Here is a 144,179-nt window from a genome sequence, read left to right on the forward strand (position 1 = left end):
TACTCTACAAAAATACTGCTGCACAGGTATAAATGTCTTATTTTCTTCTGTGTCAATTGAAATCTGCTTAGAAATCCTTGTGCACAATAAAGCAATTGTTTGGATTCAGAGATTGCAGAGAAAATACTACAATTTCTTTTGACAAAGTTGATTGTGGAGTGTTTCCAGTGGTTTTTACTGCAGTTTCAGTGATTCAGTGGGGAATCCTATGTATTTCTCTGGCTATAATTATGGGCCTGTCAGTGTGCAGTGTTAGTGAGGAGAGAAAATGTCTGCTGAAAGTCTGAGGTCATGACGAGAGAGGGAGCCACTGCAAGACTGAAAAAGACCACAAAAGCCACATCTGAGAAGAAAGTGTCAACATAGAATTAAGGAGACAAATAAAATCCAGAGTAGGAGAGCACAATTAAAGGCACATGACCATGCCTAACATGTCCTATAGTGAATTCATGATCACAGGAATGTCCTGCTGCAGATTACCAACAGGGTAATGTCCACCGGGCAATTATATGATATAAAATCACACTTTGGTTCTAAAAAACATAAAATATTTAAATCCAAGTGAGTCAAACTTACGCAAAAGTAGATTATAAAATCTAGAGATTATAAAATTTTTTCAGATATTTTACTACTTTAGAGGAACCTCCACCTGTTTTTTGCTTAGCAGAGGAAAGGTTTGATCACACACTAAGTTTCATAGAGGGTCACTTGATGCTTTTAGAGTGTGTGTGAACTTTTCTTTATGGTAGTTGGAGGGGAATAGAGGTGTGAGGATCATTAGTGTTTTGTGGCATTAGTATAATAACCATTCAATTTATGGGTAACACTTCTACGGGCTGAGGACAATGCATCCTGCCTCAAATTTATTGGATTTCAAGGGACAATACAATTATGGGTTGTTTTTTTTTTTTCTGTTCCAATTACATAAAATCAACTTTTACTGCTTTGGGTTCTAAGTTACAAGTCAATTGAGGAACATTGATGAAACATTCAGCTGTTAAAAATTTAAAGACAAACATCTGTAAATGGGTGGAGAAATGTCACTGAACAAAGACCACACTTAACCAAAAAGTGGAGAATTAAAAGGGAACATTCCAAGTGAATGACAGCCAAAAACCAATGGAAAAAAATCTCAGTGAGTGTCGCAGCAGACTCTTTTGTTAAACAGTGCTTTCCACTTTCTATGTGTCACCCTGTTGGACACAACTGCTGGTCAGAGGCAATTAATCAACGCCATGAAGCATCAGAGGAGGGCACTGAGCCAGCCCAGTGAAATAAAGCCTAATAAAGAACAGCAGGCTATATTACAAAGTCTTATTGTTGAAGAATGCAAATCTCTGTGATGTAAATCCTCAACCATCAGAAAATAGTATTATGCTGTTTTGACAGTTTGTCAGTTTTTGATAATTTCAATTTATAATATAAACAAAAAAAGCCACCTTCATGCAAAACAACAAAAAACCCAGCTGTAAAACTTGACATGAAACCACTTTATTAACTTAACCCTCCTGTTATGTTTGTTTCTGAGGTCCAACAATAATGTTTGTGAGTCAATTTGACCCGGGGAGTGTTTAATTATGCAACAGTGTCAGAAACCAAAATATTCCTCCTAAACATTTTTGTATCTGGTTATTAATTTCAATAATAACCTCTTCAATCTATATTTGTGCAATGATGTTTTTTTTTTATTTCTCAGAAATTAAGGATCAATGACAACAACCTACTTATTTAGTGATTTGGACATAAGAAAATGAAATGTAAATTTTTAATGTCCACTGAAAAAAACTATACACAAAAAACAATAATTTTCTTGAAATTGATCTTTGGTCATTTTTTATATATTACTATTTAGTTTTTTTTTCTCAATGGGTGATCTTTATAATCGAACTTGAGACACACATGCTGTTCAGGGTCGAATGGACCTGCTGATTAAAATCAAGACAAATGAGTCATGCAGAGAGTATTTATGTTTCCCTGATGTATCCAGTATGGATCCAGTATGGATCCATCAGGGAGTATGCAGTTTGTATGGAGTTTGTCCATTGGAACAGAACAGATTCCCGTCAAACGTTGTATGAACACCTGCTTTCTCGCAGTTTGCTATAGTAAAGAGAATAGTGAGAAAGTGGGCTTGTGTGTGTGTGTGTGTGTGTGTGGTGTGTTGTGTTTGTGTGTGTGGTGAAATATGGTTCATAGCTGCAAGGAAACATATAGAATTGGACATTTTTTAATCTTTTTTTGCACTTTAATCTGCCTGCCGGGTCAAATTGATCCGAACAGTATCTATGTAAAAATTAGACGCAGGGGTGGTGCAAATGTGTAAAATTAATACATTTTCAATTTATATGTAGAACGCACCTATTAAGACAAATACAAAAGGTTTCATGAAAAAAAAATACTTCCAACTATTTGAAAAAAAACTTTTAAACTTTAAAATGGGTCAATTTGACCCGCAACATAACAGGAGGGTTAAAAAATACTTTAACAATAGGACAAATATTCTAAATGTTAAATAATTTCAGGAAGTGCTATTGAAAGATTTTAGATTTTAAAAAATATTGAGGATTAGGCAGGATGTCAGTTCAGATGTTTTATATTAACAGAAACCTGGGATAATTATTGCCGCTAGGCTGAACAAAGTCATCAAGATAAAGTCACACAATGAACCTATAAAATTTAAGAAAAAAAACACAATTATTTTAATGAGGCAGACGGACTTAACACATAATTATGTGGTATATTCTAATTGTTCCATCATAGCAATAAAAATCAATTAAGAAGATTTTTTGGTTTGAGATAGACTGATCAGTAAATCTACTTCGCACAAACCACAGACACACACAACCACACACACCCCCACACACATGCACACGTAACACATGCACATGCACACCCTTGTTCTTCTATACAAACTGAGGACTTTGTATTGACTTCCATTAATTCTAGAAACTGTATTTATGTCTAATCTGGACTTTCTGGGTTAAGCAGCAGAATGGCGTAGAACTTCAAAAAAGTTAAGGCTGGGAAAAGGTCTTTGTAAGATAGTGTGGTCTTGGGTCTTCAAAGTGAGCGAAACAAACTGCATAAATCACCAAGTTCCAGCGTTTTCTGAAGAATTTTATTTTATTTTCCTCCTCTGACATCAATCTGCTCTTTCATGAGCTTCCACAAACACTCTTTTTTTAAAGCCAATTGGCAACACAGCTGCACATAAGTGGGCCAAGCCACAATCAAACAGGTAAAAATGAAACAAAGACAAAGTCTAAACAGAAACAAGAATAATATTAATCTAATTTACAAACTCAACATAATGAAATAATGTACAAAATAAACCCTGTCAAACAAGATAATTCAAAAGTTACTTTAAAGAAAAACAAACAAAGCAATACTAGAAAACCCTCTAATTGGTAGATCACAGCAAGGTAATCAGTGACATCATTCAGCCATTCAACAGGAAACACTGGGCCGGCCACTCCCACACTCCTGACCTGCTGCAAAGCTACAAGAGAGAATGGTAAGTAAAAAGAAACACAAATACCAAGAATATACTTTGAAACAAAATAAACAAGTTCAACCAATAATTCAAAAGTGGTAGCTTTAAACTAAACATATCAATAGATGGAAACTGCAACACAATATAGATAGTAAATGAAGCAAGGTTGCACTAATGTTTAAATTTAAGCATTATAACCCATTACAAAAATAAATGTATCAAAATAATAATAAGGGACAAATGGTGAACATACACTGAACCACTTTGTCACAGTCTTTACTTTCTACAAATGACCTTCCTTTGTTTCTCTATATCATGAAAGTGGTCCTCTATATGTAGCATACACCCACAAATATCATATGTCTTTTTATCTTCACAGAGACTTTGCATGAACTTCTGTTCATTTTTCATTCACATATATAGCCTAATCATAACCTTTACCCTAAATCTAACCTAAACTCAATTCATACCTTAGTCCTAAACCTAACCCCTGACCCCAAACAGTACTTCTCTATAAGAGGTCTGGGCTTTGGGCCACATAAGGAGCAGTTGGTCCTCACAACTTAGTATTTGTTGGAAAAATGTCCCTTACATTGTCTCAAATACAAGACCACACAACACACACACACACACACACACACACACTAAACTCTCTATCAACAAACAATAACAAGACAGAAAATATACCTCGATCATCTTCTCACAGCTGTAAACACAGATGTGCTGAGAATGAAATCGTGTAACAGAAACAGACAAAGCTGCAGAGGAAGTACATGACAAACACACACATATGAGAAATGGTGAAGCCTATAAAAAGATATAAAATCATAAATTTCTAAACAACAGGAAACTACTGAGATCTGCAGTTTACAAAACCACTGCTGGACATAATAAATCAGTAGTAAGACATTAACAGTGTTAGGTTGTAAAATGTTTGGTATGGATTCAGTAACTATTAAGCTGCCAAAACCTTAAAGACTCAACCAGCTTGGCATGAAATTAAATAGAGGAGAAATTTTTAAAATTCTTTTCCTTTGTGAGAAATTTAATCTGATGCAGAAATGGTTCCTTCTGTGACAGACAACATGGCCATTGTCCTCTGAGGTTAGCGAACCTCTTCTGAAAGGCTATCTCCCTGGTGGCCCCAGGCTAATCTGGACCTAGGCTGAGTGGGGTCATAGACCACATGCTTAGACTAGCTCGGTTTGATTTCTTAGCAGCGATAGCTCTGGTCACCAGTTAACTCAGGTGAACAAACGCCCCATCTTTTTCTGTTAGGAACTCTGCAAATAGACTGTAAATAATCCGATAATATTTTTTTCCCATGCAGTACCACTTTTTAAACATCCCTGCCGACTACAGAGAGTACAAGGAAACTGTCAACCAAGACAGCCAACAGCAACTGACAAAGATGACCTGTGCTACAATGTGCTCTGCTGTGCCTTAGTGGTAATCAAATCTGAATGTTTCACAGAATGAAGAATAAGCCCTCACTTCCTGCTCTCTTCCACGAAGTCAGCTGTCTTTTCAAAGGCTGGGCCTAAGCTGATGTGGCTGATGAAGGCCAGATGTGGATTGTCAAAGTACACATATTTTCTTTTCTTTTGAAAGTTCAGAGTTACTGTGTAGTTTTTCAAAAAGACATTCTAATTTGCAGTTTGCCCTAAAATGCCAGTAATGTCACTTAGATGTCTTCTAGGCAGAATCATTTTTACAGAAAAATTCCTTCTGCAATTATTGGGAAAAAAAAAAAAAATCAGTTCAAGCAGTCAGATTTTTTAATTTCAACCACAATCTTTACACCACTTTATTAAAGTTTTCTAATTTAAACAGAAAATAATTGGTGGCAACTTGCCACGAGTTTGGGGCAAGTCGCCCACTAACTGGTTAATGTGCGGTTCGGTTCTACCCCAGGTAGTGAGCTTTTCCATTATATGGTCTGTTCCTCCATATTGTGGGCAGTCAAAATGTAAACCAATAGCCACTCATAAACTTTATGTATTTATTTTTAATCTAGAGGCAAAATCAGATTCACATCACAAGTTAATTAGCAAAACTATATCTCCGACAGAAGGCTAACCACAGCTTCACCGTTTCCCTCTTCTATTGCTGTCCGTTCTTCAGAGTGACAAGCTGTTGGCAGCAAACAGCTAAATCACAGTTATTCCGGCTAGTAAAATCTGAGCACAGCCAGGCAGAGCTGCCACAGATTTGCTAATAAAAAACAAATCTAGCTGGGCAGACCAGGACCAAACCAGTTGGAGGCGGTATAGTGAAAAAGTGCCTATAGTGTCGTGCCCACATTGGATTTGGCAGGAAGTTGGAATCATACCTGCTTCAATTTAGGTCAGTCTTGTGATTCATCAATGACAAAGACACTGGGCAATTAATCCCCTGCTGAGCAAAAAGTGAAAAACGGTCCATTTCACATTTCCCAGACAGATTATGTTGTTTACAATTCTTTGTGAAAAATATTGTGCCAACACAAGAGATAAAACCAGAACATTTGACTCATTTTGCATGTGATGTTTGTTTGTGAGATTGGGTGCTATTTAACTTCATAAGAAATGTAATGACTTTCTGGAAATGATGGAACTGGTTGCTTATATTTGTCACCTTGTCACCAAGCAATCATGGGTTATATTTGTCATGATGTCTATTGGTGTTGGACCGAAACGCAACAGGTTGAGATTTTGAGTTGAATTTGAAGATTTTATGAAGAAATAAAACAACAAAAAAATCATAACAAAAATCTATGGAGAATGCAGGGAGCCAGGGTAGAACAAAAAACAAACCAAAATAATAAAAAAAATCACAGGAACCAGGAAAGCAGCAGAGTTTAACAGAATTTAGCAAAAGGAACTAGTTAGGAAGAATGAGAAAGAGAGATGATTAAATACTGAGAGGGTGAAGCTGGAACAATAAACCTGCCTAATTGTCTAACAGGTTACAGGTGTGAAGGGAGAGAGCAGACAGCAGGCTGAGTATAGAGAGAGAGAGATTGACAGAGAGAGACAGAGAGAGAGAGAAAGACAGAGAGAGAAATTGGCACCGGGGTGTTTTAGGTCCAGGAAAGGCATTTGAATGGATCTGGAGAATACAGGTTGTAAATTTAAGTGTACTACAAACATAATATATGCCTCATCTTTCAACTGTACAATTACTAAAACTAAAAAGTAAAAACTATGCAAATATAGGGTCATAATATTTTCTATAAATTTCTACTTTTTTTTCAATCTCAGAAAAAAGTTTTATCTACTTTCAAACAATTGGTTCGAAATGAAGCATTTTATGCACAAGCTGCGACTTTCTCCCTATTTTTCATCTTCCTGTAAATCACTTTGAAGGAATATTTGAATGTATCCCAAGTCGTTGATAAGCAGTACCGTCTCCCCTGGCCAATGACTTGACAGGTTCTTGCAAATGAGCCTCACAGCCCATCAGCAAGAGGTCAGCGTTCAATCCCAAAAACTCAAAAGCACCAAAGCAACAAAATCCTCCCATTGTCTAACTAGTTTCTGACTGATGTTTAGTCCTTCTGATTACCTACAATCCCATATTGTCCCCATATTAATTTGGATAGCAACGCTAACCTAAAGCAGACAAAGAGTAGCTTTTCCACATCTGATCAGATATTTAAAAATGTCAGCCCTGACACGGTGAGCTTAAAATGATAATCAAAGGCAGCATTTGATCCCGGGTGTAATCTGGTAAGCAGATCTTGTTTCCACATGTTGTTATTGGAATCCAGATGTGTAAAGCTGGTAGTTACTTAAATGTGAACACACTGAAACACTTATATAAAGAAAAAAAATCTCAGCCATTATTCAATTATGAGCAAAATGGCAAAAAGCATAAAAATCAGATTTTCCAATGACCTTGACTTAAACCTAACCTAACAACCTGGATGAGAAAGGAAAGTCTCAGAGTTTCAAAGGAAGTCTCACATCCACACATGCACTTTTATTACACCTGGGTTAGTTTATGCTTCCTCACGTCCGGGCTCAGATCTCTCCTGAAATGTTAGCACTGTTCACACACACCCACTTGCAGCCTCAAACACATTCACTCTGTAATCCTATCCTCTGCTGCAACATGTCGACAATTACGTCAGTTTAAAAGAAGCTAAGCAATTTTACATTATGGACCAAGTCAATCATCACAGATTGGAGAAAAAAAAAGAAAGAAACAATTTCTCAAAGTTTGTAAGGTGAATTGCTTCACTTTTTCATAATAGAAAAAAAATTCAAAGTTTCTAGAACACAGACATATATCAGATATCAGCTGCTTCAGCACATTCACAATGAAAGGACCTTGTAAACATTTAAGTATGTGAAAACAATTAAATATAGATGAAGACGTCCTGTCTCTCTGTTTAGCATCTGCTTTTCCTTCAAAATAAAATAGAAATTAGAAACTGGTTAAAAGAATATATGTGGGAAAATAGAGGAAGAGAGAATAAATAAAATTACAACTGTCATCCAAGAGATTAAAGTCCTTTAACTAGGTTCCTTTGTGGTTCTTCATTTCCACATAAATGGGTTTCACAGCTACAAGTTACAGCTGATATTTATGTATATATAAAATAAAGGAAAAGAATAGCTAAACGAATTTGGACTGCTTCAAAACCTCCTCGTAAAACATTGGTATCAGGGCTGATTTCAGTCCCAAAAATCTAGAATCAAAGGTTGGACAAAGGTTGCTTTAAACTGCCAGGTGGATGAACTGACATTTTTTGTTTCTTCAAAAGAGAAATCAAAACCAAAGGAACAATAATGAATATGTTAAGGCACACAAAAAAGGTTTCTGTGCATTTCAGACTTGATTATGTTACCTCTGATTTCTTCTACCTCAAAAATGAGCAGTTAGTTGTCTTTCTTAACATAAACACCTTATGTTTATTTATGTTTCGCACCGTAAGGCAAATGTGAATGGCATAAAACACCAAACTGTCTCCAAAACTAATGTGTTTTAAAGTGTTACAATTAAATTTGATTTATTTGTCATCTCACTTTTATACACTATGTACAGTGGTTTGAAGTCTGCCTCAGTTTGGGCAAAACGCATGCACCTCTTCTTTGAGCTTATAACATTCATTCACAAAGACTTGTCTAATGTTTGGAAATTGTCAACAAGGACTTTCTAACAGATATCAGCTGGTCGGAGAATCAACATTAATACTTTTGTTTGGGTTTAGAGTAGGTAAAAAAAAACTTGACAAATAATTTTACTAAAATTTGCATTGGCAAATCACAAAGTTCACCTTCATTCAACAGCAAAAATGTGTGCACTACACCCAAACCAGATTTTACTCCAACCATTTCCTGCTGTTAATTATTATCATAGTTCTACCTTAGATACAGACACTGAAAAAACCTGTTGACGATAAGTAAATAATAAAGGTTTAATCTAACTTGTCCTTTGATTTTGTGAAAAAAAAGTGTAATCATACAAATTGTGCTTCTCAAATTTCCGTAAAAATAGGGTATTCACAAGAATACATAAAGACATACATGGAGCAACTGTATGTAAATATTTTTTTCTTAATTTTCTATGTTTTATACTTGTAGTATGAACAGCAGAGCTGGTATTGCAGTCAGAGTTGTAATTTCTGTGTTCTATTTCCTTATGTTTACCTGTTTCTAGAGCTAAATCAAATTTCAATACAACATCGCATGTAACACTGATTTAATATGAACTGTACTGTAAGATAATGCCTGTCAAAAATGGTACTTGATTTTAAGGAACTTGTTTAGTTATTACAGGATGCAGAATCCTAGTACTGTGTTGTAATTTGGTCCTGCCATCACAAGGTGATGGAAATGCAAAAAGTTATTTGCCAATTACCATGAAGCACCTCCACAAGCCTGCTGGAACTAAAGAAAAAGGTTCTATAGTATACTCTTAAATCAGATTCTCCAAAAAATGAAGAATTCAAAATCAAAGAAGCACACCAAAATCTGAGGATCATTGTAAATAAGTCAGTTAAACGTAGCATATTGTGAGTTTATCAATCACTGTCCTGTGAGTCCAAGCTTTTACTTGAACCATGGTCTACTGATCAGTAGTCAATAGTTAGCTAAAATATACAGCCATTATCATCAATAGTTAACCTTTGGATGTTGTACCTTATGTTTATGGTACATACAGATATGTACCATAATTTATAATTTCTTCAAATGACACTTCAAAGGCTACATGTTCAATATATTTTGATTGTAATACATTTTTAAGACTGCACCGAAGGAGTAGCAAAATACACATTAAACTTTTTCAATTGTAATATACTTTCAAACTGGCTTGACAGTACAAGGAAAAAATATCCTGAAGCAATAATTGTTACTTCTGGATAAATTATTTTTGCATTACTAGTCATTAATAAAGGACAAAATCTTCAATGGGATTCCCTGTGGTATATGATAAATAATTTTCTTAACTGCTTTGTGCTTATTTTTTGATGAGAGTTTATTAAAATGTATTCCTCCACCCATATATATATTCAAGTAATGTTTCAAACCGGGGGCACTAGGACCTGAGCTTGGTGCAGCCGCAGAGATCTTGCAGCCTGTAAGAAGTTTCTCACTTTCTTTCTGAACAATTTTCAAACAAGTGCAAGGCTCAGATAGGAGAGCGTGGATTAAAACAGTTGTTGTGCTCTTTGTGTTCGGTGGAAGTGGACATACAAACTGGGATATATTTCAGGAAGCTTCAGGAATTCTACATCTATGGGAGAAGATACTTCAAAGGTAGGTGGATTAAACATTCATTTACAATGCATGAATTTGCCATGACACTGTAAAAATAAGCAACCAGAAAGCTCATTGTTAAGTAAGCAAGCCATTTTATGTTTTAAGTTTATATACACTTAACATTTGATTCTAATTTTAGTTAGAATTCTTATTGTAAATTAATGAAAATCACCTGTCATCTCCCCTCATCCCCAAGAAACCTACTAGGTTTAACTGCATCGTGTTACAATAGCAGCGATCAGACTTGCTCCCACTTCAAGGTAATGTCCTCATGCATTCCTGCAGATTGGTGTATTTGAATGTCATCTGAAGTTGTAAACAAGAAGCTAGCTGTAGGGCACTTATCTGAAATAATGTACACCCACAAACCTACTGCACATTATTGCATAATTCACATTAAAGTCAGCTATTAGACTCAAAATGACTTCATCTGGTATCCTTGGAAATTTTAACAGGCCTTTAACTATACATATGGAAGCCTTTATTGTTGCTGAGAAAATCACTTAAAGTCCTGCATGCTTACCAGGGCGACATTGCCAAAAGTACGTGGCTTACAGCAAAGGGATCAGCTTCATGAAAGAGGTAACTCAGATATGCATAACATGATTGCGAACTGGCATTAAAAGAAGAATGCTTTACAGAAAGAAAGGCTTCTCTGCACACAGACAATAGGAGCAGTAGTCGGTTTACAGCAACAAAGAGGGACAAATCAGAGGGGGGTGGGCTGCAGGTAGCAAGTTGCCCACAGAGCTGAGCTTGGCTGATATTCAAACATACAAATGCACAACTTGGATTTTGATATGCAGTTCCTTAGTTATGGTTAATAATCTTGGATTATATTTTTCAAATAGATTCAACAGATTAAAAACACTTTGATGCTTTGCGGTAAGAAGCAAAGTGTTTTTCCTTGCTTATAGCATCTGTGAAGTATCAGAGACTTTTTTCACATGCTGACAAGAAATGTTGTGGTTAAACTTTTACTGGACAAGCTACAAAACTGGATACCACATGGCTCTCTGTCTCAGATTTTTGTAAATTATTTTGTATTGTCGGGCTTTAAGTCATGGAAAAGAATAACTGTGCAGACATCAAAGCTTAGTTGAGAAAACCACAAGATGCTCTTACAAAACTTCACTGGCAAATACTGGTAGGACGCCTGGAGAGTAACTTAATATCCGCAACGTTATCTCAAGTATGCTGAGTATGTGATATGTTTTGTTCTTAGCATGCATTTCACTACATGTTTGATTTATGGACCATGGCTCACCTAAAGCCACATGTGTTTGCACATATAAATGTACCATTTGTCTCACAGTGAAGACTGAAAAGTGCAGTCACAGTAATTAAGCCTGAACCGCAAAGTCAGCAATGCTTATATGGTGGTGGGACCTTGTTGATGGGTCTTGTCCTCATCTAGCATTCTGAGTTGTTTGAGAAAACTTTACTGAGATATTCCAGAAACTTCTGTATTTTGCTTTATGTAGCACTTTGATACAAAAAGAGAAATACAAATCCATAAAATCTAATCATTCTAAATATTAGTCAGCAAGAAAACTTGAATAACTTGATCTCATTAATCTCATTGATCTCATATCAATTATTTTTCCCTGTACTGCACAACATAAAAATCTACATCCAGAATGCTTTTCTGAGCACCATCTGTAGTTCCTATCAGTGAAGTTTTACACGAGTGAAAGAATAAGCAAGTGAGATTAGCATTCTTTTGACAGGTTACACAAATGTCATCAGTCTAAAAAGAGTGAGAGTGCAACACTATTACCAATGTTTTCTAACATTCAAAACACAGTATCTTAATATCACGTCCTATATGTGTAAGATTTTATCTGGCTGATCAATCCTACTGTGTCAACATTTTAGACACTGAATATGCACTCCTCTATCTTTTGAGGTCCCACAAAGCTCAACGTTAGGGCTCTTTTTTTTTTCTTTTTTTTTTTACTTCTACCTTTTCCCCTCTGCTCCATAATAAGGAGCAATCTAAAAAATCACTTCCCTTGTCTTTGCTGATGAGTATAAGATTCAAAGCAAGCAAGACCCATCAACAAAGTCCCACCACCTTAGAGCAGAAGGACAATTTTTCAAAGAAAGGCTTTTTGGACTGCATGGATGATATTAAAGTTTGTTTAGTCTTGAATTTCCTGAATATAAATGAAAAGAAAATAGAGGTTTGGACCATGTGGGCTCTGTGATTCCACCACTGTTGATTTGGGACCCCTGACAGCTTATTTTAAATCAACTGTCACCGATAGGGATTATAAATTAGACATTGATCTTAAATTGGAAAGACAAATTGAACCAGTTGCAAGATCCTGCTTTTATCACTTTAAATGGCTGGCAAAAGTTTAATACTTTCTGTACTTTGAAACAGCGATCCATGATTTTATTTCATCTCACTGAGATTATTGCCAGGGATTTTTTGTTGGAGTGAGTAAATTATTTCCCTTCCTCTGCAGACGGTTCAAAATGCTGCTGCATGTCTTTTAACTGGCCTTACTTCACTGGCTCCTTGTGCATTTTAGAGTCCACTTTAAAGAGTTTTATTATGTATTCTACAGGGATGGTGCAATTTTATAGCACATTTTTTTTAGCACAAGTAACTATGTTACTTCCAGTTGTTATAAAACTGCTGTGTACATCAAACGTATTTCTTAAAAGAAATTTAACTTCCCTATTTAATGCTTTGAAATTAGGACTCTGTCTCTTTAAGAAGCTCCAGCTCTTTCCAACGCATCACATTCAGCACAACATCACAACATAGCTTCTACATTAGGCTGTTTACAACCATTCTTACCGGCATTGGACTGAGAACTAGTTCTTCTAACGAGCTCAGAAGATGTGCAGTTCCATGAGGCATTTACTGATTGCTGCTGCTGCTAGTCTGGAGGGGTTTAATGGGGGAAATTAAAGGATTTCTCAAGCAAGCATAAAAGATTGAGGACAACACTCCACGCATATTTTTGATGGGGGAATAACATTATAACATAACATAAAGTTCAAAAGAGTGAATTTTACTTAAAACTGCCCCTTTAACTAGCTTTATTGTGTTTAATCTTTGATTGTGCCTATGCCTTTTTTATATATATGATTGTTAATTTTGCATTTTTTTTTCTTAGGTACAGCACTTTTCAGCTATCACTGTTTTAAATTGCTAAATAAATAAAGTTGGTATTGTATTCAGATACTGGTTGTGCAGGCCATTGAAACTTACTACTTAAGTTCAAAATGCAAGTTAAAAAGCTTACTTCAGTGTTTGTTTATTTGTTCTGTGCTCCACGGTGTGTCATTAGTCTACTTGCACCATAATATTTTAACGAGAGCCCTCAAATATTTGGAACCAACATTTATGCAGTAGTGAGCTGCTACGGCCTGCACTACCCTACATTCCAAAGCTTCTTTTGCATGACGTCTGGCATGAAAAGTTTGTAATTGTTCTGCAAGGCATTGTGACTTCTATGGATTTCCACATCCTGAGTTAAAAATGGAATGAGTTAGAGACAGAATGAGACACATTTATTTTCATTTGTAATTTATGGTAAATAGAATAAAATTGGGATTGTTTTCATTGGATTTTTGGTTGTGCAGTCATTATTTTAAAGTATAATAGAAAATCAGTTAAAACAATCTCAATGACTAATTCCTGTCTAAATAGATTCACCGTCCTGAATCAGTTTTGATATGTTTATTTTACAAAGGTAATTATTTGAAGATTAAATCAAATAATTTGTTCAAAATCAATAACTGCTACCACTTATAAATACAGGAAAAAAGGAAAATAGTGGAACTTAAAACGGGACAAGCATCTACTTAATTAAAAAAATTAACTCTTAAAATAAAGATCATTTTTATTATTATTTAGCAGATAATATAGAAAATATTTCGTGGATAACCCTCTTCTTCTAATGTCTCAGACGAACTGACACCAATTATACACCATTATGGAGGATTCTGTTCCTCCTACCTTCACAGTCATCAGGCTTGATAATCCGTCTTTCATGTATAATCATAGCAGCATCTGACTTTCCACAAAAACATGTCTGATCATCACTTTCTGCCTCAGGCCCACTTCAAAGACCTGGCTGCCCATTTAAAAACACAAAAAGAACTAAAGGCTACTGTTAAACCCTGCAGACAGTTATCTCCCCTAATGAGTCAGAGATACTCTCTACTTGCATTAGAAGGGCATTAATAGAGACCACCACATTTAGGAAAGGTGAATCTCCAAGCATTGAAACAGGCCTGTGCCTGAGCAGTATTGTCTCTTTCAAGCAAAGTACCCCTGGAGGCTGCTGTATTTTATCATTCTATGGTGAAAATTACTAGAAGACCACACACATTCATATTGTGTACATTTGTAAACTCTGACTCAGTCTTATCCTGAAAATTACCCAAGTTAAAATTCAACCATTTATGTGTAACTTCTGCTTGCTATGATATGTTCACTACTTACTTATTTGTGTACTTCGTTGCGTCTTTAAAGTTTAAGTAACAGAGTTTTTGGAGCATTCATACTTTTTATTTAAAATGATTCAGCACCAAAAGTAAAAAATCATTGATCAATGATGAAAACATACTGTAGTTTCTCAATTTCAATTATCTAACTGACATTTTTCAGAGTTTGAAGTTTTAAAGTTTGTTGAGCTGATGAGACCAGACAGTTTCTTCTGGTATGAAACTGTAAAACCAGAACCAATCCCATTCCCACACATGTAAACAAAAATGCACACTGCCACTTTTATGGTGTTACATTGTTTAGTTTGCCTAACAGCAGCAGTGAAATTATTTAGAAAAAGAGAAAACCATAATATGGGGATTCAGACAGTTGTAGTGTTGAAATAAGAGCTTCAGAAAGACATTGGATTTCAGGAAAAAGAAGTAAAAAAAAATTCTTATGGAGTTTATAACAAAAGACTAAAGCATTTTCAAAAGCCTGAAAATGCTTTAGTCTTGAATATAACATCTTAATATTCAAGATGTTATCTGCATATTTTTATCCATTTACTGAAAACCATAAAAATGACCCAGTATATTAGAAAAATAATCTTGAAAGCACTCAAGCATTCTATGTTTTGATAATTTAAATAAATTGACTTGATTTTGAATCCTACTTTTGAAGTCTTCCTCTACTCAAAGAAAGGACGCATGTGCAGCAGGTTCAGGAGGATTCTTTCTCCTATTTCTCTCTCAGCTGCAGAAATCGTTGACTTTGCCACTCCAACAGCAGTGCTGATTCCAGAAATCAGTCAGATGGGCAAAGTCTAGTCTCACACTGCGCTTATAAAATGCAAGAGATTCCCCAATTTGGATACATATGGAATAGAAGTACTAAGGAAACCTAACAAACATTCAAGGTGAGCTTTAAAAATAGGTATTCTGACTAACAAACTGAAATATAAAAATGTACATTTAATGCAACCAGATCTCAAAAGGTTGATCAGTTGATGAAGTTTGTCAGACAATCATGCCTCCTTGATTCTAAGGCTCACAATAACTTCAAATTCAACTCTAGCAGCCTGCTCTGGGGATGAGGCATCGCCAGAGATCAACCAACCTTTCAGAAAAAAACTTAGTAGCTTCTTTGAAAAACTCCTAAACACTTTTACATTCAGAAAACCCTCTTTAGGCTCCATAATCACTGTGGCCAAAATAACTGTCTCCTGACTGGAAAAGTATGTAGTAATTGATTATAGCTTTTCATTTTGATTGTTTATTGTGTCAAAGATTAATTTTGAACTCTCATTTATTCAAATAAATCAATAGTTTTAGAGTTTTCTAAAATCTTAAAGAAGCTAAATGTTCATTTAAGATAAACATAACATCTACTGATAGGTATTCAGACAAAACCTTTTGAACCTCATATTTTAAAGACCCCAAAACACCTGTGATGTTTGCTTTGACACAGAGAAAAACTGGTAAAATCCATGGATGGCTAGCCTTGTTATTTATCCTGCAACCTCTTTCATGGTAATTTTTACTTTTCTTGTGATGTTGTATACAGCATACTATGCTGTTTATTGCGTGCATGAACATGGAGACATTTTTTCTGCACCACATAAGTTTCCCCTCTTAGTTTATGTCCTTCACGTAATTTACCCAGAAATAAAATCTTTCTAATCCATCAAATATGTCCCTATTTATTTTGCTTTGTGTAAGCACATTTGGAATTATTGACTTTAATAAACAAACTGTGAAAGCCTGGCTTGCCATGGCATTTGACAATGCTTGCAATAGGTCAGAGCTAAACAAAGAAAAGACAAGAATGACCTGCATAAACAGTCATAGACGATCCTGATGACACATCGCCCTAAACCAGCTGCTCACTGAACGGCACAACAGTGGACTATGTTCAGTTTTTAACCACTTTCCTTTGAAACATATAAATAAATAAATCTAAGTAGTGTAGGCTGTGGTGCTTAAATTTGAAAAAAGGTTTTAACAAATTTTTTTACTTAAAAGTCTCTTTGTGTAGGGTTGTAATTTCTAAAAGAATGAATACCTGGAGCACCAAAAAACTTGTTTTTATTTATTTGAAAGTACTTTGAAACAAGCTCATGATGAGGAGTGGCTTCCAGCTGAGATTTCAGTGCTCATAACTTGTCTGACAAAGTGTACTAACTGGATTATTTTAAGATTGTGTATTTAGCTGTGAAAACCCACAACAAAAAATAAAATGCTGAGTTACTCTGTCTGTGAAGATTTACATGAAAAGAAACACCAGCAGCTGAACTGAAGTAGAAATCTTAGCCATGTTTTCACCATTGCAAAGCTACATTAATCATCTGAAAAGTGTAAAAACATTGCAAATTATGCTGACAATCTATTCTGCTTTGGCACAAAGTAGCAGGAATAATCATACAGACAAAAAATAAATAAATCCAGGAATGCAAACTGCTGATATCATAGCATATAACAACACTTCCGAGATAAAATCTCCAGAAATATAGCTTCAGGTATATTTTATGTGAACTTGTAAAAAATCATTGGACAACATCCCTTTTTTGATGTTTAGGAAAATAAGAGAAATGAAAGCATAACCTGGGTGGCCTCTTTGGCAGAGATTTTAAATATGGGTGGATGCCCAAGTAAAGTCTGGAAACCCATAAAACTAACAATCAACACAATCAACAGTTTTAGACAAATAGCAGCACTGGAAAGAAGTGAAACATACTGAACTCATTGTTTCCTTTAAAAATCTTCAATGGGAAAAATGTGCCTTTCAATCTGTTTAAAGGATCTGATTTTTGTTATGACCGACTTGACATTAGCCAAGTCAGGACACAAGAGGATGTCAAGGTCTGGCCAATCCATCTCTTAAAAGAGTAGAGAAATAAAAGCGGCATTTGATGTGGAATGTACTGTTTTAATTTCCTCCTAAAAGCACATTGACTGGTTATCTTGGCTAAAGCACCAAAGTAGGATCCACTATCTCTGCTTTCTGTTGAAAAAATTGAGCCATCTTCAGTTCCCACAGACTGTTTTTCATATGTGATAAAGTTAATTGACAAAGAAACTTTGTAATGACGCAGTTCGCCCCAGACAACCAGCATCTGCCAAAGTCTGAGCATAAAACAAATGTCCATTTTTGAACGTGAGCCACCAGATGATGAAATAGCACATCTCTCTACCCTGACTCATTTCTTTTAGAAAATGTTTAACTATTTTGAAGTGTTTGAACGGAGACTGTGCATTGTTGTTTTTTGGGTGGATTGTGTTTAGTGACTGTAGTCATCTGTGCTTTTTTCAATGCAGTGAAAGATAACAACATTTTCCATTCCATTGTCACAAGGATTACTTCTGTTGTCACCAGTTTAATTCAGAAAACTATGAAACGTTAAGGTAGTTTTGATGCCTTTTTTGCCATCATTTCAGCTCGTCTTTGATGTCACAAAGTTTCTCTGCACGTGTTTGCAGACGTTAGCTCTACTATATCATCTCCGATATAAAAAAGACTCATGTTCTGTGTCAGAAGCTATTGTACAAACACTTTAAGTTGTAAATACTACATGGTGATATGGCTATTTTATAAGAATGTGTGTTAACACATGGAAATGTTCAGTAAACTATTACTATCCAAATGGCCAAATCAGAGTTTAAAGTTTCTATTGCGACACAAAAAGTGTTGGATGGAAAAGTTAGCGCTATGCTTCAGTGATTGTTGATTGTGCTGATTATGTCTGATGTATTCTGTAGCAAGACTCAATTCCATCTCAGTTTGGACCAGAAGACAACTTTGGATTTCTGTGTCCAAGAGACTTTCACACATCTGCCTTAAATCACAGCTGACTGCCAGCAGAGTCTGTGTTACTCAAGCCAAGGCCGGTTTGTGTTTGAAATGGTTTCCTGCATTGCTTCTTGATAATAGTACAGCAGAACATTGCCACTCCTTGATGTAACAGAACAGCAGTTAGGATAAAATGGAAATTACAAGCCTGGATTGCAAGTTATTATCGTTACTATCATGTTGTCTTTGACACTTTGCCCCATAGAAAAATATAACAATTCCCTTCCCTATAAACTTTAGACAAGCCACAACAGGTTTGCAGATGTAGAAAGCCTCACAATGTGACTGAGATAAGGAAATCACTTTAAACAGTTCACCAAAAAAGTTGTCCAATGCTTAAATAATTACATTTTGCCACATCTAAGTGAAGATATGGCACATATGATGAGGTTTAGCCTGGTTTCATCCAAAGGAAAAAAGGCAGGAGTCTATTGTGATGAATATTTTAAGTGCACATACTGCCTTATAATTGTTGTACCCTTTGATCTTTTCCGCATTTTGTATAATTGTAAAGTGAATAAAAAATTTAATTAAATTAAAAAGATGAATGGGCTTTCAGTTGGATTTTCACAAGAAAAAGTCTTTTTTTTTAATTTGGCTTGAATTTTACTTAGCCACCCAGAATGTTGTTCTGCCCACCACGTGAAAAAAGAAATAATATCTCAAAGCTTTAAACCTACTAACACATTCAGTAGCTATAGACATAAATAAACAGGTTGAACAAAGACAGCATAAATGAGAAAACAACCAAGAAGCCAAAGGGAGCTCTGGAGGAGATCTACATCTTGGTTGAAAAAATCCTTTGACAAAATAACTAGGAGTAGTGAACTTCAGAAATGTGGCCTTTATGTAAGAGATATGAAGGAAGCTGTTGTTGAAAGAAAGCCATTAGAAGTTCAGCTGCTGCTTATACCAAAGCCTGGATGGTTCCAAAGCAAACATGTAGAAGAATGTGCTCTGGACAGGTGAGACTAAAATAAACTGTATTTAACTTCATGCAATTCTAGAAGAAAACTTGTCAAAGACTCAAAGAAACTTGAGAGCAGGCTAGAATTTCATTTTCCAACAGCAGAAATAATCTAAAGTGAGATGTGCAATGAAATGGTTTGGATCAAAACATAATGAAGTGTTAAAATGATCAAGTGAAAATGTCAAACCCAAATCTAATCCAATCAAAGAAAATATCTAAATTAAATGCCATGTCTCCTTTCTCTCTAGTATGACTGAGTTTGAGCTGTTTTGTAAGGAAGATTGGGCAAACATTCCTACATCTAGATATGCACAGCTGGTAGAGAGATGCTCAAAATATTGTAAATGCAGAAAGTAAAGAAGAACTCACTGAGGCTCAAATCATGGACTACTTTTTATTAGCGTGTCCAATAAAATCCAATTTAAATATGTAGTAACTGTAATGAAACAAAATGGGTAGGTTTCAGGGATGTGAATACTTTTTCAAGACAATTTATGGTGATGGTAGACACACTTTTTAAATTATTTTCCAACCAAACTTAATAGGTTCTGACTGTATTTAGCCTTTGACCTGTTTGTGCTGTGTGTTAGTGAGTCAGTGTGGTGGGTTCTTTGTCCAAAAGACTCCAAATTAAATATACTGTAGGCAACATGACAAGAGATCTATAAGTAAGAACAATCATTTCTCCACTGGGAGCATCAGTGAAGACCAAACTATTCTTCTATCATCATATCTGGAAAATCATTGGGACTTCCTTTTCTTTGACATTAATTACATCCAGACTCATTATATGTTCAACTGTGCCCTTGTCTTTTTTAATGTAGCTTGAACTTGTACAGTTAGACACTGAAGCATTTGCCTCTGGATGGAATTCACTGTCCAGTCAGCACATCAACAAAATTACGCCCTGTTTACTTTAGTCTGTCAACACACGCGATGTTTAGATCCTGCCACTGCTGTATCTTCCTGTCCATGAATGTGCATCCATAGAAACAACAAAGTAAAGATGCAGAAACTGTTAATTAGGAATTCCATCCTTCAATTATGACGTGAATGTTTCAAAAAGAGGACATACGATACTGGGATCATAATATTTAACTTTACAGACAGTCCTCTATTGTCTTTTAGACTGTATTTTTGGCAAGTAAGAATATAGTAACAGGGATCCAGTTTTCTTCCAAAATAACATTTAAAATTGTGTATATTTGTTATGAAACAAGCAAACCTCAGTGAAATGGCTTCTGCTGTTTAGACTGCACCCTAAACACAAAGCAACAGAGGAAAACTGTCATTTTAGCCAATGTTTTGAAAGAACATAGAAACAGACATAGAACATAGAAACAGACTAACTTTATTTTGGAATGCTTTACTCCTTACTATTTGGATTTTTAAATGACTCTGTATGGTTAAATGTCATCATTTACATTTTGTCCATGCAGGCCAGTAAATCCAAATTCCTTTGGATTTATAAAACACATCAAAAATAGCACATATCAATATTAATTTCTGAAATTTAGAACTTTTGTGTCTGTCTTTTTCATTAATGAAGAACATCTTATATATATGAAATAGTTAAAGGAAGGCAGATGTGTGTTGATTGTGAAAAAGTCAGAAAACATCAGTAAGAAAATCATTGTACATTATCATTGTTCTTATAAATATTAGGTCCATAATTATTAACAATATATCCCAACGTCTTGACAAAAGGCTGGACTGGAAATGAGACAGTAAAGTTGAACATGAGGGACAGCGAGAGGCCGCTCTTCTTTAAGTTTTGTGGAAAGGGCAATTTATTCTGTCGTCATATGTCGGAGTAGCAGCATTCACATTATGCACAGCTGAAGAAGCTGAAAAGGTTGATTCTGTTCTGGAGACTGCTCTGGAGCTGTTTGCACAACAAAAGGGAGACTTCATAAAATTAAGGACATAACAGACAACTCTAAAAATACTCTTCTTGAGACTGTCACAGAAAAACAGAATGTCTTTAGTCAGGAGGTTCTTTATCACCACTGGAATACAGACTGCAACAGAAAATCATTTCTACAACAACAGCCAGCAGCATGTACAATGACTCTATGACTATGCATGGATAGTCTGAGTTACAAAAGTATTTATGAATTGAACCCAATTGAATTTGATGTATTAATTATGGAAGAAGCTTCAAAGGTCATCTTGCATTATTTTGAAATTATATTAGGACTTCAGCTATGGAACTGGATTTGTCACTGCAGTTAATGACTACCAAGCCATTTTACTTGTTTTGGAAATGCAAGCATATTTGAACAAGCAGTAATGATATTATTTTGTATAGTGTAACAGAAAAGAACTGTGCACAAAAGCAGTAAGGGGTGAGTTACAGCATCAGACTAACCAGTTTTGTTTAGGTCAGGTAAACACAATGAAACTACTTACTAAAAAAGGTATATATTCTATATATTTCCTGTTATATTTCTGAGCTTTTCTACACTTATTCCTATTCACGGTAATGGATAGGCTGGAACTTTTCTTAGCAGCAGTTTCATATTCATGCATTGAGGCGAGAAAACAGAGCATGACAACTTCACCTTAGACCCAGTTGAGAAGTGAACGCAGGACATTTATTCAGTGAGTTAACAGTGCCTTAATCCAAGAGTAGCTTTTACAAATCCAGTTACTGCAAGGAAAGTATTGCTTGGTTAACTGGACATTTCTATACAATGAAGTTATATTAATTTAAAAAATATATATATATGCACAACACATAAGGCACAATCAATATTATTCATTTTACTATTTCACCATTGCCTGTTTCAGATTTGATCCCCAACAGGATCCTTCATGACTTGATGACTGTGAGAGACAAATGCTGACTCAAGCAGTTATAGTTCAATTTAGTGTATTTTAGCTCTTAATCTCCCTGATATTCATCATATTATCTTTTACCTGAGTTCTCAAGGGAAAAGTCAGGCTGACTAAAAGAGCTTCAAAGTTTTCAAAACTCAACAGTGTCAGTAAATCAGCTCAATTCTGGTTGCTTCTGGTAATGCCATTAACCTTAATAATCATGAATTTACTGTCCATTTGTGCATTGATATTAAACTTCGTTCAATTTCAATAAACCTGAAATTCAGGTTCATTGAACCAGATGACTGACTGAGATGTCACTGAGAAGTCAGTCATCAGTCAGTCAGACTATGGAGTCTATCCAAAACTCCACAGTCCAAAACTCATGGAGACAGGAGTACCCTGAAAGAGCCTACACATGGCTTGAAATAAAGAAAAAATTAAAACTGATGCTTCATTTGGCTACTTTCCATCATCAGGAACAATATGTGCTTGAAAGATTATATGTAATAAGCATCCAGATTCAGTAGATGCATTATCTTCTCAAAGCTTGTTTCCTTAAGGTAAGACATTCATCCCAGTTATCAGTTGTAGACAAATGACCACAGTAATGTAATGAGCTGCACGTCATTTAAAGCTTTAAAAGACAGATAAAGTCACATGCACCTTCCTTCCCTTTTGAATAACAGCCAGCCATGGTGGATCATGTTACTACAGCCAGTCTGTGACTATTACCCCATGAATGAATTGAGTTGAATTGTTCCTGGACTTGATTGTATGCCAAACCAGGCTGTTTGTCAATCAACTCAGCCAAGGCTCATTAAACCAACTCCATTAAAGCTAATGTATTGTAGGCCAGTGGTTATGGGTTGCCTGTCCATTCAGGAGTAACAGACCACATAACTGATGGGTCTGTTTATCTAGTTTATTTGACTGTAAAGTGAATACAAAGCAGTCATCATCCAAGAACCAAGAAAATACAAGAAAAATAAAACCATAAAATCCAACTACTTCTATGTAATGTAACCTCCACATGAATTGAATTCAGTTAGTTTTATCATTAATTAACTTGCAAAATAACATTTAATTTAAGTATTGTGTTAATCAGATAAAATAGCATAAATAAGTTGTTTGATACCACTGTGTCTTTTAACAAAGTGGAAATGCTTTTGTTTCTTTTCAGATCTATACCCTCACCATCATGGTTTATATATAAGTTGTTTTTCTGTTGTTGTTGTTGTTGATGTTTTTGCCATTTTGGATTATTGTTTATCTGGGTTTGCTGGTTTTTGTAGATATTCAATTGTCATAATCAGAGTGTAAAACACTTCTTTGACTTTGCAAGAGCTCAGCTTGTGTAATTTGTCTTACAGAATACACAAACACCGTACTTGAGTTAAGGGGTTTTTGTTTTTTTTTGGGTTGTCTCTTTGTTTTCCTTTCCTTAACTGACTTTATTTGCTGTTGTGTTTCTTGTAGCTGACAGCAGTTGTCTCAACATCAAGGCATGGTATTCATTTTAAAATTATCTTAATGTTATGGGGTCAGGTCTGTTACCTATTACTTGTATGCATTCATTAAATTTATGCACACCTTAACCTAAACATCTCAAGGGCCACTTAAAAAGCTTCAGTACATTTCAGGCGAACAGAGCTGTCTGAAAACATATCTCAGGCAAGTGTATCATGACATACATTGCTGTTGAGGGAATTAGCAGAACAGTAATTTTTTCCCTCATATTTATGGCATTTTTTAATACAGCCACTGAACATGTGTAGTCATCAAACATAAAAAGACTGAAAAGGAATAAACCAAAGTTGCATTCTAATGTTCACCCATTTAAATCTCATCACATCCAGAGACCACCTTTGTTTAATTATCAAACACTTCCTGTGCTGATGTGGATTCTGTACAGGAGCACACCACAGTCATTTAGATTAACAACCCATTCACTTCTGTTTACATGTGGCTCACATTCCTTTCATTTAGCAAGTGTACCACTTGATTCATGAGCCATTCCCAGCAGCAATGATTTGAAAAAACAACTACTTCTTCAGACAGTTTTTATGAATTGTGTCATAGATGTTATCATCTCTTGGGATAAGATTTTGCTGATTTATGGTGGATAGTTCTTAGTTCCCCTACGACACTGGCATGTATCTTTCCTTTTAATGTGATAGGAAAATATTGCTGTATTTATTACCTCAGTACACATATTGCTCTGTAGTATGCTCACATTTTTATTTTTATTTTCTTCAAATATCTTTATATTGATTATCAGCAATATATTGAAAAATGTATTGCATATTTTAACTTCATAATTTTAAATTAACCAACTCAGTTGCACATTACTTTGGACTAGAAGTCACTATTTATTGTATAACTACAAGATATTTATTTTGAAATTTGGACTATAGGACTATTTTGCACTATTCAGAATGGGGCTGCATAAACAGCAACACATGTATTTCAAACATGACAGGATTATATTTTCCATGCAATCATCTCAGTTTTTTTCGCAGGCATTTTCAAGCACCTCACTATTCAGTTCAATTATGATTCAGAAAGCTTTGATGTAATAAATCTATTGGCAGAACATTGTGTCTTGGCCTGTACCATAAGATCTGAAATAAAAAGCTTTCAAAGTTTTCACATAAAATTACAGATAGCTACCCAAAGTCACAAGTAAATAAGGAGTTCAAGATCTCTCCCTTCATTAGTAACTAACAGTAAATCTTTCTGAAAGATCTGACTGTACTCTGCTGCATTCTTTTACAGCATATTTATATTTGCACCGTTGTGATTCATTTGCTATTACCATTTCTAGTACACAACAAAGTAACTGCCCTACACCAGTAAAATTAGGGTGAACCAGAATTTCACGGCAATGGCAGTCCATATGGTACATGTTACAGCTGTCCTACACTCTCTTAGTGTCCCAGTGACGTTAGTTTGGTTCCATTGAACAAAGATGGATCTTTGTCTCAGTGAAATATCTTTGAGATGAGAATTTATATCCAGAAAATGCTACATGGCCCAAAAGTCGTTGCTCTCATCAACCACTGACAGATGGAAATCCTTAGCAGTAAAAGATTTTGCAAAGATAGAATTTGCTTGGCCTTGTTCAAGTTCCCAGGAAATTTTGAAATATATGTCTGCTGGATGTTGGCAGGTATATAAGCTGCTTTTCTACTACCTGGAGGCGGAACACTAACATAATTCTTCATATTCATTGTGTTTTACATTAGCATAGCTTACTTTTACATTATCTGAATGTTGTGGTCCTTGTATAATTCATCTTTCTTTCAATATGGCATTACTTTGTCCTTTTTTTAGCATAAACTGTCTACTTTGGACACCAATTTGTTTTTCACAGCTCCATCTTTTAATTTCTTAAATGTAGATTATCAATTAACATTCAGATAATGGGATTTTGGCATTGTTAATCAATTCAGAATGATTCCTGTCTGCATCTTGATGTATCAAATATATTCTGTCCCTCATACCCAGGAAAACATTTTTACCACGTCTATCTGCAATCTAACTAACAAAGGTGTATTACGATTAAGTATTTCTTATTTCTGATGGTGTATGAGCAAATTTATTATGACACTCTATTAATAAGGAAATTAAATCTAAAGCAAAACTTATGTAAAACTCTTCAGATGTAAGATAACTTCACAAGACATCCATTCCCCTTTGAATCATCAGTTGTGTATATTTAAACACACAAACTGAACACAAATTTATCTTAACTCTTAACTCACGAAGCTTTAAAACGTTAATGTTTTATATATGTCATTGAAAACAAAACTGTCAAAACTCATGTTTCTAGCAAAACCAACACAAATTTAAGGTTAACAGTGAACAACACAACATGCTTTTGATCTACAAAGTCTACGTCTTGAAGGTCAGCTTCATTATTTCGGTATGTTCAGCATGTGATGAGCTGGTGAGGGGAACAAATCATATGAACTTCCTCTTCCCGTATTGGTCTTGCAAAGAATGTGTTTACAGTGGGTTTTATGAGACGACTGAGGCACTTTCTCCACTTGTCTCTCAACAGGACTGAAGAGCTGAGACATAGGAGGAGAGCAGAGGAGTGCTGCATGGGGGCCCAAAGCCAGGCCTTATGGCAGGAGGCGCCCAGATCTCTCTGAGCTATAATTACATCCTGTAGGAGCCTCTGAGGTGAAACAGTTCACACGGAAACACTGAAAGGTAAGACATGGAAAGTTGCCAATACGTTTGTGCACAGATATGATTCTATAAATAGCATTTTTTTCTATTTATATAATTTTAAGCTTAATATGTAGGATTTTTGAAATTTGACATTTTTAACTGTATACTACATTATCAATGATGAAACAATGATACAATGATGAATCTAATGATGAAAGTTGTATAATTTTATTAAATTATAGAAATATACATTTTAACTCTGAACTAAGTGTGAAAACTGTTATTCTTATGCTGTTTATGAAATGCGTACATTATTAATAAAAAAGATAATTTACTTCACATTGTCAGGCTGTTTTTGTAAAAGCATATTTTTCCTTAAAAATTAGCCAATCTGAATCAGGTATTAACAAACAGAGTCTTCTGCTTTGCCCTTAAGGCTGAACTTCTTATACCCTTTAAATTTAAGAGCATGTGGCGTCATGTTTTCTTTGTGCCTACAGAGATTTTCTCAGAGTGCTCCGTCTTCCTCTGGGCCTCCAGAGAGTTGCAGGTTAATAAGAGATTATAAATCTTAACCATATGAATGAGTTTACGTGGTTGTTCGTCTTTGTCTTGGTCGTTTAAAGAGCTGGCAGCATGTCCAGGGTGTTACCCCTGTTAGTGATCCACACAGTGTCCCACTCTATCTGGAATAGAGTATAAGTTATAAAGGATAGGGCAGATAGTTATGAAAATGAATACATAATGTTTCAATTAGAACCATTCAAAGCAGAATTTTGTAATTATCAGGTATGTGCTTCCTTTACCATTAAATATCCATTTTGTCAGTGCCAGGTACATTGTTTATGCAGCTTAGTTTTTGCTCCTACATGTGGATAGCTTTTTTAAATACACTTGCTGCTCACAAAGATGTTTTTGTCAGGAGGTGCTAAAATGGCTGATGTTATGTTTATTTTCATAGAAATTGTTGACATTTAAGCTCTTACTGTATTTTTGTTTGTCAATTAATTACATATCTATTATTTTTATTTGTCATCAAAATTGTAAAGTATTTGGATGACAAACTGGTTACTTTTAATTGGGGAGATTATGAACCATTTTTGAACTACTGCAAATACATTGGCTATTTGTCCACCAAGTGCTTCAGACAGTTTTTACTTTTCTACTTTATTTGAAACTTTGGCATTGGGTTCTAATTACTGCAGAACAGGTAAAATCCTCCCTAAAAAGATGAAATTGTAGAAAGCTGTGATCTTATACACCGTATTAGTTTTCTGTATTCATCCAAATATGAAGAAGTGTAAATATATACACGTGAAAGAGAATATAACGATTTTTCTACGTTATTTTTTGAAGAGTTGCTTAGAATATTCATGCCATGGCTTCCTTCAAAAAAATAAAGTAAGAGTTGTCAAAAAATTGCAAAATGCTTGATCATTTAAAACAAATTTGTCTGATGATTCTTTTTTTTGAAATTCAGCCAACAGAATACACTTTAATATTTGCACCTGTTATCTCTAAACTTTCATTGCATTGGGGGGATGCTGCTTATCTCAAGCAATCATTATGGCACAGAAGACAGACAACCTGCACACCCGCACACACACACACACGCACGCACACACACACACACCCACCCGTACATAAAAACACATACATGTTATTTTGTTTGTATTCCCTTTAAATTCCTGTAAAGCACCCTGTATTGCCTTGTTGCTAAAAATGTGCTATAGAAATGAAATTACTTTAGCTTACCCTAACATACACACACACTCATCCTTTAGAGACACCAATCAACCTAACAGTTAAAGATGTTGAAGGGGAAGGCTTCACCAAAGGGAAGCCTCAAATACACATGCATTGCATACAAACTCTATGCAGAAACACCCCAGGCTGGGATTTGAACCCACAATTTTTTGCTGTAAGGCATTAGTGCTACCACCTATGCCAGTGTGGAGCCCTACAGTTTTCATATCAATTTAAACTGCAATACTTGGTTGTTTTTTTTTGAGAAATACAAATTTAGTATAAATGGTAACTATACAAAAGAGAATGTAATGCAATGTAGTAATTTTCTCATGTCAAACTATTGTAGCACAGAGAGGGCAGAACACAGATCTGAGATCCAGTGAGAGAGTGTATAGTTAAAGTTAAATAGCTCTCACAAGTGGTTGCTAGCATATCATAGCTCACATTATGTACTATTCTACAGGCTATGAATTTTCCTATTCAATTGTTGTGCCAACAGTTTTTATCCACAAGCCTTCACCCTGACACCCGAGGCAAACGCAGCGTATAATAGGCAGGTTAGCTGACAGTGCCTGGCTGCAGCAGAGGAACCACAGGTTTTAACAAGCCTATGATGTGTGCTGTGCAGCTTTAAATACAGCACACCACTCGTCAATTTATTCTAAACAGAAAGTACCGATGTTCTGTTTTGAAGTGAGTCAAGACATGTTGACAAAAAAACAGACTTAATTACAACATTTAGTGCAAATGTAATATGATACCTAAAGTATTTTTATTAATCATTAAATCTTTTATTGTAAGATATGTATATAAAAATAATGAAGAAATTATTTTCTTTATAAATATTATGTTTTATAGTTAACACATTGGTTTTATTAAACTTTCCACTGCTTTCTCAGACCGGAGAGCCACTGGAACCAAATCATAGCTTTTGTTGCTTGTACTCCTTAGCCAAATAAAAGCTCCACATCTGTTTAGTTTTAGTTTATAAAACTTATTTGGGGATTTTGCTGCCATGTTCAAAGTCATAACAACACACAAAAGTGAGAAAATTGTGATAAAACAAATTGATTAATGATCATGTTTGGGTTAATGGTTGATCCACAAAGCACCTCTTGGTCCCTGAGACGATGCTTCACATAAAATTACAGCTTGCAGCATAAAATAATTCTCCCCATGCTACCTAAAAAACAAAAAATAGATTCCCTCTTAAACTGTGTGAAATGGGCCTGGATTAGATTGGGCCTGGATTGTTCAGATATACTTGATGACGATAATTTGAAGTCCATTAGGGCAATGTCAGCAATGTGTTTCCTATGCTTGTCTTGAACTATTTCTGCAGTTCTGCAGCTGACGTTGTTTTCCTAGCATTTTCCAACTAATTAAAACCACTGCCAAGAAGTAATATTATTTTATATGTAATGTATGGTCACACATGTCAGATCTACATCCACATTCATAGCAGGCTGCTTAGCATTAAACTGCTCTTTTATATTTCAATATAAAAAAATATTTGATGTATTTCTTTATATAAATCTTATTAAGCCAACTGTCCACAAGATACAAAAGAAAATTTGATTGATCAGGTCATAATTCCCTTCTCTCAATAGCTTTGTGTGCATTATAAGCGCTGTAGATGATAACTACTATAAGACACTGACAAGTGTTAAACTGACGCTTGTCAAATCTCTCAAACTGTGGTTATGAATCCTTCCCAACCTTTTTTGCTAGGTCTCATCTTACCAGAGCGCTTAGTTTGCCATTTGTGTTTTAACCCCTGCATATTTTATTCTGTCTGTTTGGAGTTTTGCCAACAGTTTCCATTTCAGATGGTGGGTTGAACTTCATGCCTGACTTATCTGCTGTGTTTCTTTGTCCTCATAACACTGTTTTTTCACTCATGTTCTGTGAAACATGAGTTTCACTCTGAGGCCTTCACAGCTGTATTTATTCTGAGAATAAATTGCACACATGTGAACCTAGTCATTAGTTGACTGCTGAAGACAGCTGGCTGCAGCAGATACAGAAATGCATGACCTAAGATGACCTTTTGTGACGTCAGCAAATCCATCGTCCTGGTCACATGTATCACAATTTTTCTTGCTTTGAATTCTTTTATATTTATATTACATGAAACTGAGACATTAATGGAATATAATTGCCAGTAAATTTGTTAAGTCTAGTCTGGTTGTTATTTTTAAAGCTGACCTTTGAAAAATACGATCTGACACAGCTGTCATTGATTGTCTTGAGAAATAATATAAATTTGGATGTTTTCTCCTTTATTAGTCAGACTCTTAAAGTGACTCTTAAAGTGAGCATAGAATAAAACAGCTATCTTCTACCTTTAAAATTAAATGATATTAAAATAGTTGGTTGTGTTGTACATAGTTCATGCCAAATTTCAACCTCAAAGATTATATTAGCTCTACCAGGGGCTTTAAATGGTTGCTTTTGCTCTCTCCGGATTATATTATCACTGTTATTGTTAAAATTAAATATCAGAATGTATCCTGTTTATATAAACTAACTCATTCAGACATTTTGCTGCACTTTTTTTTTTTGAGTCAATAATTACTCAGAGTTTTACATAATACAGAAAATTATTTACACTAATCCATTGCCTCTTGGCGTTAGGAGGGATTTTTTTTCTCTACTTTGGAGTTTAACTGCTATCAGTGTATTTCGTCATGAGGTTTAGCCTTGAATGTATGTATAGTAAACTTATTAAAATATTGGATGTATCAAACTTAAAAACTAGCTTGTCTTATAAACAGGCTCTTTTTAAGTTTTGGATCTCAAATAGTTTACAGATTTCTTTTTCACTAAACTCCTTCCATTTTACTTGTTTCAATAAAATCTTACATGTTTGGTTCATTACTGAGCAGATACAAATAAAAAAGAGCACAAAGAAATTATCCTTAAAATTTTATTGTGAACACAATAAAATTTATAGTGGCTTCCAAGTGTATTAAATTTGAAACTGTTGACCCATGTGGTTAAAAAGTTTGGAAACCTCTGCTTAAGATCATCTGAAACCTGTAAATCTGGAAATCCCAGAACCAGATCTAAACAAGACGGAGCAAAACATAGTATTGTAACATTGTATTTATATATTACCTTATTAAACCACCAATTTTACGTGCGCTTTTTTATGTGGTGCTTATCCTTTATTATCATTATTTTGAAGTATGTCATCTTTTTAATTATCTTCATTTGTGTTGCTTTTACTTTTCTAAAACCAAGCAGTAGATAAACAGTTGAACACACAAAGGTTTTAAATCCATTAGAGTTGGCAAAAAACAAGGACAAAACACAGTTAAAGGGTGACTACTGCTTATGACTACCAATGTTTCTGTAAAGTAGCTACAAACAACTAAAACAGCAGTGTTTTTCACATCAGCACACCAGAAGCTGGTTTCTTCTTTCATTTGGATGATTTTTGATTGTGTTGTAACAATTGTTTTCACTCTTCTCATTGGTTATCTTAGATCGTGTGCCCATGAGGTCATCCATGCTGATCCTGTTTCTCATCTTCAGTGCCCAGGCTGTGGCCCCCATCATAGGGGTCTTGTGCAGTGTCACAACAGCACAACAGGACCACCCCACCTCCATCCCCACTGTGGACCCCAAGCTCTTCAATAAGCGCCGCCACCTCTCACCCAGGGTGCTTTTCAGCTCACAACCCCCCGATGCGGAGCCAGAAGAGGGACAGGGTGTCAGCAGGAGGACTCGAAGGCAGCCTCAGCACCGGGGGGTATACTCGGTGTGTGAGAGTGTTAGTGTCTGGGTGGGCAACAAAACCAAAGCCACAGACATCTCAGGCAATGAGGTGACAGTGCTCCCGTATGTGAACATAAACAATGTTAACAAGAAACAGTATTTCTTTGAGACGACGTGTCACAGCCCTCCATCTGGAGGCTCAAGATGTTTAGGAATTGACGCGAGGCACTGGAACTCCCACTGCACCAACTCGCACACTTTCGTCCGAGCGCTCACTACATTCAAGAACCTGGTGGCTTGGAGGCTCATTCGGATCAACGTGGCGTGTGTGTGCGTGCTCAGCCGCAAATCGTGGCAGCAGTGAAGACTCACCCAAAGACTGGCACGCAGAACACAATATAGACAGACACATTAAAATGCAGACCGGTGTGTTTCTGCATATAACTTATCACCAAGGACTTCTCACCCTCTGCACAAAGTAAATTATTCTTGTATGTGTCAAAGTATCAGGACTGCATGTATACACACCAGACCTGGGTCAAAGAGTATCTGCAAGTAGTTTTAGCCATTGAAGTATTAACATGATTGTGAAGGTGTTTTAATCATCTGTTGTTTATATAAAAGAGGCAGTTTGGTGAGGTACATGTGTTCTTTTGCAACTATTAAAGCATTAGACTTTATAGTTGGAAATTAGAAATGTTCTCCTAGTAAAAACCATTACCCATACTGTTTAAAAGAGCTGCAAAACATGGTCAGTCTGCTACATTTAGGAGAATTTATTGGCAATAAGATGTATAATATAAATAGATTCCAGCCATTTAAAGTCACATTAAAATTAGAGTTATATTATTGTGTGGTGGAATTAGTGAGTAAAATAGAGTTGTGTGAAAGAAATTAGTTTCCTTATTACAGATTCCTTATGTTTCTATCTTTTGTTACACTTACATGTTTAGGACTGTCAAGCAAGTAGATAACCAGAATAAATACAAAAACAACAGTTGTTATATCACCATTTTATTTAGTAATGGAAAAACTGTTTACACTAACCTGGTCCTACATAAAAACAATATTTCTTCTTATTAAATTATTAATCCCTGGAATTAACAACTTTTTAAATTCATCTTTTCTCATTCCACCAAGGAATCACTTAAACAGAGCCTGTCAGAGGACAGTTTGAAAGATTTCCAAAGTCATCTTTGATCTAAAGAAAATTAAAAACAGATGTCCATAATTTGGAAGGATTTTGTTTTGGACTGAAGAGACAAAAGTGGAACTTTTCAAGGAGTATGCATCCGTTTACATTTGATGCAAAACTAAAACAGCATTTCCACAATGAAACATGGTGGAAGGAGTGTGAAGGTCTAGAACTTCCTTGTTTCTTCAATAACTTGTTGACTAACAAACTGAGGGCACCATGAATTCATCTTTTTACCGGAAAGTTGGCCGTCTGTTGGGACGACAAGCTGAAGTGTCTGCCACTTAATAGCTGCAAAAACAAAACAAAGATTTAGGAGTTGGATAATTTGTTTGATAGTTTTCTACATATAAATGTGATATAAAAGCAAAAACAGAATAAATATATCAGAGCTGTAAAATTTTTTTCACATCACCCCATTTATGCAAGTTATACTGGCTCTTTGCCTTGCTTATTTTGTAAATCCAGAATAGAATGGAATAATCTATTGTATTTTTCTTATTCATTTTCCATCAACTTTAAAGATATTTTGATGGTCACAAAAATTGAGAAAATTTTTTTTGGCCTTAAGATAGGAGAACAATATGGAATCCAAACAGCCTTAAACTAAGCAGTGATGCAGGGTTATATCATTCAAAGACAATTGATCACAACCCACAAGACAGAACAATTTTATGTCTTTCATAGTGCATGTTTTTTTTTTTTTCTCTTCTGAAGGAGCTGAATAATTGTCACATGTTTGGAAAGAGAAATGAACAGTATTCAGTTAGTTGCAGTCTAGCACTTTACCACAAGATATCAGTAAGCCAAAGAACATTTAATGCAATTTGAAAATTACATATATGTAGAATTTCTTGCTAGTTTAAACTATACTTTAAGAGTTTTTTATTCTCCCAATTCCAAAATATCACCTTTATAAAAACAGCTTTAGTTTAACAGGAACTTTAGTCTTTCTCATTGAAACTGAATACTTACTGCTTAAAAAGGAATTAGGAGGTACTATTAAATGCACAGACTATCCAGTAGCATTTTTACTGAATTCAGCTTTCTTCTTACATTTTGTATGATGTAGAGCCTAATCTAACCACAAAACTACAATAAAATTAGCCCCAAACCTGCAGACAGCACGTTTGCCCTGCTGCAACGTTTAATTTAAGGAGTTATTTTTATGACCATGAACAACATTTTATATTGGAAAAAGAATTATGATGTACTAAATCCCAGATTTGGATAAGAAGCGAGTTTGTGGACCAAGCCACAGCTGCACTGTAAGTCACAGCTTCTGAAAACACAGCATTTCGGTTTACAAGTCTATTCGACTGTAGCTTTTACAAAGCAGAGGCTAAAATCTGTGTTGTTAATAGCAGCTGAGTCAGTCACAATAAAAGGCCCATAAATGTTTTGGCACAGCAACACAGTCAAATTTGTTGTAGTCATTTTTGTCTCACTGTTCAACGTCTTAAAGAAAACCCATCTTACTGAGAAAGACTAATAAAACCATTCAGCGGATACAATTTAACCCAGGTCTGTTCTAAGCAATTTGTTCATTTTTTTAAATAATAAATAATTATGTTAATGTTGTTATTTATTAAACATATACAAACATAAACTGTATGTTTCATTAAGTGGTTCCTGCAACTATGAAGAAACATCACAAAAAACTATATGAGATTTGCAGCTTTCAGTGGAAAAAAACCAAACAAATAAACAGACAAATCTATATGTTTTTGACAGATCAAGAACTTTATTTATTGTTTGGCTGGTCGTTATGTTGATTCTTCTCACTATCATTCTACAATTGATATGAAACAACAAATTTAAATGATGACCCTGGAAAGGAAGTGTTTTACAATAAGATATTTGATTTTTAATAGTTTCAACCTCTCAGACATAAATGCTGTTTTTCAACCAGAGCTCTTGAATCTTGAGACCTACTATAACTCAATAGCTGATCCCAAAATCAGATGTAACACTTCCCTCTAGTGGATGAAGGCTAGAACTAAACCTTGTCAGAACCTAACCTTACTGAACATGTGGAAAATCATTCTAGTGTCTATACAATAAACAGTTTGAAATTACAGTCTGGTGGTAAAATAAAAAATACAGGAGTGGCCATAATCACGGTGTTATATTTATTTAAACTCATAATAATGGGTTTAATTATTAAAATAAAGCTAGGTGTTAAAGGGGGGGGTATTATGTAAAATTGCCATTTTTGAGATTTATAGCATGCTAAAATTGTGTCCTTTGTGTATGCCTGTTTGAAAGTATTCATTTCTCAAACATGAATTCCACAATGCATGTTTGAGAAAACCTTCAATCTTTTATTATAGCTGCGAGTCATTTGGTGTATGTTTCTAAAATGTCTCTGGAAACCAAAAACATTTGCCAATCTTTCTTTTCAAAATAGCTACTAAGTAATCAGATTGGATGGAGAGTATCCATAAGCTTACATTTTTAATTTAATTCAGGCAGTTGATACAGATGCACTTTTGAATTGAAAACTGTGAAAAACAAAATTAAAATGATTTGAGGATTTTTAACAAATGTAAAAAGTAAAACATATTTTTTTATGGCACATGGCAATTTCAATTTGCCAGTTTCAGTAGCTGTGGTGAGAAGTTTGGATACCTCTGGTCTAAGCTGTTGAATTGTAGTTCTGGCTGCGTGTTTCTGGCCTGCTAGTCCTTCCCAGCCTCTGCAGTGTATTTGGCTTAATCCACGTCTCCGCCAACAATTAAAGGTTTCTTCAACCCTGCTGAAGAAAAGTAACTCAGAGCATTATGCTGCCACCACTATGTGTCCTTGTGGGGCGAGGGTTAGGATTAGCAGCTGTCATTCATGTATGCTTAAGCACAATTGATGGACAAAGTTGGCATTTCTGACTTTGTCCACTAGATGGTGACAAAGAAATTTGAGAATGCTGCTCTTTTAATAATTTCATCTAATAGAAGGTCTTTCTAATGTATTCAACAACAATGCACTCTGACACATACAAAAGATTCAGCTAATGATGGATTTGTAATTGATGCTACTCCTGGTGATAGGTCACAGGTTGCCTTTTGACACCTTGACAGTAAATCACCAATTATTTCCGAGAACTGAATTAAACATGATGCTGATGCAATCTCAAGGGCAGTAATTATTTTACCATGATCATATCACTGATGCTTGATGCCTCTTGGATCATGATGGTGACTCACAGTTGCACCATATGGCGATCAGATTACACCACAGTGTCCAATTTGCATGTGATGAACAGTAAAGACGGTTGAGGAGGATGGAGAGATGGTGACTGCATAGGGATAATGGGATTTTCACTCCATTAAACCCACAGGACATGATATCAGTGTGGGTATATTTTCTCTGCGATAATTACATGACAGAATCGGATGATCAGATGTTACATTGACAATGAAGCATTTGAATAATTTTACACATAGAAATCGGTAGTTTGTCAGCAGTGACAAATAGAATCTATCTATCTATCTATCTATCTATCTATCTATCTATCTATCTATCTATCTATCTATCTATCTATCTATCTATCTATCTATCTATCTATCTATCTATCTATCTATCTATCTATCTATCTATCTATCTATCTATCTATCTATCTATCTATCTATCTATCTATCTATCTATCTATCTATCTATCTATCTATCTATCTATCTATCTATCTATCTATCTATCTATCTATCTATCTATCTATCTATCTATCTATCTATCTATCTATCTAAATAAATAAATAAATAAATAAAATGAGTAGGCAGTGATCTGATGTGTCCCGTGATTCACCCAAACTGGTCCTCCAACAGTGGGGTCGCTGTTTCCCTCCCACAGCATGGCAGAAAACAAAGGCGGCACAAACATGAGAAGCTTGGATGTCAGAGTGGGTGAACCCCAGCTGACCCCCTTCGGCCTGCACAAATGACAAAGGGTGTTGGTAATGTGCCATATCGGCCTTTTATGCAGGGAAATGGCATAAATTGTTCACAGATGTTTTATTCTTTCTTTTTTTGTTGTTTTTGCAGCTCTAAGCACATATCTAAAAAATATAAATATGTCTATTTTTTAGATTATGTTTACATTGTGTAAAGATTAAACATAAATGAATAAAATTAAACTAGTTTTTCAAATTAGTCCTTTGGGGAAGGTCATTAGTAACAGAAAACCATTTTTTGATTGAAATCAAATAATATTTGATATATTTGGACATAAACAACAGGAAATGAAGCAAATATTCCTGAGAACCTAATTGAAATGAGTTTAAAGCCAATGAAAATAAATTTTTACCATCTTGTGAAAAAGAAAAAACAATAAAAAATGTCTGGAAAATGAAACTGTAACTGACAGTCTTGAAGAAAGATTCCTCCAGGGAATCTAGGATACAGCATCATCAATGGTGTTGAGTCAAAAGGGACACACAAGTTATTTGATCTAAAGTGAACCATTCATCAAAAGTCCTTATGTCCATCTGTGTCATAAAATAATGTGCTATTCCTGAAAACAAAACTATAAATGAGGGCAACACAGCACAGCAACGTGACATCACAACATGAGGATTCATGGAGGATGGAATTTCCTCCTGATTCCATTTAGTTGTACAATGCAAGTGCAAGTTTTTCTCAAGATATAACAGAATCAAACATTTTCCCAATCATAACACTACATACCATCTGTATATCATTGACAGGAAATACAAGTTTCTTTTGTAGTTCCTGCAGGAAAATAACTATAAGCAGAATTTAAATCTTGACTGAACTGAATATGTCATTTGAAGATTATAAACGTATTCAAAGTTTTAGAGAAAGCAAAGCTGTCTGGATGTAGACTTAGTGTAAGAGTAGGCTTGGTGTCTGTTTTAGTCTGTGTGTAAAATGTACACAAGACAAGACTATATTTTCATAATAAACAATGATATCAGTGACTCTTGTAGGGCAGTTTAGTCCTGCCTTTGCTTTATTTCAGATTACACAAGCACAGTGCCTGTCACATGACAACCAAAAACTTAAATGCATTTTAATTTTGGTTTAGCACTGCATAATTGTGACGTGGAAGGAATGTGATATAAAAACCTGAAGTGTTTTCTACAATTAAACTAGTAAGCACGTCTGACCTGTCAAACAAAAAGTTGTGGACAAGTTGAAAGTAGGGTTCTGTTATACACAACATCCAAAACCTCAGAAAGAACTATTTAGTGCATTATCCAAATATGAAAACAGTATAAAAAACTGTAAACTTATAAAGAGACGAACATCCATCTAAACATACAAGCCAGGCATGGAAAGGATTGATCACAAGGGAAGCCAAGAAGTTCAAGGTAACTCTGACGAAACTGCAGAAATCCGCAGCACAGTTGGAAGAATGTCTTGACAGGTCAAGCTATTTCAATAAAATTTTGTTTAACAGAGTTTGTTAATCCCAAAGGAAAATTAAATTGTGCTTCAACTTAAACTAGCCAAATTTCTTCAAAGAGTCATTCAAAATGATGATGACAGAGGGGAGGAACTTTTTCTGTATACGTTTGCATTGTCAGCCTTCTTTATCACCTGACTGAGTCACTGGTTGAGTCAGCGATGCGGTTTGTCTCAAGAACGTGGAAGACGGAATAAGGTGCTTTAAGACCACAACAGAAAATTTGTCCCAAAATGGAAAAGTGCTATGTATTGTGGAAAATGAACACTGCACATCACACTAAACCCACAGTACCATCCTTACTACAAAAATTGATTGATTGATTGATTGATTGATTGATTGATTGATTGAATGATTGATTGATTGATTGATTTCAAACATGATAGAAGCATAAAATCACACACATGAACAAGGAATGCAAAAGACACATATTTTTGTATCACAGTGATCTTACCATGTTCAAAAAGGAGTAGGAAGAAGAAACTTATGAACTCTTACCCCATAAACTCATACCATATTTTCAGACGGACCCTCATTATTAAGTCAAAAAAGTAAAAAATGAACATAGGTTAATTAATTTTCCATTTCATCTGGGTTTATATATGTCTAAATATATACATTCATACAGCCATACCCACACACACAGCCATCTGAGGCTAACTGATATTAGCCTCAATTTACACATATTAGTGCTGTCTCTCACCCATATTTCTATATCTTGTGAATATTACTTTCTTATATTTCCTTTTATATTGTATTAAATATTGACTTTGATTCAACTCCACATTTAACTTGTTCCATAATTTTACACCATGAATTGAAATACAAATACTGCCATCCTTACAGTGAAGCTGGTCACAGTTCATAGGAAGGCTGATTGAGCAAAACAAGGCAATACTGGAAGAAACCCCGTCAGATGTCTACCAGTTATTTTCTTCCAGTCTGACTGTGGACCGATTTTGCCAAGACTAGAAATGTACTCTAAATCACCTGCAAATGCAAGTACAAAAAAGGTGATTCTATCCATGCATGCATGCCACAGCATCAAATTTTTGTTCATAAAATTGTTATTTTTTAACAAAAAGAAAAACACAATAGTATCCATTTCACAATTACGCGGCATTGTTTCCTAAGAGTTTAGTAAAAAGAGGTGATTTTTGTTTTACATGTACAGCAAAGAGTTTACTCCCGTTTTAATGTCTCTCAAGTCAACAATAACAACTCTTGTTACAAGAGTACAAATGAAAACTAGATTGATCAAAAATAGAATAAAAAATAACAAATGCCACGTGTTACACCCCCTGATTCACACAGATTGTTATATAATTGGTGGATTTAGTCATAGCTGCAAACTAATTTTTCTTGCAAATGAGGGCGGTTGAAAAAAAATAGATAACAGCAGAACTTCTCATTGACCAGGTCATTAAAGCCAACGTCAAACAATGATGTAACCCATATGGAGGAACCGTTTGATGTTTTTTTCTCAGGGTCCCTAATGGACCCTGATGCCCCCTCCTCGAGAGCGCTCGCATCACCATTGGGCGGTAGCAGCTTCCCAGGCAGCCTGAGCAGCTTGTGCGCATGTTTTCATATAGACTAACGGGGCAGGTCTTCATCATCATTGCATGGGGCTGATGTTAAGTGGTAAGACGCGACGGTTCGCAAAATAAAACAAAAACAAGACAAAGGCTTCTGATCGGAAAAAAAATCGACATATCAGGCGACATCATGAGCAAAGTGCAAGGCGGGATGAAATGCGTGAAATATCTGCTCTTCGCCTTCAACTTCATCTTCTGGGTGAGTCCGATGAAAATGAATTTGCGTGGAGACCTTGTTGTTCATATTTAACACTCAGATGTGTGGACATACTCTGATGTTTTGTGATCATCACACACTCGCAAAGGCAGAAGATTTGCGTCGTTTTTAAGCGATGTGATCATCTTTTCCGGTGGCAAGAAATTGTTGGCTCCTTTGTGATCCACTTCGTCTCGCAGTGGTGTTTACATGTTCAATATTTATGACACGTTATATGCGTACCATTTGTTTATACTGTGTTGCAATGGGAGCCTAGTTTAGGAGTTTTAAAGAGAATCTATTTCTGCTGATCGTTATTAAGCACCTGTTCAGTACACATCCTCTCTGAGCCTGCACTACCTCCCTACTTCAACTCATCTTAATACACATATTGATCTACTTTTCATTTTATTTAATCTAATAGCGCTGAAGTAATATATCAACCTTGTTATAAATGATATATAAAGTGTATTTAAATACTCATTTAGCAAAGACAATCTCTGTTATATTCAGAATGATTTATGTTGCATGTAAAGCACCCTGTCTACTCTTCAGCACATACTGTTCATTAGAGCTGCGCTATCCTGCTATGTTTCCAACACATATCCCTTCTGATTTAGCATTGTGTTGTGACTTTCCTATTCCAATGCTGGGTTCAGTACAGAGCATTTTTAGGAGGCATATTCATTTTGAAGAAGATGCTGCATCAGTTTGTTTTAGTTTGATAAGCTGCTTAGAGAAAGTTTAGTTGGACCTTTGGCTACATGGTGCTTGCTTTTCATGCACTGTCTCATCATCTGACATAAATCAGCTGCTGCAGCCTAGCCTATATGAAGAAGAAGTCAAGCCTCAGTTAACTTGGAAAGCTGGCCTGATTTCATAAGCCACACCCAGGCGTAATCACTTATCTGCAGAATCAATCTGCCCGTTAAATAGCACCATTCTGACAACATGAAGTAGGGTAAAATATCTCACAAAGAAGCTATGCTCCAATAATGATAAAAACAAAACTTCTAGAAAAGACAAGTAAAAAAAAGTGATATCTATTGGTTTTTAAAGAGATACGAAGCAGTCTCTAATGCTTCTGGATTGCAATGAACCACAGTAAGAGCCATTATCTACAAATTGATGAAACAACAGTGGTGAATGTTCCAAGATGTGGATGGCTAACCAAAATTACTCTAAGACCGCATTGACAACTCTTTCATTAGTCCACAAAGGAACCAGATCTTACAGGGCAGATAATGCATTTCCTGGAGAATGCCAAGGGAGAACTACTGCTCTGGAAAAAGAGCAGTAGCCTGTCCCAAAATTATTATGGATAGTCAAAGTCTGGAATTAAGTCCAATGCATGTAAATGTGCATCAAAATTCCTCCACAGACTCATAACTTGCGGCTGCCAATGGTGGTTATTAGGTTTAGGAGACAGTTAAGTACAGTATTTCACTGATGACCCTGTTTCTTTTTCTGTTTGCTCAAATTTATCATTGGCAGATATTTCAGTAAAATTAGTTAGATAATCTAACATTTAAGAGTGACAAGAAAGCAAAATATATATATATATATTACAGTACTGAATATTTTTATATTGTTTTAAATAAATTGCAAAGAATGAAAAAAAATTGCATGGGAAGGCTTGTTAAAGAGAATTTAGATTTTTTAAATGTTTTTCTTTTCTGTTCTTCAATTTCTTGTATAACAGCTTGAGTTTTCCTGGCATCAGTTACATCTTCCTTTGATTGCACCCCTGGTTTAAATGTACATAATCTTCTATTAGTCATAATAGAAGATTATGTAAACCAGAACTACTTTTCATTTCTTGCTCATTCAGAGAGGAAACTCAATACAGATGCAAAGACAAATGCCATTTTGGTTGTCAGCTGTGAGTACTGGTGTTTTACTGTTAAATGATACACTATATATGAGTTTAAGAGGCAGCATTGATTCTGTGCTCTGTAAGATGATCTCTTGTCTCACCCCAAAACTGACAGCAGCCTCTTTGTTTTTGCCGTTTTGAGACAGAAAGGAGAGCTCTTGTGGCTGGAGCCAAAAGAGGCGTACAGTGCGCTGTCATTTTGGGGTGCACAGCCAACATGCAGCCAATGCCAACGTGAGTTACATCACCAAGGCACTGTGAGGCTGGCACAACCAGTGGCAGAAGTGCACCCTGGGAGATGGCCCCTTGATGTCCATGTAGACAAGTGAGATACTGCAGCAAGAATCTTCTTTTATTGATAATACCCATTAGACAATCAGGTAACACTTTATTAGGCTTCAAAAGATTAGGAAAAAAGAGAAGAAGGCGCTATTTATTGATCACACATTTTGATTGTCTTCTTAGGATCTTAGGGTTTTGGTTCATGAGGGGTTTGAGAAAAAAAAAAAATTTCAGGGTTTATTTCAAGTCTGGCCACACCCAAAACAGGAGTGACAATTCACAGCAAACATACTTGAACTTTTTCTTTTCAGTTTCTTTTAACAGAGCCAGAGTCGCTGAAGAGGTGAACCATTAACATTCCTGGCACGAGCCTGTTTTGAATAAACAGAAAGAAAAACAGGCAGTGAGCTTCAGAAACCATCTCACTGATGAGACAAGAGCAACAGCGCCACCTACTGAAGAACGTTAACTAACAAGATGATATAGTCAAAAAGAAGCAAACCATAGATTAACTTTAGGGGTTTGATCAGTCAATGATCTGGTCATTTATTTTTATTATTTCAGTTTAACATTCTGTGTCCATAACCACACCTCATAAATACCCCATGTCAATATCTAATAAGCAAAGATGAAACTAATATGGAAAAACACTTAATAAAGAACAAAACATTCTCAAAATTATTAGGAGCATTCAAAATCTTACTAACATTAACATTTATGTAAAGGGTTAGTACTTTGTTTCCTTGATTGTAAAGGAAAAAATAAGGACAATAAGGCTCAAAGTGTCACTATCAACTGTTAGAAATAAGAAAAATCATTTTCAGAAATCTTTATTATTTATTGTATTTTCGGTTCATTAAATTATTACTTTGGAAATGTGATCATTTTGCAGTTGTCGGGCTTGTTGGTGTTGGCTGTGGGACTGTGGCTGAGATTTGACCCGAACACAGTGAAGCTCCTGACAGGCGATGGCGCTCCTGACACCTTCTTCATCGGTACGTTGCAGTTTTTTGGTCTCCCTCGCTCACCTTACACAATTAAAAAAAATTTCAGCTTCAATGCATTAAGAGCATATAATTTACATTTGAAGAAGGCAGCATACTACATGTAGATCTTTTCAATCTGTGTTTCAGTTTAGGCCAATACCAAATTTAAAACAGCACATAACTGTAAACTTGATCATAGAGTATTTCTAACTTTATAAGCTTACATCATTAGCTACATGACATTAGTGGGCCTCATATGAACAAGCTAATTATATCACATGGTAATGGGAAGTATCTAAGTGTAAACCATGCCGGTTCCTCCCTTGTTTTTGTTTTCCAGAAAGCAAACCTATATCAGGATGCATGAGCAAATCACAGTGTGTTAATAATGAAAATCCAACATTTAATTTCCTAGCCAGTCAGGATATTATATCAGACCAATAAAAGAAGCAGATGTAATAATAAAACATGGGCTTAAATGAAAGTGTAATTAATAGCAGCTTATAGGGTGTTATTATTTTCAAAAGGTACTTTTAATTTGATGAAACCTAATGGGAATGGATATTCCAATTTATTGAATATTGCTGTTTTTATCACTGCAATTTTGTTGGAAGCATTAGTAAAAAATTGATGTTGCATTCAAACCATTTATATGGAAGATGGGTGCGGATATTCATGCGGTCCATTAACCACTTATCACATATGTTGCTTCCTGTTAAATTTCAATCTACTGTAAAACTGCTCTCGTGTGAAAGAACACCGCTGGCTTCTTTGTGGTGGTTACTCAACATATTTGCACAGATTTTTAGTTTAAAACATAAACATATTACCTTAAAGAATACTATGGCTTGTGGAAAATGAATGTACTTAAATTACTGTGAAGACTTTTTAAGTTTTTTTATGGCATTTATTTAACAGTAGCTGTACAGGAATTAGGGCAGAGAGAGAAGTGGAAGACATGCAGCAAATGGCCCAGAGCCAAGAATCGAAACCAAGAACAACTGCACTGAGGACTGTAGCCTCTGTAAATAGACCACCTGCTCTATCACTGAGCCATGTGGCGCCCCTGGAGCTTTTCTTTTTATCCTAAAATAAACTGAAACGAACACCTCAAAGTTAGCTTTTTACTCAGAACCAGAAGGATCTGCAGGGGAGAATACAGCAAAATCTGTGAATTTTGGAAACTGCAAAATTGCTGAGTGAAAATATTTTTGAATTATAAACTGATGTGTCTTGCATTGTCTAACAGATTTTCATTGTTAGAATGAATAAATAAATGAACTGCTTACAGAGATCTTTGGAAATGTTAGAAATGCAGCCCTATTTCGGTTATGTTGACACATTAACTTGGTGACACTTTGTAGTCAGTTGGCTTTTTGAATACTGAATGAGGTTTTTTTTTTGTTTTGTTTTTGTTTTTTGCATAACTCCCACTAAACACACAGCAGATTATTAAGACATACAGTAGAGAAGACAAGCAGCCTCAGTGTTCAGTCCTCAATACAACAGGCTCTCTATTTCTTGTTCTGTGTAGGAGCGCACGCTTTGAAAGAAGCCTGTTCTTGTCGCTCCCATTTAGAGCATGACCTAAAATGGTGACTTCACTTCATCAACTCCCTGCTGTCCTGTCATGGAACCAGTTCCTCTCTCAAGAGGAGCAGGTTGGGTGTGTCAGATGGAAACTCTCCGATTGTCTCTCTTTTTTAATTTGCCATCATATCTTGGTGCACAGAATTTTAAAAATGTTGCGCACTGAAAGCTATGGAAATTTATGCAAAGTCAGGGTCAGATAACTTTACAATTTGGTTACATGCAAATATCCAAACACCTGTCAGTTACATATATTTTTACTTTCATTTTTTAAATATATTTTTGTCAGTATTTACTTCACTAAATTTCTTAAAAGAAAAAAAACAACAACAAAAAATAACTGTTTGCTAAATTTACCACCACTATCTTTCACTGGCAGCAACAAAAAAGCTTTGTATCTCAGTAACTTTTGCTGAGTTATTCCTATCTGATGGTCTAATAGGTTGCTCACTAGGTCTGTCCCAAGAAACACCTTATAATGGATAAAAACAAAAAGATCTTCCAAGAACTTTCTAACCTTATTGTTTCAAAATACACACATAAAATTGGTTGCAATACTAAGAGCAAACTTTGCATAGAAGATCCCTCACCCCAGAACATTCGAAATAACACCTGAAGAACATTTATAGTAAGGATGAAAAGATCTGATTTATCACGATAAATCGATTATTCAAATAATCAGCTACTTTAGTAATCAATAAATTAATAGCTACAGTTAATAATAAGGCTGTCTGCTATAAGAGCAATACACTCAGAGCAGTAATTAAGCCAAAACTGTATAAAAACATATACATCTTGCATTTTAGACTAAAAACAAGCCTTTGTCTGAAAGTGGCATAGTTTTAGCTTCACCTGTTTTAGATTCTGTAAAATCAATCTATTAAGAACCTTTTGCAATCCAATTATTAATTGGGTAATCTGAAACATAATCAAAAGATTATGTAAGTCATGTAGATGTTAGAACTATGTTTATAGCTGTAGATGCATCTTTTATTACAAATGATACAATAAAGGAATGTTATGTTATAATATCAGCATATCTTGTCAGTAGCCTCATTAGAAATAAATGTATTGAAAAAAATAAGTGTTTCTGGTGCCATTTTGAGTTTTATATAAATATAACAACATTAGGAAGTTTAATTATACTTTTTCTATATTGTTTCCTGTACATGGAAATCAGAAACCTTGTTACTATGGTTGATAATATAGAAAAATATCCCTGTTTAGATTCATGGAAGAACAACTTGTTGATGAACAGTTCTGTCAGCAAGCCAATACTGCTCTGTGGAACCCTTCCTCTTGGAGGAATAATATTAGTAAGAGCTCGTGTTCCACCTACATATGATGATTTAAAGCTTTAAAAATCTGAAGTAGCATAAGTGAATGAGTAGGTGCATAATTACCGGAGGCAGCTCAGCGTCTCCAATGAGTTAGTGTGTGCAGCGTAAATCTGATTTACTCTTCTCATTTTATGAAATTAGATTCAGGATGAATGACACCTGGAGCAATTTGGGCATCTGTTTATTTGCAACATGGTGCCAAGGATCAGTCACAACAAAATAAATGCCATCTTAAAGTTCCCGAAAACAATAGTATGGCATCACTAGCAACCATTCACCTCAGGCACAGAGAGCAAACACAGTGCTACCTTAATAAGACAAAAGAACAGCATCCCCTGTGGATGATTCACTTCCCTTACTGTCACTTCTGCACTTTCCAGTGTGTACAGAACCATCGCGTGTGTATATAAGATAGGGACAGAGTTTAACTAAGCGAAAATGCAGATGTTTACACTTACTAATCCCTGTTTCTGTCTCATACCTGCTTTTAAATCCACCAGGGCTGCTTGGTCTGTGTCTGCAAGATGTCACTGGGTCCCCTGACAGGAAGTTCAATAAAAGAACAAGTGTTAAAATGACTGACTGATGGAAAATGTGTTGACACCTTTTATATACAGTGGAAGTTTTTTTGTCCCAACATATTTTCCATTGCAGATATGTTGGGCAAGAAAATTTGCTTTGAATCCGATCATACCACGCTTCAGCTCCCTGCAGGTCAGCAATCTACTTGCTCGCATTTCCCTGCGCTTTTGTTCGACAACAGGAAAACAACAGCTTGCGTTGGGCCCATGTGGGTTAATTATATTGCTGCAGTGATTAGGCTCTAACCATGGACCTCGGGGAGCAGCCTGGTGCATAGTTGCAGCGTAGAGGAGGACTCTGTAGTGAAGACTGGGAGCAGGGGAGCAGACAGAAGAGGTGACGTCAACCAGACTGGAGACAAGCAGAGACGGTCGTGGTTTCCAGCATTTGAGCCATCCTAAATTTGATTTGCAGCTTTACGAGATGGATGGTGTCTGTTCCACTGCTTCAGTTTCCAAGAACATGAAAGAACAAAGCCTACATCTAAAAACAGCACCAAAATAACACAGTGGAAACTCTCTCAAGTCAGTTTTGCTTTTAATTTAACAGTGATTCATCAACGACAGGGAAGATCTTATGGCTATATGTGGAGGCGCCAAAACCAGATCACTTTAGTGGAACTGTTTCAACATCTTCTCATCTCAAAAAAATTAATTTTACTTTAGATTTTAGGTACATTATTTACACTCTAGAGGCAGTGTGTCAAAACCATTTACAAACACCCATATCCTAAAAATAATCTCTTTGAAAGGAGCCATCAAACTGGCAGCTAGCGCTTATCTCCATAGAAAGCTGTGAAACTCGGTGTAGGAGAAGGCTGATAATCCAACTGTGAGGCTCTGAAGTTTTGATTCCACCTACATGTTTCTGCTGTTACCCAAACACAACAAACAGTCTTTTTATAAACCTCCCCAATTACATGAAGGCACGTTGGATCATGCTGCCACCATCAGGTGAAGCTGTGAACTGCAGGAAAATTATTATTCTTCCCTCAAATGTTTAGATTTTCTGAGAAAAATTTACAAACACTGAATAATCATAATCAACCCAATCAATCTGTCTTTCTGCAGCTGTCTACATCCTTCTTGGTGCAGGAGGCCTGATGATGGTCGTCGGGTTCTTCGGTTGTTTTGGTGCCATACGGGAGTCTCAGTGTCTTCTTGCATCGGTGAGTTCAAGTGCTTAAAACTAAACGTGTGTTGCTGTAATGCAAAACTTTATCTTATTTTTTCTTTCTCAAAATCTTAGAACTTGTAATCCTTCACTTTACATTTCTATGGAGATTAATATAAATTTCTAGTTTCTTGTTTTATATATTAGCTAGGACAGGGTTTCTTTTCCTATTTGAGAATGTTTTGAAATTATTTTTGAATTTAAAAGAGGCTACTGATGAACTAATTTTATGACTTTACCTATGATTAGTTTAAAAACACTCAGAGATCGTCTATGTTTAAATCATAGGTTGTACTGTAAATAATCACTGAGATCAGATAATGCAAAAAATAAATACATAAATCAAAAAGTATTTGCAATAATAAGTATTCTTTCCCACTTCTGCAGTTCTTTGCCTGTCTTCTGATAATCTTTGGAGCAGAGATCACTGCTGGTGTGTTTGGATTCTTGAACAAAGAACAGGTGAAATAATTATTGTTTAAAGAACAAATGAAGTGGTTATCTCAGTTTGCCAAACCCCAGGTGTTAATCACTCCTTTTTTGTTCTTTTATAATAGATTGCTGAGGAAATCCAGAAGTTTTATAGCGACTCCATTGCTGATAATAACATTAATGGCACTGCCATAGCACAAATTTATCACAAAACTGTGAGTATGGCGTAGCTTTTGTCTCATTGCATCCTTAGACCCTGAATCACTGTCATAACCATATTTATTCACTTTTTCATGAACAGCTGAATTGCTGTGGAGCTACCAATTTCGAGAAAAATCCAGAATTATGCCCAGACCAAACAGAGGACACGGTAAGATAATCATAACACTTCTTAGCCACATGGTGGCAGTATAGGACTGATTCTGATTGACCATTCAGATTCATCCATCATCCATCCATTTTCTCCAGTGAGACATTTTGGGCGAGAGGCAGGGTACACCCTGGACAGGGTGCAGCACTTCAGATTCTTATTTGTTAAATCTCTCCTCTCTTTGAGTCTTTAGGACTGTCATACTGCAATATTAAACTTCTTTGACGAAAAGCTGCTCATCATTGGATATATAGGGATTGGCATCGCTGGAGTAATGGTGAGAATTTGGAAAACTTTCACCTTAAACTCTGATCTTTTACAGTGTTTGAATATCTGTCTAAAGTTACTGGCTTGTGGTTTTCATTCAGTAATGAATTAAGACTTTCGTCTTGTTACCTGTTTCTGTCTGTTTTCAGATTATTGGAATGATCTTCAGCATGGTCCTGTGTTGTGCAATCAGGAACAGCAGAGAAGTTATATAGCTGGGGTTATGACTCCCTCACACACCTACCCACTCACCGGACCCTACAGATGCGTACAACCCTTTATAATCATTGTATCCGTATGGGTAGAGCAGCACCACGGTTGCATGTCTGTGACATTCCTTTTAGATCAGACTGGAGCAGTGGGGAGGTTAACTGCACAGACTGCATTCAACACGACACGCTGGATCATTTCAAAGCTTTTCCTCGTGACTTTACCAGCCCAGGAACACTGATTTAATACTTAATGCTTTGCTTTTTAGCATGACGTGACATTCCCTGCTATTAACATGTTTTTGTTAGATGGTGCTCTACAGAGTTTGTCATACTGCACTGTAGCTACAACACAATACATAAGGCCTTCTATGACACAAGAATGTTTGTGATGGAGGAGTATTGCTGTAAATATGGACTATTTTACACGTTTGCAGTCAACACATCTATTTGCAAAGTTTCTCATCAAACTTTGTGTGATTAAGAGTTTTGAGGACTAGCCTACCTTTGCAGAGTGAGTTTCCATGGTGTGCCTATTTGAACCTTTTAAGTTATAGTCAAACCTGCAACTACAGAATAACGTGTGCAATTTTTCATATATTTAACATGTACATAACAACTGTGCTTGTTCTCTGCCTCCACTTTTAAGTATTTCTACTGTACAGCACAAATGAAAACTCTAATTGTTAGGGAGGTCTGATGAAGAACTGCCCTTTTGTAAATCTACAAATTTTTCTGAGGTCAGTAATGTGTTGTTCTGAGCTCTTCTTGAGCACATTTAAACAGTAAACTAGTTTGCATTTTGTGGGAATTTCTGTGGATGTAAATTTTGTGTGCCAATAAGATGTGAAATAGAAAATAATACAGTTTGTTGTTCTGTTAATGATAATAAAACATACTGGGTGCTCATACTGAGTTGTTTTGTTGTTGTTCTGGATTCAAAAGCTTGTTCAGTTCAGCCAAAACAGAACAACAAGCCAGTCTGACTGCAAGATAATAGCTGCAATCACAGCAACAGTTAAACCATTTAAAGCAACTGAAAATGTGACAAACTTATTTAATCTTGCCATCATGTGGAGACTTGGGTGGCTTATTAGTTATAATACTGCCAAGTCTCCAGAACAACCATTAGACACAATCGACTTGCCAACAGATTGTTAAAGGTTTTCCAACACCAATAAAAATGCATTGGGTCTGATAAATACTGGTGGTGCTCTAACTGGAATGGTATGTTCTAGTTAGATAAGATTAAAATTTAGTTTTTCAACAAACACTCCAGTTGTATAACAAAGGATTTTATTTTCCAATGTCCTTGCTAAAATTTATTTTATTGTGAATACTGTTAATTCCAGTATATTTTAAATATACACTGAAAATTTTGAGGTCTTTCATTGCAACTTTTCTGGTAAACTGTTGATTTGGGTACCCAAACCAACAGTTTGGGTTTGTTGATTTGAAAAATTCAACCTTCTGTCATGAACTGCTTCCTGGTAAAAACATCTTGAGCAAGCTGAAGAGACCCAAAATAACCAGACAAAAAGTATTGTTACTGTTTATACTCCAACCTTATGTCTTCTGGAAGAATAAGCATTGAAAAGGGGGTACTACAAAGTGTAATAAGCAGTAGTGCTAATAACTTAGGCACCAGCAATGAAGAATCAATCTGACTTAACAAATGTACACAAAAGGTGAAAATATTTATTTATTTTTTATTCAAGAAAAAAACAACACACCAAGGGTGTTGTAAGGACACTTTTACACCAAAGAAAAGTATTTACATTTACAAAAAATAACAGTACACCATGCAACCAAAGTGAATGAAAAGAACATTTTAATGAATATATTGTGTAAAAAAAGTTATCATGGTGACAGTATGTAACAGTCATCTCTCACAGTATCAATGTTCAATTCAAGTCAATAATGCTGCCTCCAAGAACCCAATTAATAAAATTCTGCTCTATTATAACATAATCCAGTCATATTTAGAATAATATAGGTCTGTAAATGTAAAGGTCTGAAGGGCAATTATGAACACAAACTCAATATGTATAATAATATCAAGTTTTGTAAAGGACATGCAAACAATAACAGGATATTGTATGAGGACGCTTTTTAAGGTTTGGTAACCTTCATGGTCCCATACCAGTAGGATGGCTCAAGATCAATCCAATAAAACTAAATATTAAAATAGCAGAATACAAAACACATTTACAGAATTAAAGCGTAAACTGGGCCCTATATATTTAGCAATCACAGATATTATTTCTAAGTGGAATATGATGAGACAAACGGAAACTGTGGGTAAAAATGTACATAAAATAATGAAAAGATAACCTGTAAATAATAATAGCGTTCTAAAAAAAAAAAAATTAAAAACTAAACACAAAACTAGGTCTGAGTGAGTTCCTCTCCCTCATAGAGGGAATCCGGATGTGAATGTTTTGGGACTAGGACACATGAACACAGTAATTCTGAGTCCACCATCTTAAAAACGTCAACAGATTCAAGTGCAAACAATGGGCTCAGTTGGTTTCAAAGTCACAAAAGTGTGCAAAGTGCGACACACCTGTCAAACTATAAAGATAATTTAAAAAAATAAACTTCTGAGTCAGAAGCATTTTTTTTTTTTTTTTTGCTGTAAACTGATTGTAGCTGCCAGTAGTTATGCCAGGCCCAGTGTGTAGATAGCCTGCTGATGCAGCTCAGACAGACAGGAAACTTGGAGAATAGTTGTCCAGGATATATTCACCAACACCAACAAAATACATGACCTGTGCAATTCCAAACAGAGGTGCAATGACCAGAGCACGGCAGACTGCCCCCTTCAGGAAGGCGGATGGCCCCTCCTTCCTCATAATTTTACTGTCAAGGCAGAAGGATGGGTATAATTAGAGCCATGTATATTACAGGGTATGTATGCATCAGTAGATGGTGTGGAAACAATGTGCCATCTTACCTCACACAATCCATAACTCCATTGTAGCTCTCCTCACTAGAGCCTTTGTTCAGGGACTGCAGTCTGGTCTTCACCACTGCAAAGAGAAAGAGAACATTCTTTAAGACTTGTTGCTACTGGTACTTGATGACAAACACATAAAACAAAACCTACCATCACAAGGGTTGACTATAACTGCAGCAGTAGATCCTGCAACACACCCTGACAAGAAGGCCCAGTAGAAGGGCGATGACTCTGCAGGGCTGGGTTTGCCCAGTCGGTTCAGATTGGCAAACAATGGGAAGTAGACAATAGAAAAAGGTACATCCCTGAAAGCAATAAAACAAAATCTTCCTTAGTAATTATTAAACGTTTGAATTTTTTTTTCTCTTATATGGAGTGGGAGGGGGGGGAGCTGTTTTTGAATAACAATGAGCTTCACCTCATCAGTGTTGCCCCCAGACCCTTATACAGGCCCTGGATGCCCTGTTTTTGCAGGAGTTCCTTCGCAATCTGTGTTGCTGACACGGCTCTTGGTGCAGACATCACAGGGCCGGAGTTGTACGAGCGGCTCAGCACCGTGTTTGTCACCACCAGCTTTGTGGGAGACATCATCACTGGTTTCTGTTGTTGGGCCGCTTGAACAAGAAATAAAAAATTTAAAAAAATAGATACATTAGAAACATTAAAAATTAGGTTGTAGAATGAAGTACCTTCTCCGTTACTCAGTGGTTTTCTTACCAATTCTGCCCGCATCCTGTAGCTGGATTTTGAGCATTTCCATAGGGGTAGTAACAATAACTTGGCACATGCCTGCACCACACCCTGCTAGCATTTCTTTGAATACCGTTAAGCCTTTTCTGTTAACACAAAACAATGAGTCAGACATAAGTCATGACACATTAAATTTCTACCAGATGCTAGACAAATTCACTCACCCGTCCTTGGAAAGGTGATGGCGGAAGAGGTCATTAGCTGCCAGCTTGATGGCCTTCTCAGGGGTAACCAAAGTCAAGTTTACTGCTGCCCCTAAGGAACAAACAAATTCACAATTAGCATTGATGTCACAATCTAGTTTCCAATGACAGAGAAATAATATTGCCTGTCAATATTAACATTATAAAATAGAACTCAACTTAAAGCTGCTTCAATAACTCTGGCAAAGGACATTATCTCATGAAACATTACACTTAAGCATTGTTTTAAAGGCAATGAACAGAAGACAGAAAAGGAATGGTGGGGCACAAATGAAACAAACTTGAAGTCTAAAATTCAGACAAGTTTTTCTTTTTAAAATTAGTCAAATAAAGTATGTACACATGTTAACTACAACACAGAAAATGAACCAGTGACAAGTTGTTAGTGACAAGACAGGCTTACTTGAACACTATACACATATTTCAGACTTTGGACAAACTTGCAAAGTTATCTGTTGTATTATGATGCATTAAAACATAAAAAAAGAAAACTTTAGTTCAGATTAATTTGCAAGATCAAACAAAGACTGTAATGTTATAGTCAAGGAAAGAACAAGCAATGACAGGTTGACAGGACAGTGAAGAGACAACCAAGTAGTTAATGACAAGAAGTCAAATTACAGAACAGATGGCAAGAAATAAAACTTGAGCCTATAGTTTTAAGTAGAGCAATATTGTAAGAACCATTAATATTTGCCTCCATGGTGGCTGCGCCTTATCGGCTAGCCTTCAATATCCCACGGGGACCCAAGTCTGTAATATGGAAAAACACAGATGCAAACAACAGCATTCCTCACAAGAGCAAACGCTTAGCCTAATGGTCTCCATTTTCTTTGCAGATTTAAACACATTAAAAAAAAAAAAAAAAAAAAAAAAAAAAAAACGACAGTGTGGAACCGTATTTAACAGCATCAATAAATTGGAATTGGTTTTGATATTTACTTTGATTTTATTTCAAAAACCAAGAATAGAATTACTGCACAACAGCTAGACACTGAGCTTACCATTTTCCTAAAATTAATCCTATAAAAATGGAACTTCCACATATGCTAACCTAAAGCTTCTTAATAATCAGGTGTATAATCTTACCTCTGTACATTCCAAAGTATCCCTCTGATCGAATAGTTTTGACAAGGCAGTCCATCCTTCATTAAACAAAAACAAAGAAACATTACATAAACCTGCTGCACAAGGTAACAGAAGATTCTAGAATACTCGTTTGGGCTGTAAAATTCCACCCAAAGGAGCTAAACAACTTTCTGGAAAAAAAAAAAAAAAAGGAGTGTCTACAATGTACAGCTGTCACAATCCATCAGGTCAGGACACAGTGACTGTGATTCCATTAATACGTCATTGTGGAATTAGAAAGGATAGCACCAGATTAAACACAGACGTAATAGATGCAATGCCCTGAGACCACATATCCGTGTTGTGTAGAATGTAGCTATAAATACTTACATGCTCTTGTAGACTTGCTGCCCACTTCTTTGGTTCTGTAACCTGGTCTTAGCCAAGTCAACGGGGAAGACACATGTAACCCCAACAATGCCGGCAATACCGCCATTAATGAGTTTGGCAGGGAGGCTGAAAGTTAACAGTGAAAGCCGTTTTACTAAAGCCTAATGAACACATTACTTATTTAAAATAATCAAAATAAAAAATATTAAAAATTAAAACTCTAAGATTACTTTTTATAGATAATTCTGTTGAGGTCAATATTATGAGGAGCAGGAAAACAGTGAATGAGACTTACCTGATCTGCTGCTGAGACATGCTGACTTTTATATGTCACAAGTGTAGATAGAAGAAGCAAAAATGGAGAGATGTAGAATCAAGTGCTTGCAGTTAAGCTGATAAATAGTGTCCTGGAGAGAGAAATCCAAAAAGTCAACGGAATCTTGAATAGCCACAGACTTTCAACACTGAACTTATCCCACCCACCCAGAGCTGCAGGTTTAAACTTATCCATATGCCTCAAAGTCACATGGTTGTGATGTACCCACTCACCACAACGTGGGCGTGTTCTATTTACATTCCGGAACGCCTTAAAAGGGCATTCCCGCCTTCCATAGAAATTGTACAGAATTTTACTGGCTAAAAGTTAGATAACTCGAGATCTAAAACACGTTTCTTCGTAAGGAAAGTGTCTACATATAGTACATATTTAAATTAGTAGGAAAAATTTACTAATTTCAATAACTGATTTCCTTCTCCGGCATTCGGTTATGAAAAAAGTTCGACAGCAAATAATTTTCTTATTTCAGGACAACTGAAAACGTGTCATGGTCGCAAACGATACTAACCAATACTAAGACCTTACGGCGTTTGCTGCTTGATATAAAGGACAGTAATTTCCTTTACTCTAGCAAGCAACGTAAAGCATCCATTCAAACCATCACAGTCCGCAAGACCACTAATAACTCAAATTCGATTATTTAAAATCAATTCTTGATTCACTAAAACGTAAATATAGCAAGGTACTTACCAAATAATTGTCGTATGTGGGTTTAAGAAGAGTTTTAAGCCGTTAAAGTGTATTTCGTTTTCAACCACTGTTCACCTCCGCTTTACGGCAATGAATAGATCGACTGGAACTTTCCACTGGTCTTATCATGGCAAAGACTGTTACAGCATACGCCTTAATGACAACCAATCAGAGTTCAGATATCGTTCCTTGTTTCGCTCCCGTTGGCCGATCGATCCGTCAGTTAAAATGTTAAGCCAATCAGAGCCCGGAAAATGGAACAAGTGAGTGACTGGCTAGAACGAGGCAGATGGCGGGGGTTAAATGTAAAAAGAATCTATTGTTTAAAAAGCTCTAAATGTAATTTAAAATTAAAATGCATGAATAGAAAAGCTTGGGGCCAGACTCTCAAAATATATTTTTCAATCTTAACATACTTCTCGTCTTGGGTCTAGTCACGGCTAAGATTAACATGCCTCAGGGCTAAAGAGCCCTGAGGCATGGGTGTTGATGGATCCACAAAAGGGAACTAGATCTTTCTGTTCTCTATTCTATTCTTTTCTACTCCGGCATGGGTGTTGATGGATCCACAAAAGGGAACTAGATCTTTCTGTTCTCTATTCTATTCTACTCCGGATCCGCTTCCATTCCAGTACTGATTATTTTAATATAATGTACTAATCTATGTCCTTCCCTACTTTTGCACTCTTCCAGAATGATTCAAAATGTATATTTCTTCATAGGTGCTGAAATGTAACTTAAGTTTTGAGGATGTGTTTGCAGGTTTAGAATTTTACAGAAAATCTGCTAGATTTAAATAAATACTGCTAGAACACTGATAACATCTCCACTTTAAAATAATATGAATACCATGTATCTTGAGACCTGTGATTGGCAATCAGGTAAATTCTTCTAGAAAAGTTTCTGTTTTAGGTTACTGGAAACAGTTTGGAATATTACAAGCTGAATGCTAAACACAGGAGGGTTTTTTTTCTGGAAAGGTTTGAAAAATATTCTGAGAAATTACCAGGAACTGGTTCTATGTACATAACCAAGGGCTAAAAGCTTGAGTAACACAGTGTGGTGCACACTATTTGCAAGTCAAGCAAGTACTTTTTTCAAAGCTGGCATCAACTTCAATCAGTAATTAGCATTAAAAGACAACCGGTTGACACATGTGGGAAAAAAAATCAAAGTAATAAGTAATAAATTAAAGACATATTGGGGCAGGCAATGCAGTAATACTTTAATCTTTGCTCAAGTTTTGGCCTTTTTGACAAGTGTACAATTACATAGATTTTTTCCTACCATTTAAATATAATTACATGCTGAAATTTGTGGTTCTCACAAATTTAAAAAAGTATCTAATATAGCTCAGTAGCCAAATGTCAGAGTCTTTATCTATTACAGCCACTTAACATATTTTGAATAGGAGCTGACTGACTAAAGGAAGTATAATCTGTTACTACTTAGCTTACACGTGTCAGGTGTTACTCACTAAGCAAATACCAGGAGCAAATTTCTCCAGATCAAAAAATATATTCCTAGTGTAATACTGATCTTGTGGTAAACTGCAAGCTGTCAGGAGTTGTTTCAACATGTCCCTACTTTGCCCAGCGCAATAAACCAAACACAGTCAAAAGTCTGTGATGTTTGACTGAAAAAGTGATCGGCATGTACACCACATAGTTGGTCTCCATGCAGTGCTGAGGCAAACAAATTCCTTTGGAATCTCTGTTTCATCCTTTAGGCTACTAGGGTTTACAAAACACAACTACAGCCAGCCAGTTTAAGCCACAGTGACCTATCACATGTTAGGTTAAAGAGTCATATCCGAACAACTTTCTAAATCACATGAGCCAGTTTTATTTTGATGCTTCCTTTTTACTCTGGTGTTTCAGCAAAGGTAGATTTAGGAAGAGAGAGAGGGTCTAGCTCAACTTGTTGGAACTTGAAAAAGAATAGATATTCGTAATTGCAGGTCTTTATAGGTCTTTGTATCATGCAAAGACCTATACATGATAGGTCGTGTATAGGTACTATACATGTACTGTGCCAATAAACTTGACTTGATTTGATTTTATGTTCTTGTGGGATTTTGTACGCAACAAAGAACAAACAAAGAACAAACAAAGAAAGTGAGTACAAACAAAAAAACAAACCCAATGTTATCTGTAGCAGTAGTAATTCAGGAAAAGAAAGTGGGAAGAGCAATCTATGAAGAAGTATTCAGTATGTTATGAAATATTGTAGGATGAACAAACTCTATCATTTCTTTTACTTTTCTGTTCAGTTTGCTTTGTAAAACCCTTTGGCAAATCCTTGGGTTTGCAAAGTGCCATAATTTAAGTGGAGCTGAGCTGGCAGCTCAGAGCTGCCTTCCATTCCACTTTTAGATACTGTATGAATCTCCATTAATACCTGCTGTCTGAGAAGGACACACAATTTTAGGGTGCTAACCTCAGTTATTATTCATTCCCATGGCACATTCTGGTTTTTTAATTTTATTTTTTTTTTACTAACTTTATGTCTGTAACTGGAAGTAATATTAACATGTTGGAAAAGCCCAGGGACAGTCACAACTTGAATGTGATAGGGAATTTCTGGAAGGAGCTAAACCATGTCCATCCAAAATAGGGTCAGCAATGATGAGAAGGGTTTGATTACTTTGATGATGGTAAATATTTTTTTCGGGTACAGATAATTTTCTACCCAGATAAATAATTTTCCACCTGCAATCTTTTTTGTAAAATATGAGTGCCCAATGGAATTAAACTGAAACTGATCAATTGCAAGCTTTTCCTCAGGGATATCCTAATGTTAAAAATCAAAATGGCCATACCTATTTTTATTTTTTTTTCTTTCCCTCCATTGTAAAATACTTTTTGAGAGAACCCATTCTAAAATCTAGATGGATCAGACTAGTAACTTCACAAATATTCTCTCTCCTGTGTCACAAGACTTAAATGTAATGCTTATTTATGTCAGCTGACTTCAAAGCCAGAGGATCAGGTTTTTAGGACGTGTCACTGTAAACACTTTGTACAGCAGTTTTTCACCCATATTTTCTTATAAGCTGGATTTAATTTGTGGTTCTGATTCTTCTTTAACAAAGTTAATGTAGACTTTAAATTTTGGCTCTTGGCAATTCTTTTTAACAAAGCAAGAACACTCTGGAAATCTAATTTGGGGCCTTTCAGTTAAATGCTTTTGTTATTTTATATTTAAGTAAATTTGTGAGAATCTCTGAGATTTAGAACCAACCAAAAGCATTAAAATATCTTCATGTTTTAGGAAAATATATTTAAAAGCTTCATATAATCAGTGATTATGAAAGACCAATGTCACGTCACCTTGGAGGATGACTTTATGAAACATTGTCTAACTCAAAATTCTGAGCTATTTATACTCTCCAGCTGTCTCTGAAACTCCCTTTGTGGACATTCTACTAGCATAAACCCCATCTAAGGTGAGACACTGCTAACAAACAGATATATTAAATGTGCTGTTTAGAATAGCCTGTAAACAATGTGTCAAGTTTTTCAGATTTTATATCTGCCTGTTTAACCCCATTCGAAATAAGAGTTGTGTCAACAATCACATACTTCTCTGAATGACTTTACAGATAAATATAGAATCAGGAGGTGACTTGCTGATGTAAACAGCCTCGGGTTTGTTATATAGTCAACACATAGCTACAGTAAGAAACAGAATGTGATTAACTCAATGACATCAGACTCAGAGAGCCATTTAGATGATGAAGTTTTAATTGGTTTGTATTCTGAGAATCTATTTAACAGTAAATAATAAAAGTCTGGAAGAAAGTATGGAAATGATGCTAAGAAAAATATGTGGAATTGACTGTTAACTAAGATGTCAAACTATAACTTTATTAGTCAACAATCAGATTAAATAGAATGAAACAGCGCAAATTGTCAATGGTCTATTATAAGATAAGAAGTAAAAACCTTTATTTTCTTACATAAACAGAAGAATTAAAATGGGATCACATAGTTGCTTTGACCAGGATAAGGATAAACGCGCCTGACTGGTTTAGCACAGTTAGCATCGTATCTGTTGAATCTGAGTGTGCATTCATCCCTGTCAGTTCTGCAGGCACCACAGTGGCAGCTGATAGCTACTGGGTAGGTATAAGCAGGGTTGGAGTCGATAGCACAGCCAGGCAGAATGACTGTGCGATATTCCACCTTATCATAGTTGCAGCTTCTCTGAACAGCAAAGCGTGAGCGGAAAATATCCCTCATGTTGCTGTCCTGTATGATACACAAACACATAGGAAACAACTGATGAATGAACTTGTGAAAAACCCATTTAACTGGGACACAAACAAACAAAGAGCGTTTATCTATATTTGAGTTTCCAAATAATATACTAGAAATACTAGCTAATCTTACCAAATTTATGAGTAAACTAGAAAACTGGCCAACAAAAGTTTTGTTTTTGACTAATCAAAAACTACACAACTACTATGTATGAGACTGTGACTAACAGACTTAGGTCATAGCAGAAGTAATTAATCCATTTTTATTTTTTTCAATCCAGTCAGGAAATGCATTTTCTCTCTGCATTTTTGACTCATTTTGATCAAAAATGTATTTTTGAACTTATACAGAATGAATTGAAATCTGACAATCCTGAGTAAATTACCTCATCTTGGATTTTACATTATATGACATCTGTGCAACAAACTGTTACTTTCTCAAAGGTACAATAAAAAGCATTTTCTCTGTTACTACAAAGAAATACATACCCTTGTGAAGCAAACTCCCATGCAGATAGTAGTGTTGATTGCCACACAATAGTCACATTCTGGCTTTTCCACGAACAATGTGAACTCTGTGGGAAGACACATGGGAACAACTGGATAAATCAGCAGAAAAAGAACCCAGCAGCTGAATGCTGATGTCTCCATTTTCAGCCAGGTGGTTTTTCCTTAACCAGGTTTGTTCCTGCAAAGTAATGAAAGACAAGCAAAGCAAAAAACATAGGATTACATCAAATGATTTTTATTTTCTTTGTTCAAAAGAATCAAGTTTAAGAGATGCAGTCACTTACAGATCTAGTAATGTTCTGAGTCTGAACATTCTAGATGAACTGTAAATATATATATATATACAAACATGATCTAATCCATGTTAATCCATGCTATTATCTTCTATCTATGACGAAAGAGGTGCACTGAACTTTTAGCCCATTTTGTAGATGACATGAACATATTGATTTTCTTAATGAATAACGTAATGAAAACAACAACGTAATTCTGTCCGAAAGCAGTCTCTAATCCAGCGTCCACTAGATGTCACAAAGTGCCACAAATCTTGGGCTAGAAACAATGTATAAATTATGAGGAGTTACATACCGGTAAGTCAAAGAGTGGGATTAACCACTTTATTAAAAACAAATCAGCCTTTTTTGGATTAAAAATGAACAGAAGTTAAAATGCAATTATGTCTTTGTGTGTGTTATTGTGTGTCTGAATTATGTTTTTGGTTGTTGTGAGTTAAAAACAGATGTCAACAAAGATGTAAGCTGGTAAAAACAAATTGGCAGAGCATACACTTTTCATTCAGGTTTATCTAATCTGCTTTCATAGTGAGCATTGGCAGTGAAGCTGTCGGTCGCAAAAAAAGTACTGATAAATAAAAACTGAAAAAAATCCACCCAACAAAGTGTTTATATAGGAACTTCTTATCCGTAATTTTGAGTAATGATTGACCAGACTAGTCAAAGTGTCTTGGAAACATTAAGTGATTATAAAGCAAAATGCAGCAGTTTTGAACACACTGATGTTTCGGTGCTTATCTGCTGTTAGTTTTTAGTTCACTTGGATTCACACAGACAAACACACACACAGTAAATGTGTTTCATATAAAATGAACATGTTGAAAAGGTTATACTCATTCCTCGCTTATGTCACAAATGCTTACACAATATTGTCAACATCTCATAATATTTTTCTTTGCTGATTATTAGACTTATCCTTTATCAGTGACGAAGAATAATATATATCCAACTGTGAATCAGCATCAGTGTAACAGGGTAACTCATTGCTTCTCTGCATGTTATTTAACATATAAGTCTATATAAATCTTATGAAAACACTATTAGCACCTGTCATTTTTATTAAACACTTAAATTATTGTTGCTTGTTCTACAGTTAATTCTTATTAAGCAGACATATTAAAATATAAAATCTCATGGTAGCAAAAACTTATTTGACACGTGCACAAAAGACAAAAGCTTAAGTCTTTATAAATAGTATGTCTGAAATTATATATTTTTGTTCTAAGCTGAATAATCATTTTACAAATGAGTCATTATTTTGAAATAGCATGCTGAAAAGGTAATGAAAGATAATAACACTAAGTAAAGAATTAGTATCACAAGTGACAATATAATATAGAGAAAGGAGTAAAGACCAAACCCTGAAGACTCAACTTTCCCTCCCCCTTGAATTTTTTATTTAACCAAAAGGTACTGTGTAACCAGGAGACATAAACAGACCTGCCATCAATGTGTCACTGCATCACTTTATTTAACGCAGAAAATAGATTTATTGTCAGCAAAGAACCTTTTGATTGTCACCAGTGCGCAACCGGAGAAGCAATAACAGATCGTTTTCTTTTATAATCTCTGAAATTATATCAGGCTTCACTGCCTTGTGTCCTTGATGGATCATTAACTTAAGTGAAGTAATCTTTATTGTCTGCTGAATGCATTAGAGCTGACCAGACTACTTCCAGTTGCACGAAAGGTAGTGGAACTATCAATGAACTACTGATCACTGAAGTGACAAAGTTAAGGTAAGGTAGAACTGAAGTCTTTAAGTGGTTGGAAGCATCAACACTTTGTGAAGGTTTGAGAAGATATTTTTAAGAGCACAGGTAAGTTAAAATTAATTTGAAAAATTATTCAATAAATTGCAAATAAAAATAAGCTTCTTTTCTATCTTCAATGTAGGTTTTTATAATGCTTATGATGTTTTACATGTACCTTCAGCAAGATTGGATTTTCCAAATATTATTTTTCTTTACTGTGATTTTAGGTTTAAAGAAACTTCCACTTCTTTCGTAAATCAACAATGGTTGGAACAGGTGGCCCAGTGGCCACTTTCTCTATTTGGGATTATGTGGTGTTTGCTGGAACGATTCTGGGAGCAGCCAGCATTGGCCTTTTCCAAGCCATCCGGAGTCGGAAGGAGACTAGCAGTGCAGAGTTTTTGTTAGGTGGACGACAAATGACAGCTGTGCCAGTCGCCATGTCCCTGACAGCCAGCTTCATGTCTGGCATCACAGTCATTGGCACCCCTGCAGAGGCATACCGCTTTGGTATTGCCTTCTGGACCTTTGGTTTTTCTTATGCCATCATGTCTGTCATCACTGCTGAATTATTTGTACCGCTTTTCTACCGACTGGGGATCACCAGTGCCTATGAGGTAGGAACATGCTATACATTCTAGTTTTTGATTAGTCATTCTTGGAATGACTAATTAAAGAAAGCGTCTGACTATTTTCTTTGTTAAACCATCTAACAATAAACTGTGACTTAATTGCTAAAAAGGCTTTTAAGGTTATTCTGTAGGAAGTTTCTGTGTTAGTAACAGCCTTCCAAAAAACATAATGTCTTCAAAACATCTTTGGTTAAATCAGAACAAGCCCAAGATAGCACACTTTGACTGGGACGAAATACCTTTTATCTTTTTCAAGATTAGCAAAAAAAAAAAAAAAAAAAGAGAAGATAAATAGAACATTAAAGCTAGGACTTCAAGAAACTGAAAGCAATTCTTGAAAAGACTTGACAAATGCCTCATTCTTGTATCAGCTGATTTATTTACTTTTGTCCAGATCCTTACAGTAATGAACTCATAGTTTATCAAATGTATTCTTTTGTAGTTGCAAGAACAGAACCAGGAAAAAATGCTGAAGTTCTGGGAATATAGATGGATTGGTACAAGCTCTTTGACATTTTACGAGTAAAACATCCCAGCGGGAAAGTGCTGTTTAGCTTAAATAATTTGTGACTCACCTTTTACTAGATTTACAAAATAAGTAAAATAATCAGGTAAAATATATAAGTTTAATGCTAATATGAGATCTGAAAAATACAAGAAAAAAATCTCAAGATCATATAAAATGAAATACAAATCCTGGAAATTTACCAAAAACAGGGACAAAATTGTATGTTGTTTTTCAAATGCTCTATGTGCCTGGCATAGTCATTTAAATTATCATTATATGTGGATTATTTTTTTTACTTTTAGTACCTGGAACACCGCTTTAATCGGATAATCCGGCTGATCGGAACATCCATGTACATTGTGCAGACGGTAACTATTGCATTCTTCATTAAAATAGAATAATCAATTGGAACAATCATAAATATTAAGAATACCGATGAAATATAAAAATTAAAAAGCTAAAAAAAATGTAATGATGAAAATTTAAAACAACAAACGACATCTGTTCTTTTATAATTTTCACTTCATGCATTACTGATTTTAGATAACTGTGCCATGACGATATAAATATGACAACACTGTGTTTGGAACTAATCCATTAATGGTCCTGCTTTTCAGGCTCTCTACACGGGCTTAGTTATTTATGCTCCAGCTCTTGCACTAAACCAAAGTAAGTTTTAACACAAAAAAGTTTGGTTTGATCTTCCCATACAGATGCAGCTGTTATAAATCCAAAAGAAAAGATAGCAGAAAGTTACACAATGTATATTTATTTATAATTGAGAATTTTCCAAATTGCATAGTTACCGGGCTGGATCTCTGGGGAGTGCTGGTGGCAACAGGGGTAGTGTGCATCATCTATTGTACTCTGGTTTGTATTGTTTTATTATGTCAAAAATAAGTATCTATTCCACATAATTTAATTTATGTTTGAAATAAATTAAATGGAGAAGGAAATCTTTAACTTAAAGTTTGCCATTCTGTTCTTTTGAGTTCTACCAAAAAATACTGCATTTGAGCTCAGGGATTCTCACATCATATTGGAGTTTGTAATACAACTGATATTCATTATTCAGTTCATAGTATGAATGTTTATTGAACCATAACCTTGAACATTCAAAAATGATCATATGAATTCTTTCACAGGGTGGCCTGAAAGCAGTTATCTGGACAGACGTACTGCAGATGGTGATCATGCTGGCAGGATTTGTAGCTGTAATAGCAAGAGGAGCTGTAATACAAGGAGGTCTATCAACAATTTGGGAAGATGCTGCAAAAGGAGGCCGACTGGTAGCTTTTGAGTATGTTAATAACAATCATTTTAAATACTTTTTGACATCAAAAGAGCCTCTTTTTCCAAATCAAACTATTCAGAATATTTAAGAAAACTGGAATAGACTTGACTAGAATGCCAGTTCATTTTGCAAAATATATATATATAAAAAAAAGCTGAGAGCAAAAAAAAAACCTGTGCGGTGTTTCGACATGTTCTAAGCTCTCTCTCTCATTGCTGATCTTTTTCACAGCTTTGACCCAGATCCTCTCAAGCGGCACACTTTCTGGACTATAGTGATTGGTGGTAGCATAATGTGGGTGTCTATATACTCAATTAACCAGTCCCAGGTGCAGCGCTATATCTCCTGCAAAACCTTGGGACAAGCCAAGTTGTGAGCATCACTCAAATAAAATGCAAATGATCCTCTGGCAGTGAGCAAAAATTCAAGCACTAACAGGTCATGTTTCCCTCAGGTCTCTGTATATCAACATGGTTGGTTTATGGGCAACAGTAAGTCTTGCTATGTTCTCTGGTCTTACAATGTACTCCATTTACAAGAACTGTGACCCACTTTCAAATGGGGATATAGGTACTTCTGACCAGGTGACTATAGTATTTTTACGTTGCTTATCTTCCCATGCACAATATGCTTTTTAGCTGGGTAACAAAACACTTGTTGACAATAGAATTGGCTTGTATTTGTAAACCAGCTGCTGCCATACCTTGTGATGGATATTCTGGCAGTCTATCCTGGAATTCCAGGCCTGTTCGTGGCTGCAGCTTACAGCGGTACCCTCAGGTAAGGCTTGAGACAAAGAAGGAATAAAAATGAAATTACTTCCAGAAATTATGTGGTGATAAGGAAATGTTTCCTCCTGATAAGAGGTAAATTTAAACTATAAAACATTCAAGACACAACTTTGTCTAACCAACATATAAGTGTGTGCTAAGACATTAAACATAGGAATTCGCATGGCACATTATGCTAATCTTTGCAGCCATTTACATTTATCCATTTCTGAAACTTTACCTTTGCACTTCTTTCAGCACGGTGTCCTCCAGTATTAATGCTCTTGTTGCTGTCACTGTGGAAGACTTCATTTTTCCGTTCTACAAAGATTTCACACATAAACAAGTTACCTGGATGAACATGGGCCTGAGTGAGTTTTACCTACCTACCTGCCTGCCTGCTGGCCTGCCTACTTACCAATCTATCTATTTAGATGGACAGACAGCAACCATAAAGTACAACATTGACTCCTTCCAGTTAAGACCAATAAAAAGCCACAAATGACATTATCTATAATCTCAGTGGTTGTTTTCATTGGTAGATAAATTAATCACTTGCTGCTTTAACAACTGTGGGTAGAGTAATCACAGCACTGACTTTCCACAAGCTGAATTGCGCCAGGCTGGAATTGCAGCAGACAAGTTAACATATAGTGTTTCTCTTTACTGATTTACTGAGAAATTAATAAGCATGTAATCTGGTTCTCAGAAATTCTTTTGAAACCCAAATGAAGGGCTGAGCTCTCCTTGTTAGAGAAATTTGATATACCTTACTTGATTTAATATAAAAATGTATTAGGTAAGCCTGATTGCACAGGTAAACACATAAACTTTTAAATTTACTTGGCTGCATGGCTCAGTAGTTCTTGTTCATAAGTACTTCCTAATCAAAATTTAAAAAAACGTATTAGAATAGAAATGTCCCTTCTGTGCAACCGCAGCAAAGTAACAATAAAACAGTTGCTGATTTTTATCTTTGCCTACGTTTGACTGTGTTTTATTTATTATTATTATTATTTTATTTTGCCAACACCCAGGTGTGTTTTTTGGAGGCCTGTGTATTGGAATGGCTGGAGTTGCTTCAGCAATGGGAAGTGTTCTGCAGGTAAAATTGTGTTAGAATAAAGAAATATTGTTACAGTTAATTATAGTTCTACAGCACCATCAAGTGGTACTTCTTAAGCACTACAAGTTAACATTTTTCTATTTTCAGGCAGCTCTGTCCATATTTGGCATGATCAGTGGACCTCTTCTTGGTCTCTATCTATTAGGCATGCTTTTCCGCACAACAAACTCAACAGTGAGTATTTCATTGTCCTGGAATGTTTTCTTGCACAACTGAACCTTAAGAAAACAGAAAATATGTAGTAGCAAAACAGGAATGTAACACCCTGAGGTGGAAGTTGACTGAGGTCATATTTACCTTTCAGGGAGGACTGGGAGGATTGATCACTGGTCTGGTGTTAACTTTGTGGGTGGGAATTGGAGCTCAGCTTTACCCTCCAACAGCTGATAAGACACTTCCCCTTTCCCTCACTACTGTTGGCTGCAATAAAACAGTGGACCTAAACAGCACAACAGCATCTCCATGGACCAGCCCAGCAACTCTGACTCCACAACCAGAGTTAGTACTTTTTTACAAAACAGAAGCCTGCTTGTATAACAATTTTGGTTTTGCAACAAGGTATTTTTTTCTTTTGGAAATTAAAGTCAAATAGAAAATTATTCAGGCTTTAAAGTCTGATTTGAAATATGTAATCCATCACTAAAAAATAAGCTTTGAGACATGTAATAACAGCAACAATATTTTTTCTATTTTGCTTAAGCTTCGTTCTTATTATACACCTATCAGGTGAAACATTATGACCCTGATTGGTTATGCTCAACAGATTGCAGTTGTTTACTCTGAAATCTTATCAGTAGTGTGATCTAAGGTAGCTGAGTGGTTTTATCCGACCAAATGTGCCAGCAGTGAATCGGTGAGCCTTGACCAGATCCCTCCTGTTCCTTTCTTGTTTCAATTTGAAAAGATACTGACCATATGGCCTTTGATAAACTTGCTTAAATCCTTATGCTTATCCGTGTTTACTTCTCTGCAATTGTCACTTGACTATGAGTGTAACACACTGTATTTGAGTAAAACATACATAAACTTGTGGCAAAACTTTAAGTTCATTTAATTTACTTTCTATTTCTAAGCATACATGTTATTCTCAGATCTTTACAGTGGTATTGTGGCTTTCAGTTGAATTTAGTAGGAGTAAAATTCTTACTTATCAGCAGTTGTTTTAAGAACATTTTGCTGGAAGGCAAAAGACTAAATCGATTCATTTTTAGTTACAGGCCTCCTATAGCAGACTCCTGGTATTCTCTGTCCTATGTCTACTTTTCTCTTTTTGGCATGCTGACCACAATGGTGTCTGGCCTGATCTTGAGCATAGTCACTGGTAAGGGTTTACTTTTAAAGGCTCTACTTTAAACAGACTAAAATTTCAAGTATATGTTTAATTCAAATGGTTGATCGAAAGCAAAACAACAATGTGATTATGTCTGTTTTATAGGTGGATGCAAGCAAAAGAAGATGAACTCTGATCTCTTTGTGAGGAGGAGTGACTTGATATGCTTCAGTGGTTGCAACAATTCAAAGGTAAAATGCTGACCTCGTCATGTTGTTAGCTAATTAGTAACAGTTTACCAAGTGTGCCCCATTAATGTTCCTAATATGATACTATTGTTAACTTCCTGCAGGCATCTGATGAAATGGAAAAAGCTCCAACAGACCTTCACATGGGAGTTGACAACAAAGCATTTACGGCAATGGATGTAATGAAAGTTTCTGAATATGCCACAAAACTATAATGCTATTATCTTTACTCACTTTATTAAACACATCTAATATATAGATTTTTTGTAAAAAAAAAAAAAGAAAAAAAGAAACAACGTTGTCTGTTATTGACCATATTGAAAACTTGCTACGTTTTATCTATGTACACTCAAGTAAAAAGATCAAAATCAAAAACCATTACCATATGTTCCTTATTAAGTACTTAAATAGCAAGGCATTCAAACAGCGTTTTTTTTTTCTGCGTTGATCAAGATGCCTTCTGTTTTATATTTTAGTGGTGTTGTTGCATTATTGCTATGTAACCTTTGCATTTGTTTTGTTTTTATAGATGATTTTTAAAAACATATTTACCTGGCATTTATTCTACTTTTTACTCTGAAACAGAAATACACTTGTGTTTTTAAAATATGTTGAAAGGTGTAATTGTTTTGCACATACTTTGACTTCTGTTTATTTTTCTATGAAAACTGTGCACTCTTTCTGAATAATTTGAAAAACATTCCTACTTATTAATAAATATTTTCTACTGTTCAAATTGACCATGACTTCAAATGTTCACATAACATTCACATAAACTCACTTTAGAGAACAATATACCACATGGTTGAAGTAAGAATAAAAGATGAAAGAAACTAAGAGGATTTTTTTACAATGCAGCTGATGATTAGATGGCAATGTCTGTGTTTTATTAATGGTAATAAAACCTATTTTAGCTGAAGTGCAGAGTTTGAGCTTTGGACTGGCTGTAACCACACCTTCATCTCCTTGGAAACAAACAAAAGAGGAAGTTTTCAAAGAACTGTCCTGCCCACTTTTACCTGTTCCAGTGCCAGATAATCTTTTAGCTGTTCCAGGAAGTGAGCTTGGAGTCCGTGAAAGCAGACTTCAACCCAAGAAATTGAATAAGATTACAATTTTCACTCCTTTCAATAAAACAAGGTGAGCTATCACTTTTATTCTATAACAAACTAACCATTGTTTAAATATGGTGTAGTGTTAGTTACTACTGTAAATGAGTATAAAAGAATATGTTAAGTAATTACGAAATCTAAAGCGTTTGTGCATGGCTATGCTCAGTCTTCTTAAATGTTTCCTTCTGGACATATTATCTAAAATTTAAAAATATAAAAACCTGCTTACAAAAGCACAATATGGAACCTTTTTTACAGCTAGGATTTAAAAAAAAAATAATCTAAAGACAGAACTAAAACAAAGCAAAAAGGTTTGATTTTATCTGACAAGCATTTCCATGTTTTGCTTCCCAAAACAGAATTTTGGGATCTATGGAAACTATTGTGGCACCCCTGGTTTATTTCCTCCTGGCACTTTCTTTTAAAATGGCACACACGGACAACCAGAATGTAACCTTCACAACTCCTCCAAACCTTGGCTTAAACCTGACAGAATTCACTGTAGCATCAACTTCACTTAACTCTACTGTAACTCCAACTACTCTCTTAAACTCAACCAAGGACACAGCCGAATATACCAGCACAAAGCATGGCAATAATACCTTCTCTACTACAGTGGCTGCAACTGAAAACACAAGTCAACATCAAACCTCTCAGTCAGCTACCTTGACTTCACCAACAGGCAATGGATCACTAAACACCACTACACCAACCGTACAATCGCCTACACTTACAATAACCACACAAACCATCCATACCATGGATACTACATTTGATGCAACACTAGGTTCAACTGTAAACTCACCTCACAGCATGACTACTTCTACAGTTTCAGTGAATGCTACAGAAGGTAAGCATCTGTGTCCATGTTCAATGACTAAACATATTTTTCTTCCACTGGTTATGTAAATGATTTTAACGCCTTACCTTTCTATACTGTTAGGTTTGAGACTTAACATATCAGAGAGAAATATGACAATAATCTTCAGTGGCATGCTTGGGCTCTTTGCTTTGACAATAGTTATGATCATGTTTTACAAATGCAAACACAAATTCCAGTACTTGCATCAACCTCTTGACACCACAGATGGCACAGGTAGACCGATACTTTATCATGTAGTAAATCCAATCAATTTCAATCACAATTACCTGATCAAAGCAACTGTTCAATTTTCAACAGATGGATTTGTGCTCGATGATGACAACCTTGTTATTTCTGGAGGACTTTATGATGCCCATCCAATCTACGACAATGTACCACCCACTTCTGCAGAACCGTCATGATTTCGCCTTGAATTCCTTCATTAAAGAGAGACCTCTATGCTAAGTCACAGTGATAACTTAAAATGGACATGGACAGAATCCCATTTCTCCTCGATGGATCAGTGTTATTTCAGGGCTAAAAATAACGTGTGGAATTAAATTATTTACCAACAGGAAATAATACTGGAAGTAATAATGAATAACAATGACTGATGTAACTATAATTAATTAAATAATTTTATTAGTTTGCGGGAATAACCAAACAAATATTTTCACATAACAACACCTTTACCAAAATAACAATAAAGGTTTATGTAGACCGAACTAAGGGAATTGCTAACAGTTTTAAGCATAACGTTTTTCCAAACAACAGTATTATGAAAAACTTATTTTTTCACAAGAACTTTAAAGCAAAGAGGGTGACATTGTAGTCACATAAGTATAACATCTAAAGTGTTATTCACAAAATTTGCTCTAAAAGCATATAAATGAGCAAATATTAAGACTAAACCTGTTTTCAATTTGGATAATATGTTTTTTCAATTACAACAATGTCACCACATTAATACTACAAATTTTCATAAACCTAAGTTCATTCCAAACATACATAAAATATCTTATTTTTAGCTAACAAAAGTGAACTTCAAAAGAAAACCTATAACCTCAAGAACTATAAATTCCAAGCATGTATAAATAAACAATATTAAGACTTAACCCTTTATATATTAGAATAACTTATTTAATCAGAACCATCAATATATGAAGGAATAAAACAATACCTCTCTAAAACTTTCTATTTATCTGATCTCTATTGAGATTACCTATGCAAATATTTTATCAGTAGTCTTCTTCTTTTTCTTGTCGCAGTTGGTCACTGCAGTCCAACCAGCGTCTCTCATTCTTTTTATTGCAGCCAGCTTCAAGTTACTTCCAGGTGACTTAAGAGCAGCGGGGCTCTGAATCTGGCCACAAACAAAAAAAATCATAAAACAGACAACAAAATTAAGAAATGGCTCAATTCTTTTCACTCGTCATCTCCACCTTAGTATGATATGATATGATATGATATGACAATGTGACACATAATTATGGCCATATTTACCTTTTTGAAAATGTTGCGTTTGTGCTGCAGAACAGAATCACTTGGTGCAGGTTCATGTGTACAGGTCTACCAGAAAAAATAACAAGGATCAATTATCTTTGGAATGTTTCAGAAATTGTAGAATACATTTTGCTAAACAAAGAAGGTTTATGAAAAATTCCAACAAGCAGCACTCACAAACAAATCAATTTGATCAGAGCTGTCAGACTTGGAGTCAAGTTCAAAAGTGTTCTTTCCCCACTGTCCTGCATTTTCATTAGAAGGGGGTGTTCTTATTCTGTATGACTGTAAAAGAATTCGCAGAGTAAATGTCAGGAAAAAGGCATGCTTGTTTTTGTTCCTTATGGAAAATGTCAAAAAGATAGAGTGTTTTACTTTCATCTTTGATATTCCACCAATCCTATTTTTATTACTTCCTGGAGTTTCAGTGTCTTCTTTGGAAACAGACTACAAAGCAAAGTCAGAGGAAATATTATATATTGAACATTTTTCAGAAAACTGTTTACTGTCTTGATCAAATGATTATGAATTTTTATTAAAATCAGACAACTAAGTAAATAAAAAGCACTGAAATGTTGCGTACCTTTGTCTTTGCTGTTGTTCCATTTGGTGTCCTGGGTGTTTTGGAGGGTGATACCTTAACATTGAAAATTCAACACACATCTTTGTACAAATATAACAATAATTTTTGTAAGTACACATAACATCAGTATCATTGCCTTTATCTGTAGTTGCTAAATTGAGGTACAACAATTTTATAAATTTGGGAACTGAAAAATGTCTATTATTATGTCTCCTTTAGTCAAGAATCACAAATCATTAATAATTGAATTTCCAACCTAACAGTTAAAAACTGAAAAAAAAATTATACTTCCATAAATTGTGTTGGAAATTAAAACTTACAGTTTTCCTAAGAACTGCAGGACTCTTGTTGGAGGGGGTTTTCTTGACCTTGCTAAAGTCAAAAATGTATCTCTTTATTGAGCCTTCCACTGGAGTTTGAAGATCTATCTCTTTCTCAGAGTCAAGTGTAATTGACTAAAAAGATAAAGATTATTTATTGGGTAAGTACAAATAATAAAAAATATGCTTCCTTGTGCCACACTAAGTGCTGAGATTACCTGATTGTTGTTTGCTTGTGACAACTGCATGACCTTTGTAGCAGAAGTTTCTTTCTTCAAATCAGTTACTTCTTTATGTAGAAGTGCCTTAAAATGACATGTTACATGTATATATTTCATTATATAGATGTAAAATCTTTCAGTTTTTCAAACTTTAGTTTTCAAGGCCAGAAAGATATTTTATTTAATTAGGGGTCTACCTTTTCTGTGTCTTTTATCTTCAACTGTTTCTTTAGTTGGTTATTTTCTATTTTCTGTTTTGACAAGTCCAACTCCTTATGTAAGATTTAAAAAGAAAATATTTTTCATTAGTAAAAAATTATAATTCCTTAAATTATATTAAAAAAACAAATCATACCAGTGATTTTGCACGAGCAACTGCCTCGGTCTCTTTCTTCTTGTTTTTATGAAGCTCCATGTCCTTCTCTTCAACCATGCGGTCATACTGGCTCTGGCCATGACAAATCAAACAACAAATACAGCAACAACAAATAGACTATTTTAAATTACAAAAGCAACTTAGTTATACCATACCTTGTGTTTTTCCATCAGTGCTACCATATCTGCAATCTTATGCTGGCACTTGAGCTCTGCATCATCTTTGTTCTTAACGGCTTCTGCTGTTGTTAATTTGAGCTTTTGTACCTGTAACATAAATTTTTATCTTAATTTTGATATTGTCAATAAAGTCAGAATAATGTCAGAGAAGAACAATACAATACAATAATCCTGTGACTGACCTCATTTTCAAGCTCTGCTGTTAAGACTGATTTTGATTCAAGATCCTTAAGTATTTTCTGATAATCTTCCTCTTTCATTGTCTTGTAGTCCTTGGACTCTCTTTGCAGCTTGTCAACCTAAAACACAAAAAAAAACAACATTTTTTTTTTCACAAATTGAGGGTGCATTAAATGAACAATAACACCAATGTTTATTGTTGCTGATGACTAAGTTTAATGAAAACAAAAGCTCAAATCAACCTACCATCTTTTCTAGTTGAGTAGATTTAGCAGTTTCTTTTGCAATTTGTTTCTTTAGAATTTTATTCTGAAAGTTAACAATGAAGACAAACTTTAGAACAGTGCCTCTTGATTTGGGTATAGTGCTAAGTGCCTAGAGTACCATGGTTGTTACATACTTCGTTCTTGAACTCTTCCTGCACTTTAAATTTCTTTTCAAATGTCTTCCTGAGATTTTGTAGCTAAATAGGAAAGACGTTGTTAGTATCACAGAATGAGAAAATGTTTTCAGAATTAGTATTTTCTTTATCACATTTGCTTCCACAGCTTCTATCTGTGTCTCCTTTACTGCCAACTCTTCTTGCAGATGCTCCCACTGTTCAAAACACATGCACAAACAAAACCACATTCACAATCACCATAGTGACGTGTGCTGACGTTTCTACTCATTAATGCTGTAGACCAAACACTCACAAATTCCTCAGCATTCTTTTGCATAGTGTCAGTGTCTTGGCATGTCCCACTGACTCTCTCTTTAAGCGTGCTTATTTCATCTCTATTTAAACAAAATATAACAGTCACTTCAAGGCTACAAACTTATGGAGTTGTTTAGACCTTCTACTGGAAACTAACCTTAAACACTTGTTTTCTTCTTCCAGTTTTTGAGCTTTTCTCTTGAGGGTTACTACGTTCTCCTCGCTTACCTGGATAAAGAGTTTTCAGACTGTGTAAATCATTCAGTGATGGAAGTAACATATGGAAATTAGAACTACTTTTGACAACATTACCTGTTTATATATAACAAGATGTCTTGATATGTATTACCTTCATGTTTTCCTCAGACTCTTTTACTTTGGAAAGTCCATCTTCAAACTCTTGTTGAATGGCCATGTTTTCATACTGCAGCTTATCAAAACTTGACAGCAGCTCCTCATATTTCACTCTTTAAGATGTGATTAAATGTAAATTAACAAATTACATGACGATATGAGCAAAGGTACAAAAGCAGATATAATGACGTAACTGCAGAGTTGAACCCACTCATGTTGCAAGATTTCTTCCTTTAGCTGCTCCATCTGTAAGGTGCATTCTTTATTTTTCTTGATCTCAACAGACAACTGCCCTTCAAGTTCCTTCACTTTGATCTGTGTACATGATAACAATATTAGAATAACATAAAAATATTTTTCATGTTAAAATTTCAAAATTTTTCAGGCTCAACCTGAAAGACAACATGAAAAGAAAAGGGAACAGAGAACAGATGAAAAAAAATGAGAAAGGAAGGACATAAAATATGCTCGAAAACCACAAAAAAGAGAATAAGGCCACAAGGAAAGCCACAAGAAGGCAAGGTTTGAGTTAATGACACAAGAAGGAAAGTTTGATAGGAAAAGTCAAAAGAAAGAAATTTAAGAAGGAAGTAGTTTTACAAACCTCTTTAAGATGACTATTTTCATTTAATGCCACCTCTTTTTCATTCTATGAGCAGAAAGAAAAATGGCATGTCACATGTTTTATGAATGCATGTTAGAATAGTTATTACAAATATCCCTTGTAAGGAAAAAAATTTTTTGTTGTTTTACCCTTAACATCTGAATTTCCTCTCTTTCTCTTGATAGCTCGGAGATAAGTTCATTCACTCTGGCTTCCAAAGTATCAATCTTGAACTTCAACTTCTCAGTGGATTTTAATTCTATCTCCTACAAAAAACAAACATTTGAATCCAGCATCTTAGATTTACCAAAGAAACATTTTTTTTTCTTTTTTTACAACTTACAAGTTCCTTTTCAAGGGCTTTGATCAGATATTCTTTCTTTGTTACGTCTTCCATGGTCTCTCCTGTAGAGTAAATAATTTTTCCTCAAAAACATCAAATAAATTAAACCAAATATGTTGGGTAAATATGAATACTCTTAAACTAATGATCCCAACATCAATCACCGATAAAGCTTACCTAAAAGTTTTTCATTCCTTTCAAGTTCACTGCTCTTTTTCATTAGTTTATCCTCCAGATCTGTGGCCCTTTAGCAAGTGTTAAACATTTAATGACACAGGTTATCGTTTATGTCAGATTTTCAACATGCTGTTAATTTTATAGATTTTAGTCAACCTTTGTATCTCCAGAGCCTGGGAATTCTTTAAATCCTTGATTCTTGTTTCAATCTTCTCCAGTTTTTCTGCCTGTTCATTTTTTACGCTGTTGAGGTTCTGTATGTTCAGATCTTTGTCTTGGATGATCTCTTCATACTCATTTTTAATTTTTTCCAGGGCTGCAGCAGTGTTTTCCTCTTTTTTCTAGTTTTTATTTTGCACTATTATTGTTTCAATCACAGCAAACATAATTCAAGAGCAAAGTTACCATCAGTGACAAATACAAACCTTAAATTCTTCACAGGATTGTTCAGCACTTTTCAGGTTTTGAAGAAGAGATTCCTTTTCAGTTTTCAAGCTTTGGAGAAGTTCAAATTGTTGCTCTGTTAAGGTAGAAAATATGCTGTTTGGAATAGTCTATTAGTGTATGTGCATTACAGTCCAGCCCAGAAAGGCAGCCTGCAATAATGCAATTACAACAAAAAGTTTGGCTATTTGATTTCACACTTCAGATATTGGTTAATGCTACACTCAATGCTGCTATAAAATAAAGGAAATAAAGCAAATGCATGACCCCCATTTAAATCCCATATTTTTATTTTTTTTTTGGTCTAAATTGTATATGTTTGTATTATGAAACAAAATGTTACACTTGTTTTGATATATTGGGATAATAAAACAATACACCCATAGACATAGTCATGATCTTACTTGTTGAGTCTTGGAGTCGTTTGCAGGATTTCTGAGTTTCATTAAGGTTTAGCAGGGCTTTCTGGAGCTCATTTTCCTTGTTCTCAAGTTTTTTCTGAACCATTTCATTCTGAAGAAAACCATTCAAAGCTTTAACTCATTTGATTCAAACACTAGTTCCCTATTTTCCAAAAACACATCAAGCAATTAAAATAAACAAATTTTTTAACAGACCTCTTTATCTTTCATTATATATTCCTGATAATATTTCTCTTTCAGATCTTCAAACTGCAACATGTCTTCTTTCACTATAAAGAAGGGACAATAATCAATTGTTTTAAACTGGAAATAACGTCATGATTGTTCATTTAGTATTACTATATAAAATGTATTTCCGGGTACTGTATATAAACTGCTCTTTTACCTTTCTGCATCTCTTGGTGGTCAGCTTCTACTCGAATACGAAGGGATTCAAATGCTGAAAGTAGTTTCTACAATTAAACAGAATGAAAGAAATTATTTTTGGGTTCAGACAGGAAAAGTCATCTAAATATGTTGCATCACCAGCTCTAATACATAGTAGTAATCTACCTTAATGCTCCCACTATTTTCCATGAAGAGGTGATGTGTTTCTTCCCTTTCAGATTCAACTACAAAAAAGCAGTAATGGTCAGTATTTTATAAAGTTTTAATATCAAAGCAAACAAAAAATTTCTAAAAGTTGAATTGAATGTTTTTTATGCTTACATAAATGCATTTTCTCAGAAGATCTCTGAAAAGTTTCCTTAAGTATATTGCACAAGTTCCTTGTTGTATTGTTCCTGTATGTGTAGCAAAGTAATTTAGTGTTAAAAATACAGGCTCAGAAATGACCAATTTTATATTTATTAATGAAGCTTTCCTGCTTGATTAACAAATTAAACAAAATTTGTATTTGACATGAAACAGTTAATAGAAGTAGGCTAAAACCAACTATGAGGGTCTTTGCAATATAAAAAATTACTTCAAGATCTTTTTAGAATTTTGTTTTATTTTAAAATACCTTTAATCTGAAAACATTTTTATTATTCAACTAAAAGAAAACAAATATTTTGCATAAATGTGCACACTTCTAAATTAATATTTTGTTTCACCACCCCTTGATTTAGTCCCAGTGATTGGTATTTTTAGTACCACACATGCCATCACCGCACAAGAATTAACCTTAGATCCCAGATTACTTGTTAAAACTGGTTGAGTGACAACATTCTTTTGTATTTTCCATATTATTTAAACTACAGAGTACGGAGTAAGATAATTTCATTCTAAAGAAAATATTTTTGACCTGATTAAAATGTACTCAAAAGCTTAGAAGGACTATATTCAGATAAAACAAAACTTGAAGTTTTGCCCAGACTTCCAAGTTACGTTTGGCACAAAAAAAGGGATCATTAACAAATTCCTATCAGGTACAAACAAAAAAACAAACAAAACACAATCACAAGCCTTCAGAGCTTAAATGTCTTGCTAAACTAAACTAATGAGAGAAACCAGATTTTATACAATATGTTTTATTATGATTTTTTAAAGATAACATATTTTATTCAATAAATACCAGGTAATTTCACCAAAGGATGTTAAATCAATGCCTAATCGTGTCACTGTACTGGACAGGTCAAACACACCTGAATGGTTTCTAATAACAGCTTTGTGTAATAATATTTTGTATTTTTCTTATTCCTTTCACAGGTCCTTGTGAGATATACCATAAACATCCACTTTCTAATGAAAGTGTAAGCTGTAAATTAAATAATAAAATCTTTTAAAAAGTAGAGTATAACTTCTGTGTCTCATTAACAGTGTACATGTCTTAGGTTTTTTTTTTTTTACATAATCAACTACAAAATTCTAGAAGAAGAAAAACAAAAACAAAAGAAACATTAGGAGGCAAGGAGAAGGACTAATCAATCAATTGTCAAATGTTTTACTATGCTCACTATCCATTTCTGCCCCATTTGGCTATCTACGGGAAGAGTTTATTGGAATTAAATAAAAAGGTGTTTCAACAAAGTATTGGTGTGCACACCCATACATCCACATTGTTGCATGTATATGTGCAACATATACATGCTGCACATAGCATGTATATTTATATATAATGATATATACAAATATATTATATGTGCATATAATATATTTATTATATTATTCATATAATGAATATAAAATGTATTATATTTATAATGAATATTTTAAAATCACTTAATATAACCTAATTTTTACATCACAAAAATCTGCCATCTAAAGATGTGTGTGTGGAATTTTGGAAGAAAAACAGACATACTTGCTTCTCAGGTCCTCATTTTCAGAAATTTGTTCCTCTAGCTTTATGCTTAAACTTTCATTGCTAAACTGTAAAGATAAAACACTTAATGTTAACCAGCTCTAAGACCACACAAATACGAATGGAAACCAAAAACAAACAAATGCTCTATTTCAGAAAAGGTAGAAGCAATCGACACAGAGGACTTAAGAACAACTGTCTGTAAGACACACACCTGCAGTTCCTGAATGGCTTTTCGTTGGGTTTCAATTGTTCTTTTGTTATCCTGCAGTCTTCTCTCTTTCTCTACAGTGTCATTTTCAACTTTAACCTTCCAGGACTGTATTTTCTCTACTTCATCAAAGAGATTGGAATAAAGCTCACCAGAGCTGGAATTATTCTGGGGAATATTCACAATGGCAGGAAGTAAATTGACACTCTTAGAAATAAACAAATCAGAAGAGAAGTCTATGCTGAGTTTATGGATTAATACTGCACATCAATAAAAATAAACATGTTAATAGCACTCATACATTCTATCAATCATATTACAATCTATTTTGCACCAAGGATTTTACTAGTTTTTTGGGGGGTTTTTTTCATTTGAAACCTACAATACAATGACTTGTGATGGCAGTAATATTATGGACAAAAATACTCCTTCTCTTTTGTGTATTATAGTCTTATACAGAGTACTTAGTCTTTGTTTCTTCATGTGAACAAAAGCTTTTCTGTGTATTTTATCAGTGTTGAAGTTCCATTTGGTAATTTCGCAATTAATTTCCAACCAAATATTTCCAGAAAATGTACCTGTTTTAATGAAGAGGCTACCTGCTGCTCTGAATTGAGAAGATGGTTCCCTACTGTTCCTTGAGGTCGGACAGCATTTATATGGCTGTGGCTCACTCTGGGAGGCACCAAAAGTTTGAACCTAAAACCTCGATCTCTGTCCATCCTGAACTGAAAGAAACAGCACAAAATAAGACAAAATACGACCGAAATACTGCATCAGAGGTTAGCTTGAATTCGGTTTGAACGTTATGGATTTCACTTGATATTCTTAGAGCGCTTGCTAATGGAGGCTAGAGTGGATATATTTCTCAAAATAGTCACCAGGGCAGGTCATTGTTTCTAAACAGATGTCATGAAAGTTTATAACTGCATAACATTTACAGTTACCCTTACCTGCTCAAACGCTAACGGTTTCTAACCGCCCGTTCCGCACGCGCGTGACAAACTTCTGTGTTACGGACGTTACTGGCGCTGGGGAAAGCTGGTAGCATGCATCCATTATCGGACAACGTCGTATGTTGTTTGATCTTATTTCATATTCTACAAAGTCTAAAGTACACTAATATTTAACGCTACTTGACGTTTTTAATATTTTATCATATTCCAAAACAGTATGTGATTTATTTTGTTCTATTTTCTGTAATGAATGCATAATTCTGAAGCAATATAAAGCAAGAATTCTAATTGTCCTCAAGTGTGAGTCTGAATGTACAAGCTTATATTATATCCTATATGACTTTGTGTTGCTCTGTGATGGAGTGGTGAAATTTCCAGGGTGTACTTTGCCTCTTAAATGAATGTTGGATATTGGCACCAGCTTCCTCACAACACTAAGAACTACTACATAAAGAATAGATGGGCATAATAATCTTCTCTCAAATGCTCTTTTTATTTGAGAAAAGGTGACTTAATACATCTTTAATGAGCATATGTATTAATGTATGTGGGTTATGAAACACAATGAATGAAGTGAACAGTTTTGATAAACTGCTTTTTATTTGTTTCTAAGGTAACTTCCATAAATACAGAAAATACAATAAACTGCAGTTGGTGCCACATATTCCTATTCTGTTAGCAAACAAAGCAGTACTTCAAGATTGTATTAATTTCCAAAAATATCCTAATTTAATGAACAATTATATTACAAACAACATCTTTACAAGATAAATCAAATGCTGAAAGAATATCTTATAGGAATGAGCAATGTTTGAGGGGTGGAGAAATGACTTGCTAATCTACACTCCAAAAAAAAAAGAAGAAAACACTTCTTTCAAAATACAATGCTTTTCTGTGATCCTGGTATATATTAAAATACAACAAGCATATATAATTATGCAAAGAGAAAAACATTAATAAAAACCCCTGACTAAACATAATTGTCGTATTATATATCTTGTAGGACAAACAAACAGTAAATAATGCATACGAGGTATTTTATGTTGACAGTTTAATACAGCTTTAAGGGTTCTAATAAAGGTCTGTGATATCACCGGCATTCTTCGAAAACAGCATATAATGAAACAGAGGCATGTTGATGTGAAGTTATTCATAGAAAAATAACTCCGAACAACATTAGATTGCGTTATAAAATGCAAGCAGGCATGTAATAGAGCACTAAACAGTGTCCTCACTGTTCCTAACCTCTCCAACCTCTTTGGCAGAGTTATCCCTGCTGGCATTTGGTTGTCTAACTCCCATCCTGGTCTTTCTGTCCTCTTCTTTTTTCTCCTTGTCCAACAGTCGATAGTTAATTCCCATGGCTACAAACAGGAAGACACTGGAGACAATGAGAACAATCCCACAGCCCTGGTACGTGTACTTGTAATCATGGTAGACGTCTTTGAACTTTCCTGTGAAGACAAAATAAGTCAGAATTTATTATTTTATTTGAGGGCTTTCTGTTTGAGAAATTGTATAAAAATGAAAAGTATATATTTTTTGTGAAATCTGTACTCACCAAGTAATGGGGGCCCTAACAAAACTGGCGCACACTCCATAATAGTGACCAGCCCAACAGCACTTGAAAAGCGCTGGGCCCCAACCAAATCCATCAAGGTCTCAAACAGCACTGAGCTCAGCCAGCCAAAGGCAAATCCAAAAAAGATGGCATAAATTACAAAGCCTTTGTAGTCTACTGATATTGGAGCAAGAACATGACACACACCATTATACAAGACAGAAATCGCAAAGAAGTACTGTATCCTGGGCCGAATCCACTTAGTGTTGGCTACAATGCCCATTGAGGGCCGTGCAACCATGTCAACAAAAGCCAACACAGAGAGAAGAAACGCTGCCTTCTCTTTAGGGATTTCTTTACTCTTTGCATAATTGGAAAGAAACACCAGTGGAGCAAATAAACCAAACAACATGACAACATTGCCCATAATATACAGTAAAAATCCCCGGTGTTTAAATAAAGTGAAGTCCAGGAAGCTGTTAATAATCTGCAATACACTCTTTTTTTCAGTGGTCTTTTCTGCAAGTTTGGGTTTTGGTCCTATTGGTCGCATGAGGGAGCCAGCCACACAGCAATTAAGAAGAAGGCCACCCAGGATTAGAAAACTTCCTCTCCAACCAAACTGGTCATAGAGCCAGGTGTTAAGAGGAGCCAGCGTAGAGAGAACGACGGGGCTACCAGCCATGGCAATCCCATTAGCTACCGGCCGTCTCTTGAAGAAGTATTTTCCAATCATAGTGAGGGCTGGGTTGAGGTTAAAGGACAATCCCAAACCTAAAAGAAATTACCAAAAGGAAAAACTCAAGTATGTGAACACTTGATTTCCACTTGACTAAATATGAAAATATAAAAATAGTAAAAGATAAAAACCACAAACCTCCCATTACACCCACGCAAAAATATAGTGCCCCAACGGAGTTGCAGAAAGAAGCAGCAACGAATCCAGTTCCTGACAGGAGTCCTCCAACCATCATGACAGGACGACTCCCATATTTGTTCACCAGGATGCTGCTGATAGGTCCTGGGAATATTATGTTAAAAACACAAAACTAGTCACAAAGAGTCACATGATTTTGAAACTCAGACCTTATGTACATTGTACGTTCATCCACAAGGGGGCTCTAGTGTTACATCAGTGGCTCAGCAAATTGTAACAGTTTCCTCAATCATTTGTGTCAGTGCTGCACTGCAGTAAATGTGTTTTCATGTCATTCGTAATGTGATTTGTCAGAAAAACTGCAAACATTGTATTGAAAAAATGTGTTTGATTATTAATACAAAATGACACTGTATTCTTTTTTTAATTGACTTGGATTTATTTTAAAATATTAAACTCTTCAGACAAGTTGGAGGTATTAAAGTGTGTGTTCTGGAAATGTGTTTATGAGAATATCAGTGATCACTGATCTGCAAAAGGAAGATAAAATAATTGTTTCTATTTATTTATTTATTTTGCCCTTTTGGCATTTTTGGCACCTGTCACCCTTATTACTGAAAGACTGGCTGAATAGGAAATGTGTGGATCACCTCATCAAAATGCATACTGAATTCAAGGGAAAAATGTATGACTTTTCTATGACTTGCAGACAAATGACTAAAATGCATGCAGAGTTCAGAAAGCAAAACACCATCTCCATCTAGCACATATAACAATGAGCCTAAATGAGTATGAGGATCCACATGGAAGACACTTCTGCCTTCCTGCCAAATCCCTGCAGTCCCCAATGAAGCTAAATGGAAACTGACAGTTTTTGTTTAGAGGTTGTCCAAACTCATTTGCCAACATGGCGCAAGACAAAGGGTTTTTAAATTGTAATGCAGGCCATCTCCACGCAAACAATGAGTTCCTTCCTTCCACTTTGCAGAGAGGGTTGCTTAGGGTATAAAGGTCAGATACAAACCATGGTAGAATATTATGAACGTGATGTATCAAAAATTAAAGGAGTACAGAGATACGCAACACTGCACCATTATTGAACTACTCCTGTTGATGTGCTGAGAATGTCCAGATGAATACACAGATATATAAAACATTCCCTTGTCTTATTTTAAGTTATAATACAATGAAGAGGTTAACTGTACATGTGAATATTTGCATGAATTGTTATTCTTACATCTACTCATTCCCTTCTGACAGGCTAGCGACCTGTCTAGCATACCATTAACATCTTACCTATCGACCCCTGGAAATAGGCACCAGATCCCTCCAGACTTGAAAAGATTAAGGGGATATGGACTAACACTTGATTATGTGCATATTTGAGTAAAACCAAATGAGGCTGTTACCACACCCAATCAAGGCTAAGGAGGAAGGATGTGCAGTATGAATAGAAGGTATATGCAATAATGCCGATATTCTTGAATTCTAAGGATATGAGAGAAGCTAATAATCTACCAAGAAAAAGTGGGCTACTCTCTGAGTTCAGGGGTGACATTGAAGGATGGAGCTGAGGTCTCATCTACAGCAGTGAAGACAATGGACCTTACCATAGGAGCCATTTTTAATGGACCTTATCAAGCTCCGCCCACAACCGACCCACGTGACCGCAAGTCTCACAAACAAAGCATTGAGGCGCGTTGTTTCTATGTCAACATGACTCGATTAGTGCATCATTTCTACTGGATTTTCACAATATGTCAACTACTACAATGGACAGAGGAGCTAAAAAGCAGACTTCTCAATTTCCTAGTCTGTTTCACCTTCAGCTTGATCATAAGATATGACATAGGACTGACAAGATAAGATTTGTGTCAAAGCATCTGATTGAAAAGTCATATTCTGTCAATGGGGAACATTCCTATCCTGTACGACACAGTTTCTATTTAGGGAGAGATGCTTCATAAGTGGACAAAGGTGATCTTTCAGAACAAGTTGGTATTGATTTGTATTGAGAATCTTCCCTCTGGGGACGAGTGGACCCAAAGCATCCTAGTATTGTGGGAGTAAAAAGTTAAGGTTCCTCCTGTTGTCATTTGTCTAGGGATCTATGGCACAGCAGGTTACAGCAGGACACATGTAAAGACATGTGAAGAGTTCACTTCACCTAACCACGCAAAAGCTTGAGTCTATTTATTTGTATGGGTAAACGTCTTGAATACACCCCTGTAAAGGATTAAGGTTAATCAAACAATTTCATATTATAACTCAGTAACTTCCTGCCTACGAAGATTATGTTGTGCTGTAATGAAGCCTTACACTGAAAGAGGCATTTCAGTTGTTTCTAGTATAGAACATGTGACATGATTAATTTTGCTTCCTAAATTAGGTACAATATCAATAGAATAATTGGGAGCCATCAGAAAGCAAGTTCTTACAATTTTCAGATACTCTAAAGCTCCCTTCTTTTCAGGAAGAAGATGGGTTCTTTGAAAGTGTTTGAGTGCAAAAATGTGCATAAACCAGATTACACAGACAAAAGACCTTGTGAAGATTGTCACTGAGCAAACAACACAAGCAAACAACTGCAGTAAAAATATGGGCTGAAAGGCCACTCAGAAAGGAAGCAGTCATTATCCTAAACATAGTAAAAATTAACTAATTTGAAAATACTCTTAGGGACAGAGACCTCCATCTTTGTAAATATGTCCTCTGGCATGATGAAACAAAATTTGATGTGTTTGGCCAGAATGTCTAATGTTGCATGTGAAGGAGTAGAGAAAAGAGAAGAGCATTTCCATGATGTATGACTGTGGCAGCATCACATTTTGTGATTTTTTTGCTGCAGAGAGACTGGTGCTCTTCCCAAAATAGATGACATCATGAGGAAAAAACATTATGTTCAAACATTGATGAAACATCTCAAGACATCAGCCAAGAAGCTACAGCTTAGATTGAAACAAATATTTCAAATGGTCAAGGGCTCTAGGAGTGAAGTCAAATAAGTTATAAAGCATCTTAAGGCCAACAACATCAGTATTTTGAAATAATAACAGAAGTTTGTGGGCAAAGATGGAAAAGTGTGTTGGAGTAAGCAGCCTACAAATGTGGTGCAGCTACACCACTTCTGCAGTCTACAGTAGTCCATTGTGGATAAACAAAATGTTTCCCCCAAGCCTAACAGATCGAAAGGTAATTCTATCAAATACAAATGGAGCAAATACAAACTTTGAGTTTGAAGAAAGAAAAAAATACATTGGGCTGGAATTGATTACACAGTAATAACTCTGATAATCTTAATAGACCTGAAATATGAACGGTTCAGTCAGATTTATGTCGTATTGTGAGAAAGAAAGTTTACGTGTCTTTATGCAGTATTTTTAAATATGTGGTTTAATTTGTGAATGTAATCCAACATTATACAGAAACTATTTCTGTTGTGGCTTTCTGTGTCCCGTTTCTCTAAAATATTAGTTTATTGTTGTCCATTTTACAGAGTACACAAACAATTTTTACATATTTGTTAAAACCTGTCAATATAATGAGAGACAAACAGACTCTGAAAAACTCAAGCTCCTCTGCCTCTCTGTCAGAAACATCCAATGAGAGCCAGGAGGAGGGGCTTAGCACTTTCAACCAACCTAATGTGCACAAATTGTTTCTCTCTGGTGCACTACATACAGGAGGATGATTGACAGCACAAAGACACTCCTCCTGGCTCTGATTGGTTGTTTCTGCACAGAGGCGGGATGGCAATAGGACCACATATTATCTGTCTCATGTTATACTGACAAAACTTAGTGAAAGTTTTAAGAAATATGTAGAATATATATATACATATGTATGTGTATATATATAAAGTTATATATATATATATATATTTAAGTTATATAAAAGTAAAGATAGCAACTGTGTTTTGATTTGAGAACCATGTGGGACAATTAATGTTTCTTTAAACTCCACTCTGTTTGAGCACATGAAAAGAGTCTCATCACCATCCAACTGTCCAGAAGTTTGTGACATCATCCACCATCTCATTCATCCCACCATCAGTACAACAGTCAACCTTCCTGGTGGTCTTCCACTCTCAAAGCACAAGGGAAAAGAACCTATGATTACACAAAGAAAAGTCTATTCATCTGCTTCTGAGACAGATAGTGTTGCAAAAGCACTTCAATAGCAGAGTTCCAATATTGTTCTGTTTCTCTCCCAGAAAGACATATTTATTAATCTGGTCTGCTGTGTGACTGTGAGAATCGGGGGCCTCTTTGTCACTGTATGATAGACTTTTGTAAAAGGCTGTATTTCACCAAAAACGTTAAAAAAATAAAAAAACATTGAATTTTTAACTAAACACAGCAGGAATAAATCTTTCACACTTATGCTAAGAGCTAGGAATTGATTCAGTCAACCTTCCTGATGTGCTAAATGTCAAGTGTTATCAACAGCCTGTGATGTGCGGGCGGCTCACCTCCACCGTATGTGACCGCTAACATGATGGAGGAGATCCAAGACACCTGGCTGCTGCTCACATTGAATATCACTTCAATTTCCTTGAAGAAGACAGTGATGGACTTGGCAGTTGCATAGGAGAAGCCAATAGAGATAAAGGCCCCAATCACCACCAGCCAACCCCAGCCACCCTCAGGTGGTGTGTAGCCCTGAGGCCCTCCGATGGCACCTGGCATTTTTCCTTAATTGCAGAAAACTGCCTCAGGGGAGAGAAAAGACATAAACAAACAAGATGATTTCATGAGTTCACTTTAAAAATTTGTTTTTAGTATACTTTCTTGTAATAGAGGGTGTTTGGGCTTGTTAAAAATAATAAATCAGAAGACTTGAATTTACATTAGTTCATCTATGAATTAATCAAAATGAGAAACTGAGTGCATTTTCATGCAAAAGTTTCATTGTTTGAGTAATTCTGAGTGAAATCAAACTGTAAGACATTACATTGGGATCTTTATTTGAAGCAAAATAAAATTGTGGTCTAGTTCTAATACTATTGGATATTAAAATCCTACATAATATTGAAATCCTAGTGGCATTAATTAATGCAACTTGCAACATAAAAAACACAATTTTAGATTAATATGAAAGTTATTTCCATCAGATAATAGCAACAGATTTCTCTAAACACTGTCGCTAATGAAAGTGACAGTGTCTAATAAATGCTATACTACTATAGAATTAAAAGAAACATTTCCAGTTTAAGTTTTTATTAAACTGCAAAAATCAGCTAAAAGTGGGGTCTCCTGACTACCTTTTCACTTCTTTGAGAATTTATTCACTCTTGTACAAAGTCATGGCAACGTGACATCTGTCTACTGCAGGAAAGGAGCAGGAACTTACAATAACTTCACATTTAAGAAATCATGACAATTTCCTCAACCCAGAAAAAGCTTTTCTCATTGTAGAACTATGGTGAACTGCTGCCATGTAAACTTCTTTTTTGTATTGCAAAGGTGCTTTCTTGTTGGACTGAAAGAAATCACTACACAGCTAATAATGTTATATTTTATCCTAATCAGGTTCTTTCAGCAGCCCTGCTTTGCTGGTGGTTCCTGTGTTAAACAAATCTAAACACATTTTTTTCTAATTAATTACACCTCTGGGTCAATAAAAGAGTTTAAAATTAAGGATACAGTTCCTGGTCTTTGCTTTGAATTGCTCTCTGCATGAGTTCACTGAACTCCCAGCCACTGATCTCCACACAGTTTCATTTTAGAGGTGATGAATAAGAGTCAAACAGCTTACAGTATTGTTTACACATGGGAGGGGGGACTATGGAGACAGTGCATTGATCAGCCCATGAAAACAGGTTGATTTCACACTGCTCCATTGCTCAGGGCTAAGTTCTAAAGTGGGTGATAATATAGCGATTTTCAGGCAAGCAGGACTTGATTTGGTTGATGAATTGGTTTAGTGCTCTGAAAAGTTATTGAGTAAGCCAGTCTTGTACAGCAAGTAGTGAATATTTAATGTAGAAAATAACTTTTGTTATTGAGCTGGGATTTTAGCTGCAGCTGTGCGGGTGTAATTACACCTCCTGTGTTGTTCTACAGATACATTAGTGGAATAAATAAATAAATAAATAAATAAATAAATAAATAAATAAATAAATAAATAAATAAATAAAAGTCATCATATCTGTTTTAGTCATTCATTAAGGGTAGAATCTTGAAATCTTGTTGGATACACTTGGGTAAATGTTTTGAAATTTGCATATATATTGCTTGAAGCCACCATTATTTAACATTAAGTGGTTGTGTTTGTTTTTTGAGACTGTGAAGATCACTTGATTTGTGCTCCTTTTTGTTTTGTTTCTATAGAAAAGGAACAATGTCAACAGGAGCTTTGAGGTGAGTAAAATAATGCATTTTCTTTCTGATTTTATGTATATTATGTTGTTTTTAGTTTTAAGATCAGTTATTTGTATTCTGATCATGGTGGAGTAGTTTAATACATTTCTCTTGCAAAAAAGGATATCAGTGATGCAAAAATGGATCACTTATTTGTGAACATACTTAAAGATTTTTTATTCTTCATTCTAAATAAATACAATGTAATGTATAATTGGATTTTTTAATTTATTTATAAAACAGAAGATTTTTATGCACTGCAATTTATAATCTTTTTAAATAAATAGCTATGAAGAGGTAAGCTTTTATTAATAGTTCCCTTAACCTTTGGGGAAAGGGTCTTATTTTACTGTAGTAATACTCAGCTTGAGTTTATTCTCTTACATAGATTCTTAGTCGATAAATAACAACTTTACAAATCTATTCCTGCTTTACCTATTAAACTCTCTGCACACATTTCCCAAAAATGCTAGGTTTTTTTTTTATATAGTGGCATCTCATTAATAATGTCATCAATCAGATTTTAGTGGAAATGACACTCCACAAACAAAGCAAACATACTCCCACTCTGTATTCTCACCTTTGATGAATATAGGATGTAGATGGTCTGGATTCTCCACTGTATACTTTCTTTGAAACCTGGAGAATCACAAGGAATGAAAGGTTCAAATGTTTCCATCCTTTGAGGGCTTAAACCACAACGTTTGTGGTTGGCTCTAATATAAAAATGTCTACATGGACAAAACTAAAGATCAGCCACCCAGCTTAAAAATCAGGCATCAAAGTGTCAAATAATTTAGTAAGAAATGTAGTGTTAAGTTAGTTAAACCAGGTGGAAGAATGAAATAACACAAACAGAGGCATGAAGCTCATGTCTTGCTTTAAAGATCTAAATAAAGCAGGGACAGAGGAAGCCTGGGAGTGCTACATGAAAACAAACAGACCAGAGGAAAGCCAGGTAAGGTGAGTGATATGAAAAAAAATTGAGTTTTTTTTAATCGATAATTTAAACTTTTATCTCCAAATCATCCACTTCTTATCTTCTAAATACTTAGCAAATGCCTAATGTATTGGTAAGAATCGGTTTAAATGTTCCTAAACAAAATAAACAAAACAAAGAAACATTTGACAAATCAGCTCCAATAACATTGAAAATCAATATCCATAAGTTTATTATTTTAATAAAATTATTTAATAGTAGAACAGATGCTCGATTCATGCTACATCCTTAGGGTTCTGATATAAAGCATTCAAAATCATGATCCTGATTATTAAAAATGAGGAAAGGACATAAAATGCACTGTTTTCATAATGTGAATTGCATAACAATAAAAACAATCATATAACATTAAAGGAAAGCAAAAGATTCTTCATAAATGTTCAGCTGAAAATCAAGTATTTAACCAAGTGATTAAGTTCAGCGCGTGTTTGTTAAACAACAAAGGTGCAAAGTGTCTGTGTGGAACATCTTACCTTGGCAGAAGCTGTAGAAAAAGAATAGATTCTCTGCAGAGTGACTCTTAAAGGCACATTAAAAAGAAGACATAACTGAATATGACTGAGCAGATTTCGATATGGACGAAAAAAAAAAAAATTAAGATTCTCCACATATGTTTGACAGATTCGCCAGAAGGAATCTGTGGGTCTGTATCTACAATGACAGACCAAAAATTTCCAAAGGCACCTCACCGTCAACTTCTATCTATTTCTAATGAGTGAAATGAAAAGTTAAAAACTGAATTCTGTTAGTGACTAGATCAAAGATTGAGTTGATCTGGACATTACAGTGCTAAATGAAGGGGTCAGTGGTTCTTATTAGCCATGAGAAACTAAGCGCCATGCCCCCTTTACAAAGCTTTCTCCACCCCTCTGTCATGTGCCTAGCTCAAAGACAAGGTCAGAGTAATCCACCACATAATACTGTATGTGAGGTATGTGAAAGAAAACAAGTTTGCTTTAGAGAAGATTAAACTCCTTCTAAAATACAGACTTTTCTTACTTATAATCTATCAATCATATGCAAACAAGCATTAGAATTTGCAGCTAAAATAAATGACGACCTACATTGTTTACTTCAAGCACCCAAAGAAAGACTATTGAACACTTGAGGGGTCAGTTCTGGTTGAACTTTCCTGCCTGGCTCCCTTTGGAGCTATTAATAATTCCATATCAGGGCTTGGGAAAGGAAAATGCAAGAGTGGAGGCAAATAGTACAACAGCATGAACTTACAAACGGCTGTTGAACCACTTATGTTCCTGAAACAGTCTTTCCCTTTACTATATTGTTTTATGTGATTCACTTTGTCCACAAAACACACTCCCATTTATGGTACAATTGATGTTTTTCAACAAAACCTCCATTATATAATATCTAAGACTGCAGAAAGTCACAAATGACCCCGCTGTAAACGGTCACTTGCTCGCCTGTTTGTAAAAACCCCAAAAGTATGGTTTTTCAAAGCCGGAAAGTGTGCTTAGAGGCACTTCATTACATCACTGAAGAGCTGTTTCTAGAACATTTTATTTTGTATTCTGAATTGATATAAAAGATCTACAACGCAGGAACACAGGGTTCTTTTTACAACAGGTAAACAACAGGTCTATTTTTCTTTTCAGAATTGTTTTTAAATAAGTCACCCTAGACCATTATTGAACCTGAATGGCCTGTTCAAGGTCATGCCCCAGCATCTCAATCAGATTCCAGAACAGACTTTGATTAGATCACTCAAAAACCTTAATTTTTTCTATTATTTTAAGCAATTTAATAGTCAGCTTGCTGGCATGATTTGGTTGTTTTGTCCTGCTGCATAACCCAGCAAAGCTTGAGCTTAAGGTCACAAACTAATAGTTGGACATTCTCCGTCAGCACTGTTTGGTAAAAACCTGTATTCAACAATAGCGAGTCATCCAAGTCTGAAAACAGTCCCAAGGCTTCACTACCAAGTTTGACTGTCGGGGGTGATGTGTTTTCAAAATTGCTAAAATCTAAATATGAAATTAGCCTTATTGTTCATCTTGTTCAGCAGTGCTTTTTGGCATTTAAACTTTGTCACCAACACCGTTTTTTCTGTCTCTTTCTTTTTTGAATCCTTTACTGTCACAAGTAAGGCCAGCAATGCTTCAGATGTCATTCTGGAATCTTCTGTGACCTTGCAGATTACTTGTCGCTAAAAGTAATTTTGGTCTGTACTTCTGGATGAGTTGAATGTTTTCTCCATTTGTTGATAATGGCCCGTACTACTGCTCAAGTTCAAATTCAAAAATTCAGTGTCTAGAAGCCTTCGGAATGACTGTGTCGCCCTTTTCAAATTGGTAGATGGCACTAATTTTGTTTCTCATTTATATCACCTCTTCTTTTGATCTGCTAGTCTGCCTCATGTTTTCAAACAGCTTCTATTAAGCAATTTATTGACTCTTCACTTCTGGGAGTAATCAGGGCTGGTTGTAATCTGGGAAACAGATTTAAAGAGTGTGATTAATCAAAGTTAATTTACGAATTAACAAAGATGGGCTACTTCTTCAACATAAGGCCAGATTAGTCTGAATCTGGCTTTATCGTTTTAAGAAAACATGGTATGAAAATTGTGTTTTGGTATTTTCCCAGGGTGTCTTTGTCTGATTCTAACATTTGCTTGATAATTTAAATCATCTAAATAAATTGATAATCTAAATAAAAAGCAAAAAGAGAAGAAATCTGTTAACTTGCCTTCACATCAGTGTAACTTCAAAGTTTTCATTTAGTGTCTCTTTTTTATTTTATTTTATTTTTGTTTGTTTGTTTATTTTGTTTAACACTAACTGTAACAGCTTTTTTTAGCTAATTTCCCCTTCTGGATTCTACGTGATTCTACAAATGCACTTTCTAAGTGATAATTGGTGCAATATCTCTGTCATGTCTTGTGTCAAAGTAATAGCCCTTTCTGTTATCCACCTGTTCAGCAGGGAAACAGAATCTGCCTGTTTTATCAGAGGAGTCACTCAGGGAAACCCACTCTCAGGCACAATGACATCATCCTCCTCTTAGCACATCCCAGGATATCTGGTCGTCTGTGTCTACGTGTCAGGCAACCTGTCGTTGCTTGGGGAGTTTAGTCCTCCAATCCTATTGTAGGTACGGTAACTTTAAAAGTGAAATGGTTAATCTGGGCCTTAAGTTTGACTATAATTAGAACTCAGGACTCACTGATGGCAGACATCCAACTCCAAGAGAACTCATCAAGTGTTTCATGTCAGTTGGAATTACCAATATTTTTCTATTTACCAAATGTCACAATAATGAGAGAAAGAATTTGCCAAATGTATTTGTCCATGTTTTCAAAATCAGAAATGCACACATGTTATCACTGTTTGACTGCATTTGAACTGTAAGACTTTGGTCAAATGTTTCGAGTTTCCTTCCACAAGCTTTTCTCAATAGTTTGCTTCTGTCTCATTCCTCCTGACAGAACTGGTGTAACTGAATCAGGAATCGGCAGTGCATGTGAAAGCTTTTGGTTTCAACTACAATGATTTACATATAAGCTGTAGTAGCAACTTTTTCATAATAGGCATATAAAGCAGAATAAGGCATATTCGCAAAACAATATTTTTCACTTATTATGTATTTTTAAAGTATAACATATTTCTTCCCAGCTTTGCAGAAATGCTCTGTGGTTTATAGCTCCAGCTTTCAGAACCACTACTATAAAAGACCTTATTCATTGTCAAAGGGATTAAAATTGATTACTTCAGCCTTGTGAAATCCAGCTCCTATACAGTGAAATAAGTCGCAGTAAGACTGCTATATGTTCTCAATCAGGGCTTCCTCTGTCAACATACACCATATTTCTGTGTTAATTACTGTGACAGCTTTTCTAACCAGTAGCCATGTTTTCAGTAATATTCTTACATCATGACTGCTACAGTTTAGCCTTTTTTATATGTATGCTGCATAAAAATGTCCTAAATATGTTCCAGAGCAAAGATGGAGGGGATTCTGCAGGATTCATTCCACACTTCTGGTGTACACTTTTCACCTGGGCTGCAGGATGGCTTTGATAAAACCTTGAAAAAAATGCTCAGAAGTGGCAACAAATTTTCCAGGGTGCTTCCTATGAGTGAGCAAGCATGCAATCAGGAGTTCCACACAGGACTGCCTCCTGGATAAATGCTTCAACACCAACACCACCCACACACACACACACAAACCATATTTCATATACAGCAACTCTGGAAAAAGTCAGACCCAAGTCCTTTAATTTATCCAAGTTGTTGCTCAGATTTCTCTTAATGATAGAAAAGGGAAGACAACACATATACAGACTATAGGTCAGTTCACCACTTTGCCAATGTATACCTTTCTCTACCAAAAGTCAAGCCCACTTCTCTCTCGTCTCACCCCATTTAAAGAGCTTATTAACAAAAATTATATTCGTATAGAAAGCAAAATGCTGCATTTGAGTAATAACTGGAACAAACAATCTGAGGCTCGAAAGAGATACAGTTTAATTTGCATAAGACAAAATCTAAAACTGCAAATCATCAAACGTTTGCAGTTGATTTTAAATCTTATAATCATTGGAACAAATCTAGCAAATCAAACTAAAGGAAGATGCAAATCTAATTAAAGAAACTCAAAATAAACTGCTCAGGGCAGATGTTCAGTCATGATTATATTTTTTTTGTTGTTCTTTGAATTCAGGTACAAGATCTTGGAAATTTACAGTCACTGAGTTGACCATTAATCCTTCTGCATGCAGGTGTGTTCTCTCAATCAAATGTTAGATCATCTGGGTGACAGGTAAAACTTGGTCCTGTAAATGACAGTAAACCCAAGCACATAAAAAAATAATCATGATGGTTAGACCAAGATTATTCTGGCTGTTTTATTGCGAATGACCAAACTTCAATAAACTGACACAAACTTGAACTCTGAAAGACAGAGAATCATGTAATTATGTTAATTTCTTCCTTTTCAAGTTCTTTTTCTATGCCCAAAGCAAGCTAATAATTACTGTCATATTTCATGACAGTTTTTTCTTTTACATAAAAATGTCATTTCAGAATTTGAAGACAAGCTTTAGTACGTCTTAATTTTCAAAGCAAATAAGTGATCATGTCATGTTTTTAGGATTAAAAAGCTTTTCAAAACTTAATTAAATGAGCCTGATGTGATAATTCAACAATAATGTACATTTAGAGGCGTTTCCTTCTGTGATGACTGCAACAGCTATGGTTCTTCATTTTTCAAACACAGCTGCTTTCATGTCATAATGGAAATTAATCTTTCTAATTTGTCCTGTTTTGTATGGATGACTTAAAAATGAATGAATGCTAATGTTCACTTTCATCAACAGAGCAGCAGATGTGCCTGTAGCTGAAATAATGGATCTTCAGTCACTGTATGTATTCTATTAAAATCATGTTTTAAAATCATGTTTTACACAAAATACACAACAAAATATTCCCTAACATCAACTGTCAAAATGGGTTAGAAGTTAATACTTTGTTTCTGGTAAATATCAAAGTCACACATACCATACTTGTTCTGACCTCTTGTTTGTTTACTAGCCTCACAAACAAAAACTTCAACAATTCCTTTGTGCTGACAGATATCCGGTTTCACAATACCTCCTGGTATTAAGGACTTAAATTTGGGTCACTTTAAGTTATACTAAACACAGAATTTGGGCACTCAGGCTTATTGATGCTCTTCTGTTTTTCTTTTGCTTTGAAACAGTCTATTCTCATGGTATATGAATGCACATGTGATTTGAAGTCAATCTTAAAAAGGTAACAAAAGACATTTATTTCTTTTGTTAGGCCTAATGCCATCAGGTGCATGGCTTGTTCAGACAAAAAAAAAAACTGTTAAAGACTAAGATCTCAAATTAGATCACTTACATTTTTCAGATTTCAGTCATTTCTGAGCATATGTAGAGCATATAATGCGGGATATAGAAGACTCTATATACTGCTGTGACTGCTACTGAAGATTGCATCTTATGGGAAAAACAGCAAAAGTTTCTAGATTTTTTTACAGATAAAAAAACATTTATTTATTACATTTATTTTTCATTATAAAAACATTTCTCATCATGTTTTATTAGTTGTACTCTGGAAGAGTTTTAATCCAATCACAAATTAATAGCAACAGAGTGAGAGACTTATCTAACATTTCTGCACTCATGACATGGATTTTGACCAAAAGAACAAGAAGCATGATATGAGTTGCTAGAGGAAGAACCTAGGGACAAACCCAGAACTTATTGGAGGCACTAAATACCCCTTCTGGTCTCATATATCCATCTTTCTTATGTATTTGTAAATCCTGTTTACTGTTGGGTACTAAAGTCTTTTCCAGCAGTCAACCATGGAAAAGAGGAAAACATCATTGAAAGTTAATCAATCCATCAAAAATGAGACAATGCTCAAATGTACTAAAACCCAAAGGCAATTTAAAATTATTAACTAACCAAACCAAACATGTATGTTTTAGATTGTGGAAGGAGACAGAGAGCTGACAGAAAACTCACGAAAGGTCATGCAAAGTCCTCATATAAAGACTACATTAGAAATTTGGACCAGCAACCAAGACAGAAAATTTTTAAAATGGAATGAAGTTATTCGTTCTTTTCAATGTACGTAAATAAAGGATCATTTCTCTTTTGTTTTCAACTACAGTCAAACATACAGGACCACAAATAGATTAAGGTTTTTAAACGCAACAATAAAACTTAATTTTTGAAGGATGCACAACAGGAGACGAATGTTTGAATACTTATGGTGACACGCTGCTGACTTTAAAGTACTAAAGCTAAAGCATACAAAAGGCAACAGCAAAGAGTATATGTTTGCTTATTTATCCTTCTATTGTTATGATATCTTTAATGTTCTCTTTTTATGATTAAGTCTGATCTATGCAGGATTTCCTGGAGCCCCAGTGGCCTACTTCTTTTAGATGGCTCTTTATGGTCAGTAAATTAAGACTGAAATAAATAAAACAGAAAACATTTATTCTTTACCACACGATCCATAAAAAGCACAGGCATGTCTATAGAAAAAAAGAAAGTTATCAATAGGAATTTAGACTTAATATGTTTTTTTGTTTTTTTTTCTACGTGCAACCTGTTAGAATTTTTCAAACACATCAAACACCCAGCAGAGTATGTCCCTGTGCAAACAGATAAAGTGCCTATGGTGGGGCATTTTCCGCCACTCCGGGGGTCACATTGTTTGTCGACACATTTCAGGAAGCGATGCGAAGACCCCTGCAACAGATGGTCCAACATGCAGGTCGAACAAATTAAAGAGGGCAAGAAAAAAAACCTTTGAGTTGTTTCCTTTCCTTTCAAGCAGCAGCTAAATGATTAGGGTTTGTCTTTGAACAATGACAAGAAAGTGTTCAGGGTCCTTTCATGAATCACCTGGAATCTATAGCTCATAATCTGAAAAATAATAGCCCATTATCCTTCTAACAATGAAACACTTTAATCATGATTAACAAGATCTTCTTAAATTTATTCATTATAGAATTTTGATGCAACAGATTTGGAATACCTTCCATGACCAGTAAAGCTCATTTAAAAAAAATGCACTTCGAAACCTCAATCTATCATTTTATTGTAGAGACAAACTTTGATAATAGTTGTCAAACTTTAGCTACATATTTTTACTTTTAAAAAAATGATTTATTACAGTGTAATATGTCAACTGTGCTATAAACAGCAGTGTGAACGAAATCTAACAGACTAAATTATTTTAATTTCTTTACATAAACGGTCATAATACCCTAATACGCCAAATTGAGATATTTCACTTGAAATACACAAAAAGTGAAAGGAAAAAAAGTGTGCAGTACATTACAAATTTATTTATATCATACTGGCAACACAGACCACAGGCAAGAGTTCAGTCTGCTGGTTAAGCTGGGAGCAGTTCGGTGACTGGGCCTTCTTCGTTAGTGTTATAGTGGTTTGCACCTCAGGGCCACCATATCAGGGCCATCGTAAATGTTCCAGTGAAATTCCCTAGAAAACAAATGACCCACTTATAGAAGCTTGGGGTTATAATGCAAATTAACTTTGTAAAATGTATTAGAGATAAAATTAGATTAATAACACATTTTTTGAGGGACAGATGGAACATGCAGGAGTTTTTATGGAGTCCAAAGTTTGGACACATTTGTGAGAGGAGTCTTGTGCTCTGCTGAGATGGTGATGATGACAATGTAGTGCATCCCAAGTTCTGTAAACGGCCCAAATCAATCCGGAAAAAATTTAATTACTGGGAATTCTCTGTGATTAAGTGGACAAAAGTGTTTTCCTTAAGTTGTTTTCTTATAGGCTTATGGTATTTCTAAACCCTGTAACAGTTTGATTGGAGGAATTTTGTGTTTTTTTCCCCCCACTGACCCCTGTGGTGCAGGCAGCACAAAGGTGTCAGTGATTATTAACTTACCTGGGATGTCATTGGAGCACATTGTGAACAGAAAGTGGGGGTTTGAGAGAGGTAGAGTCAGATGTGAGGCAGGCAGTAAAGGGAGTGCTGTTCTGCTACTTTGTCCAACAGTACGGAGAGTTGACCTTGAGGGGAATAGGGAAAATTGACAGGGGGGAGCGCAGTAACAAGAGGTAGCTATATATCAAGGAGGCAATTTGGAATGGTTTATCCGATGAGGGTCAATTCCTGCTCCAGTGCAATAGATCAGAGTTTTCAAGCCTTAGCTTGGAGTTGTGTGGAGCTGTTAAGATAGGGCCATATTTGAATGAAGGCATCACTGATCAAGCTTCCACAAATCATTTACCCAAAACATACAGGAGGGGAGTTATCAAGAGGATTTGTGATGCAGGAAAACCCGCATCACAAATGGCCTTGCAGATCTGGCTCTGGTCCCAATCAAATCTGCTTTAAGCAGCGCTTTCAAAATGTTCGCTTCAATTACTTTACATATCAAGGACATGGAATGGCTGATTATCCACAGGATCTAGGCATTAATGTCATTATTATTACCTCCAATAAAAATAAATATCCTTGTACACGTCCAAAGCATATTCATTCAATATATAGTGACAGCATTAAAGCTTCGCAATAAATCTGTCAATGTACCACGTGCCATGGCATAATTCCAAGACTATAGCAGTAATTTTACACATGCCTTTACTGAGCATCTGACCTTATCTATTATTGCTTCTATTTTGAATCAGTCTTCCTGCACTTCTGGGCCTGAGCAGATGGCAGGTCTTCTAAGTGATAAAATTCAAAAGACAAGAGCACTATTACGCCACAAGAATTTTTGGCTGACGTCCCAGCACCAGTGGAGGCTGGAATGAGCACATAACTTTGATTTGAATTCCCTTCATTATTCTCCTCTCCTCCGTGACCAACAGCCTCAGTGTAGTTCAGATGTTCTGCATTTATAGCGGAGAGCCACGTCTACTGTAACTCGGATGATAAATTTAAAGGAGCTTAATGGATAAATAATTTTAGAATAAATTCTGGAAGAGAAATAGCTGTATCAGTGTGCTTTCTTAGTAAATGAACAATACAATAATTACTGAAAACCTAGTTTCTAAGTGAATCCTTCAGTGTTTTTGTGGTTTAAAATAGAAAACAGGAAAATTATGTTTTTATTGTGTATCATCTTGCAAAAGGTTTCTTGATTTTATATGGATAACCGGCACATTTTTCTCTTCTGTATGGGTTCCATATTGAATAAGAGTGCAACTCATGCAAATTTGCTTTAATTGCTAATGTAAAAAATATTAAAGATCACATTTTCAGAGCAAACATAACAAAATCCTGATTTTGAAGTTTGAAGTTAAGGAAACAAACTGTGATCTTAGATTATTATTAGATTAGATTATTAAAAACAACTATGCAAATTATTCAGTCAACCAAGAAAGCTGGTAAAATGGACAGACCAACAGATTGACGAACCAATAGATTTTCAAAGAATTATACTGCAGTTGTGAAAAGATAACAAAGGAAATTCAATTCAATTCACTAACTAATTATTTGGTGACCTAAATGATGCAGAAGTGTTCAACCCCAACAGTCTCACCATAAAATCCTGCATTCATTTTCTTGCTGTGTTTGTGTATGCATTGGTTTTCTAAAGGTATTCTGGGTTCCCCACTTACTCCAAAAACATTCCTTCTTAGGAAATCTTGTGTTCAGGTGAGTTTTGTCTTGTTTATCTCTGTGTGGGCCCTGTGGTGAAATGGTGATCTGTCCGGGATATATCCCATCTCTCAAGTGACTGCTTGGTTAGGCACCAGCTCTATTTCTCCAACCTTCCAATATAAAACAGGATAAAGAAGCAAGTAAGAAATGGACAGATAAGCAGTACACTAAAAAACATCTTTTCCCTTTCCAGTCATTGTTTAAATATATAAATCTGAGAATACACATACCTTAATTTTATTTCCATCAAAATATATCAAGATGCTAGCTCAAACTTTTGTGCTTATCCAGTGTTTGAATGTCATGACTATGTAACAGTTTGAGTCTACAATTCATTTATTCCAGTCAGGTGCTAGTCTTACCTCAGTACAATAGTCTGTTTGCAGGGCCATAGTTGCTTCACAAGCATTTATTCTGGCTTTAGCAAATCCAATTATCTGTGAATCCATAATTATATAGCTTCGTCAGGGACTATATATTTATATAGCTACTAACTAATGAAAGGACAACAAAGCCTAACAAAACCAGAAATGCTTGGAAGGGATCATTACCATGGGAATCATTGGACAATATTTATGCAAGGTGACTCAAGTTAGAGTTGGTTCCCTGCTGATAGTCTACAGGATTTTCACTATGGCTTTATGTATGCAATCATAAAGCTGATATACCACACAAATGACAATGAATTTTGCATTTATCTGTGCTCTGCTCATTTTCCGCTTGAGAAAGTTGGGGAAATTGACTTAGAATTGCTCCATGCAAAGTAGCTGAACTTTCCACTCAAGAGGTTTAGACAGAGCATCAGATTGCAGTACAGGTATGAAAGAGACCATAAGTGATCATGCTGAAAATAAAAATGCTTTAGTATTGATGCTCTTATTAATGATCAAAGTTCTGGATGTACCATATTTCTACTGCAGGACAAAATGCATGCACACATAAATAAAACAATTTTATTATTCAGCTAAAGTGTTATTATGGTTTCATTCCAAAAGGTTTCTTCCAAATTTCATCTCAAGTCAGACAGTAAGTGCAATGGTCACTGTTTATGCTATGTAGTAAAGTTAATTCATTAAATCCAAGTGCAACATTTGCTTCCCCTCAACTAATAAAAATACAACATGGCTACATGCATTATAACATCTTCATATTTATCAGAACAAACACAAACTAAATACATTTCTTTGAAACACAAAAAGCCTGTTAATAGCTTCTATTTGCATTTCATGACAAACATTAAATTCTGTGTTTTTGTTTTGGCAAACTTTTTTCTAATAGCTTTATTTGCCTTTAGAACCTGTATCAATAAAGATATGCAGGTCTGAACTGCCTCTGAAGCACCTAATGAATTATTAATTGGTGCAACTGCAGTTAGAATGCAATTTACTCCACCAATTTATTGTGATTTTATTAAAGGCTCGTACTGGCTTGCAAGTGAAGTCGGAATCCATGCAATATTCATCAGAGAAAGGATGCATGGGACCCCGGCTCCTTGCCTGAGGATTTATTTGGGAAAAAATACAACAATGACATCAACAAATCTCTTCAAGACCTTGGCATGCTTCACAGCTTTTCAAGACTGTGCACTGTGAATCTGAGCCAACCTTTCTGCAGAAGGCCAAAAGGCTTGGGAAGAGTCTTTCTCATACCTTGTAATGCCACAATGGCTCTGGGGAATAAAGCAGCAGAATGGTTATATAAAACAAGAAGCCAGAGAATGCATGAGTGGTAAATATTGTGTTTCAGCATGATATAATATTGCTCTTTTGGCATCTGAAATCCACCTGCAGATTTCCATGTTCATCCATCCTATATAAGCATTCTAATGCAGTGTTGTCCAATAGTTTAAGACTGATACTCAATCCCTCATATTTTACCCATAAGGAGTCAGATTTTGTTAATTTCTTTAAACTTTCTAAAAAAAAAAAAGTCCGAAGGTTTTTCTGTTTTTAGAGTTCTTATCTGTCTTTGGACCTGACAATGAGGCCAAACTGAGTAATGTTTTCTCAAAGTGAATTCCAGAAAGTAAAGAATCCTGATAAATTATGCTTAAAGAATCACCTTGCATGCCATTCTTCGACTGGTCCAACTACTAAAAACATTTTTCAGCTAAAAACTCCTTAAGAGTGACCTTGTGGCTGCTAAAATACCAACTTGTGTTTGTCAAGTTGTGTTATTCATTTTACATACCTAAGGAAATGGAGGGAAAAAAACATGTTTTGAGTAAGTACCAAACTGTACCTGAAGATTTTTGTTGGCACAACACTGGGTCATCTCTTTTTTATGCGAATAGATTTTAATAACTTCTAAATCAGGAATTGTCAAACCGATTGAAGTCAAAAAAGTTAAAAAGGTAAATGAATCGGATCAAACAATCAATCAATCAAATTTTATTTGCATAGCACATTTTAGCAGCAAGGCATTTCAGAGTGCTTTACATCAAAACAAACACAAAGTCATGCAACATGGAATCAACAATCAAACCATTACATTAAATCAAGTGCCATCATTAAATTTGTAATTGATTATGTTTCAAATACAACTCTAAACAAGTGGGTTTTTAGTCGAGATTTAAAGGAAGTCAGTGTTTCAGCTGCTTTACAGTTTTCTGGAAGTTTGTTCCAGATTTGTGGTGCATAAAAACTGAATGCTGCTTCTCCTTGTTTGGTTCTGGTTCTGGGGATGCAGAGCAGACCAGAACCGGAAGACCTGAGAGGTCTGGAAGGTTGATCCAACAACAGCAGATCTTTAATGTATTGTGGTGCTAAACCGTTCAGTGATTTATAAACTAACAGTATTTAAGCTACAGTGAGCCAGTGGAGGGACTTTAAAACTGGTGTTATGTGGTCTATCTTCCTGTTTTTAGTGAGGATGCGAATGAAACAGGTTGCCAAATCAAGAGACAAAATAATAGAACTAATTTGATAAAAGCTCATTTTGTGTGAGCTGCTGGGTGGTGACCTTAAACAAAGTAGTCAGCAAAATGCCTGTGGCTATCTACATAACCCTCAAGCAGGCCGATGATGGTCACAGAATCATTTACACATTTTAGGATAAAATGACTGATGAAAGTGCTCTAACATGTGTTTGTATAAAGTATAAAAAAAATAAAAAAAACCTACGTTGAGAATATACACTGTTGTGTGGATTGAGGGGAAGAACACAGTTTGTCAGACAAATCTGTGCTCTGTGAAGCAAAAGCTCCAAGGAGGAATTTTGTGGAAATAAGTGGTACTTTGTTAGAGCAAGCATTTAAACACCACCAAATAGCTGTCATGGGAGGTTCAAGATTTCCTCAAACATGCATTAAAAGATAAAAACAACACTCCAGGTATGTTTTTGGGAATAACATTATAACATAATATAAAGATCAAAAAGTTGATTTTACATTATGTATCCACATAGTAAAAATTCTGACAGTTTCAAAGTGGGTGCAGGTGATACTAAAAGGTTTTGATGCAATGACCTCAGATATGGAAAAATGAGTATGTCTGAATCAAATCTGAAATATACAAAGGAGCCTGTTCACATCTTGGTCTGTATGTCAATTGCAGTTAATCTAGTGTGAGTGCTCTGTGTTTTACAGGATTTCCAAGCAGAACAGTTTCTAGAAGACCTTAAATTGAGGTTAAGGCCACGGGTCTGAAATCATTCAGGGCCTTAAAAAAGTTGCCATTAGAGCCTGGCAAAATAATAGCATGTTTCCAAATTGCAGGAACATGTTGTGTCTCCAAAGATCAGTTTAAAATATGTTGGAAATCTGAATTTAGCTCTCGTGAACAGAGCTTTGGTAAGTAGCCATGAATATTGTCTAGCCCAGGACCTTTAGTCATTTTACTGCAATATAAAGGATATTCAACATTGTTCTGATTCACAAAGACAGACTCGTTCTCACTCATTTTAAACCTTAACTCTATGACTTCTGGACTAAAATCCAACGGGTTAAGATGTTCATAAAAACATTTGAGATCATTAGCAAGGTTAAGATAAGAGGTATAGCTGAAGACTAGCAATACTTCTCATGCTGGACTAAGCTGATATAAGTCTGTTACACATAATTTTATTCTTGAAAACATCCTTTTTAACTTTCAGATGTTTAGTAAACTTCTTTGCAGCTCTCTGCTTTGCTCAAAATTCTCTCTTTGTTGAAACGCTAAGTATTTTTTCCATATTTAAGAATTTAATTGAATTAGTAAACCCTGGTTTATTATTTGGATAAATGTTTACCCTCTTTGTGGATATAAGCACATAGTTCAGAATGCAGCATATGAACAAACAACATCTAAAAGCTCATCCAAGCCCCCGCGGGACTCTTTGAACATGCCCCAGTCAGTGCAGACAAAGAAGCACAGCAAGGAGGCCACAGCATAATTATTCCAGATGCTAACCTCCCTAGTTTGGACTGTTCAGAACTGCCCTGTGAGTAGGGAGAAGAAGCTGTGATCAGCACTGCCTACAGAGGATAAGAGAAACTAAATAAAAGCATCTTTAACAGCCAAACTTTTACTCTGCCTATTGGACAGGACACATAGTGGTGAAAGTTTTCAAAGGTCTTTTCCAGTGGAAAGTGTCTAAAGTCACCCAGTTTTAAAGTTAGGACTATACAAAAATATGGGCTGTAGTTTTTACACCATATTGTTCAAAAGCTGTTTGGCATTTGCCTTAGGTAAATGTAGATTTGGAGGAACTCAGAAAAAATGACACAGCAACATGGAGAGCAGTCCAGTGTGCTGATTTGCTCTCAAAGAAGTCAAAGAATCACAGTGTTCACACTAATCCACCTACTTGTGGGTATACCTATTATGCAGCTCAGCAAATAAGGTAGAAAGAGAACAGCTAAAAATTTGCTGAAAATGTTCAGCTGTTTGTGCATATTCAGTGGCAGAAAAACTAACTCATGCTCTTTTTCCATCGGTTTTATCTCAGCTTGATCAATGCATGCCACTCACCTCACCTTTCAACTATATAATTTACTTATTAAAATCCTTTCAAATGCCAGTCATTGATCAAGTTTAACTGATTAAATCTTTGTATTTTGCAGGAAAGGATCTTTGCACTTGCAAATCACATCTGCTGTCTCTGAAAAATACTGCAAGCCACAACTATGCTTTAAAGCAATGAACATCTGTATGCAGGCAGGAGAAGATGGGTAGGCAGGGGGGATGAAATATTCATCAATTGCTGTCTTTTGACAATGAAGCTACATGACAATGGTCTCACTTTCAAATGTCTGAGGTGCTTGAATCCAAAGGGGAACTTACCTTACATAATTTCAGCTTGTTTCATTCAGTGCTCAAGGGTCACAGCAAAGCAGACACTTGTAATTCAACACCACAATTAAATGAGAGGTTAGTGAATCACCACAGAATAGGAACATTGCCCTTGAAAAAAGGCTTGCCCACAAAGGGAAAGTACAATGTATGTAAATATGGGGAAAGCAGCCTGTGAATGTAAAATTTTATGGCAACCACATAAGATAAAAATAATACCTCCTTCAGGTGAGAAGCTCTATGAAATTGAAGTAAGAGCTATTCTGTGTTATCAGATTTTCCTGGGAGCCATGGCTTTCTTTTGAATTATCCCATCTTTTATTTAAATGTCAGGATTTGGCTTTTTGGTGCTGGTGTGAGACGATGGCTCCTGCTTTTCACAGCTTGCTACGATCAGGTGGATAAGATTAACTTGAGAACTGAACTGAGTGAACTTAAAACAGAAGGTCACTGTAAGATAATGCGGATTTTACCTATTAAGGGATTTTCTTTTTTCTGTAAATTTTCCAGTATGTAAAAGGATTATTTATTTCCTGGAATGGGACCATAAGTGTATGCTATATCTAATGGTTTTACCAGAAAAAGGAACTAAATCTGGTGGGTCTGACAGTCCTTTGCAGATAACCTTATTTTATCCCCTCATGTTTTTCAAATTGATTTTGTAAATGTTGTTTGTTTAAAAAACTCTGGTTAATGCATTCTGTTGAGGGTTTTCAAAGTATTTTTAATCATTTAAACAGTTTCACTGAAGTAATTTTGTCTTACATTCATGTTGCAATTTTAGGCATGCAATATGTCTTATTATTGCCATTTAACTACTTTGACTCCCTGTAGGAGGATTTTCTATGTAATTGCTCTGCTTTTAAAAGTATCTCTCCTTTCATCGACTTGTCTAACTTCCAGCACCTCAGAAGTGCAATAAAAACATTTTCTAATGAGTTTACAGAAACACCAAAGCTGAATTCTGCTTCTCCTGCTTAGTTCATTCCTTGTGGTTAGCCTTGTTCTTATTTCTGGTTTTCTCTTTGTGCATTTAGTTTATTTTTTGTTCTGTTTGTGTTAGGCTTTTTTCCCTGTGTATCTTCTGCTCTCGATTTCCCTGCCCATGTGATTACACTCACCTGTTTTCGATGTTACTTATCACTTCAACTCTGTACACAAATCACCTGTATGTTTCCCATCATCTCTGCTACAGCAACAAAAGCATAAAGAACGACTGAACAAAAATAAGGCCTGTATTATTCAGTTATACCTATATTACCTGTAACTATGTTCAAAACTGATTTAATCTTTAAGTCTACAGCCAACAACCAATTTATGTAAAAAGTACTAGAGCAGGCTGATGAAACAAGTTATCTTAATATTTTAAATTATGACTTTCTAATGAACTATAGATTTAGTTTCAATTCTTCTTCAGTGAACAACAAATGCATGTTTTGTTTATGCAACAAATTTTGTCTGAGTCTTGTGATAAATTTATCATCAGCTGTGGTCCATCATCTATCCCCTACTTTAAGACCAAAGGCATTTCAACTAAAGGTCACATCTGACTGGCCTGAGATGTCTGTGCTGATGCAAAACTTGCACACTATCTTGAAATTGCAGCTCCCATCCAGTCTATGGCAAATAATACAGCAGAAGCTGTCAGGTCTCCTTGACAAGGAACCTCTTTGCAAGACAGAGCTCACATGTTGACAAGACTGCAAAAGTTAGGCTACAAAAGAGCCATCAGGTGCTTCTAAAACCCAATATTTACACAAGGCCATTTTTCACAGTGGGACATAAAATCATTCTAAACTATGCTTTTTTTTGGGAAAGGGTTACCAGAATGGTTACCTTTTATTCACTATTTTAACATTCAAGGTTGCATTCAGGAAGATCACTATAACTTAATGCAATGTTTAAAAAGTGTGATGATGGCATTATAGCTTTGTAAGTTTATGATTACTTCTGACATAGACCACTCCAGAACAAATACAAAAAATCTTATTGAAATGGTGGCTGAACCTGAGAAGATAACAGTATTACCTACATGGTAATTCTTCTGAAGCGGTCTGAAAGGTCGCTCAGAGAAGAAGAAGTCGTTACTTCCATACCAGCACAAAAAAGACAGGGTACAGTTTGCACTTTAATTCTCACAGATGTGTAATGTAGTCTTTTGAAACTAAAACTGAATTTTCTGGCCATCATGACCATTTAGAGGCAAAAGAGAGAAGAGTGATAGTCTGAGAACACCAGCCCAATGGTGAAATATGGGGATGGCAACATCCTGTTCTCTGTTTGTTTGCTGCATTAGGAACTCATGTGTTTCAAAATACTGACTCCATCTTGAGACACAGTCATTGTACGATGTCCTAAGACCTCAGTCAGAAAGTTAAAGATCGGGGGAAATGGGTTTTCCAAGTGGACAATGACTTTTGGAATACTGTGAGAAGGTCAACATGGCTTAAAGACATTGAAGTCAAAGCTATGGAGTCCTGATCCTAAGCTCACAGAAAATTTGTAGGTAGATCTGAAATGGTGTGTTGGAGCAACAGCAGTTCTGGCAGGAGAAATGGGTTAAGGTCCAGCAAACTGATATGATAAGAGATTTCAAAAAGACAAATGAATCAATACAGGTTTGCATGGAAATGTCAGGTAGAATTTTATCATAAAATTTGTATTAAAATTTATTAAACACCATCTCAAGGTTTAGAGTGAACATAATACTTAAATGGCAATATGTCTCCCTCTTGTGTTCATATGACTTTAATCAAACTAGTCAAATATTGTCATTCACTTATGAATTGCTTAAAGATGCGTTGAATTGCTTTATCAGTTTCGAAATGCCCATATTTTCATCCCAACACACAACACTTTGCAACCTTTTTTAACTTTTAAAACTTTGACTCATATGGTAGCTGTCACTAAGTCACTGCCTGTTGGCAGGAATAATCTGAATTGCACCACTCAGTAGGGAGTTATAATAAAACTACAACTACAAAACAATTAAAACACATTTAAAATGTGACAGAATTGGCTCCTTCTGGCAAACAAACACCCCTTGCTGCTGGTGGGAGATAAAATTCACACTCTGCCTCATTCTGGTCTCGAGGGATAGTGGGTGCAGCCAAAACTTCTCTTGCAAACAGTATTTGCTTCAGCTGTGATTTTTATTGGACAAAAATAAAATAGACAAGATGCACAGAAATCTGTTGGGAGTTTGCAATTAAGTATAAGACTGAATGAAAATGGAAAGTGAGGATGTTTACTTGGTATTTTAAATAGTATGTGCTCACTTCAGGCCTTATCAATACATTAGTTTTGCAGGATTTTTTTTTTTATATTAAACAGCAGAAATCTTTTCTTTATTCATTACATGCCTAATGTTTCACATTAAATACACTGTGCCTGCTTTGGCTCCTGCTATGTCTTAAAATAACATAATATAATATGCAGTGTTTTAAAATGCTTTACCAGACAGACATCATTGACAGCGGAAAAAGAAAAAAATAAACATTTAAAAAGCCAATAGTTTTTTTTTTCACTGCAGTATTAAAACCAGCAACAAAGGAATTAATCTAAAACGTAACAATCTGCATTGCTTGAAGCTTTGCTTACTGCATGTGACTGATATTTCACAGGAATGATTTTGATGGTGACAATGAGGGTGAGGACAGTAATGTTGGCACGAGTGGGCGTTGCCGTAGAAACATGTTATTACACCTGGCAGATGGAGACAAAGCTTGTTGAGGCGCAACAGACTTTAAGGACAAGTGATTCAGTCTGTAAGGTGGTTATTGCAAATGCCAGTGTAGTCTGAATTGGATATTGATCCTGTCAAGGTAACAGTGTGGAGCAGGTAGAAGCTGCTGAGCTGAGCCTACTGTCATTGGGAGCAGGCACCAGGACACGCCTGTGCATTCACAGTCGTTTAAGTATCTGAACTGTGCCTAACTGCTGAAATCTTACGATGCTGCAGCACAGCAGAGGACATTCATACTGCGGTGGACTCTCAGAGAGTGAGCACAATAAACAATGTAAAGTCAATGCTGAATAATCAATTGCAAAAAAAGAAAAAAAACAAAAGAAAAGTAGAGAATACAACTGACAAGAACGAGCTTAAATTTCTCAAACAATAGACCAAAAAAAGTGGGAAAAGTGCTCACTTATTAATTTTTGTCCCATTCTTGCAAACTTTAAGCACTTTTTAAACATTTATATAGAAAATAAAAAAATATATACATGTTATGAACAGAAGTTTCCATGAGAAATTATGTACTTAAGTTTCATCCATGTTCTCCCTCAGAAGGGTCAGGAGGGGTGCTGGTGCATATCTCCAGCTAACGTTCCGGGCGAGAGGCAGAATGATTTTCAGGTCAGGTCACCCTGAACAGGTCGCCAGTCTGTCGCAGATGTACTTAAGTTGAATTCTATAAAAAAAGTACTGTATGTTCTCAAATTGTTACAATCTACAGTAAAATGTACTTTCTCACAAGAACACATAATGAGTTTTTTGGGACTCGTTTGTTCCCAGAAATAGCTTTCTGGTATATACAATATAGGTTCCCAGTGTAGAGTTAGGACCACCCCGTACAAGGTTATCATGATTTAACCTTTATTTAACACTCTTAACACATGTCATCTCAAAATCCAAATTTCTTCTGAGTGATATTTTGAAGTTTTAATTTTCCTCAGTTTTAGAAACAAATAACATTGTTAACTTGCTTTACAAAACCAACAAGTTCTGCATTTGGTCAAGTTGAAATTAGGACCCCCTCTACTGGATCATTAGAAAAAAATGATTTCTAATAGTTTGATGCAACTTCAAAGACTGTTTGTTATTCTAAAGATTTACAAAATATAAATTTTGTACATTGATATGTACACAATGTACATATAAATTTCCTGGAGCTGGAAACAGCATTTTCTAATTCCAAAGAATATTCAGCATTTCTAAAGTCAGAGAAAAACTGCTTTTGTGAAAAATTAAAATGTTGATTATAATCAATCTACTTTGCTTTAGCTTTGATGTAATTTGTTATGGACTGATCAGACATTGGGAAAGAAAGACTTCTCCAATAATGCGTTTGCATAATGGGCCTGTGATGTTAAAACACTCTTCTTAGGGAAAGTAAAATGGAGCAATCAGCTGTATCAAAGAAAGTGCTAAGATCAACAGGGATTAAAATATAGCAGTCACGAACAGTGGCTGCCTGTGGAAAACCATTAGCAAGTTCATAGGGACCTGCTGGTGCTGTGAAGGGCTATAAAGTCAGACTGATTAAAAACAACACTCTTGTTCTTTAAAGAAAAGACTTTCGGAAAGCAATGTTTCATTAGTGTCGATAGAAGATTGTGGTTTAAAATCTCAAGGTGACAAAGGCCAAAAAACAAATAAAAATAGGTCCACGTCATGCACAAGCAATAAAAAAACTCTGGGAAAAATTACAAGACGCACAATTAAATAAAATATTATACCATTTTATTGTTGGGGTGAATGTAAATTTCATGTAAAACAGATACAGTTAAGATAAAAGGGCCAGTATCAATCACGAGCCAGGAGGACAACTGACACAAAACAACAGAAAAGCCCATCAAAGCACAAATTCTCACTATTACAGACAAAAGCCATGAATATATCTACCATTATGTTATAATAGCTTTTTGACTGTTGGAGATCAAAAAAAGTTTACATTTTTAAGAGTTTGTTAAAAATGATAAAAACAGTACATATTAAAATACAGATTCAATACTTTGCAGGTTGAAGGGCATGATGCGCTCTGCACTTATATGCTGATTAATGATGTGGATATCTTTTCAGGGGAACTTTTTAATTAGGAAACACAATTAACGTTAGTTTCTAATCATCAGTTCCCAACAGGAACAAACTTTAGAGTAATCAGTCCTTGACTTTACTTTGCTGATATATTACTCACAAAGATTTTGTGCTAAAAGTAAGACCTAATGTTGCAACTCCGAGGAAAATGCACCACCATCGCTTTCCTTTTTCCATTTGTTCAGGACATTGATTGGTTGAAAGGTGATGTTTTTTTCTGCTATAATGTGGAAACCACAACTGAAAAAAAATATCTTAGAAATACCAAAAGAAAAAAAGGATGTGCTTTGTGAAAAAAAAATCCCAAACTTAATTTATCCTCTCTTTAAAGTCTTTGGTATATAGGCCCAATAAATAGTCTTATTTTATGAACTTTGCATGTATTTGTAGATCAGTCACATCTTATATAAAACCATTGCTTTTCATTGCCTTTCGTCAGATGCTTATGCATGAAAACATTGTTTTTAGAAGTCACTATACTTTTGACTTGTTGCATTTTGTTTCAGCTTCATGTAAACATAGAGGAGGACAAATTGCGTGTAAACACTTTTCTGTTTTAATAATTTCTCCACCAGCTGGCTGAGGAGAGGGCATCAGAGACCTGATGTAAAAACAGGCACAAATTGTGGAATGTGCTATACTGGATGAAAATGTTTTCATGCAATCTACTTTGTGAATCCTCTTCAGAAATCAAACAAATAGCAGCAGCAAAACACTGGCAAAAAATGGATTAAACAGTTTCGTTAATTTCCTCGTTAATCTTCTGAGGTAAAGTGAACATGTTCAGGGATTTATGAACACTGCTAAACAGCTTAATAACTGGCAAATTTTTAAAAAGCCTTCATAAAAACAAACATTTCTCATGTAGGGATCTTGCATGTCTGTAACAAACAACAGAAACAACAACATTGATCATTTGAGTTAAACTGTGTAATAACACCTACTTTTTTGTTTGCTGTGGATAAATCGAAAATACCAAAGGCACAGAAGGTCTGTCAAGGAGGCTTTCTGAAGAGACCTGTGTGGCTGAGATATAACACAATCCAGCCAACGACAACTCTGCAACTCTGGTAAGACATGCCGCCTACAGATACAGAGCAATGATAGCATCTGATGCAATTTACTCCATGTCCAGGGTTGGTGGTTCAAAGTCTGTTGTAAAACCATGAAAGCACAGGTTGCAGAGAAAATCTCCTCTGAATCATTCAGCGGGAATTGAACTCTGGGCTTAAACAGCAAAGCCTGTAGATTGGATTTCTTGTTTATCTGTAAATGCAGATGGAAAACATTCATAGGATTTGTGCAGTGTGCAAATGACAACTGTCCAGGGTTCTGGACAACTGTCCAGGGTACTTTAAATATTGTTACTGATTGGTTGGAAAACATAATCATGCACAGTATTTCCCTGCTACAAAATATAAATTCATCATGTGTCTGAATTGAGAAACAACTAAGGAAACTGTAACAGTGAGCTTTCCCCATAAAGAATAAGATGATGAAAAAAACAACTTGTGTGGGTGAATTTTCATTCAGAGGTTCACATTTCCACAGACGAGCCTTTTCAGGGAAATTGATTTCTTAGATCTAAAAATATCAATGTTGACGAGATTAGGTTGAGGACTTATAGAATAATCTTGTTTGATTAGGTGTCTGAAAAAAATCCTGTTTGTGTGCTGTCAGTGTCTTAGGAATGTTATTGCTTCCTGGAAATAGCTGCAGCTATGGACTGCTTTGGTAGTTGTACATAACTTGATAAGAGGCTGAGAGAATAATTCCACTGTTTAAATCAGGTGTGTAGGAGCAGTGTAATATCTAAATCATGCAGGAAGTTACATGTGTTGACTTACAGTCAGACGCAGGGAAAGAGCACTGAAATTGCAAAAAACAAACACACTAAACAGTTACATTTCAGACAGAATATGCATCTTTTTATTGCTTGTGTTCAACCCTTTGTCAACACAGATCATTTTCTATTAGAAACATCTCAAAATCATGCCTGTTATTCTGCAACTAGGAAATAGATCTCTTTGTGCCTTTTAAAGAGTCATCTGAGGTTATCATACTCCTTTTATGTCGACACACTGAATACAGAGCTGCACCCAGCATTTACTACAGTTCTAGGCAGTTTCCATGCGCCAATCATGGCTTTGAAAGCTACATTTTCTGAGGGTTTTTATTTAAAGCATTCTTCTTCCAGGGTGGAATGGTTACACAAGCAACATGTGGAATTATTTTATTAAACAAACAGATGCACAAGGTAGAATTTAGGGTGGATTTTCTCAAATCAAAGTTGAATGTATATATGCAAATAGAACAAGCTGATAAATAAATACTCGAATGGAAATTGCGCTGACCATGCCTTTTTGAAGTGTCAGCAGGGTTCTGGCTTGATATTGGCCAGTTTACTTGCAAAAATTGGAAAAGGTTAGGCCTTGTTGCAAACCTTGAAAACATTCTGACACTTTGTTAACTTAAAATCAAAAGTCCCACCAGTAACACATGACTTGGTCTCTTCAAATAAATTATGTTGTAGAGCTTTCAGAAGCTGTTTTAAGAGATTTAGGTGGGCAAATATATGTATTTATATTTTAGAAAATCAACAATAAATTTAAATGCGTGACCTTATTCTTGTTTTTTAATTCATTGGAGTCGCAATACTTCTGTATTCAAAAGCAACCCTGATCTTTTGAGCAATTATGTGGTTGTAGTGTGTGCATTATGAAATGATACTTAGGCACCTAACTATATGATAGAGAATGGAAGACTGCCACTTAAATCCTGCTTTATTTAAGGTGCATTAATTTAGTGGCAGTCTGAGTTTCTAAAACTGAGAATAAATTACACTGACCTCCTCCATAAGTGAATTAACATGGGTGATTGTGAATGTAATTGCTAATTAGCATGACTCAGTGATTCTACAGTCTCACAGGTGGATCATTTTCATCTTCAGTGGGCTTTAAAAGCGAGTAAACCTTATGAACAAAGCCATTCACGTTTAGTGAAAGCTGCTGTTCTTCTGTCCGAGAGCTGAAATGCAACGTGACAAATTATGTAGAACAATGAAGCAAAATTTAATGTGTCTAAAACTACCAGCCACTGCTGTTACTCCTCTGGATGTTTAGCCTGAAAAACTGCAGTAAACTACAAAGGTTGTCACCTGGAGTCAACATTAATGACTGTGAATAGCTAAGCAAGTAAAACTTAACCTCACAAGTCATGGAAATAAAGTGACACATCTGTTTTATGTTTTGAAGATTACATTTTTATTTCTAGATTTTATGGTTTAATAGTAATAAAAATGAGAATAACCTGAAGCAAAAAGCCGTACAGCATCATTTATTCACAACTCTGAATAACTCCCCCCATGGAAAAAAGCACTGCTCGTAAACAGTGTCTGCTGAAAGTGTTTCCGTTTTTGCAGTCATTCTATATCGCTGCATTTCAAGCCCATTTTTCTGACAAAGCTGTTTTACGTCTATATTTCTAATTATTAGGTTTGTGAATTATATAATAAAATATTAAACTTTTCCATCAGATTTGGATGTTTTATTGGGATCCTTTCCAAAAATCACCTTCTCTGGCAGTTTCTTTGAAAATGTCTGATTTGTATTTGTACTGCTAGCAGTGAATCATAAGTCAATTGAATTTGATGTCTGAAATATCTTTACTGACATCATGAGCAGCCAAAAAGTGTCTGGTAACATCACATTACCTCTGTGACCGTTAAATATTTCAGAGACAATATGCTCATTTTGATCTAAGAAATTCCTCCTTTAGCCTCAGGTACAAGCTGGAGTCTTTTTCCTGTTAACTGTTCCAGGTGTAAAAATTATAGAACACTTTTGTTTACTTAAATAAAAACTAAATGTTTTGCTGTTGCAGTCTTTCTCTGGATTTTCATCATTCTTTTCTTCACCACCAGCTAAACAATAGCAGCACTCGACTAGATGCCCCAGACCTTTCATGAAGTTATTAACCTTTTAGGAGGTGAGCTATGATTCAGAGGTGGCCGCACAGTCTCTGGAGGTTACATTGCAACACACGCTTGCTGAGTCAGGCAGAAAAAGCCAAGAGGTGAGGTGGGACAAAAAGGGAGCAGGTGTTTCTGACAAATGAAAAACAACAGATGCTGAAAGAAAGTCTTGTTGTTTTGGTGCTTGAATGCTTAATGACTTTAACTTTACTCAGAACCAAATGGAAAACATATGTGCCTGTCTGAATGGATAGCTTTTATTGTGCCAGAATGCAGATGCTGTGCTCAAATGCAACATCACACTGTGATAAAAGACAGCCATGTCAGATGTAATAATAATTAGCAAAAGATCATGCCTACCCTTTTAGCTTAACCACTGACAAAAGAGCAGAATTGAGCTTTTCTTTCTCAATAGTCTACAAGCTTACTAGAGATGCTGAAATAACAGTTTGTAATTATCTTGGCTTTCATAAGACTTTAAATAAAACTCCTAATTAATATGTCATTTTAAATCCCAAGAAAGACACCTCTTTTTATCATGACACCGGTGACATACAACATAATAAAACCAGATCATTCTCTACTCTATGAAGCTGACTCTTATGCTCTTTACAGCGCTTTTAAAGAATCTTCTTGCCCTGTGAACAAAATTCAGTTTATTTAATTGTTTTTTGTGATAACCTAGCACAGGGGAATATATAATTATTCTTAAAATAGGAGCAGTGGACATTAAAGTTTACATTACACTATAGTATATGTGTCAGAGATTAGCCTTTGGCAAATTTTTATCTGTTGTGGAAGGAATAAGAAAGATGTTTTTCCCAAGAATTTATCATAAAAATAAATACAGCTTTTCCGTGAAAGCCTCATAGGTTTGTCAAATAACATTAGTAAACAAACAGCATCATGTAGACCAAGAAATAGAGTAGATAGGTCAGAGAAAAAAAATCATGTAGGATGTTAGACCTAAATATATTTCAGAAACAGTTGAAAGAATGTTAGAATTGCCGTTCATAGAATCTAGGATGAGAGTATATGCCGTCAAGATTTCAGGTGAGCTCCTGCCAATGCTGTTGTAAAAATGTTAACCTTGGAGACGTGCTAACTACCAGCTAATATAGTAAACAGTAGATCACAAGCCAAAGCATTTAGATCTAAAAGACTTTTAGATTAATAGGAAAATTGCAACATATTTAGACCAACATGCTTAACTAATCATTAATGCTTTGAAGCCACATTGGACAAATATATTATTGTGTATCCAGATAGCCGGTCCAGATAAACAGATCTACAGTTCTTTCTCAAGTCACTGTGAGCCTGCAATGGTTAATGAACCTACAACAAAAGACTAATTTTAATCATATCACCTTCACGGATGGTTTCATGCTGATATGAAAGAAGAACGTGACTGTTTTCTTTTGACTCTATGTCAGTTGTATGTGATTACCTGCTCTTGTGAAGCTTCAGGGCGCAACAAAGGAGAATTCCACATTAAATAAAAAATGAGTAAAGTGAGGGAAGTTTCATTATTCATCTCACACTGGCATGCCCAACTCCCCAGCTTCCCAAAGGGAACACTATGAAATTTCAATTGGCATCATTCTATGTGTCGGGTTTTAATGTCAATATCGCAGACGGTCTTCAACAGCCTTGCAGCCTCCCTTCTGACTCCAACAAGAAACTTCAAAGGAACACTTCTCTGAATTCCTCAGTCTTGCATTAAAAATGTTAACCTTGGAGACGTGCTAACTACCAGATCGCGTATGTTGCCGAATTCCAATGAAGATTCTGATCAGTCAGGACAAGAGAGAAGAAAGGACTTAACCATGCCCTCTGCCTGTCAGTCTGTCCGTCTGTCCATCACTTCGCTTCTTTCCTTAACTTGCCAACTTTCTGTCCCCTGTGTTCAAGACAAAACCCAGGATTTCTCTTTTTTTTCTAGAAAATAATAAACACTGCATACATTCACTGTAGGAAATCAGGAGAGAGGTACACTAAGTGCTTTGCTTTGCATTATTTATAGTGATATACTGTGACTCATAACCAAATGGCACAGAATAATAATTAAAAAAAACATTTATTTGATGCAATTTTAATACAAGATAAAAAATGAGACGATCACATAGAAAAGCTGAACGGTTCTTGTGGGACTTTAGCGGCTGCTGCTCATTTAGCCTCAGGTGTGGGACTTTAATGTTGTGCAGCCAAGACTCCACATGACAGCCAATGTGCTCATAATGATGCCAGAACTTTAGAAGTAGGTATATTTGCAGAAATATATATTCAGGTGCTGCAGTTACGCTTTGCTAAGCTATATCGTGAATGACACGCTGTCCTCAAGCAACATCTGATAAGACGTGACATCCCTCAGGACTAAGATAAAACTTTGTAATAAATAGAACCACAGCCTCATTCTGCCACACACACTGCTAACATTAACAATAAGTCAAAGAGGGAATAGTCATGTCTTACCTGTGATTAGAAGCTGCCTTCACAATGCCTGAGTGGAGTATAATCAGTGAAGACAGCTACGTTGGATCTAATTATCAGTGTGGTGCCCTAAGGGTTTTGAAATTTCTAATACGCTAACTAGAGCAGGCTGTGTGGTCATTATTTAGATAATTCATTAATTAAGAGAGAGAACATTTTTCTAGCAAAGGAAAAAAAATTGAGTGTAACCACTGAAGCCACAGTAATGGTGTTTAAAAATGTATTGCTGTTTGGCTGAGCTGCAATAACCCTATCATATTAGAAATACTGATATTGCGGAAGATATTTCAGCTTAAAAAGGGAGGGAATGTATCTCCAGAGACCTTTGTGGATCAGACAGATTTTACCCCATCTGCTACAACTGATCATAGGCAAAGTAGTTTTAAATAAAAATCTGCCTAGATGTCAGTCTGCCCTCATTTCATTTAAATTAAAGTCCTTCCAAAGACTGAAAAAAATCCTCTTTCCCCTCTTGCCCTCACTTAATATATAGAGAGGTTCAAATAATCCTTATAAAGTTCATCTTATGCAGCTGGGAATCTCAAGAAAAGCATTTATACATAATGCGAGCTGTCCATCTGATAGACCTGTAAGAAATAGATTATCATCATCTGCACACATTTGGTACGCCCACACAGTCTCTCAATCGTCACATTTAGAGGGGGCATGAATGGGAAGGAAAATGTCATTAGTGAGAAAGGTAATCTGTTTCTTGAGAGGAATCAGAGATCATAATTGGATTTTCTTCAAGACTGCTCAAAGCTTTTCAGAGTCTCAGACCGCTATCATATTAATGATTGTAAGCCGACTGAGGGTGAGAGTGGGCTTAGTAAAAAATGGCCTCCTCCACAGGTGCCTGAATATAACTTTAGATAGCAGTGACTTTGCTGTAAAAAAAAAATAAAATAAAATTCTGCCCCAAAAGGTTTAATTTTACATGGAACAATACATTCAGAATTGAAAAAATAATGTCATGGAAAAAAACAAGAAAAGTAAAAAAAAAAAAATGCTTAAAAGCTTAAGTGTAAGAAAAGAATAATAAATTGTAGCTCAGCAGAGTTCTTTTTTTGTTTTGCAAGTTGCCTTGGAAAATTTTTTCTTGTATCCTTTGATGTTTTCCCACATTTTATGGCACTTGCAAATAAAAAATCTGAAGAGAGGCACAAATATGTAAGGCATGTGTGTTGTTGCTGCAATCCCAACTGAAAGATTTTTGTTTCAATCAGCCTTGGTACAAAACAGCTCAAATTGAGCTCAGTTAGACTGAATGGAGTGTATTAGTGAACATACATTTTCAAGAATTTGATTCCTGAGCGTACCTACTTCTGTTCTGGAGATGAGGTTATAGACAACTGCAAAATTTTAATTTGAGGTTAACAATGAAGAACAAAGTTTCTTTACTTGAAAGAGCACTGAAAAACTCTACGGGCAGGAAAAGTTTCTAAATGGTGCAAGTCTCCCCAATTGCCCAGCTGTGTGAAGAAAGACAAGATAATAAAATTATTGTAATAGCTTGCCTCTACAAACTGTATGTACGTGCAGTTCTGACGCTTCAAATCTCTCTTTAGTTTGATGCAACATTTACCTAACAACTTATTAAAAACAGAAAATTTCTTTTCTTTGAGTGAAATAAAGCAAAAGAAAGGAAAAAAAGAAACAAAAAACACTTGCTTCAGTTAATTTCAGCACATATAGACTCCACTCAACTGCCAAATCTGCAGAAGATGTGTCACGTCACTGATGTCTTGGTAGATAAAAGAAGTGCTGTAATAGACAAAGATCTGAGGAATGCCAGATCACTGGTTGTTCAAGAATTGCTCTAATGGTCGTAAAGTTCTCCAAGAATTTCTGTAATGGCTGACAACTTTGTAATGACTTACAACCTTTATCTTTCTTTATGTAGTTTTTTCAAATAATTTAAGATCAGTATCACTTAAATGTTTGTCAATTTTATTATTGTCATCTTTTCTGCACTTCATTGAAAAACAGACACGAAACAACAAAAAATGCAAAGTTCTTTGAAACCAAAGTTTAAGCTTATTTTTGTTCTTACCACATTAGTCATTAAAGAAATTGTGTAAAAATAAACAGTCTAACCTTGCAAGTCATTTGAACAATCCTACACCTTAAAGGCGAGAAGCAAGACTAAAACTAACACCTCTAGTTAATTGGAATAAACTAAACTTTCCCTTTACATATACTCAGTCTATGGAGTAAAATGTAACATTTGTCTTTCTGGTTTTGTTGTTGCCAATTACAATTAGTTTGGTGTACCCCCAAAATTCAATATTTGTTTAAATGCTTGGTGTTTCTTTGTATTTCATTTGTCTTCTTCTTGCATGTTCTCAGTGGCTGGATTTTATTTTAATTACTAAATCTGCTAGATTAATTCTAAGATTCATTTTAGAGGTGTTCTTCATGAGACAGCACTTTATTTACAAATTTATTCTAATTTAGATGTGGGTTTGGACTAAACTAAGGTCAACAGCCTCCTGATTCCTGACTTTACATTAAACTGAACTCCTGAACTTTTTTCTCAACAGTTAATACATTTTGTTCATTTATTAGTAAAAATAATGTTTTACATAGTTGTTGGAAAAGGCATCTTCTTCAGTCAATTAAAATCTTTTTGTATGTATGTTTGTGTGGACAAACAAAAATGTCTATGTATTTCAGGCTCATGAGGCACAATCACTGTATGTGAAATCACCACAGGGAGAACCAGGCAGCTTTAAAACCTCTAAGGAGTTCCTGCATTGGGTTGCATTTTCATTGCATCAGTTTTCTCCTGCTTCTCTAGTGAGAGGATGCTTTTGCTGACCTATCCTTGCAAAAGCATGGTTATGACAAAAAAAAAAAATTGTCATTAACCATTTCAGTAACTCTGCAGTGACATTTGAACACTGGCTTTCTCACTGGAGCTCTTGTGTTTGTTGTGATAAAGTGAAACATGTTTACACCTGAGGGCAGTGAAGCTGGTTGCAATTTCAGGATATGACTTTCAGCCGGTCCTCTGAAAATCCGTATGATCAAAGTTTCTTCCGTTTCTTTATCGAGACTCCAGTTCATTTTATATTTATGTATCATACAGAGTTATAAATTATTCTATTTATACTTCAAACCTCTTACGCTTTAAAAAACATAACTGATTGCTTACCTTCCTACCACACAGTCAAACATAAAGTTCTCAAAAGAAAAAATAGATGAAACTAAGAGATTCATTTTGCCAGCATTTTCAATTAGAAGTGTTTGTACAAAAACACATTTTCTGTATGTATGTTGAGAAAGCAGCCCACTCAGGTGAAATACTGTAAGAGTTATTCTCTATGAGATGAAACATGATCAATGCTACATGACTTCAAAGGATGAACTAGAGTTTCAACTATGTTGTTTAAGGGAGATTTACTACTTAAAGTGTCTTCATGTTTTGCTAACCAACCCACTCTTATGCCCTTATCACAATATTGTGCATCTGCTTTTGCTTCAACGGCATATCACAAAACAATGCTTTGGCTTTGTCTTCCTAATTAAAACTGCATGATATGTACTTCCAGCTAGCAATCATGCAGTTTTTGGATGTGTCAAAAGATTTTGGGTCCTGAACGTTGCAACTATGATATGTAGCATTCCACTACAATTAAATTTATGTATCTGCAGTGCAGAAGTTGATGCGATATGGCAATGCCAACTTTGGTTAATCTCATGTATGCAGACATTTTTTCTGTTCTGATGAAGGTTTACTTATCCCCACTTGCTAAAACCTTAAAATAACATAACATAATCATTAGTTCCACAACTGAGAAATGTACATTGTAATATTAGAAAGTGGTCAGTACAAAATAAGAGCAGCAGAAATCAAAATATGAAAAAAAGTACTGTGTAGCTGTAATTTAGCTTGTTGTGTTGAACTGAGAAGAGTCTGAAATAAATAATTGTTTGATAACCTGGAGACACATGGAGCATAAAATTTTAATCCCTACAGATTAAGTGATCCTTAAGCATTGAAGCAAAGAGAGACAACAGTTTCGCAGTCAAATTAGAATACCATTTCCTGACCAAACACTACACATTTGTTTAATACAATACAAAAAAAAAATAATTTTTTTTTTAAAAAGACATGACTGGATTTAATGTTTTACAAAGAACATTTCATTTCCTCGTGGTTAGATCTAATTAACAAATGTTTTTCAATTTGCCAACATGTATGGTACGATAAGAAACAGTTGGACAGTAGGTTTAGACTTGTGGAGAAAACATGAAGCTTTGCAAAGACAGCAGAAAATCTGATCTAGATAAGCCTTTAAGTTAACATGTAAAACACTGAGGAAACCTCCCTGGTTTCACCTTTCTTCGCATATCTTTTAAACTCTCAGAGTACTGTTGCTGGAAGCCATGAACAGGGGTGGATTTGCTGAGGCCATTTATATTCAAGGTTGATTACTTGTTGGATGTCATTTGCATTATCAGAGACTTAGCACTAATGAGACTCCTGGTTTTAGGCCTTAATTGGATTGCTTCGCCACAGTCCCTTATTGATATTTGCATGCCACAGTTCATCACGATAAGTAATGAGAAGATTATCCACTGGAGGTATCCAATTGCAAACTCCATCTGTGAAGCAGAGGAAGCCCTGTCCATGCTGGGTGTTCCCAGGAGAGGCTGACAAGGGACAATGGCAAGCAATGACAAGCATAAATGCTCACAAACACAGTACAGTAGAGATTGTGTGCTCTGTTAGACTTGCATGACTCCACGTATACTCCATGTCAGCTCCTGTTTACCATTTCAAGTAGCAGTTGTTGTTTACCTACTCCCTGCTATTATGGTTTCCAAAATAAATAAATTACTACACCGCAAGCCAACCAAGGCAAACATCTGCTAGGGAATAAGGTAAGGGGATTAAAAAGACTGTGGCTAACTATGAAAAACATCACCTGAAAAGAAGCATTTGCAAAATTAAAAAGCTGGAATTAGAGAAGGCTTGAGAACCTTGATAACTAATTTTTTTAACATAAGACTTATGCGCCATAACTAAATGATGGAAAACACGCACCAAGCCATCAATCATGCTTACAGATGCCTTGCAGCAATATTAAAATTTATATTTTGCCCTGAGCTACAAAAAAATAAAAAAATAAAATATCCACAAGCCTACCAGAAACTTATATACTCCCTTGGAAAAGTATTCACACCCCTGGAACTTTTTCACATTACAACTCCAAATTTCTATGGGAACTTTATGCAATGGACCAAAACAAAGTAGTGGGTCTTTGTGAAGTAGATGAATATGTATATTTAATATGATCTCTAAATTAAATCAAGGTAATTGACAAGCTTTTGAGCAAACATTTTCTATTTGAGATCATACCATATTTAGCAGATCTACATTATAAACTTTGACTAGGTGACTTAAAACCCTTCATTTAGTTTTTTCTTTGACTCAGTCAGACGCGAAGTAGTGAACATTGGAACACTGTCCTGTTTGACTGAACACAGAAAAAGAAAATAAAGTTGTTCCATGACAATTCTCATTTATAGTAATACTGTAGAAAGTAGCAAAATATTCATGAGATTATGTACAGATGGCACTTGTGCTGTTGGTATTAGGGCTTGAAAGTCCTTTGGCTGTAATTCAAAGATTTAAATTTTTGTCCCTATTGCTTGCTGATTTGCTTTCAGATTAGCCAGCATCCTGTGTAATAAATATTTCTTGCACTATTGTCAAAAAATGACATATTTAAACATGATGTAATTCTTTCCATTAAGATTTTTACTTAACATTTCTAATATTGCTGGAAATGTTTCATTAAAGCTTGGATTAAGAATGAAAATACAGAAAACATACAGTTCAGCATACAAGTAAAAATTGGATGCTATACATTTGCAACTCTGTGAAAATTTTTTCTCTTTTTTCTCTATTTAAATACAAAATATAAATATGGATTCAGGTACAGTGTGTGACTTATGCACCAGAAACTCATTGCTTTGTTATCCGTAATTGCATTTGCTTCCCCTGCACACTGATTCTTTGCAATTCTGTTCTATTCCAAATCCCTGCTGTTTGTCAAATCTGTCATTTTCTCAATCCAGTCTTCACCACAGATTTTGTTCTGTCAAGGTTTTACTCTCCCAATTCATTATTGTTGTTTTTGTTCAGATAAATCAATTTTGGTTTCCACAACTTGTCTGATTCATGCTTGCCAGTAGATGTGCTCCTTCACCGTGGATTGTGACAGCAACTATTCTCCAAATTGTCCAAACCTTGACTGTTCTAAGTGTCATAACCTCTTGATATGCAGTGGAACACTCATAAAAACAATTATTTCCGGTTTAGAGACAGCTTTAAATCATATTTTGCAGGATAACCATATTGTTTTCATATTTTTCCAAAATCCATTTCAGCAGTGAGGGTTTGATTCATTGGATAGATTGTCAGCATACCTCAAAATCCCATTCAAATGTGAATCTGTCTTTTTAAACGAGAGGCCAGTTTCATTTTTTTACATTTTGGAAAGTCATTCAATTTTCACTGAAAAAATGTCAAGACGTCTTGCTGCAATGTTCTCAAACCTCCCTGCCATGTCAGACATTATATAGCTACATTCGAAACTGTCAGAACATTGGTCTCATCTGACTTGAACGGGGAGATGGGAAGGAGCCCAGAGGAGCATTTGACACCTCAGTGAATTTCATTACCATAAAGTGGTGTAAAGAAAAGCCACTCTTACACAGCATGAAATATATAACGTTGTCCCTAAGGCAGCTGTTGTCGCTGCTCCTACCCAAGGCATGACAGTTGCCTCAAACGAGTCGAAATGTGTTGTTTTAGAAAACTACTTGGTGGGGAAAATGTTTTCAGTATTCTTCACAGACCTTTTGTGGTGTTTACCTCTCTTTAAGCGGTTGAGAAATGATAAAAAAAGTGACAGCCTCCTGCTGTGCTTCCTGATTTGATGTTGATCTTATAGAGGTCAATGGAGGAGAAACCTGGCAGTCCCAATGCTTGGTCTCCCTGCTTTATCTAATCAGTCAGAAATGGCTGGGCCTCAAGCAACCTTACCTAAATCTACACTGGCTCTGGGCAAGGTTGAAGCAAAGGGTACATCAGCCAAAAGCATATCCACAGTCATATCCTCCAGATTACCTACAGCAACATCAAGTCAGGGTTTTGGGCATTTCTTTCTTCCTGATTCCGCTTTCATCTCACCAGGTCCGTTTTATATTCAAGTAAAATGCAAATTTTATTGCACAGTAAACTCTTAGGCTATGAAAGATGAGCAGTGTGAGGGGTAAAGCTTGTAGTAAAGATCTTATTATTCTCCTCGAGATTAATTCCGAACTTGTTCTTTTCATAACCTTGTTCATAAAAGCACAAATTAACCTTTACTAAACCCCAAAACACAGATTGTGCATGGGAATTAGAAAACATGACGGAGAAACGTCCTCTCCAGTAACAAACGAAAAACAAAAAAGAATCAAATTTGCTGCGCAAACAAACTTTCTCTTTCTTTTCTCTAGACGTGATTTGTCATGATATATATAAAAGGAGACAAAATTAAACAAAAACAAATTTAAAGGTCATAGATTCATCATTGGAAAAACTGAAACAAAATACCAAAACCAGCTGGAATAATGATGATGCAGCTACATGTTTGAGGTAGAAAGATAAATCATTATCTTTCTATAATGATTTAACCCTGCAGAGTCTCCAGAAGTTAGAACGTCAGAAGTGTTGCATCAGAAATCTCCCCACCTCCCTTTGTGTCTTTTTGGCCTCAGGTCTATTTAGACATCAAAGCAGTAAGACATCTTCAGTCAGGAGAGTTCTTCTTAACAGGCTTCCTCTGACATAACATTTTCTCAGTACAAATTAGCAGGAATCAAAAAATATTACTTTACGATATATTTAAGTAAGACATAATCAAAAAAGTATGCATTATGCAACATATTTGTTGCATTCAAATTGTAAGGCCGGGACAAACTGTTGAGGTAAACAAACAAACAAAAAAATGACAATTCTCCAGTTAAGGCTGAGGGCAAAGAAAAGCTAGTTACCTCAGGAGAGAAAAAACAATCACTGTGGTTAGATTATGGCGCATGGACAAGAGGTGATGAGGCGTTGTTGACCCTTGTTGGTGCCAAGAGGCACCATAGACTTTCAAAGAAAAGTCAGACACTGAACAGTACTGGTGGCCTCTTGAGATTGTAGCACAGGAAACACAAGAAAGGATATGCAGTGTGGTTCTATATTTAGGCTACTATGATAATTATGTGTTTCATTGCTGGAGTATAAAAACTTAGCAGTGACTATATTGGGAAATTATTTCACATATATGTTTCTTATGAAAGAAAGCACATGTCAGATTGTAGTGCAGTTGCTCTACAATATTTTGCTTTAATCCTGAGAGATTTTCCTACAGTAAAACCAGATCTGTCTGAGATAAAAGATTTACGTTGAACTGTTTTATATTAGTTTTGTTGTCTGACTGAGTTGTCAAGTTACACATTGTTTTTTCTGGACCAGTGATTTGTTTTGGGGTTTTTTATTTCTATGGGATTGTTTTGATCTGCAGTGGAGATGAAGGATAAAGGAAATCTTTAACTCTAGACAGACATTTACAGATCTCTTACAAAATCACAACTTTATCTGCTTCAATCTATAAACTTCACTCAGGCTTTGACCCTTTACTTTTTATTCTCCCTTACAAAATAACTGTAATGATCAAATCTAGCACTGTGTCACTACCATTGCTTCAGTTTACTGAGCCTCGGACAACATCATGTTAACAGACTTTTTCCAAACATTGTAATGACAAAGATGGGCCTGTGACTTATTTTAGTTCTGCTGCATATACATAGAAATGTAAATATTATACTTACAGTGACTTGCAATGACGTTACACCTCTTGAACTGTTTTCCCACATTACAACTGTGACCTTGATTTTTGAGTTTCTTTGGGATAAATCAACATAAATTAATGAACCACTGTGAAATGGAAGAACTATTATCCAAAGAATCTGGAAAGTGTCATGTGCAGCTATATAAAACCCATTTTAATATGATCCCATTACCAAAGTCCAATACAAACCATTGTCTTCAGAAGAAACATAAGTAGTAAATAGCCTGTTTCTATATGTAAATTAAATTAGTAAATCTCACTATGAATACAACAGCCCTGTGAATTCCTCATAGTTCACAATATATAGCACAATTAAGTAACTATGTTACCTTCAGTTGTAAAATTGCCAGATTTACCAAGTCAAATTGAGAAGTCAAATTTGAAATTTGACTTCTCAATTTGATGCCTTGAAATTAGTTTCTGCTTAAAGAGACAGACTGTTACTCCACCTTCAGCATGTCATCTCAACAATACCTTGTTTGCTAATTGCTGCTGCTAGTCTGGTGGAGCTGAAAGGTTGTACAGACGCATGGCACACAGTTTCAATTTTATGTATTGACATTGAAAAGATACAACACAAGCAAAATGTTCGTGCTTGTGTCATTGTACGGTATATCTTTTTGTGTTAGTGCAAAGCATAATCCAACTCAGTCATAATAAATTACTCATACACTACAGAATAGATTGGTTCTAAAACTGAGAAGAGTTGAGTGAGGACTGTGATATGAGTTATAACAAAAACTTCAGCATTCAATGATTGGATAATTTTTAGATCTTGATGTTAGGATTCCAATAAGTTTATTATGTCTTTAAACATATGAAGCATTTCTAAGCAGACGTCTATTTTGTTATTGTAGGGAATGAAATCTTAGCTCATAAACATTGACTTCAATCGTTCGCACATTTTCATACAGCAGAACTTAATTAAACCCAGTCAGGAACATATTTCTATCATTTTTTTCTCAGCAGATAATTTGAATTCTTGTTGCAATATATGAGCCAGCTACAGTATGTGAGGTCAGTCTCTCTGGTGTGTTTAGCTACGCTGCCTTATCCCCTGTTCAATCTTTCCTTTTGTTTTCCTTCATGAAAATAAATGAAATGGTGCAGTCATCTGCAGAGGTAAGCAGAGCCCCCCTGACTGAGAAGGAGGCCTTCGGGCTTCTTTGGGCTTTTATAGCACGTTGTCATGGCACTTCAGTGAGACAGAGGGAGAACATTGCAGCTCAGTGCTGCAGTGGAATGACAATTGGAAAAAAGGTGTGGATAGCTAATATAGAGTGCCAATCATCGCAGTGTTGTGTAAATGTGTCCTATAAAAGACAGGTAAGAAGCTAACATGGAAAAATGCTTTCGAGAAGTTGATTCATCACACATTTTAAATATATATAGCATATAAATCTGTTTTTACAAAAGCTAAGGAACATAATCTACTTCTTCCAAATTTAGCTTGTTCTGAATTGTTCCATTTTTTGATGTAGACAAAACTTTGAAATTCATGATAATCGATTCTTTCTGATGATTCTTACAGCATTTCTGATTAAAATGTGGAACAGTATAATGATGCCTAATGACGCAGTTCAAATGCTCTGCCCTCAAGCTGAATTCAAGCTGCTAGATCAAAAAGTTTTTCAGAGTTTGCAGAGGTCTTATAGTTCAGCCTTCTTATATGGCTTTATTTGCTCAAAGGCTGCAAGTTTAAAGGGATAAGGAGCCAACCCAGGAGAGAGCAGTGAGGTCTTAATGAGTTACGTAACTTCCCTGGTGCTGCACATCCTCTGATGTAGCACCAGCCCAAGATTCTGGAGGAATTAGATCTAATCCACAGATAGAGGGAGATTTGAAGGTAGACAGGCTGGAATTCTTATTTGATGGCTTTCTTTTTCCGAACAGAGAGAGATATCAGCTCTTTTAAAACAGTGACATAAAAAGCAACTTTTTTTCTGCTTTAACCAAAAGTTTGTTAAAGAACAGATGTACAATTATTGGCAGATGTTTGGACACTCCTAAAAACTTAAAATAAATGCACAACTACTGTACAGAAAGAACTTAGTGCACACCTTTTACAATTATTTTCTCATTTGTGTTAATGCTAAAATTGTCACAAAAAAAGTTTTATATTTTCCTATGTTGGATTCTTGGCCATGATGTCCTTTATGTAGCATTTAGATTTTTTCTTGTGAAATAAAGTAAATTCATTCTATCACTGCCTATATCAGTCATTTGAGTTGCTTTGACAACATGAATTCTGACAGGGTCTTAGAATCTGCCCTTAAATTGAGCCGTTTTTCCTCATGGTTTGCACGAGCCAAGTACTCTCAACACAAATATTGCCATTTGCTCATTAAGTCAATTATTAGGGTTCACAATACACTTGAAGCTGTGCATACCCACATGTTACGGCCCTGGGCCTTAATGGCAGGGCTGCAGGTGTCTTGTTGTCTGTCTTTGTGCTCCTCCCCTTTACAGGTGGTGCTGATTTGTTAATTTGCAGCACAGAGCATTTAAACCTGGCTGTCTCCACCTTCTGGGTTGCCTTAGGTGTCCACTCTGCCGCTTGATGCTTGTGGTGTTTTGATGCAAGGCCTCAGCTTCCCTCTTTTTGCACATCTGAGTTTGTCTTTGTTTTTGCACCTTAACACTTCCATATGCACTCATACAACACAACTAAGCATTTGCATTACACCACTGATGCTGACATCCACAATCAATTGTTTTTTGTGTTAATAAATATTCTTTTTATGCACTTTAACCACTGCATGGTCTCCTGCTTTTGTTATGACCTTGAGCAATACCACAGCAACCTTTTCCAAATGTTTCTGATAGATCTGTGATGAAACCTCAAACTGAGTTTATTCCTGGACTGTTTTCATATATTATTTTAGTGGTGGTGTGTAACAGTGCCACAGGCTCAGCTCTATTAAAGGCATTTAATGATCTTTTTATGATATGCTGGGAATTACTCTATGCATGTGATATTGAGCGTGCAGCACTGTGAACAGCAGTGTTTTACTTAACAGGTTTAAACATATGGCTGGTATTTCTGGCCTGTTTTTTTTCTTATTTAATCTCTACTGGAATGAAGTGCATAAAGCTTCTTTAAAGCTTCTTTATCTATGGGTTTCCCCAAGGGTGGATACTAGGTCCATTATTACTTTAACTTGTTATATTTGTCCTCAGGTATGGAAGATTCTGTGTTTTAATCATATCTATTACTATATTTTGGGGGATAACATTCAGTTGTACCTGACTCTCACTGAAATCGATCAACTAAAATAAAATACTGGCTGTCTGTTACTTTCCCCACTGTGCAGACGAAGCACCGTGGAGAGACTGGTTAACTTGTCAAGTAATACAAAGTAACTAAATTTAAGAAAATTTTAAATGTCTGCTGCCAAATCAGACATAAACTTGGATTTCAGACAATTACACCTTTTTGTATATTAAACAAGATCTAGAATAACTTTGGATTCTGACCTCGATCTTGACTCACACAATTCATCACAATACTCTTATGTATTATAAATGACTGCTGTTATTTCTTCTTGATAAGTGTTAGAATAATTATATTTTGTTATCATTCTTACAGACGTAGTTACCAGTTTGCTTTTCATTCTTAGGTTTAGTATTCACACCCCAGAGAGGAGAAATTTGTTAAAGTGTGTGAGACAGAGCTAACCTTACTTTAACCCTTAAAATGTGTTCTTTGAAGATGGTCTTCTGAGAGTTTCCTTAGTCGTAAAATTCTGTTTGTTTATACTCTGTGCCCCCCTAAGTAGAGATTCCTTAGTCGTAAAACTGCTTCTGCTATGTGTTAGTTCCTGGGGGCTCCTAATCTTATCAGCACCAGCCCCCTGGCTTTTGTTTTGTCTTAATAAAAGGCAAGTTCTACTGCAGAGTTTCAGAACACATGGTGAACTGTTCTGAAGAACAGTTCTCTGTGTCTTCTCCTTCTGCAGAAGCTTGGTTGAAAACTCATAAACGTTGTCTGTGGTTCTTTCTTTGTATTTAATCAAACAAAATACCTAACAATAAGACAACTTTTCAACACTACATAAAGTTTCTCGTAGATATAAACAAGTCATACAAAATGCTGCAGTTAGGATGTCAATGCATTCAGACAAGCTTTTGCTTATCTTTTGCATCTGTGCACATATTTTCTTTATGATGTGGTTTTTTGTCGTACTGTGCTTTGCTAGTTTGTGTGTTAAGATACGCTTCTTTATGTGCAGCTGGGTATTACCATACCTGCTGCGTTGAGGGCTTGCCTTCACTTTGCCAGGAAACTATAATTGTAAGGACAGAAGTAGTACACCTGGGAATCCTTTGAGAATCTTTTAGTGTTTTAAGAAGGTAGGTGGTCACCAGCTGACTATATTTTCACATTTTCAGACAGCTGCCTCAAGCAGCAGGTGTCAGACAATTATAAGAGCCAAGATGACTTACAGCTCTATGAAGGCCAACGATTAAATTAGACAGAATTTTTTATTCAGCCATTTGTCTCATTTAATTGCTAATATGTTCAAAGAAATGTACATGAACTTGAAGAAAATTAAATAGTTGCTAATAACTTTTACAACAATGTTAACTTACTTTTGCCTATAATTACAACTTGTACATAAAAAAGACACCATTCAGCAGTAAATACATCTTAAGAAAGTCTGTACATTTATGGCACAATGAGACCAGAACAGTTTTGTAAGCGAGTAAGAATAAGTCTTGGCCAATACAGAGTCTCATCCCAATATTTCATAAAGGTTAACATTATTGTTGGTTATATATTTAAAAACACAGCATCGTAGAAATGCAGTTAAAAACAAAATTTTATCAGTAGCATAGCTCACTCATGTGATGTTCTAGTACAGATGCTCCTGGTCTTTGTTTTCTCAACAGTGAAATATTTTGTACCAACTAGAATTGGAAATACACAATTTGCAGATTCACTTAGTTTTCTGGAGCAGCAACGTTTGCTCGAGTAGATATGTGATGATAATGCCAGCATAAAATATTTTGCCTTCACAGAATGCATTTATTAAAAGCGCAAACGGCATCATGATGAAGCTCTGCATGCCCAGTCCTCAGAATTACTGAGTTCTTGCACATTTTTTTTCTCAAATGCAATGAAATTGTCTGCAAGTGTTTATTTTTTTATCATCAAAGGTGTCAGGGAATTGCTGTCTTCAAACTTAATAAATGATAACTTTGCTGTGTATGTGCATGTGGTGCAAATGGTGCAGATAGGAGAGCCTGCCTACGATGAAGCAGATCTGCGAATAGCCACCAAGCTGAGGCATTCACCCCACGTTGGACCTGCCAGGGAAAATAAAGTTCACCAGATCACAGTTCACTCTTGCTCTGTATGTAATCAGTCAGTGGTGGGGCCTGTCTGTCAAGCCCCTGACAGCTGCCTTTGCCGTTAAATGTGCAGAGATCAGTGGTCATCACAGCCCCTCGTGTGACAGCCTCTAAACGAGGACTTTAAATTAGTTCCGAGGGTGGTGGAGCATTTAACGTGGGGGCTGCTTTGCACAAACACATCGACACACGCATGCTAGAAACTTCTATTTCCATCACTACCTTCACTTCCCCTGCTTCTACTGCTGCTGCTGCACTCTGTGATTACATATCATTATTGGCTCTCTTCACCTGATATTCCAGTCACCCTGTCTCTGTGCTTTACTTTCCCCACTGTGCAGACGAAGCACCGTGGAGAGACTGGTTAACTTGTCAAGTAATACAAAGTAACTAAGTTCTTTCATGTTATGTTTTTTTAATTTATTTATTTATTTTGTACTAAATTACTGGTTAAAATTTTTTGACTTGAGAAGATGTGCAGTTTAAAAAACGAGCAACACTACAGCATCTTTTGGCACAATAATATGGTCTCCAACTAAAGAGACTGACAATTTTTTGGGACATTTCAAAACTGCCACATTTATTATATGATGCACATATTTATCTGTTAATTAAAATTAAGTCAAAATTAATTGAACAATTAATATTGCTTCTTGACACACATAGATTTTTTTTTTTATTAATTGCAAAGACTACTCATTAAATCATTATTTTCTTGTGTCCAATCACCGTTATTTTCATTTCACTGGTTGCAGTTGGGGTTTGGTGCTATATTTGTGAGACCTGTGTTGCAATTTAGATGTTTTCTGACTTCAGATATGAAGATGGTGTTGGCATTTACTGTTTCTTTCTGCAATTTTGGGGAGTTTGATTTGTGTTCTCTGACAAGACAATTTGACCCTGGAAAGACTGCAAAATAAAATACTACCTCTCTTTGACAAATGCAATATGAAATGAGCGCAGAGGAAACTGTGACAAACCAACCAGGCAATCTCAAGAGGCAGTCCCCTTCTCATCATGAATTGTGTGCAAATTTCTTTTAAATCTAACCCCATGTGATCTGCATAATCTTGGATTACATTGCATTGAAACGCAAAAAGAGGCAATCAATCTTCTTTAAAGGTTTTAATCCTTTATGAAATAGACTGGATTATTTCCTTGGGTTAGGCTTCATGACCAGGCTTTAATTCCTTTGAGTTTCAGCGCCAGCAGTGTGCAGCACCCCTCCTCTCTATGGCTGCCTCTCACTCTCCACCAGGGGATCCTTGATTTATAGATATCATTTGACCTGTTAAGGCAACAGTCTGCCAAAAGCCTAAGATTAAGTGCCAATGTCTGAGCTGACAGCAGTTCCTGCTGCTAATTTTACATGATCTATGGGGCTAATACCTGTTCTCCATTCACCCCTTTATGTTCTGTAGGGGGTCAGTGAGAAACTGCCTATACTTTAAGCCATCAAGCTGATTTTAGAACATTTTGTGGCACCAAGCAAAAAAAAAAAAAAAACCCTGAGAACTTTAGTCCCTAAAAAAATGACATTGCAAGGGCAATATATCAGGTGTTCAACCCCACAGCTCTGGTTGAGAAATGCTGCAAAACTTTGTGAACACGTGCTGTGCGTAAACCAAATCTACGAGCATCTCATAATAAAAAATAACAAAACAGTATTTTCAACTGAAACCCTACCCAGGAATATAATTAAATAATTTGTTGTAGTAACAGTTTTTTTGCAGCATAATAAAAAACGGAATATGATTCCTGGCATCAAGAAATTGATACAAGAAATTAGAAGGATTTGGACTTATTACTACTCTGTTTAAAATGTTAGTTCAAGTGCCTGGCAACATAATCAAACAAAAAGAATCAAAGTATAATACTTAACAAAAGAATTACGTTTCTTTAAAATTTAGAAATCATTGTGATATAAAATTTTGGTGAAAAAAGGCTTCATTAAACTGGGAGTACCTTATTTATTTTACCAGAATTCTCACTGGGGAATTTATTCAGTGGACTTTGGTAGTACACCAAATTAATTGTCTTTTGTAACTTCCTCCTGGCATCTACTCAACTCAGTGTTGTACCATAAACTAAATATAATTCTATAATTCACCACCTAAATATTCTGAACTAAGCTTACAGCTCCACCACTTGTTTTTTGCTGGTCATGACATCATTCAACAATTAGCATATCAATTGTCTTGTTTAGAACTTGAAACTTGATTTAGTTTTTATTCTCCCCTGTTGCCTTTGCTTACATAAGCTATATTTTATAATTCAAAATAGCTCTTCAGATTTATATACCATACTTTATTGGATTGGGCAGGAGTTTTGTTTTGTTACTATTATTTTACTGACAAAAACACACTTTGATATTGCCATTCTCAAAGATTAAGTTGTCTTGGGAAAAAGAGCAGAAACATCCATGGAACAACCAAAATAAATAAATCCATCTAGAATACAATTGGTCATAAAAGATGTAAAGCAATGCAATAAACCTCCTTCATAAAATCCATTTAGCACACTTTAGGTAAATTATAAATAAATATAAATATAGTAAATTACTACATATGTGCATTTTTATTGATGATAAAAAAATACCAATTTTAACCATCAATAAAATTGGGATGCAAAAAAATTATGTTTATCCTATTACTTTTTGGTGATTAGAGTATGGGTCTTGTGTTTGTATTCTTACGTCTAAGGCAAAGCCAAAGGTATTACAGTCAAGAATAAAGTGAGGAGGGATGCATGTGCTCTCATTATAGGACTTTTTTTTCTAAAAGAAGTCTGAAGTACGTAGTTTTAATATGCTTGTGCCCTCTCTCCTTTTCTATAGTCCAGCACTAACACCCTGTCGTAAAACAGTCCTGCAGTTTGCCCAAAGACTAGATAGGCACCAGACCTCCCAAAGCCACCCTGCCCTACTTGAACATCATGAGAAACATCACTGAATCAAAAGTAGCTGAATCATTTAATCCTAATTTAAGAAAGCATTTTATTATAAACACATACGCTATTTAAGTCAACACTTTAAACAGCACTTAAATAATTTAAACCAAATTTTTGAATTCATAGCAAAATCCTGTCTCAGGCCCTGCAGATATCAAGTCTGGAAATCACATGAAATATATTGAATGTACTTCTCTTTTGAGGTTCAAGAAAACCTTAAGTCTTCCAATTCCCAACTGCTGAAAAATGACTTCAAAACAGGGAATATTTATTTTAACACTGTTGTTAAGGATTAGGGATGAAAGGGCTTAAAACTGAGTGTGACAGCAAGGACAAAAACGCTTTAAAGAGCTGGAATCTTGGAGAAAGGGTCAAATTAAGAGAGGCTCAAAGATTCCAATGATATGACTGGTCAAACCTCACCCATATTTGGGAGACTGTGTGGTGAAGGTGACTCCTGATTGAGCTTTGGCTCCTCTTGTGACAGCCTGACTACTCACCATTAAAAATCATGTGTAACAGGTTAACTATGTTACTTTACATTAACCTTCAAATTCCTCCAAATCAGTCATTATTTGTTATGTAAATTAGTTTTTTTTTATTAGTACCTATTTGAACTGAGCAGTGAGTGGTGAGGAAAAAAACCTGAGCTGGATTATTGTCTTTTGGAACTGATGTTAACTTAATTGAATAAGGCTTGAGCCATGTCTTTCTTTAAGTTAAAATAATCTAATATTATAGTGTAAACAATTTTTTTAGTGTATAAATTCATTTGAGACTTGTGGGAAAATTTGTGGTCATTAGGTTTGTTTCATTTACTGTTTAGGGTGATACATCTCTGTTGAACATCTTTGTGTGGGTTTTCTGTTGAAAGGTAAACAAATATAATTAAACCACTTATATGTCAGGAGACAGTCCTGGCTGGCACCCCAAATCCTTAATTGCACATAACTGTCACACTGAGCATCGGCTTGGCTCAGTCTGAAGAAACTATGAGAAGCCCCATCTACATAGGCCCACCATCTACAGAGGCACATTGGGATTGGGTACAATGCAAGTTGGCAGGGTTCTTGGTGGGATGACATGTGTGCATTTGGTGGCATAATCTGACTTCAGGGCTGTAAACTCACCAATGAGCCGTTCTGTAAGGTTGAAGCATATCATCTGGCTGGACCATCTCCTACACAGAGTGGCCTTAAGACAGAGGCATCAGGCGGACCTATTAACAAATCCTTTACTGAATGCCACAATTGTGGAGTTTTCTCTGCTGAGTGCGAATCGTCCATTTGTGACTTCAGATTGTGAGAGGGAAAGCTGTGACTGCTGTTTGTGTTTAGGCCACACCAAACAGCATTTCAGATTACCTGGCCTTTTTGGAGTCTCTGTATGGTGTCTCAGCAGGGATTCAGAGAAGGTCTTGGGGGACTTCAATTCCCATTCCCATGTTGTCCCAATCATCAAGTATGATAGAAGCAGTTAAGCTAAAGAAGATGGCCTTTATGGCTATGTTGTCTTTGGGGACTCCTGACAGTTACTGGTTTGCCAGAAGGACTGAGCTTCGGTGGTTGCGGAAGTAAAAACTCTGAGATGTTTGGTTGGCTTTAAGGAAGTTCCTGTAACCGTTTGACAGAAAAGGGAAAAGGATACTATCCCCATCAAGTACGCTGTGGGAGGGGAACTCTGGACCCAACTGTGGACATTGTCAGGTAGAAGAAGGAGCACTTTGAGGACCTCCTCAATCCTGGTCATCCACTGACGAGGGTAAACCTGAAGACTCATGAGAATATGTTTCCATCACTATCGCCAAGGTTGCCAATGTAGTTTAAAAGGTCCCTGGTGGCAAGTCACTATGTATGGATGAGATTTGACATGAAATTTTGACATGATTGGCATTCTTCTTAATTGTTGCATGAAGGACCAGGACAACATTGTTGGAGTGGCAGACTAGCTTGGTGGTCCTCATTAGGAAATGGGGGTGGGGCGTGTGTTCCCATTATAAATGGATCACACTTTGATCCTAACCGGGAAAGGTTACTCTAGAGTGCTGGAAAGGAAGCCCAACTGCTTAATTTCACTTATGTCTCACAAATGAAATTAAGATTTCTCTTTAGTGTTTTGTTGTCATTCCTTTTGTGTTACAGGTGTTTGCCATTCAGATAAATTTATTTCTAAAAATTCTAACCTATTTTAGTTTAGAGACCTTTCAGTACTGTATAAATGTACAGCAATACAAGCCACTTCAGATTAATGAACAATTCACTTTGATTAAGCACCAGTCTCACACAAGTAATCCGTCAATGTCTTCTTATGGAAAAGGTTTGTTTCAGCTGTCCCAATAGACCCAATACATCTGAAAAAGATTAAAGAAAGTAACACACCACAGTGTGTGTCACAGAATTTTACAAGGCAGCGAGCAGAGAGATAAATAGGAATGACATTATTTATTCTGTTGACATCCCATGATAATAGCACCTTAGACAAACACTGGCGCCTAATGTTAATGACTTCCTGTAAATCCATTAAAATCCTTTCATAGCAACTGGGCTCTTTTATGAAAATCCAGAAGGCCTATCTCTGAGGAACATATTGGAGAAAAGCTGACACTGTGGGACCACAGGGAGTGACTGTGAGGTGTTTAAGTAGCTCTGAATTATGCTGCCATATCCAATTTATAAAGATGGCTACAGAGAAGCCGATCCATCTCTGCCAAAACAATTCCCTTCAGCCTTCACACAGAAACACATTTTCTTTAGACTACTCCATATGCAAAGATAATCAGAGCCAATGTCAAACATGTCATTGTGGGTCAGAGTGTGGATGTGAAGGAAATGTAGTATTGTTTTTCCAAAATAGCAGAAGGAATTAGAGCTTTCGTTTATCATCACACTACTTAGTCAAAAGCCACAGAATATGAGGATGTTGATTCAGAGCATTTAACATTTCAGACAACATTTTTACAAAGACCTTTAAAATATAAAATAAATAAATACAATACCAATCAAAGTAACTGAAAAAAATACATATAAGCTAGGGATTCATGGTTGGAAGAAAAATACAATTTTTATATAGCACCACAGGGTGACCACATTGGTGAGTCACAAGAAGTGAACAATTTTAAGCCACAGAAACTGAACTAAAAGACAACACATAATGTTGGTCAATGGGAATGTTGTGTATCAGGGTTTGGCCACCTTTAAATGCCTATGTCAGGATGTTGACATAGGCAACATCCTGACATAGGCTGTTGCCTGACATAGGCAACTATGTCAGGCATAGTTGCCTGACATAGTTGCCTGACTTAGTTGACTAAGTTCAACTTAGTCAACTTATGTTGACTAAGTTGAACAAAGAAGGATTTCAGACAGACCCATATAAAATAATGGCACAAAAAAGAAAGTATAAGAAATTTCCAAGAACTATGAATGCAGCCCATTTTGGTTAGCAGTCAGACAATAGAAACTAGACTTTTTTCTTGTTTTTATTATTACTCAAGAAACAGCTCTGACATAGGAATGTGTCCCAGTCAGCATACAATAGTTCCCAGGGCGTAAGGTGTTGTGACAAAGAACTGTGTCCTCTGCAGTCAATCCTCGGACACTGACAAGAGGGGCCTCAAGATATGGCAAAGAGTTATGTCTTCTACAGAAGTGGTTCAAAGCTGGGGGTTTTTTGTACACAGACAGGGTCTCAAGTCAGTTCACAATGTTAAGTCATTTTTATTAAATAACAATCACTCTCATTGGACAGATTAAAACTACATTTTCAAAATAACTTTTCTTTAGCTATGTATTAAACATGCTTTTCATTAAGGCCACATCCACATCCAGTCAGAAGAAACATGTTGGTAAAATTTCAAGATTACTTTAAATCTAAATTCGTAAGATGTATGCATTTCGTTTACTACAAATAATAAGTTACTAAAGTTAATGGGAACTAATATTAGAAATCCTTTGTGTCACTGTTCATGTTTATATTGAGCTGCAGACAAAGCAACATGTAAAACAAAACTGTCAACATGTGTAAATAAAAATGTATATTATAAATAACTCTTGCAAAGATTTAAACATTTCTGATGAGTTTATATGAAATGTGAGCAAAACTAAACATGCAAAACCAATAAATGGAAGTGAGAGAGTATTGGTCCCAGTCAAATAAGAACATGCATGCTCAGTGTGGGATTGCTACAGAGTTACTAACTTGATTCAGTAGAGTCTACTGGTTGTCCAGGAGGGATTGCTGTAAAGTTTCTGACTGCACATGGACTTCTTATCTTAGACAAGAATGTCACGATAAACCGAACATGACTGAATTTCTAAGAAGGGTGGACATGAAATGCATGAAACTGAATTTGAATCAGCCTCTATATTTCTATTCAACTATGTATTTTGACATACACTGGATCTGTTTGTTTTTTAAAGTGATTAAAAAAATACATTTTTGTGAATTAGAACTTTATAGACATGTTATACATAGACTCATGCAACCATGTCTATCTTCATTATTGGGGCCTGCCCATAGCAATGCATAAGGAGAGCAGTGACTGACTTGCGAAGCAAGTCAGTCACTGCCTCCATGCATTGCATGGCAGGCACCTATTGTTCTACACCCAATAGAATGTTTCTTTAATACGTATTATTTATTATTCTTCCGTTACATTAATGCACGCGTGCATCGCTATGAGCCCACCCACAAAAGTGGTATCAAACGCGCGGCTCGTTCGGAAGGAGCTATTACTTTTGGTGGGATTTGGAGTTACCATGGCGACGTAAAAAGCAAAAACGACCCCAAAATCACTAACGAGCTCACCAGGGTCAAGGGGACGAGGCAACCAGTAAATCCTGAAAATACCCTATTTTTGAGGATTTTCTGTGTCGTCATAACCTTATGTAGAGACGCCATTCAAACTTCATTTTGTAGATACGTCCGTGATCTCTTTTAAAGTGAAGACAGCACGTCAATATGTATTATGGTTTGTCCACAACTTCTTTCTAAGCGACCCAAAGTTTTGATTTTTGGAAAAATCAGAGTGTGAAGGCCGCTCCGCTAGAGTGAGAGTCAGAGTGAAATTTCGACCCCAAATCATTTTTTAACTCGCCCTCACGCTCACAAATATTGCATGATTGGTATCAAACTTGGTCATGACATTGATACGCGTGCCTGCTCCGGTCAAATGTTTTCAAAAATTATCTAGCGCTTACAGTTTTCTCTCCAGGTGCTTCAGAGCAAAGTCATGCGCCAGGGTAGCAGACAGATCTCACTGATTCACTTCCATGTATTTCTGATAAATTTCAGACCTTGGCACACACTTTTTTTATCTCATCGCTGTTAATACTGTGAGTGAGGTAGAGATATGAATGGCGGGACTATGTGAGACGACAAATAGCCCTCTCATATGCTTCAAACGGTTTTCGAATATGTATTACGGTTCGGAAACAGTTTTTGCCATGCTTTTTTAGTCAAACTGGCTGGCTCAAACAGAGAATTGTCTCCCCTGGATGTCTCACTCACAGCTGGCAGAGAGGATTATTTACCATGGCAACGGAACCCAGAGCAGGGAGAGCTCATCACTGTAGTTGAACTACTAGTTCAGTTAAAACAGAGGAGGACTGAGCTGGCCTTTAGAAAAACTTGCTGCTATGGGCTGTATATAACTAATTTAACCCTGTCACTGTTACACATGGGATGAGTCTAGCCCTTTGAAATGAAGCTTACTGAAAATTTCAAAATAAAAGCCCTTGAAAATTTTTACATCAGGTCATTGCTTTTTTGAGCGTTATATGACTGATTTAATCCAATGACTGTTACACATGGGATGACTTTGACCCTTTCAAATGAAGCTTAACAAAAATTTCAAAATAAAAGCCTTGGGAATTTTTACATCATGTAATTGCTCTTTTGGCTTTATGTGACTGGTTTATCCAAAGCACTCTTACACATTGGATTAGTGTGGGCATTTAATATGAAGCTTACTGCAAATTTCAAAATAAAAGCCTCAAAATGCCCCTCTGGCACCGTCAGAGGCGGTGCAGTGATATCATTCTGCATTATCTGTTTATCCGAGGTTAGGGAACTGCCTTGCGCAGCAAGGCAGTTCATTAGCATTAGCCTTTTAGCTTAAATAAGCTATTTTCTATTTTTCAGACTTATTAGCCATGTTTAGTATACTTAATGGAGTAAGTAAATGACAGTAAACATTCTAATGATACCCCACATGCTACTGAAAGTATTTATGCTTATATTAGCATATTTGCTCATTTTAGCTAATGCACTTGCTTTATCATACTGAATGTTGCATGTCCAGCTTACTTAACATTCTTGTGATTCTCCACATGCTATTGATTACATTGCAGCTTTCTTTAGCATTGATGCAAATTGTTAGCATCAGAACGCTGGGTCCAAACCGACGGGCACACTTTGGCAGGCCCCAGTTAAATTTCTTCAGGAATTTTCTAGTTATGTTCAGTTAGCCTTCACACAAAATCTCATGCATGGCTATGTAGGACACTCGGCTCTCCAGTAGAGAGGATACTAACCCTGGACCTGATGTGTTGTTTGCAATTTGTAACTGCTATGCATCATAGGTAGGAGTAGAATGTCCAAAGTGAAACTTACTAAGTAAACACAAACAAAAGAGGAAAATATTACTGGGATATTTTTCTAAAATCTCGATCTGTGACATTTTAAATTGAAATAGGCTAATTTAAAAAAGCAAGATTAGATACATGTTAACCAAATAATAAAACCAAGCATTTTGGTGCAAGTTTTCCATGTAAAACAGGGTCAATATTAAACCACTGTGTGGACAATTTTTTAAACCATGGAAGCATTCATTTTGTATTTAAAATTAGATGAAAATCCCCTAGAAGTTAAACGAGTCTGATCCTGTGCAAGGATACTTTAAAAAATGTGCTGAGCTTTCTACTGTGTTTGGCAGTGAACCCTGTTCTCCACAGTAGAGTCCTATTGAGTTCAACGGAAAAGACGCTGAGTATTTAAAATAATAAGTACAGGATCATTTTTACAAGCAGATGATGAAGCATCTGCCTCCAGCTATAAACCAACAAAAGAAACTCAGCAGGTGAGCAGCAAAAGAAAAGGAAATCTATAAATTATATGGAGCAAGCTATGTGCATCCTATTAAAGTAAATTCTGGGTTTCTGCATTGCAGATTCAGAAAAAATTTAATAAAATGTACTGTCAGCCAAACAATATCTGCTAACTAATTAACTAAAACTCAAGAAATTGTGCATACTAAATTGAAGCAACTAACATAAACAAAGAATTCTTATGAACTCTTTGCTCATCAGAGAATGAAAAAGGATCAGAAATCTTGAGAAATCTATAAACCTGGAAATTGAAGGCTTATCAAAGGACTATTCTGTTTTCTAAAAACAAAATGATGAGTGTAGATTGTTTTTGGACAACCTTTGTGATAAGTCACATTCTCCCCTGCTAGATAGCCACCACATTAGAAAGAAGAATAGAGTTTGTCACTTCAGGTCTAACTTGTTATTTCTCGTCTCACAGAACTGCCTTCTGTTTCTGTAGCATTTGGTAACATAGGTGGAAATTGTTTACTCACTGAACAGTAAAAATGTTAATCAGAACTGATCAACCTTTTTCCAATACTATGCTTTTGCTTCAAAACTTTCTTCTGGAGGGACATGACCCTGCCTTTAGACACCCCATAGTCTTGTGCATCATACTCCGTTTCAACTGCAGGTTTGCACATTGTTATGTATGAGAGTGAAGGATATGAGAGAAGATGAGGATTCAAGCTTTTGGAACCAATATCTCTGTAATAGAGTTAGATTTCCACATAAAATCCAGATTGAGCCCTTCTGGCTGGGGATACCTTTGATATAAGAAAAGGGCTAATCCCTTTTGCTCTCGCTGCTGCCATGTCTTCATCCTCCCAACCAGGTGCCCTTTCATTAACCTTTGACTTATACTAGCACTGTGTTTGAAGGGGTTGGTATTAAATAGGCTTATGGCAGATAGCTGCTGCAGCAGCAACAGGGCTTACTTTGTTTCCCACAGGTCTTTTGAGGTGTTGAACAGTACAAAGTAGCATTATGTAACCCTAAGTTACTTTATAACTCTCCACCACAGCCTTTGTAGCAAAATGTCGCTGTTGAATACAAATAACAAATCAAATCAAATCAAATTTTATTTGTATAGCACATTTCAGCAGCAAGGCATTTCAAAGTGCTTTACATCAAATCAAACACAAAAACACAATGCAACATAGAATCAACAATAAAAACACAACATCAAGTCAGATTCCGTCAATAAACCTGTAATATCACGTTTCAAATACAACTCTAAACAAGTGGGTTTTTAGTTGAGATTTAAAGGAAGTCAGTGTTTCAACTGTTTTACAGTTTTCTGGAAGTTTGTTCCAGATTTGTGGTGCTTAGATACTGAATGCTGCTTCTCCTGGTTTAGTTCTGGTTCTGGGGATGCAGAGCAGACCAGAACCAGAAGACCTGAGAGTTCTGGAAGGTTGATACAACAGCAGCAAATCTTTAATGTATTGTGGTGCTAAACCATTCAGTGATTTATAAACTAACAACAGTATTTTAAAAGTACCATGACAATTCAGCTCTACAACATCTTTGACAATTGCCATGAGCTTGCCTCTTTATATCTGGTATTTTTGTCTAGTTAGGTCACTCTAACCATCAGAATGAGAAGCATTTTTTTGTTTAAATCTGCACTTTTCTGCTTTTCTTAAAGTATTTCTGTAGGGTTCTTTTAGGTTTGTTTGTTTCTTTCTGGCAACTTGTCCTCTCTTGGAAACTTCCTACATTTTAAGTTTTAACTTTCAAAAATCATAAACAGAATTTAAATGAGATCAAAATATATTCACTGCTTAATGAGATAACTTGAGAAAGTAATCCAATATGAAAACAGTGTTTAGAACTTGTTCTCTACTTCTTTTATATTCTTGGACTATATTAGGTTCCACATTTTCAGGTATTATTCTTACCTGAGACTGTATGGTAGGTGTGGAATTGTTGAAAAAAAAATCACTACTGATAATATTTCATTGGGTTACAAGTGT

The 144,179-nt window shown here is 35.6% G+C and overlaps 8 protein-coding genes across 14 annotated transcripts; 4 read left to right on the forward strand and 4 right to left on the reverse strand.

Annotated features, from left to right (window-relative positions):
• The first annotated feature begins 10,130 nt into the window (after positions 1-10,130).
• Positions 10,131-34,776, forward strand: ngfb (nerve growth factor b (beta polypeptide)). Of its 2 annotated transcripts, none has more exons than XM_044121090.1 (3): positions 10,131-10,239; positions 26,401-26,555; positions 31,757-34,776. In XM_044121090.1, exon 3 carries the CDS (start codon positions 31,768-31,770, stop codon positions 32,350-32,352), a length of 585 nt encoding a protein of 194 aa, XP_043977025.1. In that variant the 5' UTR covers positions 10,131-10,239; positions 26,401-26,555; positions 31,757-31,767; the 3' UTR covers positions 32,353-34,776. The 2 variants fall into 2 exon arrangements, with proteins under 2 accessions (XP_043977025.1, XP_043977026.1); XM_044121091.1 differs by lacking the exon at positions 10,131-10,239 and adding an exon at positions 10,436-10,502.
• Positions 34,777-40,138: 5,362 nt separating this feature from the next.
• Positions 40,139-50,414, forward strand: tspan2a (tetraspanin 2a). The gene is made up of 8 exons (XM_044121092.1): positions 40,139-40,399; positions 43,447-43,549; positions 48,123-48,220; positions 48,613-48,687; positions 48,783-48,872; positions 48,959-49,027; positions 49,221-49,304; positions 49,444-50,414. The coding sequence occupies exons 1-8, from the start codon at positions 40,331-40,333 to the stop codon at positions 49,507-49,509; spliced, it is 654 nt and encodes a 217-aa protein (XP_043977027.1). The 5' UTR covers positions 40,139-40,330; the 3' UTR covers positions 49,510-50,414.
• Positions 50,415-51,181: 767 nt separating this feature from the next.
• On the reverse strand, positions 51,182-56,380 carry slc25a55a (solute carrier family 25 member 55a). Of its 2 annotated transcripts, XM_044121094.1 has the most exons (10): positions 55,901-56,380; positions 55,169-55,280; positions 54,874-54,999; positions 54,505-54,560; positions 53,377-53,467; positions 53,180-53,298; positions 52,881-53,076; positions 52,613-52,767; positions 52,460-52,535; positions 51,182-52,365 (listed from the first exon to the last, which is right to left on the reverse strand). In XM_044121094.1, the coding sequence occupies exons 2-10, from the start codon at positions 55,186-55,188 to the stop codon at positions 52,206-52,208; spliced, it is 999 nt and encodes a 332-aa protein (XP_043977029.1). In that variant the 5' UTR covers positions 55,189-55,280; positions 55,901-56,380; the 3' UTR covers positions 51,182-52,205. The 2 variants fall into 2 exon arrangements, with proteins under 2 accessions (XP_043977029.1, XP_043977030.1); XM_044121095.1 differs by lacking the exons at positions 55,169-55,280; positions 55,901-56,380 and adding an exon at positions 54,100-54,168 and having other exon boundaries at positions 54,874-54,891.
• Positions 56,381-58,379: 1,999 nt separating this feature from the next.
• On the reverse strand, positions 58,380-66,250 carry tshba (thyroid stimulating hormone subunit beta a). Its single transcript, XM_044121096.1, has 4 exons — positions 66,164-66,250; positions 65,856-65,938; positions 60,651-60,849; positions 58,380-60,153 (listed from the first exon to the last, which is right to left on the reverse strand). Exons 3-4 carry the CDS (start codon positions 60,810-60,812, stop codon positions 59,875-59,877), a joined length of 441 nt encoding a protein of 146 aa, XP_043977031.1. The 5' UTR covers positions 60,813-60,849; positions 65,856-65,938; positions 66,164-66,250; the 3' UTR covers positions 58,380-59,874.
• On the forward strand, positions 62,589-69,266 carry slc5a8l (solute carrier family 5 member 8, like). 2 transcript variants are annotated; one of them, XR_006370989.1, is made up of 16 exons: positions 62,589-62,784; positions 62,946-63,335; positions 64,161-64,226; positions 64,476-64,527; positions 64,661-64,728; positions 65,004-65,158; positions 65,384-65,524; positions 65,607-65,736; positions 65,844-65,932; positions 66,181-66,293; positions 66,960-67,027; positions 67,136-67,222; positions 67,353-67,546; positions 68,364-68,369; positions 68,484-68,569; positions 68,671-69,266. XR_006370989.1 is itself a non-coding variant. In XM_044121093.1 (16 exons), exons 2-16 carry the CDS (start codon positions 62,982-62,984, stop codon positions 68,779-68,781), a joined length of 1,824 nt encoding a protein of 607 aa, XP_043977028.1. In that variant the 5' UTR covers positions 62,589-62,784; positions 62,946-62,981; the 3' UTR covers positions 68,782-69,266. The 2 variants fall into 2 exon arrangements, 1 of the variants encoding a protein (XP_043977028.1); XM_044121093.1 differs by having other exon boundaries at positions 68,260-68,369.
• Positions 69,267-69,611: 345 nt separating this feature from the next.
• si:ch211-105j21.9 (sialomucin core protein 24-like) lies at positions 69,612-71,036 on the forward strand. The gene is made up of 4 exons (XM_044121101.1): positions 69,612-69,706; positions 70,038-70,528; positions 70,622-70,774; positions 70,859-71,036. Exons 2-4 carry the CDS (start codon positions 70,051-70,053, stop codon positions 70,960-70,962), a joined length of 735 nt encoding a protein of 244 aa, XP_043977036.1. The 5' UTR covers positions 69,612-69,706; positions 70,038-70,050; the 3' UTR covers positions 70,963-71,036.
• A 160-nt stretch (positions 71,037-71,196) lies between these two features.
• sycp1 (synaptonemal complex protein 1) lies at positions 71,197-80,480 on the reverse strand. 4 transcript variants are annotated; one of them, XM_044121100.1, is made up of 33 exons: positions 80,392-80,480; positions 80,038-80,166; positions 79,442-79,606; positions 79,228-79,295; positions 77,652-77,725; positions 77,496-77,554; positions 77,329-77,395; positions 77,139-77,212; positions 76,926-77,034; positions 76,503-76,597; positions 76,234-76,418; positions 76,078-76,145; positions 75,901-75,962; positions 75,707-75,823; positions 75,558-75,602; positions 75,165-75,268; positions 74,949-75,066; positions 74,757-74,827; positions 74,598-74,679; positions 74,437-74,499; positions 74,303-74,365; positions 74,149-74,211; positions 73,905-74,021; positions 73,699-73,809; positions 73,523-73,615; positions 73,365-73,439; positions 73,165-73,251; positions 72,947-73,081; positions 72,627-72,680; positions 72,419-72,490; positions 72,221-72,328; positions 72,044-72,109; positions 71,197-71,903 (listed from the first exon to the last, which is right to left on the reverse strand). In XM_044121100.1, the coding sequence occupies exons 2-33, from the start codon at positions 80,158-80,160 to the stop codon at positions 71,763-71,765; spliced, it is 2,934 nt and encodes a 977-aa protein (XP_043977035.1). In that variant the 5' UTR covers positions 80,161-80,166; positions 80,392-80,480; the 3' UTR covers positions 71,197-71,762. The 4 variants fall into 4 exon arrangements, with proteins under 4 accessions (XP_043977035.1, XP_043977032.1, XP_043977034.1 ...); XM_044121097.1 differs by having other exon boundaries at positions 80,017-80,166; XM_044121099.1 differs by lacking the exon at positions 80,392-80,480 and adding an exon at positions 80,320-80,337 and having other exon boundaries at positions 80,017-80,166.
• A 495-nt stretch (positions 80,481-80,975) lies between these two features.
• On the reverse strand, positions 80,976-91,001 carry slc16a1a (solute carrier family 16 member 1a). The gene is made up of 6 exons (XM_044121102.1): positions 90,668-91,001; positions 89,775-89,833; positions 87,304-87,540; positions 82,833-82,976; positions 81,956-82,729; positions 80,976-81,848 (listed from the first exon to the last, which is right to left on the reverse strand). The coding sequence occupies exons 3-6, from the start codon at positions 87,518-87,520 to the stop codon at positions 81,613-81,615; spliced, it is 1,371 nt and encodes a 456-aa protein (XP_043977037.1). The 5' UTR covers positions 87,521-87,540; positions 89,775-89,833; positions 90,668-91,001; the 3' UTR covers positions 80,976-81,612.
• Positions 91,002-144,179: the final 53,178 nt, after the last annotated feature.

This window comes from Gambusia affinis, linkage group LG07 (genome assembly GCF_019740435.1).
Source record: "Gambusia affinis linkage group LG07, SWU_Gaff_1.0, whole genome shotgun sequence".
NCBI lineage: Eukaryota > Metazoa > Chordata > Actinopteri > Cyprinodontiformes > Poeciliidae > Gambusia > Gambusia affinis.

What these genes read in the sequence shown, in the direction of transcription:
- ngfb (XM_044121090.1), top strand. Translation starts at nt 31,768, where the DNA reads ATGAGGTCATCCATGCTGATCCTGTTTCTCATCTTCAGTGCCCAGGCT.
- tspan2a (XM_044121092.1), top strand. Translation starts at nt 40,331, where the DNA reads ATGAGCAAAGTGCAAGGCGGGATGAAATGCGTGAAATATCTGCTCTTC. An exon ending in CCTTCAACTTCATCTTCTGG is followed by an intron (nt 40,400 to 43,446) that starts GTGAGTCCGATG and finishes ATCATTTTGCAG; the next exon opens with TTGTCGGGCTTGTTGGTGTT. An exon ending in CTCAGTGTCTTCTTGCATCG is followed by an intron (nt 48,221 to 48,612) that starts GTGAGTTCAAGT and finishes CCACTTCTGCAG; the next exon opens with TTCTTTGCCTGTCTTCTGAT.
- slc25a55a (XM_044121094.1), bottom strand. Translation starts at nt 55,188, where the DNA reads ATGTCTCAGCAGCAGATCAG. An exon ending in ATGTCTCAGCAGCAGATCAG is followed by an intron (nt 55,000 to 55,168) that starts GTAAGTCTCATT and finishes GTTAACTTTCAG; the next exon opens with CCTCCCTGCCAAACTCATTA. An exon ending in TATAGTCAACCCTTGTGATG is followed by an intron (nt 52,536 to 52,612) that starts GTAGGTTTTGTT and finishes TTCTCTTTGCAG; the next exon opens with TGGTGAAGACCAGACTGCAG.
- tshba (XM_044121096.1), bottom strand. Translation starts at nt 60,812, where the DNA reads ATGGAGACATCAGCATTCAGCTGCTGGGTTCTTTTTCTGCTGATTTAT. An exon ending in TGGGAGTTTGCTTCACAAGG is followed by an intron (nt 60,154 to 60,650) that starts GTATGTATTTCT and finishes TGTATCATACAG; the next exon opens with GACAGCAACATGAGGGATAT.
- slc5a8l (XM_044121093.1), top strand. Translation starts at nt 62,982, where the DNA reads ATGGTTGGAACAGGTGGCCCAGTGGCCACTTTCTCTATTTGGGATTAT. An exon ending in CTGGATGAACATGGGCCTGA is followed by an intron (nt 66,294 to 66,959) that starts GTGAGTTTTACC and finishes GCCAACACCCAG; the next exon opens with GTGTGTTTTTTGGAGGCCTG. An exon ending in GTGGTTGCAACAATTCAAAG is followed by an intron (nt 68,570 to 68,670) that starts GTAAAATGCTGA and finishes AACTTCCTGCAG; the next exon opens with GCATCTGATGAAATGGAAAA.
- si:ch211-105j21.9 (XM_044121101.1), top strand. Translation starts at nt 70,051, where the DNA reads ATGGAAACTATTGTGGCACCCCTGGTTTATTTCCTCCTGGCACTTTCT. An exon ending in TTCAGTGAATGCTACAGAAG is followed by an intron (nt 70,529 to 70,621) that starts GTAAGCATCTGT and finishes CTATACTGTTAG; the next exon opens with GTTTGAGACTTAACATATCA. An exon ending in TGACACCACAGATGGCACAG is followed by an intron (nt 70,775 to 70,858) that starts GTAGACCGATAC and finishes AATTTTCAACAG; the next exon opens with ATGGATTTGTGCTCGATGAT.
- sycp1 (XM_044121097.1), bottom strand. Translation starts at nt 80,160, where the DNA reads ATGGACAGAGATCGAGGTTTTAGGTTCAAACTTTTGGTGCCTCCCAGA. An exon ending in AATCCTGTGAAGAATTTAAG is followed by an intron (nt 76,419 to 76,502) that starts GTTTGTATTTGT and finishes AATAAAAACTAG; the next exon opens with AAAAAAGAGGAAAACACTGC. An exon ending in CTGATCAAATTGATTTGTTT is followed by an intron (nt 72,110 to 72,220) that starts GTGAGTGCTGCT and finishes TTTTTCTGGTAG; the next exon opens with ACCTGTACACATGAACCTGC.
- slc16a1a (XM_044121102.1), bottom strand. Translation starts at nt 87,520, where the DNA reads ATGCCAGGTGCCATCGGAGGGCCTCAGGGCTACACACCACCTGAGGGT. An exon ending in TTGCGTGGGTGTAATGGGAG is followed by an intron (nt 82,730 to 82,832) that starts GTTTGTGGTTTT and finishes AATTTCTTTTAG; the next exon opens with GTTTGGGATTGTCCTTTAAC. An exon ending in GTTAGGGCCCCCATTACTTG is followed by an intron (nt 81,849 to 81,955) that starts GTGAGTACAGAT and finishes TTGTCTTCACAG; the next exon opens with GAAAGTTCAAAGACGTCTAC.